This window comes from Oncorhynchus clarkii, chromosome 2 (genome assembly GCF_045791955.1).
Source record: "Oncorhynchus clarkii lewisi isolate Uvic-CL-2024 chromosome 2, UVic_Ocla_1.0, whole genome shotgun sequence".
Lineage (NCBI taxonomy): Eukaryota > Metazoa > Chordata > Actinopteri > Salmoniformes > Salmonidae > Oncorhynchus > Oncorhynchus clarkii.
Window position 1 is genome coordinate 31746643 of NC_092148.1, and position 144179 is coordinate 31890821.

A 144179-nucleotide genomic window follows, 5' to 3' on the forward strand; every position below is an offset into this window, starting at 1 on the left:
CCTTCCCCAGGCGTCATTGTTTCTGTTTCAGTTTCGTGTCTGTGCGATGTTCGTGTTTGTTGTTTTGTTTATTAAATGATGCACTCCCTTGCTTCCTGACTCCCAGTGCACATGTTACATGTCGTCATTACACACACCTGGGTCCAATCCCCAATCTATCACTGTATATATACTCCCTCTGCCATTTGCCTTTGTCGGTCATTGTAAATGTTACTTGTTTTCCTGAGAGGAATCTCTCCTACTATTTCCTGAGTACTTTATATTTTGCACTTTGAGTTCGCCCCGTGCCTTTTTGTATATGAAGATATATTTTGAGCACAACAGCGTTTGGGTTTCGTCCCGCTTTGATCTAAATAAATTCAGTAGTTCTAAACCTATGACTGCCTCCTGCCTAGTCCTCTCTACACCAGTGCCTTAAATGTGCCTTATATTCTATATAAATCACTGACAATGTCACCAGCACAGCACCCCCACATCATCACACCTCCTCCTACATGCTTCATGTTGGGAACCACAAATGCGGAGATCATCCGTTCACCTACTCTGTGTCTCACAAAGACACGGCAATTGGAACCAACAATCAAAAATTTGGGCTCATCAGACCAAAGGACAGATTAATTTCCATTGCTCGTGTTTCTTGGCCCAAGCAAGTCTCTTCTTCTTATTGGTGTCCTTTAGTAGTGGTTTCTTTGCAGCAATTCGACCATGAAGGCCTGATTCACGCTGTCTCCTCTGAACAGTTGATGTTGAGATGTGTCTGTTACTTGAGCTCTGTGAAGCATTTATTTGTGCTGCTATTTTTGAGGCTGGTAACTCTAATGAACTTATCCTCTGCAGCAGAGGAAACTCTGGGTCTTCCTTTCCTGTGGTGGTCCTCATGAGAGCCAGTCTCAACATCGCGCTTGATGGTTTTTGCAACTGCACTTGAAGAAACTTTAAAAATTCTTTAAATGTTCTGCATTGACTGACCTTCGTGTCTTAAAGTAATGATGGACTGTCATTCCTTTTTGCTTATTTGAGCTGTTCTTGCTATAATATGGACATTTACCAAATAGGGATATCTTCTGTATACCACCCCTACCTTGTCACAACACAACTGATTGGCTCAAATGTATGAAGAAGGAAAGAAATTCCACAAATTAGCTGTTAAGAAGGCACACCTGTTAATTGAAAAGCATTCCAGGTGACTAACACATGAAGATGTCATCAAGGCAAAGGGTGGCTACTTTGAAGAATGTCAAATATAAAATATATTTTGATTTATTTAACACTTTTTTGGTTACTACATGATTATATGTGTATTATTTCAATTATATATATTATATATATATATATAATATATACATATAATTTATAAGTCAGAAAATGTATGTAGCAACTACTTATTGCCCCTTTAAGTCTATCAAAAGTGTGCGAGTTTGAGCATGTGTCCATTAGGCCTTTTATATCAGCATGAATTAGATTGAACAATAAAAGCCCCACTTTTTTTTCCATATGCTGGTATCCGCACTATGCAGCTGTTACAAGAGCACATTTTTCACTGGTTGTCCACTGGTTTCAAAAACAATGATAAATAGGCTTCAAACTTCTTGAATTCAACCATTATTGGGTTCAAATACACATTTAGATTTGTGAACAGCCATGCACAACAACCACAATCCGTAAGGCGCAATTTGCTAAATGAGAGAGCGGCAGTGTGATTCACATCAATGCGCTATGTAGATATCAATAATAAGTGATATCCGTATCACCACTACTGTCATCCTTACCTCCAAGTGTTTATTCAAGTTGGATAATCTTTGGATGCTGTGACAGAAGTCGCACCATTGGAAGACATAGCTTGGACTGTAGCCTACAAAAACCTATTTTCCCGCGATCAATCAAACACATTTGGTGTGTCATCATAGTGTTCTCTGACTTGTGGTCAGACTTGCTCTGGTGGAACAAACTTTTTTTGTCATTGCTGATTTGAATGTCGATGAGAAAACAGAGAAGTGTCAAAGATGTTCTTTTGCAAACGTCCTTTCTGAATTTAACAGTAATCCTTTAAATCAAATCAAATCAAATCAAATCAAATTTTATTTGTCACATACACATGGTTAGCAGATGTTAATGCGAGTGTAGCGAAATGCTTGTGCTTCTAGTTCCGACAATGCAGTAATAACCAACAAGTAATCTAACTAACAATTCCAAAACTACTGTCTTGTACACAGTGTGAGGGGATAAAGAATATGTACATAAGGATATATGAATGAGTGATGGTACAGAGCAGCATAGGCAGATACAGTAGATTGTATCGAGTACAGTATATACATATGAGATGAGTATGTAAACAAAGTGGCATAGTTAAAGTGGCTAGTGATACATGTATTACATAAGGATACAGTCGATGATATAGAGTACAGTATATACGTATGCCTATGAGATGAATAATGTAGGGTAAGTAACATTATATAAGGTAGCATTGTTTAAAGTGGCTAGTGATATATTTACATCATTTCCCATCAATTCCCATTATTAAAGTGGCTGGAGTTGAGTCAGTGTCAGTGTGTTGGCAGCAGCCACTCAATGTTAGTGGTGGCTGTTTAACAGTCTGATATCATCTAGTGTTTCAAAAGTATCTGTAATCCGATTACAATATTTTTGTTGGTAACGTAACGGATTACAGTTACCGATTATTATTTTTTGTAATCCGTTACTCCCCAACCCTGGTTGTCTGGCTTTTTTTCTATGAGTACTACAATGACATTGAACCATGATGGCAGCCACCACGGTTCAACATGCGGCTAATACGCTACCTCTACCTCTAATTCATCCAATACAGTGCCTTGCAAAAGTATTCATCCCCCTTGCCGTTTTTCCGATTTTGTTATATTACAACTTGCCATTTAAATTGATTTTTATTTGGATTTCATGTAAAATTGGTGAAGTGAAATAAAAATAAAAATACTTGTTTCAATTATTTTTTTAAATAAAACTGAAAAGTTGTTTGTGCATATGTATTCACCCCCTTTGCTATGAAGCCCGTAAATAAAATCTGGTGTAACCAATTACCTTCAGAAGTCACATAATTTGTTAAATAAAATCCACCTGTGTGCAATCTAAGTGTCACATGATCTCAGTATATATACACCTGTTCTTGAAAGGCCCCAGAGTCTGCAACACCACTAAGCAAGGGGCACAGCCAAGCAAGTGGCACCATGAAGACCAAGGAGCTCTCCAAACAGGTCAGGGACAAAGTTGTGGAGAAGTACAGATCAGGGTTGGGTTATAAAAAATGTCTGAAACTTTGAACATCCCACAGAGCACCATTAAATCCATTATTAAAAAATTGAAAGAATATGGAACCACTTTAAGCCGTACACTCCACAGAGCTGGGCTTTACAAAAGAGTGGCCAGAAAAAAAGCCATTGCTTAAAGTAGGCAAACACGTTTGGTGTTTGCCAAGGGACATGTGGGAGACTCCCTAAACACACGGAAGAAGGTACTCTGGTCAGATGAGACTAAAATTTTGCTTTTTGCCCATCAAGGAAAACGCTATGTCCGGTGGAACCCCAACACCTCCCATCACCCAGAGAACACCATCCCCAGAGTGAAGCATGGTGGTGGCAGCATCATGCTGTGGGGATGTTTTTCATCTGCAGGGACTGGGAAACTGGTCAGAATAGAAGGAATGATGGATGGCGCAAAATACAGGGAAATTCTTGAGGGAAACCTGTTTCAGTTTTCCAGAGATTTGAGACTGGGACGGAGGTTCACCTTCCAGCAGGACAATGACCCTAAGCATACTGCTAAAGCAACACTCGGGCGGATTAAAGGGAAACATTTAAATGTCTTGGAATGGCCTCGTCAAAGCCCAGACCTCAAGCCATTTGAGAATCTGTGGTATGACTTAAAGATTGCTGTACACCAACGAACCCATCCAACTTGAAGGAGCTGGAGCAGTTTTGCCTTGAAGAATGGGCAAAAATCCCAGTGGCTAGATGTGCCAAGTTTATAGAGACATACCCCAAAAGACTTGCAGCTGTAATTGCTGCAAAAGGTGGCTCTACAAAGTATTGACTTTGGGGGAGGGGGGTGAATAGTTATGCACGCTCAAGTTTTCAGTTTTTTTGTCTTATTTCTTGTTTGTTTCACTATAAAAAAAAAAATTCCATCTTCAAAGTGGCATGTTGTGTAATTCAAATGATACAAACCCTCCCCAAAATATATTTTAATTCCAGGTTGTAAGGCAACAAAATAGGGAAATGCCAAGGGGGTGAATACTTTCACAAGCCACTGTATAGGATCAATGACAACAGCCATGACCTCCACTTCAAGTGTAACCATTGACAAGTCAGGGAATACAATGGTAATACAAAATGATGATTGTTTTATGAATTCACATTCAGGATATTTGGTAGATATATTATTTTGCTACTTTGGTCTCACACTACATGTTGTCCTTGCTAACACAGGTAGTGGAACCGCAAGCACGGACAATGCCACTTCATGGGGCACCAGTGGCATGACCATGGTGAGTCTAGTAGTTTAGTAGTCAAGTAGATTTAATTAATGATATGATATTATGTTACCACTTTATTTGAAGGGGGTATGCATAATGCATCTATATCATCTTTATGAAACTAATCATGACACCTTTGTGAATGTTGCAGTATCATTCATAGCAACCTTCATTACAGATGTTTTACTCAACATCATTCATGAGGCCGCTAAGTAAATAGTCCTTGGAATTATTGCAAATTGTCTTAGAAAATAATTCAGTTGAATTTGCTGATATGTGCTTCTTTTGCACCGTACGGCAGCCTAAACAATGAGCTCTTTATATTTTGTACATATTTTTGATGACTTTCAGTGTTTTTTGTTTTTGCTAAGTCATTTAGTGTTTATTGGGTATATCTGGTTGTTTTCACCCATGGAGTTGAAGGACTGATGGCAAGTCTACTAGTGTGGTTTGGCTATACCTAGCTAGCTAATGTTTGCATTTAACTTCTCATGGCTGGGGGCAGTATTGAGTAGCTTGGATGAATAAGGTGCCCAGAGTAATCTGCCTGCTACTCAGTCCCAGTTGCTAATATATGCATATATTAGTATATTTGGATAGAAGACACACTGAAGTTTCTAAAACTGTTTGAATGATGTCTGTGAGTTTTACAGAACTCATATGGCAGGCAAAAACCTGAGAAAAAATCCAACCAGGAAGTGGGAAATCTGAGGTTGGTCGTTTATCAACTAATTCCCTATTGAAGATACAGTGGGATATTGGTCATGTTGCATTTCCTATGGCTTCCACTAGATGTCAACAGTCTTTAGACACTTGTTTGATGCTTCTACTGTAAAGGAGGGGCTCATAAGGGCTCTTTGAGTCAGTGGTCTGGCAGAGTGCCACAAGCTCGTGACGCTCGTTCACGTGAGAGTTAGCTCGCGTTCCATTGCTTTTCTACAGACAAAGGAATTCTCCGGTTGGAACATTATTGGAGATTTATGTTAAATACATCCTAAAGATTGATTCTATACATCGTTTGACATGTTTCTACAGACTGTAACTGAACTTTTTGACATTTTGTCTGCTCCTAGTGAATGCGCTTCATGACTTTGGATTTGTTTACAAAATGCACTAACAAAAGTAGGAGGACATAAATGATGGACATTATCAAACAAAACAAACATTTATTGCGGAACTGGGATTCCTGGGAGTGCATTCTGATGAAGATCATCAAAGGTAAGTGAATATGTATAATGTTATTTCTGACTTCTGTTGACTGCACAATATGGCGGATATCTTTTTGGCTTGTTTGGTCTCTGAGCGCCGTACTCAGATTATTGCATGTTTTGCTTTTTCCGCAAAGCATTTTTGAAATCTGACACACCGGTTGCATTAAGGAGAAGTGTATCTAAAGTTCCATGCATAACACTTGTATTTTAATCAACATTTATTATGAGAATTTCTATAAATTAATGTGGCTCTCTGCAAACTTTATGTATGCTGTATAGACTTTCTAAGTAGTACTTCATTCAACGTCGGACCGATACTACTGTTGTTTGATTGTTTAGAGAAAGCATAGATGCGGTGCTCAGTATCTGATCCTCTCTCTCTCTCTCTCTTTCTCTCTCTCTCGCTCTCTCGCTCTCTCTCTCTCTCTCAAAGATATCCTGTCGCCAGTTCTCCTGTAACTACTCAGACTGCAACGATGTGTACATGAATATGACTTCTGTTTCATGCAACGCTAATATCACCTTCTGTGAGGTACAGTATACACTATGCGTGTATTGCAGAATTTTAGAATTTGAATAATACAAATGTACTTACATTTCATACACAACTTTTGCATGCTGTAGTTAGTATTGCATCTGCTGTCATTAATTCATGTCACACCTATTTTAGATACGATCTTCCTGGCCCTACTGCTAAAAGTTTCACACCATATTCATTTTTAAGTCAGTTGCATTTGCAGCAACTATACCGGAATGTGGTTCTAACTTCATCTTTTATTCCCTTGTTTAACAATAACGAAACATTTAAATGTATTTGTTTCTAAAAGTGTGCTAACAAAATGTGTGTGATACCTTCTCAGCTGAAGAGACAGGAAGACATGACTTACACCGGTGGCTGCAGTTCCTCCTGCAGTAATGCCTGTGTCAATGACACTCAGACCAACTGTTCGATGGGATGCTGCAACTCCACTGGCTGTCTTAGCTCTACCCTGGCCTCCATGGTTCGCACAAACACTACAACAGGTAAACCGTATCACCACCACATCAATTGGGAGACTGTTACTGTATGGGGCTGAGCTAAATCTGTTGTTCTGTTGAACTATTCGTTTTCTGACAATGCATAGCATCTTATTCCTTTCATTTCAACACATCTGTAAAATGTGTTATTTATTTGGATTCAATCTGAATTGCATTATATGAGCATGAAAATACAATGCACTATATACAGGACAGAATTGAGACATGAGTCATCTCAAAGATACGTATTTTATTTGTTCCTCCAGTGACTACAGTGATGATGACCACCACCACCGCCACAACAACAGCAGCAGCAGCCACCACCACTACAACTGCTGAACCAACCAATGTAAGAACTAGCTTTTGGGCAGCAACTTGACATTCTCAGGTTGATGTAGGCCTACAACAATATGTTAGGGTACATTTATATACACATTAAACGGGCACTGTGTGTGTGTGTGTGTGGGGGGGGGGGGGGGGGTCATGGAATTTTGGATGGCAGTTATTGTTCAGGCAAGTGACCGCGGTCACCATTATAATAGTTTTAAAGACACATTTTCTCCTCTCCTCCGCTCCCGTGCTGCTGTTGCAGGGAGGGGGAGTTGTCTAGACAACCAAAGACACCTTGCTTGTTTCAGCAAGGAGCAACACTGTTTAATCACTGAGTTGATGTTAGCGAGGAAACGGGCTCGGTAGTCCCGTCTTAGTCCCGTCTTCAGTGAGCTATCTGTTCGTCATCGGCTCTAAGAACCGGCTCTTGTAGGAGAATGTTGGGAGCCGGCTCGCATATCAGAAGAATAATCAAAATATTTCAATGAATAGAATAAACTAATTCGAAGAACAAAAAAAGAAATAAAATAATATAGGCCTAAATCCTCAAGCGCACACACATTCGTTCTGACTGTCTGCTCAGACTAACAGCCTCGCCTGTTATTCCTGTCAATCAGACACGCAGTGTCAACGAAGGAACCAAAGCCGAGGAGAGAGAGGAAGGACAGCTGTGAAAACAACAGCTGGAAAATGAGTCGGAAGCACAGTAGCATTTGGATGCATTTTAATAATGTAGACAATGTTAAAGCACAGTGTAGAATTTGCCAAAACAAAATCTCAAATAAAGCCGGTTCTACGCACAACCTACACCGGCATATGCGAACTGTGAAGCTAGCTGTAGCGGAGCTTCAAGAAATTAGCGGGCCTGCTGGTGATAGTGGTGGAGCCAGCACCTCCACACGTGGAGATGTATCCACTCACTCAAGTAGGCCTACTCCACGACCCACAACAACGCAGTCTTCTATGGACCAGTTTATGCCAAAGTCTATGTCTGTAGCAAAACAAGGCCAAATTGATATTGTATTGGCTAAAATGATTGCTACCGATTTCCAGCCATTTTCGATCGTGGAGGACAGAGGTGTTAGCAATAGTCTATTCCAAGCAAGAAAACCCTTTCAAATTCACTTATTCGACAACTGTATGAGAGCACACAGGCTTCAGTGCAGGAGTCCGAAAAGCTACTGCAGTCTGCCTTACCACTGACTGCTGGACAACCACTTCTTACATGTCGGTTACATGTCAAATCAAATCTAATTTATTTATATAGCCCTTCGTACATCAGCTGATATCCAAAAGTGCTGTACAGAAACCCAGCCTAAAACCCCAAACAGCAAGCAATGCAGGTGTAGAAGCACGATGGCTAGGAAAAACTCCCTAGAAAGGCCAAAACCTAGGAAGAAACCTAGAGAGGAACCAGGCTATGTGGGGTGGCCAGTCCTCTTCTGGCTGTGCCAGGTGGAGATTATAACAGAACATGGCCAAGATGTTCAAATGTTCATAAATGACCAGCATGGTCGAATAATAATAAGGCAGAACAGTTGAAACTGGAGCAGCAGCACGGCCAGGTGGACTGGGGACAGCAAGGAGTCATCATGTCAGGTAGTCCTGAGGCATGGTCCTAGGGCTCAGGTCCTCCGGGAGAGAGAAAGAGAGAAAGAGAGAATTAGAGAGAGCACACTTAAATTCACACAGGACACCGAATAGGACAGGAGAAGTACTCCAGATATAACAAACTGACCCTAGCCCCCCGACACATGAACTACTGCAGCATAAATACTGGAGGCTGAGACAGGAGGAGTCAGGAGACACTGTGGCCCCATCCGAGGACACCCCCGGACAGGGCCAAACAGGAAGGATATAACCCCACCCACTTTGCCAAAGCACAGCCCCCACAACACTAGAGGGATATCTTCAACCACCAACTTACCATCCTGAGACAAGGCTGAGTATAGCCCACAAAGATCTCCGCCATGTCACTTCATTGAAGATTTTTTGATGTCTAGCTGTCTTCTAGACTGCTTTGAGTTCAGCGACAGACACACCTCAGAGAACTTGGCAGACAAGTGTTGAGAGTGTCCAGAGAATGGCAAGTAGATGGAAAAGTGGTCTGTTGTGTTAGCGACAATGTAGCTAACATAACCAAAGCCATGAACATATTTAAATGGACCCAACATCCATGTCTTGCCCACACAATCAACCTGATTGTAAGAGATGCTCTGAGGGTGATGAAGCCCACTGTGGACAAAGTGAAAGCTGAAAAACTCAAGTCTACACAACGCCAGATGGGGATGCCTGAGCTGAGGCCTAAACAAGACTGCACTACAAGGTGGAATTCAACATTTTATATGTTGAAGCGGTTTCTTGAGTCAAAGGATGCCATCATCTCTACCCTGGCCATTGTCAATGCACCTGTTGATGCTCTGACCCAAGAGGAATGGGAGGTGGTGGAGGAGATGTGCAGAGTCCTGGAACCCATTGAGCAGGTCACTGTGGAGAGAGGTACAGTAAGCAGTTATTACTACATCATTATTTAGTCCAGTACTATATACAGTGCCTTGCAAAAGTATTCGGCCCCCTTGAACTTTGCGACCTTTTGCCACATTTCAGGCTTCAAACATAAAGATATAAAACTGTATTTTTTTGTGAAGAATCAACAACAAGTGGGACACAATCATGAAGTGGAATGACATTTATTGGATATTTCAAACTTTTTTAACAAATCAAAAACTGAAAAATTGGGCGTGCAAAATTATTCAGCCCCCTTAAGTTAATACTTTGTAGCGCCACCTTTTGCTGCGATTAAAGCTGTAAGTCGCTTGGGGTATGTCTCTATCAGTTTTGCACATCGAGAGACTGACATTTTTTCCCATTCCTCCTTGCAAAATAGCTCGAGCTCAGTGAGGTTGGATGGAGAGCATTTGTGAACAGCAGTTTTCAGTTCTTTCCACATATTCTCGATTGGATTCAGGTCTGGACTTTGACTTGGCCATTCTAACACCTGGATATGTTTATTTTTGAACCATTCCATTGTAGATTTTGCTTTATGTTTTGGATCATTGTCTTGTTGGAAGACAAATCTCCGTCCCAGTCTCAGGTCTTTTGCAGACTCCATCAGGTTTTCTTCCAGAATGGTCCTGTATTTGGCTCCATGCATTTTCCCATCAATTTTAACCATCTTCCCTGTCCCTGCTGAAGAAAAGCAGGCCCAAACCATGATGCTGCCACCACCATGTTTGACAGTGGGGATGGTGTGTTCAGCTGTGTTGCTTTTACGCCAAACATAACGTTTTGCATTGTTGCCAAAAAGTTCAATTTTGGTTTCATCTGACCAGAGCACCTTCTTCCACATGTTTGGTGTGTCTCCCAGGTGGCTTGTGGCAAACTTTAAACAACACTTTTTATGGATATCTTTAAGAAATGGCTTTCTTCTTGCCACTCTTCCATAAAGCCCAGATTTGTGCAATATACGACTGATTGTTGTCCTATGGACAGAGTCTCCCACCTCAGCTGTAGATCTCTGCAGTTCATCCAGAGTGATCATGGGCCTCTTGGCTGCATCTCTGATCAGTCTTCTCCTTGTATGAGCTGAAAGTTTAGAGGGACGGCCAGGTCTTGGTAGATTTGCAGTGGTCTGATACTCCTTCCATTTCAATATTATCGCTTGCACAGTGCTCCTTGGGATGTTTAAAGCTTGGCAAATCTTTTTGTATCCAAATCCGGCTTTAAACTTCTTCACAACAGTATCTCGGACCTGCCTGGTGTGTTCCTTGTTCTTCATGATGCTCTCTGCACTTTTAACGGACCTCTGAGACTATCACAGTGCAGGTGCATTTATACGGAGACTTGATTACACACATGTGGATTGTATTTATCATCATTAGTCATTTAGGTCAACATTGGATCATTCAGAGATCCTCACTGAACTTCTGGAGAGAGTTTGCTGCACTGAAAGTAAAGGGGCTGAATAATTTTGCACGCCCAATTTTTCAGTTTTTGATTTGTTAAAAAAGTTTGAAATATCCAATAAATGTGGTTCCACTTCATGATTGTGTCCCACTTGTTGTTGATTCTTCACAAAAAAAATACAGTTTTATATCTTTATGTTTGAAGCCTGAAATGTGGCAAAAGGTCGCAAAGTTCAAGGGGGCCGAATACTTTCGCAAGGCACTGTATGTATGTGGACAGTAGATGAGAATGTATTAACAGTAGAAAAAACATGAACCTGAACTAATAAGTTACTGTTCTCTCTTTTCAACTATTTGACAGCTGCAAAAATGATACTCCTGTGTAAGGGTCTGCAGCGAATCACAGCCATCCGCCAGAGAGAAGCAAATGTAACTACAGGACATGTGACAGAGTTGTTTGACACCCTATGTTCATCAATGGACAGAAAGTTCCACAGAATGGAATATAATCACGTGCTATCAGAAACCGCTGCACTTGACCCCAGGTTTAAGAAGTTAGCCTCCAGTGATGCCAGAGTGATTGATGAGGCTCTTCAAAGAATAACTTCAGCAGCAGGGAGGGACAGCCCCAGCAGTCAGCTGGCTCAGGCACCAGGAAGAAGAGGGATCAGATGGAGCAGAAGCTCCAGCAGTAGTGCCACAAACGTCTGCTGTTTGTATGCTGTGTGACGAGAGAGCAACTGGGGATGCAGCACGAAGGAATCCCTCAGCAGATGCCATAACGGAGGTCTGATCCTATTTGGAGGAGCCCCTCCTTCAAAGATCTGCAGATCCTATGAGCTGCTGGAAGAACAAGGCCTCTGTCTACCCACGGCTTACTAAAGTCATGACAGGGAGACTCTGCATAGTGGCCACATCCGTTTCCGCTGAGAGGGTCTTCTCGAAAACGGGACAAATAATAACTGAGAAAAGAAACCGCATCAGCCCCTCGAAAGTGAGGCAGCTTGCATTTCTGAATGCAAATCTCTCATAAAAGCTACATTATGCTCAGCATTGCTGTGTGCTGCTGGTTATAACATGGCAATAAAGAAGAGAGAGAAAAGAGGGACCAGTTTAATGTTTTAAGTGGGATGCTACAGTTTTGCACATTGTTATTTATTTATTTTTTGATATGGTGCAATATTCTATTATTATGTTGTTCAGATTGTTTTTGTTTTGAATGATTAGATTTATTTGCACTTTCTTTATATATATTAAAAAGTTATACTATAAATGCAAATTTTTAATTGCATTCTTTTTCATAACAAACCAATGCATTTTTAAATACATTCTGGTTAAGGTAGAGTATGATTTCATTTAATAATTGAATTAGAATTGTTTTACACCAATCATAGTCAAACTATCACAAACTGTTTGACTTGAAAAAATACAAAACATATATTTTTTAAAGAGCCGTTTGGGAGCCAAAAGATCCGTCTCTTATTGGTGAGCTGAGCCGAATGAGCCGGCTCACTGAAAAGAGCCGGAATGGCCATCACTACTCTGAAGCTCTGTCAGAGTGATCACTGCGTTCTTGGTCACCTCCCTGACCAAGGCCCTTCTCCCCCAATTCCATGTTTGGCCGGGCGGCCAGCTCTAGGAGAAGTCTTGGTGGTTCCAAACTTCTTCCATTTAAGAATTATGGAGGCCACTAGGTTCTTGGGGATCTTTCAATGCTGCAGAAATTGTTGGGTACCCTTCCCCAGATCTGTGCCTCGACACAATCCTGTCTTAGAGCTCTACGGCGGTTCCTTCGTCCTCATGACTTGGTTTTTGCTCTGACATGCTCTGTCAACTGTGTGACCTTATACAGACAGGTGTGTGCCTTTCCAAATAATGTCCAATCAATTGAATTTACCACAGGTGGACTCCACTCAAGTTGTAGAAACATCTCAAGGATGATCAATGGAAACAGGATGCACCTGAGCTCAATTTTGAGTCTCACAGCAAAGGGTCTGAATACTTATATTTTTGCTTTGTCATTATGGGATGTTGTGTGTAGATTGCTGAGGAATTTAAAAAAACAATTTTAGAATAGGGCTGTAACGTTGCAAAATGTCGAAAAGACCCAGAGTTACCTCTAATGCCGAGGATAAGTTCATTAGATTTACCAGCCTTTACCAGCCTCAGCCCTCCAGGCTGTGTAAGGGCTATTTGACCAAGAAGGAGAGTGATAGAGTGCTGCATCAGATGGGCCTCAACAATCAGCTGATCTCAACCTAATTGAGATGATTTGGGATGAGTTGGACCGCAGAGTGAAGGAAAAGCAGCCAACAAGTGCTCAGCATATTTCGGAACTCCTTCAAGACTGTTGGAAAATCATTCCAGGTGAAGCTGGTTGAGAGAATACCAAGAGTGTGCAAAGCTGTCGTCAAGGCAAAGGGTGGATACTTTGAAGAATCTAAAATCTAAAATATTTTTTTATTTAACAATGTTTTGGTTACTACATGATTATATATGTGTTATTTCAATATTTTATGTCTTCACTATTTGTCTACAATGTAGAAAATAGTTCAAATAAAGAAAAACCCTTGAATGAGTAGGTGTGTCCAAACTTTTGACTGGTACTGTATATACATGTATATCAGAAATTATTCACACCCCTTGATTTTTTCCACATATTGTTGTGTTACAGCCTGAATTTGAAATATCTTACATTTATGAAATCCAAGATGGCGTAGCATTCAGACGTCTTTGTCTTTGTCTTGTCTCGTATATCTTTTTATATATTTTTCTTCTGATTCTTTTTAACATTGTTCCTAAACCTCAACTTCAAAATACTCTCCTTCAACCGGCCTCACTCAATGTGGTGTGGATCTGGGGGGTTTTCTAAAGTATTTCTATTTACCTCCGAACTGGAATACCTCAACTGAAGCTAGCTAGCTAACTAGCTACCAGCTATCAGCTATCAGTCGGCTAACCTTTGGCTCGGAAAGCTCTCGTCAGTTCGTACAACGAGTTTCAAACCAGAGCATACCGATCCTTTACGACTGGAATACCGACATAATCTGCCTGAGGATCCCAACAGGCCCCTCAGGTGCAACGTCCCCTGAAGGACCATTCTGCTAATTGCGGCCTGCTAGCTATCTATAGCATATTGGACTGTTAGCTGATCCACCAGTTTCTTGGACCACTATGCCCATTTTGTCAATTGGACTTGTACCCCTTTGCTACTTGGAACCCTACTAATTCCACAACTGGTCTATTGACTTCACCGACGTCACCAAAAATACTTTTCCCCCATCGCAACGTCCCTCTAAGGCCCTTATGCTAGCTTGCTAGCCCCGGCCTGCTAACTGCTAGCATGCTAGCACCGGCCTGCTAACTGTCTGAATCGCCATATCCCCAGCCAGCCCAACCACTTACTGGACTCATACGATCACTTGGCTGAGCATGCCTCTCCCTAATATCAATATGCCTTGTCCATTACTGTCCTGGGTAGTGATTACTGTCTTATTTCACTGTAGAGCCGATAGCCCTGCTCAATATGCCTTAACCAACCATGTTGTTCCACCTCCCACATATGCGATGACATCACCTGGTTTAAACGTCTCTAGAGACTATACAGTGCCTTGCGAAAGTATTCGGCCCCCTTGAACTTTGCGACCTTTTGCCACATTTAAGGCTTCAAACATAAAGATATAAAACTGTATTTTTTTGTGAAGAATCAACAACAAGTGGGACACAATCATGAAGTGGAACGACATATATATCCCTAGTGTGTGTGTATGCAAATGACTCAATGTCAGTGAATTTAAAAGTCTTTATTAACATTATCCATCTATTTGCAGAAACTTAAGAAGTGTCAGATGTTTCAGTGCACAGAGCAGAACTGTTACAAGACTTGGATAACCAAAGACCCAATGCCTTGTCCCCTCAACCAGCCCTACTGTGAGGTAGGCTTAAAAGTGCACCCCCACCCTACCATATTAATCATTCTATACCCATAGTAGACAAACTAGACATCCTTCATTGAACTGTAAATGCTGTAGGATACAAATGTACACTTTAAGTATTTCATAGCGAAAGAAGGAAAATACATTTGGCCACCTGTTATGATCTCAATAACATCACTCAGACAAGAGAGAATTTCCTTTCGCCAATCTCGTACATTCTTAAACTCATCAAACTCCATGCATTCTCAATCACGTTTCTCTTTTCAGCTGAAAAAGATGACAACTGGTTCAACAACGACCTGGATGGGAGGCTGCAATGCCAACTGCACAAGAAACACCTGGTGTACGACCACAACAGATACATGCCACCAAGAGTGCTGCAACACCTCCATGACCTCCTGCCTCAAGCTGGATGGTACTCTGAACGTTCCTTCTTCTGCCGCTAGGGGTCCGCACTTCCCTTTAGCATTGGTCACTGCTGCTCTGCTGATTTGTCTGCTCAGCATTGGTTCTCTGGTTTAAACTGGGTCGTGTTCAGTAGGTACCAAGCGGGAAAAAAAAATATTGAAAGAGGGAGGAAATTCTTTGACTTGTCCGTTGCAAAATGGTTTAAAACGTTGCCTGTTGTGTGACTTAATGAACACAACCCTGATGTGTCGACCTACTTGAATAACATACAGCGGTAGTAGTTAGCACAGCAAAACCTGGTTTCTATTCCACATGAATAGTATACTGGTTGTAGGTCTAGCCTACTCTGTTTTTGTTTGTTTGTTTGTTTGCTTGTATATGAGATGTATTGAGAAACTGTATATGAGGGCTCATATGTGCTTTTGAGAAATGTAGGCAATTTAAGTGATAATGATTCCCCTATGTGAGTCCAAACCAAATGGGTTTAAAGGGTATTATTGAAGAATATGATGATTAATATGGCTACAGAAAGCTACTCGACCATACCATCAACTCATTTATAAATCAGTAATGTGTAAAACATAATCCACAGAAGAGGATAGCTATTCATGATCATAGATGACTGACCTAATGTATGGTAGGGTAATTCATTATCTGCTTTTTGATATTTATTGAGATTTGTGTAAGTTTAAGTTTACAATTGTGACATTTTCATAAATGTCCTCTTTTTTTAGGCACACTGTTCTTTTCTTTCGCCAGTGGTTTGCATGATGACTTGCATGTTTTCTTTGATTTTGCACTTGCAAAGACCTTCTAGCCTAGTCTCAGATCTGGTTGTGCTCTTTCTCACTCAATTGCTCATTGACAAACCAAACATGCCCAGGACAAGGAGTTGGCATGATAGCACAAACCGACTGGCACTCAGGCTAAAGGCTTTCTCCAATACAAAAGCAAATATCTGTTCTTTACAGATATTGCATAATAACTCGGTTATAACCTAGTCTTAGATAGCATATTGTGAAGGACAGATTTTTGCACTTGTAAAAAAACAACAACATATATATTGGGCTATAGAAGGTGTTTGAAATATTTGTGCTGACGCATTGAGGTGTAATTCATATCTGTGAATGTAGTCATACACTGTACAACTGTAATGTGTGTTTTACTCCTTTTATTATTTCACTGCATTCTTATTTATAATTCACCATCATAACAATATGGAAATTGATTTATAAAAATTGGTTATGAAATTGGGTTATAAAAAATGCCAAAGTGTATATTTTACAGTCGTTTCATGGAAAGTTGACATACAACACCTGATATGTCATATCTAATATTTGGAGAAAAGTTACTAAAATAAATGTTGGATACTTTCTACATTGTGTATATTGTACAAACCGTAACAACTGATTTTAAAGTCACCTAAATATAAAATAAATAAATGTTTGACCAAAGCAAAATGTGAATATTTTCTTTGAAATTGTCTGCAGAGCTCACCTGTTATGAGATTTATTTAGCTATTTGAATCAACTAGACTTAACAAACACTGCATCAACAAAAACACAAAAGATTATCTACAAGAGGACAGGCCAGGTCCTTATAGACTTGTTCTTATTTAGAATTTGTACCTTATAAAGTATTGGCCATTCGGAATTCATACATAGATTAAACGTTCTGATTAAAACATTTAAATTATGACAAAACATTATTATGTATTCCGTGCCTCTATGCACCATGCATTAGAATTTGATTACCATGGAGATGGCTGTTAAAACCACATACAAATAATACATTGTCTGTAGCTGTGGCTAAAACCATAGATATACAAACACTAATGGTATATTGTCTATGTTTAAAGCAATATTGTTGAAATGTCATTACAATTGTAAAGGTTGCATCATCTTACCAGCATCAATGATGTCATAATCAAACATTATCACCAAAAGACACAATTTAACGCAATGAATTCGGAACAGACATCTTGCTCATGCAGTTGTGTGACTATGGATGCAACTATGAATGCAAATGATCACCCATCCTTTTCAACACCAGCCTTGCATCTCAATAGGACCCCTGGAGATCTTGTTAATAAGTTCATAGATGACTCCATTCCCTCCAACCCTGGTGTTGATGAGGATGACAATGATGTGATCCATTCAACCAACTTTGTGAACCACTTCTCGGGTAAGAGCTAAGGAAAATCTTGGAAAATAAACAAATAACTCTACCATAGATAGAGATCTTTGCTAATCTTTTAATATTGGTAAATTATTTTTTTCTGGTAGGTTCCTCCATTTTATTTTGATTCATGACATTATGTTTGTAAATAAAATGGCATTTTACAGGTCAATCATCCTTTAAATATTTAGGCTTAAGTCATTAGAGTACCCCTGAAGATTTGGTTCAGTTTGTTGCATAATCAATTGTTGATGAGGATGTCAATTATGTGGTCATCTGCTTGGGAGAGTTATGGACCAACCTCCTTCCTGGACATGTCTCAGGACAGCTTATCCAATAGAGACCAGTCCTCTCAGTCAGAAGACCTTGACTACCTAATAGGTATGAGTTCCATCTCTGTCTAGTATGGTAGTTGATCTAATTTGCTGAATTTGACATTGAATTGCTTCATTTCGGGTGTTGTTCCACTCTCTTTACCATCAGACACTTTGTCCCTGTTGATCCACAGACCCACCCTGCATCTGGAGACCCAGGAGGGGCCAAAGGAGCTCCAAAGTAGCTCAAACCAGTACTCGGGTAAGATCTTACTCTACCATGCTGCTTAGTCTGCTAAACTTTGATTATTGGTCAATTCATTTTTCTGGTAAGTTACCCGATCCACTCTTTACGAGCAACATTTTTTTCCTCTTGATCTACAGATTGGGGCTTGCCTCATTCAAATGCCTGGAGCCAATCGTTTTAATCTGGTTATGATTACTATGACAACCCTGGCTACCTGTCAGTTACGAGTTCTACCTCTGTCTAGTGTGCTAGTTTGCCTAATTTGCTTGATTTTGCATTGGATTGGTTTGTTTGAGTATTGTTCCACTCTATTACCATCTGCCACATTGTCTGTGTTGATCCACAAAGCCACCCTGTGTCAGGACTCCTGACTCCAGCGGAGCAAGGAACCCTGAAGCCCCTGGGAGTCTCTTATCGCTTAACCAGAGGGTTTGAACTCCCCAGACAGTCTCCGTTGATTTTTTTACTCCTGAGGATGATGTGTTGTACATGTGAACAATCACCAGGTTCTTCCTTCGAGACATTCCCTGCCGCTCTGCAACTCATGTTGACGATGAAGAGGTTATGTACATTACAACAACCACCAGATTCGTCCTAGATGCCCAGGATATTTTCCGATAATCTGGCTTCACCCACAGCAAGCAGTCTGAGAAAGCCACCTCAAAGGCATGCTTCTACTATTACTAAGGAGGAACTACGGAATATGTGGATCTCAGATACACGTAAGGGGTCTTAAGATGTAGTGTAGAATGATTAGGTTTATTATTATTGTGTCTTGCATCTTCAGGATGCCCAGTCCACATATGCTTATAAGACTCTGCAGTAGAAAATAAAATCATATATGCACACAATAGGCCACATGCTGTCCATTCACATATAGTACTTTGTTTGCAGATCCTTACATTTGTATACTGCTTCGTTTTCTTTGTTTTCATCATCTATCACTTTGTCCCTCTTGATCCTCAGCCCAGGACTTCAGACGGGCTTTGCCTCTCCAGTTGAGATCTCTGTATTCTTACAAGAGACTGAGGGTTGAGTCTCAGTCCAACAATAGGAAGAGGTGCCACTGCCTGGGGTGTGACGCAGAGGACTGCCCTGCCAGCAAAAGAGCCAGGAATGAATCTCCAATTGGCTCTCATGGGGCCATGAGGCACATTAATAGAACACAAAATAGGCACCAAAATAGAGCTGTGCCACAGTACAACAAGACAATCATAATAAAATATTGTGACATTTGTTCCTTAGATTTCTTCCTGAGAAATGTCATCCAATACAATAACTACAACACTTCAATCCAATGCAGTATTATCTTAATAAAAAGGTCCAGGGCCTATGTTTTTTCCTATTAAACTACAAAAGGTATTGGTGGCTAGACATGGCTACACAATACTGTCCAAATTATATAATTATATAATAATGTAAAGTTTGATCCTTTCTTATATGTCGGGGGCTAGGGTCAGTCTGTTATATTTGGAGTATTTATCCTGTATTATCCAGTGTACTGTGTGAATTTAACTATGCTCCCTCTAATTCTCTCTCACTCCCTCTCCTCCCGGAGGACTTGAGCCCTGGGACCATGCCTCAGGACTTTCTCTCTCTACCGCACCTGAAGTCTCTAACTCTGAACGCTCAGCTATGAAAAGCCAATTGGTATTTACTCCTGAGGTGCTGACCTGTTGCACCCTCTACAACCACTGTGATTATTATTATTTGACCCTGCTGGTCATCTATGAATGTTTGAACATCTTGGCCATGTCCTGTTATAATCTCCACTGGCACAGCCAGAAGAGGACTGGCCACCCCTCATAGCCTGGTTCCTCTCTAGTTTTTTTCCTAGATTCCTGCCTTTCTAGGGAGTTTTTCCAAGCCACTGTGCTTCTACATCTGTATTGCTTGCTCTTTGGGGTTTTAGGCTGGGTTTCTGTATAGCATTTTGAAACATCGGCTGATGTAAAAAAAGGGCTTTATAAATATATTTGATTGATTGAAACAGTGAGTAATCCAATTAATATTTCCTCGAACTACAGCCAAAACATGACGTCACTCTTAGTCGCTGAAATCTCTGCGTGGCTGGTCCACAAGTATCTAAGGGAAAGGGAATAAGGACATCTAGAAGAATACGGAATCATGTCGGGAACACGGCAATACAGTTTTACGCACTGTGAAAGCAAAAATGAAGTCGGTTTTGTTGTTTTGTGTTCTCGATAAGTAGGTGGTCTAGCCCAACTTCGTAAGAGAGAAACGATTGGCCTGTGTCTATTCTCGCTTCAATCTGTATTTTGAGGGCGTGAGAGAGTTCGCACGAAAGTAACGGTTTTAAGTAATGGATCAATCCTTCGTAATTCAAGAGATTTTGGCAGAAGGCGAAAATTGCGTCATAGTATCCTTTATAGCATGCACTAAATGTTTTTTGTATCACTCGGATGTTTCGAGTGCGTTATCTAAAGGCTGATGTTTGATTTCCTTTGGAAGAAGAACTCAATGTTTCATTCCGAAGTAGCCTACGGGCAGTTCACCCAAGGCGAGGCCGTGGAGTTTGTTTGTCAAGGCCTAATAGGCTATACGTGTGTGTATCTGAATGTAGTGATATTTTATATATTTCATTCAATAATACAATTATTTGGATTTAATAGGCTTTGAGTGTAAAGAACCAGAATGCAAGTTGCTCAATGAGGATTGGTGCTGCTTTTCGACCGTGACACCAGGGCTACACTAGTATACGCCCTTATTTTATACTATGGACATTGTGTTTAAATAACTAGGGCTAACAGTGAAGATGTGTGAAGAGCAGAATCAACAACCTCTGCATAAGAAGGTGTGAAAGTTCACAGTTAGCCAGTGTTATGTACATGACAACTGAAAAGTACCAGTGGCCTGGCTTCGGACCCAAGTGAGAGCAGGTCCGCTGAAGCCATGGCCAATGAGACACGGGTGCCCGGGCTGCGTAGATGGAAACATAAAAGTTTGATCCTTTTGGATGAAGCACTGGTGTGACATGTAGAGGCTACTGTCCAATTTTTTGCAATATGATAGGTCCTCCACTGGGTGGCAATCTTATACAAGCTACTCAAATCAAATCGTATTTGTCATATGCGCCCAATACAACAGGTGTAGTAGACCTTACCGTGAATACAAGCCCATAACAATAGCCTACTGTAGGACTGCATATTTCCCAGACATTTGATTTTTTTTTTATGGCAATGACTAGGCCTCTGCTCTTTGAAGATACTTGATGCTTAATGTTTTTCCCAATGTATAAAAAAAGTATTTAATTTTTATATCAACAATTGTGTAGGCCTATTTTCAAATGTAACATTGTGAAAACATCTTTGCAATTCCCTTAACTAGATTGTTGTAAACATGCTGTTCAATGTCTTGTCTTGGTGGACAATGTCATTGAAAGCAGACTATTGGGTTTGGTGGAGCGTACCAAGGAACATGCGTGAGTTGAAATTGGTGCTATTTCACCAGACTTATGAAATATAAATGTTCTGAAAAAATGTGTTACACCTGCCCATAGTAATGTTCTACCTTTGTTTCCTATAGGCTGTTTGTTTTTACCCATAGAAGAATGGCGATAACTGGTGAAGATGTCACATTGTATGACATTTTTCCCATCTCTAATGACTTTGCAGTTGTGGAAGGTATGCAATAGTTAATTAATTGGTTTTAACTTGATTATTATAATATGCACAATGGAGGTGGAGGCGTGGGCCTTATAATGCATTGTAATAGCATGTTATTCTTTCCTCAGTGTCCTCGGCAGATGAGCTTTCTTTTGTGGGTGAGTTTTCTTTTTTCTCTGGGTCAATTTCCCCCTGGTATGTTCATAGGGCCAAGTTATTAAATGTCTATCACGTTATATTTCTATAGGTGCAGACACTAGAGTGAGGCTGAACTTCCAGGATGGGGATCTGGAGGTGAGGCTCCCCTTTGGCTCCCACTCTCGCCTTTTCCTCAGTGAGGTCAACAAAGCCTGGAGCGGTAAGACATGGCCTACTTTTCCATAAAATGATCACAAGTGTTGCATCCAAATACTTTCTCCCGAAGTGTACACCTGGTCGCTACTTACCTCAAATCTATAAGCATTGGATCGGTGGAGGCATGGGCAAGAGAGGGTTTCCACCATATTTCGTAAACCATTAATTTCCTTTCAAATCAGTGAGGGGAAGTGAACAAGTGCACACTTTAGAAGGAAGGATAAAGAATTGGGACATAACCAAGTATAGGGTCATGCACACCATTACAAAATAATTTGAATTGAAAAAACAAAAATCTGATTATTGGACAAGCCCAGGTAGTTCCTCCCGGTTTAAGTGTTTTCCTCTGATGGGGGCCTGATGACCACGACCCTGGTTTACTTGTTTATGTTGCAATAATCAAATCGGGCCAGTGATTTGAGATGTGTGCTCATTTCTGTATGACTTATCATTTAATATATGCCATTTAATATATTATAATTTCAGTTCAGTTGCAAGTGAACTGCTCTAAGATAATGGATTAGGGGTTTTATTCTCAATTTTAGTAATTTGGTAGATGGTGGTTCACATAAAACACTTTTTCCCCCAGTAAGTTAATTTCATGTCATGAACTACTAAGAGGAGTAAGATACACATGCCTTGTAAACAGGGGTGATGTATGAACACATGCGAATAATCACCGGGGGTTGTCTTGTTAGTTTGCCTAAGATGACTAATAAACTACTGAAAGACAGAAGGGCTTTTTCACACATAGAATAACTGTACAATCTCCAGGGTTGGGGATTAACGGATTACATGTTTGAAAAACTAGATGATTACCTCAAGGATGACTTTTAAATTCAGAAAGGATGTTTTCAAAAGAACATCTTTGACACTTCTCTGTTTTCTCATCGACATTCAAATCAGCAATGACAAAAAAAGGTTGTTCCATCAGAGCAAGTCTGACCACAAGTCAGAGACCACTATGATGACACACCAAATGTGTTTGTTGGAGTGTGGGAAAAGAGCAGGAATAGGCTTTTGTAGGCTACAGACTTAAAGGGGCAATCTGTAGTGGCTACATCCATTCTTGGACCTATAAATGATATATATATGCATATATATATATCCATTGATTCTTGAAGAATATAACTTATAAATGCCTCGAGAGCTTAGTTCAACTATCATACTCCTTGAGAACCCAAAATATATGTATGCCTGTTATTCTCCAATGTTTGTAAACATTGCAAATGTAAACAAACACTGTATAGCCTAATAACATGGTTAAAACAATCATTTGGATTTCATGATTGGTCAGTCCTTGCATCCATAACTCTTGTCTATTAATCTGAGAGTGGTTACATTTCTCCAGGCCCAACCCTCAGCTTTTTTTACCAAAACATCTGTGGATTTGCCCTGAAACCGCTGCATATTCTCAAGATATCAAAGTGTCACCAACAAAAAGGTAAACAATAGGCCTATAGCAAATGCAGCATATGGCATTCATTTTTCACATGTACATGTAAATAGCACTTTTCAGTAGTGCTCAAAGCATGCCATTCCATGAGCACAGCATTTATTTTTCAACTCGAATCAATGAACCAATCAGTCCTCCATGACAACAAAATCATAAACAGAGTAGGGCTGGCTAATAAGTCCTTAGTTTTGGGGTTATGCTCAGGTAAAATCATTTTACTAATCTATACTTACATATTTCCAAGTCCTATTCTTGAAGATTGAGGGGAATAACATTTATTGGAATGATTGATATTCTGATAGACTATGGTTTTTAATGTAAATATATAATCATATTATATGTAGTAGAAAGCGATGGATTAGAAGAAGCCTACATAACCAACCCATAAAGGAAAATGAAACATCCATATATTTTTTTATTTTTTATTTCACCTTTATTTAACCAGGTAGGCCAGTTGAGAACAAGTTCTCATTTACAACTGCAACCTGGCCAAGATAAAGCAAAGCAGTGCGACACAACAACACAGAGTTACACATGGAATAAACAAACATACAGTCAATAACATATGGCCAGCTATGTAAACTTTAACATTGATTTATCCTGTGATTGATGTCGTTCAATAAGTAACATACATTTTTGTCTTCTTCTAATGCCTCTTAAGGAGAAACTAATCTAAAAGTAACGGAATGTAATCAGATTACATTACTGAGTTTGGGTAATCCAAAAGTTGCGTTACTGATGACAATTTTGGACGGGTAACTAGTAACTGTAACGGATTAAATTTAGAAAGTAACCTACCCAACCCTGACAATCACATATTTTTTAGCCGTAAGTCTATTGTGTTCTGTATGTACTTGTTGCTACTCAGAAAAATGGCAGATGGTTCAGAAAATGTTCAGTTGACAACAATAGGCTTAATTCAAGTTGGCAAAAGTACAAGTGATGTAATAGATGAGCAAAGACACAGTAGCTACTCACCACAAGTTACACAAAACTCTAAAAAGAGGGGAACCAGTTGTCACTTATAAGACAACAGCCAAATATGATGCATAGTTGAGAGGGAGGGAGAGAGAGAGAGAGAGAGAGAGAGAGAGAGAGAGAGAGAGAGAGAGAGAGAGAGAGAGAGAGAGAGAGAGAGAGAGAGCGATGGCATCAGAGAAAGAGAGAGCGTGAAAGAAGGAAAAGAGACTGGGGAGGTGCAGAGTTTTAGTGCTGTGTGCTCTTCCTGAGTAGTTTATGTATGTTGCTTAACTAAGCAAGTGTAGGATAAATATAATATTTCCTTCCATCTGAATTATATACACTGCTCAAAAAAATAAAGGGAACGCTAAAATAACACATCCTAGATCTGAATGAATTAAATATTCTTACTAAATACTTTTTTCTTTACAAAGTTGAATGTGCTGACAACAAAATCACACAAAAAATATCAATGAAAATCAAATGTATCAACCCATGGAGGTCTGGATTTGGAGTCCCACTCAAAATTAAAGTGGAAAACCACACTACAGGCTGATCCAACTTTGATGTAATGTCCTTAAAACAAATCAAAATTAGGCTCAGTAGTGTGTGTGGCCTCCACGTGCCTGTATGACTTCCCTACAATGCCTGGGCATGCTCCTGATGGGGTGGCGGATGGTCTCCTGAGGGATCTGCTCCCAGACCTGGACTAAAGCATCCGCCAACTCCTGGACAGTCTGTTGGTGGATGGAGCGAGACATAATGTCCCAGATGTGCGCAATTGGATTCAGGTCTGGGGAATGGGTAGGCCAGTCCATAGCCTCAATGCCTTCCTCTTGCAGGAACTGCTGACACACTCCAGTCACATGAGGTCTAGCATTGTCTTGCATTAGGAGGAACCCAGGGCCAACCGCACCAGCATATGGTCTCACAAGGGGTCTGAGGATCTCATCTCGGTACCTAATGGCAGTCAGGCTACCTCTGGCGAGCACATGGAGGGCTGTGCGGCCCCCCAAAGAAATGCCACCCCACACCATGACTGACCCACCGCCAAACCGGTCATGCTGGAGGATGTTGCAGGCAGCAGAATGTTCTCCACGGCGTCTCCAGACTCTGTCACGTCTGTCACGTGCTCAGTGTGAACCTGCTTTCATCTGGGAAGAGCATAGGGCGCCAGTGGCGAATTTGCCAATCTTGGTGTTCTCTGGCAAATGCCAAACGTCCTGCACGGTGTTGGGCTGTAAGCACAACCCCCACCTGTGGACGTCGGGCCCTCATACCACCCTCATGGAGTCTGTTTCTGACCGTTTGAGCAGACACATGCACATTTGTGGCCTGCTGGAGGTCATTTTGCAGGGCTCTGGCAGTGCTCCTCCTGCTCCTCCTTGCACAAAGGCGGAGGTAGCGGTCCTGCTGCTGGGTTGTTGCCCTCCTACGGCCTCCTCCACGTCTCCTGATGTACTGGCCTGTCTCCTGGTAGCGCCTCCATGCTCTGGACACTACGCTGACAGACACAGCAAACCTTCTTGCCACAGCTCGCATTGATGTGTCATCCTGGATGAGCTGCACTACCTGAGCCACTTGTGTGGGTTTTAGACTCCGTCTCATGCTACCACTATAAGTGAAAGCACCGCCAGCCAGGAAGCATAGGAACTGAGAAGTGGTCTGTGGTCAACCACCTGCAGAACCACTCCTTTATTGGGGGTGTCTTGCTAATTGCCTATAATTTCCACCTGTTGTCTATTCCATTTGCACAACAGCATGTGAAATTTATTGTCAATCAGTGTTGCTTCCTAAGTGGACAGTTTGATTTCACAGAAGTGTGATTGACTTGGAGTTACATTGTGTTGTTTAAGTGTTTTTGAGCAGTGTATTTGAATTCGTCTTTTACATGTTTTTTTCCTGTTTATCTCAATCGGATGAGCCACTGGATTTGTTGAGACACAGAGTCTCCTTTGCTATGTATGTGTCATTTTTGGCATTAGCTCACTACTTTACACAATGGAGCTCTTAAATTTAAGATGGATGACTAAAGTTATTTTTTTAAAGGGCCACACTAATTTTTATTCTGTGAGAGGAAACCGTGATGGAAAGGTTTGGTAACTTGGCAGGTTTTGTTGTGAACAGGAAGAATGTGAGAAACTCACAAGGTAAGCAGAAAAGGGACATCTTTGTACGGGTGTGTGGTCTTATTGAAAGTAAAATAGCAGAATGAGTGATTTTGGTGCGGTAATATTCTCAAGGCAGCGCAAATGTATGTGTAATAGGAAGTGTGTGTTTGTGTGTGTGTGTGAACCATGTGAAAGAGGGGACATAACTGAATACCCTTTTCAGCCACACAGTAACAAAAGATTTTGATTCAACATACGAGGCAACTAGCTTGTGAGAATGTGAAGTAACCTGCCTCTGAATCCCTTTCTACTTTTAGTACTTATTTGAATGAAGCAAATGCTGTGAGTCATTTTCAGTTCACTGTATTACTGATGATTATCCCCATTGTGTGTTCTGTGAATCACTGCTGAGGATCTCTTGGAATTGTTTCCTTGTCATTGATGCTCCTCCAGCTTTTCCACTTCCGTGGAGGATTGGGGCAACAAATATAAACCATTTGAATAACAAATAGGCTACAATTGTGTTTATAGCCTACAATTGTGTGTTTGTAGCCTACAATTGAAATGGCATATTTTGGGATTTGTGTAAGTGCCTTTTTCATGCTTCCCTTTTTCCTCCTTCAGATGTTTGCAAGTCTCCTAAGGAAGCACCGAAGTTTGAGTGGCTCCACAAGTACCGCAAAGCCTCCAATGGCCAAGGTGGCGTCAAACAGACCCTTAAACCTTTGGGAACGACACACACCAAGATCAGCCAGCATAAGAAAACAGGTAAGCCAATAGCCCTCTTCGTGTCCCTCTCAGTCAGTACCCTCCCTGAACGTCTACCCTTATCACACAGAGCCCATTGTGTGGTAATATCTAGCAAGTATGTGTAGCTGACAGCTGAGTTAAATTACAGGCCTACACTAAGAAAGCACATGATTGATAATTAACCATGATTCTTGGATCATGATAACTGTATCTGATCCAAAGCCTAGGAGGTGCCCTCCAAAGTGACGTCACAAAGCTATGTCATTCCTTATGGTTTTATGACATGTCTCTTGTTGATGTTAGTTGGTCTTGTTAAACTTTGGGGAAAGTATTGGCTTTAACTCTAGAATTACTATTTCACAATGGATCTATCTTCACACTGTGAGCAAACTATCGCACATGTGTGCCTGTCAGTGTCAGCCACTGTCAAAGGAAGCTATTTGCTCTGGCACTCCGATTGATAAGCGCCCCAACCTGTACATCTAGATGCTATTTGCAATGTTGATTTGTTGTTGTTGTTGTTGTTGTTGTATCTTCTTAGATTTTCTCCTGCCACTGAAATATACGTTTCATTATTTCATGCAATTTCTTTATGTGTGTACAATGCATATCATTTCACATTAGTTAAAAAATTGGTTGACATGGAAATAATTGTAAGACTACATTTGGCCGACATAAACGCTTCATAGTTGTGTAAACATTTGTACTGAATCTTTTTTTTTAAATTTGCCACTTGCCAGAGACCGCCCAGTGTTTTTTTGGTCTGTGACACCGTCGTCACTTGCGCAAGTGCGCGTGAAAAAAAATGTATCAACATTCCTTGCACGAACAGAACAGGTCCTTGGACATTGCACTGCACATCATGCGTGGAAGCACTCCTTGGAAATGTCTGGAGTGAATAAAGAAACTGGTAGGGGGAAATGTTTATGATTTTCTGTTGTATTTAGATTGTCTATTTGCTAGCGCAGTCTGAAACGCAAGTAACTTTTTTTCTGTGCAGCAGTGCTTGTTCACATGAGCTATCTTTGCTAAGAATATAACTTCTGCTAGCTTTTTTTGTGCTAGCTCTACTTTCTGCTTGCTAGCTAAATATGCACCGATTAACGTTACTTGTCCTCCCTTGATTCAAGCTAAAACGTTGACAAAATGATATGTAGCTAGCCAGCTTATTAGTTAAAGTAGCTAGCTAGAGTAACGTTTTATAGTTAAGTGGCTTTCTTTAATGGATGTTTTGAGCAGAGTTATGGTTTGGAACGAGCGCGCTAGTTCGGTAATTAGCTAGCTATCCATATATAGCATGTCAATATTATGGTTTGTTAAGGTTCGCCATCTATATTTGTAAGATCGCTAAGATAGGCCATATTCTATAGGTTTGCGACATTTCATCAGTCCTTGTGTCCTGATTTGGGTTTGGTAATGCACCATGCAAACCTGACGTTCAGCAGCTTTGGATTTTCACTGTTTTAGCTATCTCAGTATCTGTCAACTGAAGGTGTAAAGCTAGACAGGCAATTAATAGCCACTAATTTCAATTGGAAATGGATGGACGCTGTAGTTTGATTGTCTTGGATTCTCTTTATTTTTGTATCTTGGAAAGTGTCCATATTAGTAGATTGCAGATAAGAACATATTTATCTGCCCATTTTATTACTCCTAGATACAAATGGTTATTTTATGCAATGCTGAACTTTGTGATGAGCACTGACTTTTGTGCACCCACACTGTAGTATGCTGCAGCTAAGTGGTTGACTCACACTTTCCTTTATTGAACCAAGACAGGGCAGCCTTTAATGTTTCTATTTTTATACTAATTCGTGATGATCGCAATACTAACTTTGCCTTTACAGTAGATTGTTTGTTGGTGTAGCGTTTAACAAGCCTTACCATGACCACAGATTAATGTAAAAGTCCTGCTAATAAGACACTTTATAAGCTAGCTTATCTTCTGTTCTCTGTGGACAGAAGGAGGGTAAAATGCAGTAAATCATACTTCTGAAATAGGCCTAATGAAAACCAATGTAGGCCTAGATATTTACTTTAAATATTAGGTCAGGGACTGGGAAGCTCCGTTGAGGTCTTGTGGTGTATTATTTAGGACTTAGGTGAAATGCAGTAAGTCATCCTTTGGAAATAGCTGAGATCCAATGAAGTCCTAGGTCTAGATGTTGACTTTCAACATGAGCCTGGCTTGGGGACTGGGAAGCTCTCTAGGGAGTTGGGAACAAGGGATCTTGTGTGTTGGGGCTTACTCCTCCATTTTGGCCTCCCACAGCTCTCTGGGAGTTTCCATCTGATCTCACATTTGTTTCCATTTCCTGTGTTCCAATAGCACGTGCGCACATACACACACACAGTACAAATGGACCACAGCCCCACTACATTGTAATTGATACTGTCATTTTGTTGACTCAAAATAGCACTCTGGTTCTCCAATGCCCATGTTTTGTACACCAGTATGCCTAAAGCCAGCATTCAATAGCCTAGACTTCTCCCTCTTGGTTAGCCTTTGAAACAATATATTCCATTCTTAATGCAGTCTTTATCAGGAATTGTATCTGTGGTGAACTATTAGACTTTATTTTGGGTAGCTGTAGCCTCTGATTATAAGTGATTCCATTGCACTACATAAATTTGAGTTCTTCCTCTGGTATTGTTTTGCAACCACTTTCCATAAACAATAGATAAAGCTAACATTTACCTTGACTGCCTTGAGAGTATATAGTATGCAAGGAATTACCCCGAGATGGTAAGAACTTGTGTGTGATGTGATTAGAAGTACATGCTGACCAGACTGGACACGTCACGTGCGCGAGCTTTGCAAAATAAATTTAGAAATCCATGTTATTCAATTATTGCACCCACACTGCTCGCGCGCGCCAACAAGCGTCTGCTTTGCCAAGGGCTAAAATAGAAGAACTTTCAATTTCTGACACAGATCGCGCTGCAAGTCCTGCCTCTCCCATCTCCTCATTGGTTTATAAAAGCAGGTACCCTCATGCCATCTCCTCATTGGTTATACCCACGTGGGTGATTTAAAGACTAACTGTGTTGCCGGTCGGTGTAGTAATACTATGAAAGTTGAGATGCCAATCACCATATCAGTTCAAAGATAATCACTAGAAAAATAGTCCTATAAATACTATATTAACTACAACCTAAAACCTCTTACCTTGGAATTTTGAAGTCTCATGTTAAAAGGAACCACCAACTTTCATATGTTGTCATGTTCTGAGCAAGGAACTTAATTAAACGTTAGCTTTTTTACATGGCACATATTGCACTTTTACTTCTCCAACACTTTGTTTTTGCATTATTTAAACCAAATTGAACACACTTCATTATTTTTTTGAGGCTAAATGGATTTTTATTGATGTATTATATTAAGTTAAAATAAGTGTTCATTCAGTATTGTTGTAATTGTCATTATTACAAAAGAAACATCGGCTTTTTATGGTCCTCCAATAATCGGTATCAGCGTTGAAAAATCATAATCGGTCGACCTCTAGTCCAAACCGTAGCAAACAATTGCAAATGGAAAACATTTATCAACAAACAAGTTTCTATTGGATACATTCAGGTATGTCTCCCCGTTTTCATTCTGTTTGCTTCAGTTTCGTTCCTAGTGAATACACCCCTGGTCCCAGATCGGTTTTTGCTATCTTGTCCTCATACTGGACAACAAATCTCAAACGCTTGTAGGCCTAGGTCTATTGCATGAAAACCTGTTGGCTAATTTATTGCACAGCTGCTTGTAGAGTTGATTCTCTTAAACAGAATGCAATAAACGATGAACTCGCAATCAGATACTGCTACAGTATATGGTGGTTAAACAAAAACAAAACGATACACCCTCTAAAGCAATTTCCTCTATTACACTTGCCATGTTCTTAGAGTTTGTTCTTCCAAACAGTAGGAGACAGTGGCCATATTGTCTTAGACTCAGGCTTTGACTCTTCCATTGATTTGAACAACTTAAAATGCAATGTATTGTCTAGGGTATCTTGCAATAGAGAGTTGATGTCATTTGAGATTAACCTGGATAAATAAAGGTTATGCCTGAACAACAATATACATGCAACAATTTCAAAGATTTGACTGTGTTACAGTTCATATAAGGAAATCAGTCAGCTAGTCTATGGATTTCACATGACTAGTAATACATGTATGCATCTGTTGGTCACATATTCCTTTAAAAAAAAAAAGTCAGAATCTGGTGTGACAACCATTTGCTTCATGCAGTGCTACATCTCCTTCGCATAGAGTTGATCAGGCTGTTGATTGTGGCCTGTAGAATGTTGTCCCACTCCTCTTGAATGGCTGTGCGAAGTTGGTGGATATTGGCGGAAACTGGAACAAACTGTCGTACAGCGTGTTCCACATAATCAATGGGTGACATGTCTAAGTATGCAGGCCATGGAAGAACTGGGACATTTTCAGCTTCCAGGAATTGTGTACAGATCCTTGCGACTTGGGGCCATGCATTATCATGCTGAAACATGAGGTGATGGCGGCGGATTAATGGCTCGACAATGGGCCTCAAAGCCTCGTCGTGGTAGCTCTGTGCATTTAAATTGCCATTGACAAAATGTAGTTGTTTGTTTTCCGTAGCTTATGCCTGCCCATACCATAACTCCACAGCCACCATGGGGCACTCTGTTTACAACATTGACTTCAGCAAACTGCTCGCCCTCACAACACCATACACGCTGTCTGCCATCTGTCTGGTACAATTGAAACCACCATTTGTCCGTAAAGCGCACACATCTTCAGTGTACCAGTGGCCATCAAAGGTAAGCATTCGCCCGCTGAAGTTGGTTACGACGCCAAACTGTAGTCCGGTCAAGACCCTGGTGAGGATGACGAGCACGGATATGAGCTTCCCTGAGACGGTTTCTGACAGTCTGTGCAGAAATTCTTTGGTTGTGCAAACCTAACGTTTCCTCATCTGTCCGGGTGGCTGGTCTCAGAAGATCCCACAGGTGAAGAAGCCAGATGTGGAGGTCCTGGGCTGGCATGGTTACACGTGGTCTGCAGTTGTAAGTCCAGTTGAACGTACTGCCGAATTCTCTAAAACAATGTTTGGAGGTGGCTTATGGTAGAGAAATGAATATTCAATGCTCTGGTGGACATTTCCTGCAGTCAGCATCCCTTTTGCACGTTCCATCAACTTGAGACATCTGTGGCATGGTGTTGTGACACCTGCACATTTTAGAGGCCTTATTGTCCCCAGCATGAGGTGCACCTGTGTAATGATCATGCTGTTTAATCAGCTTCTTGATGTGTCAAACTGTCAGGTGGTTGGATTATCCTGGCAAAGAAGAAGTCCTCACTAACAGGAATGTAAACAAGTTTGTACACATTTGCGAGAAAATAAGCTTTTCGTGCATTTGGAAAATTTCAGGGAACTTTTATTTCAGCTCATGAAACATGGGACAAACACTTAACATGTTTATTTTTGTTTACTATATAATAAAATGCTATATCTAATGCAATGCTTTTGAAAACAGCCTCAGTCCATTTTCCGTACTTCCGAGTAGGCAAGGACCAAATCGACTTCACTATTGACTTGTGTGGGGTCTATTTCAGGCATGAGCTGATTGATTCTTCACAGGTGAAGCATTTGCATTGCTAGCTCCAGGGGCCTTATAGGATTAGTGTTGGCACATGGCAATGTTTTTACCTGATTAGAATGACTTGGTTTACAACTCCTTTTGGCTCGCTCTTTCTCTCTCTCTTGTTGTCTTTCTCTCTTTCAACTCCCTCCCTCCCGCTCTCTCTTTCTTGCTTTATGACTCACTCACTCAACAGGGAACTCATTGAACGCAGTAAGCAGATCCCCAGTAGAAGGGAACAAGAGGGTGAACAGTGGAGTGGAGCGCCCCAGAGTGGAGTCCGGCCCAGAGAGGTAAGTACTGAACACCACTCTCCTCTCTCTGACAGTGGTATGCAAATGGCTTGGTGCTTGAAGAAGGATAAAAGGACCAGTGTGCCATATTGGATTTCTCATCTCGCCCTCTAACCCCTGTCCTGTATTGATGACGACATTGAAATGTTTGTGTTGTGGGTACATTAGGCCCTTGACCCTATTACAAAATCACTATATAATGTCTCTCACGACATTAGCTTCCAGCCAGGTTAATGAACATCATGACTTAAGAAAGAAAAACACCCACAACACAAATCATCCTGGACATTAAATAATGATAGCCTAACTGTAGCTCTGCACAAGAAAGAACTTGGTGCCAAGTGCAAACACACTCTTGTGATACCTTTAGTTGGTTTAGTCTGAAACGAGATATGTAGTGGGAGATGTTATACAGTAGTAACGGGGTGTAACTACGTTTCTGACACTCCTGTCCCCTCACATACACACATTTGGTCATTTAGAAGACGTTCTTATCTAGAGCGACCTACCGTCAGTGCATTCAACTAAGGTAGCTGAAACCTCCACATAGCACAATTATTGCAACTAAAAACGTCCATCTTGTGGGCCCTGCAGCCAAGGGAAAGTGAAGCGTGAGGGCTGGGATGAGCTGAAGCGCGAGGGCAGGCATGACCTGGTACGCCAGTCCAGCCACACAGCGTCCAACAAAGCCACAATGCTAGCCATGCCGCAGTTTGGCCTGCGCGACAACCTCATCCGTTGTGAGCTGCTCAAGAACGAGGACATCTACACCTACCTGGAGAATTTCAGGTAACCCGCCCTGCCTCTGTCCCTATCAATGTCACTGAACATGTATTCTTATATCATTTTCATGTTGCTGAGCTATACTGTGCTGGGCTGGTTAGGCATCCACCATTGCTGGACCAGTTACTAGCCCGCTACTATATTGCTTGATTCACAAGCCAAGCTGACTTGTACTGCGCTTTTCTGGTTACACATCTGGAAAGGACAATGTTAAAATAAATATCCCAGCTACCACAATTTGCTCCGGGTTGGCACAATAGTGTGAAACGGGTATATTTCAGCAATAAGGCCAGAGGGGCTGTGGATATGTCCAATTTACCACGGCTAATGGCTGTTCTTAGGCACTACGCAATGCTGTGGTATATTGACCATATATCACAAACCCCTGAGGTACCTTATTGCTATTAAAAACTGATTACCAATGTAATTAGAGCAGTAAATGTATATATTTTTTGTCATACCTGTGGTATACGGTCTGATATCAAGACTGTCAGCCAATCAGCATTCAGGGCTCAAACCACCCAGGTTTTGTATTTGTAGCTATTCAACTTGTACTATGCAAACTAACATCGATGACTCATCACAAATAGCAGGAACAACAGTCAGTACCGCAAGCTACAGGGTTGACACATTTAGCATTAAACAGGATGTCAGTGTTGAGTTGTGAAAAAGCATGTCATAGCTATAACTGACAAATTGTCAATTTCCATGTAATGTTGAAGGAAATTGTTGCTTTTGAATTACTACTATCCAAACTCCTAGTAATTCATTTCTAATGCAGGTTTTAAGCAAAAGGGGTTTTACAAATGTCTTGGTGATAACAAGCTTTGGTTCTGTCCCAATCTCTCCACCCACTTTAATTCCCTTCATGAACTTGAACGTAAATGATTGGTTTATGGTAGTGAAAAAGTACACATTTCAGGAGGAAGTATTATTAGGACGCAGGTTTGTACAGAACATGGACAGTGTCATGACGACAAGTGATTTATACTGCAATGCCCTCTGGTGGTGGACACACACACAGCTCTGTGAAGTGTTTAGGTTCTTGCTGAAGGGACTTGCTAAGGTCATGTCTGCCATACACCCGCACAGTTCACCAGTTACGCCTATATTAGGCAGTGTTAGGCTTTGCTCCCACTCTCTGACTTTGTACTTACCACTTCTCGCTCTCTCGCTCTCTCTCTCAGTTTCTTCATAGGCACATACAATGTGAACGGCCAAACCCCCAAAGAAAGCCTCCGTCCCTGGCTGGGCTCCACATCCACTCCCCCTGACATGTACTGCGTGGGGTAAGTCCCATCCACCCAGGCCTTAAAAATCAATTCCCCTCTAAATCCATAGCCCACATAGACGGTACAGTCAGTGTCTGAGACCCCACAACAAGAGGATGAATTAAGTCATAGATTGTGTTGAGTGGGCAGACTGTCGTAGTTGCTACAGCAGCAACTGAGCCAATTCAGCCAAACCTCTATGAATCGTGTCTCCTTTCCAGTGTGCACGACTAGTCTTGTGGTGTTTCAGATTAAATAACATTTATCTAATCTGCGAATTAGGATCTTGAACACAAGGTTTTCAATTGTAGAAGAGTGAATTTGAATTTAAAATATTGATGGGAGACTGTTACGGAGGAGTGTAAATGCTTTTTTTTTTCCGGCTGGATTATGTTGTTGTATGTTTTAATTCTGTAATGTATTGATTGTTGCTGCCTTCTTGGCCAGGTCTCCCTTGAAAAAGAGACTCTGGGTCTTAATGGGCTTTTTCTGGTTAAATAAAAACGGAAATACAGAGTCAGTTGAGAAGAGAGGACTTATGCTCCCCTTGATCATGTTAATCAGGGCACACTGTTGCAAAACGTTTAGCAACGGAAAACCAAAATGATTATCAATTGGTTACCTTCGGATAGTACCTCCCCGTTTTTTCTTCCGTTCCGTGCCTACTGAACATGACCCTGTGTTGCAGGTTCCAGGAGCTGGACCTGAGCAAGGAGGCCTTCTTCTTCAACGACACGCCCAAGGAGACCGAGTGGATGAAGGCTGTGTCTGAGGGGCTGCATCCAGACGCCAAGTACTACCTCCCTCTCCTTCAGTTAACCACTGGCCACTTGTCATGCCCAGTCTTGCTACTGCCACAAGGTTGTGTGTCCTAATAGTAATGTAAAAACATCTTGCTGTAGATGCCCTCATCTGCTAGTGGCTTAATGCGGACTCTACTTTACTCTGACCCACTACAGGCGGTCCAGCAAGAACCAGGCAGATGTGGCCATATTCAGAGTTGTATTCTTTAGTTCACTACCACACACAAACCACACACCATCTTGTGGTTCTGTGAAAGAAAGGAAATTAACAACGGGTAATGTTGTCAGGTCTGTACATAGCGTAGCATTACACACACATTAGGCACACACATGAGCCCCTAACCAACAACACAGTTAAAAAAATATATGGATAAGAAATAAAAGTAATTAAAGAGCAGCAGTAAAATAACAATAGCAAGACTATATACAGGGGGGTACCAGTATAGTCAATGTGCGGGGGAACCGGTTAGTTGAGGTAATATGAACATGTAGGTAGAGTAATTAAAGTGACGATGCCTAGATGATAAGAGAGTAGCAGCAGTGTAAAGGGGTGGGCAATGCAAATAGTCCGGTACCGCTTGCCGTGCGGTAGCAGAGAGAACAGTCTATGACTAGGGTGGCTGGAGTCTTTGACAATTTTTAGGGCCTTCCTCTGACACCGCCACATATTGCACTTTCTTCTCCAACACTGTGTTTTTGCATTATTTAAACCAAATTGAACGTGTTTAATTATTTATTTGCAACTAAATAGATGTATTATATTAAGTTAAAATATAAGTTTTCATTCAGTATTGTTGTAATTGTCATTATTACAAATATAAATGAATAAATTGGCTGATTAATCGGTATCGGCTTTTTTTGGTCCTCCAATAATCGGCTTTGAAAAATCATAATCGGCCGACCTCCTACTTTGTATGCGTCTCTGTGTAGAGTAAAGATAGTCCAGAGTTGTTTTTTTCTTATTTTCTGGTTGCACATTTAACATGCTGTTTGAAATTTGGTAAAGCGGATTTAAGTTTCCCTGCATTTAAGTCCCCGGCTACTAGGAGCTGCACTTTTGGGTGAGCGTTTTCTTGCTTATGGTGGAATACAGCTTATTCAATGCTGTCTTAGTGCCAGCCTCTGACTGTGGTGGTATGTAAACAGCTACAAAAAACAGATGAAAACACTCTAGGTAGGTAGTGTGGTTTACAGTTTTATCATGAGATACTCTACCTCAGGCGAGACAATAGCTTGAGACTTAGATATCGTGTACCAGCTGTTATTTACAAAAATACATAGTCCGCCGCACCTTGTCTTACCAGATGCCGCTGTTCTATCCTGCCGTTGCAGCGTATAACCAGCCAGCTGTATGTTGATAGTGTCGTCGATCAGCCTCTTCTCCGTGAAGCATAAGATATTACAGTTTTGAATAAGTCATTACAACATCATACCACTTTGCTTTGTCCATTCGGCCACACTGATTGGCTGAAACCAGGAGGCTGTGATAGACAGCAGAGAAGGGGAGAAATAGGAGTCACCCTAATGTGACTGTGGGGAAGGTTACATACATGTTTCTTTTTTATAACTAAGGCCCTGTTTGAATATGCCAAAAACACATCCTTCCTTCCTTAAAATCAAATATTCACAGATATGAGAGGGTTGGATTGGTAAAAGAAGTGGGGTGCTAATATTCCTTTCACTTATCCGAACACATGCATGTCAGTGAGTAAGGAAGGATGCATGTAGTCACAGTCACCTGGTGAAAGCTTGTACATGAGCTTCTCTTTTTCAATCTTGAATCTGTGAAATGGCTGGTTTCACATTAATATGGTAATGTTGGGTTATATCCTACTTCGGTTTATATTCTTGACAGGATTGAATGTGGAACAATCTGACTGTTAGCAATTTAGCATTTTTGCTCCTGCAGTATTGGCATGAACAATATTGCATTGTCCTGTATGCCACTTCACTGCGGTCCTCTTGGTTACCCCTTCCGCTAACACTACCTGAACAACCTTAGGTGTTTCGTAAACAGAACAAACACATCCAGGATCAGGCTAATAGCAAATGCTTGATCAGTGTATTTGTTCTGTCTGTGACCCATGACTCCTGTGTATCCCTACAGGTGAAACTGGTTCGTCTGGTGGGCATCATGCTGCTGTTTTACGTGAGGAATGAGCACGCCAAGCACATCTCTGAGATGGAGGCAGAGACCGTGGGCACCGGCATCATGGGTAGAATGGTAGGTGGAGTGAGGGATGGTAGGAGTACATATCCTTGGCCGCTAAGCGGGTTGTAATCAATTGCTTAGCAGTTTAGAGCAGGAGGTTGGCTGGCGTCCACTAGTTTCATTTAGCTTCCATTTGACAGTTGGATAAGGAGTTCTATTGCACTACAACCCCTTCTACCTACAAACTCGGCTTTTTACCAAGGTTCAGAAAACCAGTTTTTCTCACTCAAATACACCAGACATGGAACCCAGTAATGTTTGGGAAAACGCATTGGATTTCCTATTGTTCATAGAGCTATTTTTTTGTATACAAACAGATGTCAAGTTCGGGTGATGCGAGCGCATCCCGGTACAAGCTCTGTAGCAGGATAGCTAACGCTAAAGTCGGGACCTTGACAAACTTAACAGTGAGTGAGTGAGTGATGACCGTAAAAACACACAAGACTGATGGCTATAGCTATGTTCAACAGGTTGATTATTCTTCTGCCTTTATCTAGGTCTATTTGTGATATTTTACCTTGCCTCACGGGCTTGCTAGCTAACCAATCCTCTGACATCTGCAATGTTGTTGACAATAACCATCTGATTCCGTGTTTGTTAATAACTTGCACTAGTTGTATTTTTGAAGTTGCATGTGATCGTATCCACTGCTAGATAAACAAAGCTTTTTCTGAAACCGTTCTGATTGTGCTACTTTTCATGACGCAGCAGGGAAATGGTTTGTTCTACAAGGGCACATAATATAAAATGTTTTACAAACCTCTCACCTCAGGGAAACAAAGGTGCTGTGGCCATCCGCTTCCGCTTCCACAACTCTGACATCTGTGTGGTCAACTCCCACCTGGCCGCCCACATCGAGGAGTACGAAAGGCGCAACCAGGACTACAAGGACATCTGCAGTAGGCTGCTTTTCCGCCAGCACGACCCCGCGCTGGTCCCACTCACCATCATGAAGCACAAGTATGAACAAGTCTTTAGTACAAAGCAGTATTTCCGCTTTTCAGGGTTGTTCATTAGGGCCAAAACATTTAAATGAGCGTTTCTTTTTTGGATATGTTTTGGGTCGTATTCATTAGGGCACACATTGAAAATATTTTGCAAAGGAATACAAAAAGGAGTTTTCTTATGGACGAGTCCAGAAGATCCCTGTCTTTTCAGTCTATTGTTTTTGTTTGTTATTTTGTGCCTAATGAACAGGACCCTGGATTTGGTAGTTGTGGTGAAACGCCATGCTTTGTATTTATTCCGGCATGGTCACATTCTCTCAAGGAAACAAAATAGCGAATGTATTATGTAAACCTTTGATCACAAGACCAGTGCATCTTGCCAATTTCACATAACTTTATAATGTCTTAGGTGAACATTTGAAATTAATGCAGTGTTTTGATGCAGTTGTAGAATGGGATGCGTTCTAGAACCACATGCAAAGCCACCGCCACCATTTTCCGTATTGAAATAGAATTATAGAAGAGTAGTTATATTTCTATGATTTTCCATATTCTCAATGCATCATCTTTTCCTTGCTTACAGTGTGGTCCTATGGCTGGGAGATCTCAACTACAGGCTAAGTGACCTTGACGTTGACGATGTGAAGGACTTAATCGCCAAGAAGGATTTTGAAACTCTGCACAGTTATGACCAGGTAGGTAATCTCAAGCCGCTTAACTTCAAGCCATTTAAATGTCTACTTCTAGGGTGCGTTTAGTTGGCAAATGTTGTAGAACATTGCAGATAGAAATGTCATGATTCCTTACTCTGTCAGACAGGCAGGTTTGTTCTATGTAATATCTGAAAGTTCCACAACATTGTTCCCAGTGTCAAATTTATTAGGCTCCAAACTGAAGAAAACTGATCTGAAACAGGGAGGGACAACCTGAAATTGTCCAATCAGAAACACAACTTATCCGTTGCAAAACGTTTCGCTACGGTATGCCCTAATGAATAAGACTGCTAATCTCTGTGTTCAGTGCCAGTCACATTACACCCTGATGAGTGTGGTAATTGTCACGATGTCTTGTTGTGGCTCTGTGGTCCTCAGCTGAAGAGGCAGATCGATGAGAAGGCTGTTTTTGTGGGCTTTGTGGAGGGAGAAATCGGCTTCCTGCCCACTTACAAATACGACACTGGCTCCGACCAATGGGACACAAGGTAACTTCTCTCTAAATGTCTAGTATTTCTATAAAGGCAAAGGAGAAAACAATAACACTTAACTAAAAGCCTGCAGATATATTGCATTATAATACCATTTATAATGCATCGTAAGAACATGTATAATGTCTTATGGTTGTCGCATAATGAGTCTAAGGCGTTTTGAGTTGGAATATTGATACATAGGGAGACAGAATATATCATAAGCCTGATTTATAATGCATTACAAAGGCTCATACATTCTTATAATATGTTTTAAAGCATTATAGCTGCAGAATAAAGTATTACAAAACGTTTATCTTATTGCGTAGAATCTGTCTACGAAATGTCTTAGTTTCATGTTTCACGCCCTCAGTGAAAAGTGTCGCGTGCCGGCGTGGTGTGATCGGATCCTGTGGCGAGGCAAGAATGTGCGGCAGCTGCACTACCAGAGTCACATGGACCTGAAGACCAGCGACCACAAGCCAGTCAGCTCCCTGCTGGAGATGGGGGTGAGAATTAGTTTCCACCATCTGTCCTTTGACCTCTTGGAGACCATGAGGTTTTGGTTGGTTTAGCCTGGGGAGTCATAACCAAAGATTCTTATAGATAACCCAAGATTGTAAAAGGCCCATCTGAACAATCTTAGTCACACTATGGGGCAGAGCAAGCAAAGTGGTGGGAAGAGTTTCATCTTGACCAAATATGGGAATTCCATAGTGGAAGTGTTTTTTATTTTATTCGTTTTTTTATCCTTGTGACCAGTCTGAGTTTCCCCCAGAGCCATATATTTAGAGTTCAGACAACTTTTAGAATTGTGCTTTTGAGCATTTCATTTATCCATTCATGACAAGTATTTGGATTCTAATTCTAGATATTCTGTTGCATGGCATTTTTTACAATGTTAAAATAATGATATGCCTCTTGTTTCCCCTATTCATCTGTGTTTTAACCTCCCTTCTCTGCTGTTTCTTCAGATCAAGCTGGTGAATGAAGAGTCTTACAAAAATACATTTGAGGAAATTGTGCGCTCGCTGGACAAGATGGAGAACGAGTGCATTCCGTCCGTAACGCTGTCCAGGCGAGAGGTGAGTGGTCAAGAGTCAAGTGATTCTACTGTGAATTGTTATAGATGAAGAATATGTTAACATTTCTCTGGTCTTTCATAATGCACAATGCATCATTATCAGTGAACATTGACAGCAGCAGAACCTTGTGAACGACGCTTATCAATTGAGCTCTGCTCTTTACGAACAGGAGTAAAATTGAGGGAGAACGTCTGTGCAACATGTCAAATTTTAACATTTTCTTCTTAACATTTAAACTGCACTTTTTAAAAAATTGCTTTAAATGTTTTTAAAAAAATCAAATGATGTGATTTCACAATTCAGATGTGGTTCTGTGTATAACCGCTAGGGGTCAATGCAGTCCTGGAATTCCTACATTTTTTTATTTTTTAATTTCAGCTTTATTTAACCAGGTCGGCAAGTTGAGAAGAAGTTCTCATTTACAATTGCCAAGATAAAGCAAAGCAGTTCGACACACAGAACAACACAGAGTTGCACATGGAGTAAAACAAACATACAGTCAATAATACAGTAGAAAAACAAGTCTATATACAATGTGAGGTGAGATAAAGCAGGTAAAGGCAAAAAACAAAGGCCATGGTGGCGAAGTAAATACAATATAGCAAGTAAAACACTGGAATGGTTGATTTGTAGTGGAAGAATGTGCAAAGTAGAGAGAAATAATGGGGTGCAAAGGAGCAAAATAAATACAGTAGGGAAAGAGGTAGTTGTTTGGGCTAAAGTATAGATGGGCTATGTACAGGTGCAGTAATCTGTGAGCTGCTCTGACAGCTGGTGCTTAAAGCTATTGAGGGAGATAAGTGTTTCCAGTTTCAGAGATTTTTGTAGTTCGTTCCAGTCATTGGCAGCAGAGAACTGGAAGGAGAGGCGGCCAAAGGAAGAATTGGCTTTGGGGGTGACCAGTGAGATATACCTGCTGGAGCGCGTGCTACAGGTGGGTGCTGCTATGGTGACCAGCGAGCTGAGATAAGGGGGGACTTTACCTAGCAGGGTCTTGTAGATGACCTGGAGCCAGTGGGTTTGGCGACGAGTATGAAGCGAGGGCCAGCCAACGAGAGCATACAGGTCGCAATGGTGGGTAGTAATATGAAGCTTTGGTGACAAAACGGATGGCACTGTGATAGACTGCATACAATTTATTGAGTAGGGTATTGGAGGCTATTTTGTAAATGACATCGCCGAAGTCGAGGATTGGTAGGATGGTCAGTTTTACAAGGGTATGTTTGGCAGCATGAGTGAAGGATGCTTTGTTATGAAATAGGAAGCCATTTCTAGATTTAACTTTGGATTGGAGATGTTTGATGTGAGTCTGGAAGGAGAGTTTATAGTCTAACCAGACACCTAGATATTTGTCAACATATTCTAAGTCAGAGCCGTCCAGAGTAGTGATGTTGGACAGGCGGGCAGGTGCAGGTAGCGATTGGTTGAAGAGCATGCATTTAGTTTTACTTGTATTTAAGAGCAATTGGAGGCCACAGAAGGAGAGTTGTATGGCATTGAAGCTCGCCTGGAGGGTTGTTAACAGTGTCCAAAGGGCCAGAAGTATACAGAATGGTGTCGTCTGCGTAGAGGTGGATCAGAGACTCACCAGCAGCAAGAGCGACATCATTGATGTATACAGAGAAGAGAGTTGGTCCAAGAATTGAACCCTGTGGCACCCCCATAGAGACTGCCAGAGGCCCGGACAACAGGCCCTCCGATTTGACACACTGAACTCTATAAGAGAAGTAGTTGGTGAATACTGGTCGTCACTAGTTACCACAGCCACAAAGTCATAAAGCCTATTTCTGCAATTGATCTTCTTAGAATGTGATTTTAAACCTAACCCTAACCACATTGCTAACCTTAGTCTAATCCTAGCCTTACGTTAGGTTTTCATGAATTTTTACGCTATAGCCAAGTTTGACTGTGTTAACTAGAGGAAACCCTACCAGACGACACTTGCCTTACTGCTGTCCCCCTCACAATGGTATTAATGTAATTTTAAGTTCTATGTTGTGTGCCTCTCCATGTTGTCAGTACGTAGATCATGTCCCACTGCTCGTTGCAGTGATGTATGACAGCGTGTTCATAGACGTCCAACAATCTGTTGTTAATGCCACGTATGGTGTTTGAGAGCATGCACTTTCTGCTTGCACTTGCAGAGCAATTATTTAGCAATTTCTCCATCAGGGCCGTAGCGGTTTTTCGACCTGACATCTTGTAGTCTGGTTCTAGATATGCCATTTAGGATATTGAAGCCGACATCCCCTACCATTGACAATGGCTGCATATCAACTGTAATAATTTCTGTAATCAACGCTGTGATTTTCACACCCCTACTCCCTACCTGTGTAATCTAATCCAAATCACTCTCCCTCCCCAGTTCCACTTCATAGATGTGAAGTTCATGCAGCACCAGGCAGAGACTCTGACCCTCCACAACGACGGGCAGGTCCCGTGCCAGTTTGAGTTCATCCAGAAGCTGGATGAGCGCACCTACTGCAAGCCCTGGCTCACCGCCAACCCGTCCAAGGGCTTCATCGCTCAGGGTGAGTATCGCAGGATTTATGGCCCTATTCTTTCTTCCATGTTTTCTTGAGGTAAGCATTTGTATGAAGGTGTGTATCAAGTATGTCAGAGTAGAAGTGCTCATCTAGGATCTGGTACCCCCCCTGTCCATGTAATCCAATTCATTGTTATCTCAAATGTAAAACTGATCCTACATTATCACTCCTACTCTAAAACATCTGATACATACAGCCCCAGATCTAGAGTTTGGCTGTGTGAAAGCAAGGTTGCCACCCCATTACGTTCTTCAACCTAACTAATTCAGATCAGTGAGTACTTCAAGGAAGGTCGGATGGCATTTCTGACGTATTAGAACATGGTCTAAGACTTACATTCAGGAATGGATATTAATTTATGTAAGCACCTGGCCTCCCCGCTATGTTAGACATAATGTCATGAGCTCTATGACCTATGACGCGAGAGACCACATCATAGCTCTGTTCTGAGTGAATGATAGATTTGAGTTTTCCCTGTGACTGCAATTGATAGAGGCATTTTCTCAACTCAGTATTTAATGGCAGGGAAGCAATTTCAGATCTGTCTAGCACGTGAGACTTGTAAATAATGGCGATATCTCAAGGCTTAGGATGGAAGGAGTGGTGGATGTACCTCAGGGCTCTTTGCCTCTCTGGGTCTTGCTGATAGTTCGTTTTTTTACCGTTTGTCTCATTTAGTTCTATAATTGACAATGTAGTGATGCAGCTAAAAATTAATAGGGTTCCCTTCACACATTCAATTGCAGTTAGTAATGTTTAGTGTACAGTACAACCTTTGCTTGTGGTTCATCAGCACCATTTGTCAACAAGTTTCCACACAGAACATTTACATAGAGCATGATCATGTTCATTAGGTCACGCAACAGAAAACATTTTCAAATGTTTTGAAACTGAATCATTTGTGTTTCTTATTGGACATGTCCAAGTAGTCCCTTCTTCAGTTTGTCAGTGGAGTTTTCTTTCATTTGATCCCAAATGAACACAACCCTGTTCATCTGTGTCTCAGGGAATTGATAATAAGGAATTGGTGCTTTTCTGAAATGTTCCTCCATTGATAAATCATTGAAATATACCTGAACCCGTCCATGCACTGTTCACCAAGGTGGGAACGTGGACATCGACCTGGAGGTGTTTGTGAACCGCTCCACCGCCACAGAGCTCAACGCAGGCCGCCAGCAAATCGAAGACATACTGGTGCTCCACCTGGATCGGGGAAAGGACTACTTTCTCTCTGTGTTGGGCAACTACCTGCCCAGCTGCTTCGGCTCGTCCATCCAGACCCTGTGCCAACTGAGGGACCCCATCCAGGAAATGCCCCTGGAGACCATCCGGGAGCTGGTGAGTTCAGTATAGCCAGCAAGAAGTGTGTTCACTATTGTATATATATTTTGCAATGTTAAGCAAAAATGTGCGTTTCTTATTGGACAAATTCATGGTTCTGAGTGAATACGATCCAGGTGCAGTCTGACTCAGAAGGCTGCTTTCCCATTCTTCACACTTCTCCAAAAGTGTGCTGTGGTCTGGTACATTCCCCATCGTGGATTTAAAAGTATTATATTGGTGTAACCTAAGCATTGGCTGAAGGGAGTTTCCACCATTGTGAAATATGGAGTATGCAAGTGCACATGTTGGGAGAAGGGTGAAGAATGGGTGAAGCTGACCGTGGCCTGGAAATGTCCCACTCTTCAAGGCTGTTTTGTATGAAAAGCCTTGCCCAGAATAAAAACAATTAAATGTGAAAGTGCTCTGGGGGGATTCTGTCCTGCTCATAATTGTTGTATGATTTTGTTATCAGTTATCTAAAAATGACCAGGAAGTGCAAATCTTGAACCAGCTGCAGTCAAAATTCCCCCAATTCATTGAAATGAGAGACTAGACACATTTGCACTAAACATAAAAGCTAAAGTGAAATTCTGTTTGTAAGCTTTTCGCTATAGCCCCCATCATTTCCTTTTTGTCTTACAAAGTGTACTTCTTTTGTAAAAACAAACTGCTTTTTGCGCTGTGTGAACCAAATAGGAGATTTTGTGTGTGAAGTGGGTTTCCAAACAGGGAATCAAATCACTCATTGGCCCAGAACACACTGTTGCCAGGGGGGAATATCCACAGGGTCATTAGTGTTGCAAAACAGCATGCTGTCGTGTACGCTAGAGCAACCCTCCTCAGAAACTTCTGCTTTTTTGTTTGATCTTCAATCAGTGTTATTCTAAAATTGACCAGATGAAAAGATGATAGATTCTGAGAATAAAGAAGCCCAAAGATGTCTCACCATTTTTTTAAATACATATATTTTTTTGTCTATGGCTCGCAGCATAAATAGCTACAACACATTGTCCTCTAAGGACATGTTGTTCAAGAAAGGTTAGGTAAAGGATTTAAACCCATTTCACTAAAATGTCACTTTTTTTCTTCTTTCTAAAGGCGTTGTCAGGTGATGAGACCAGAACTTTAATCATCGATAAGCCCCTGGATATCCCTAAAGAGATATGGCAGATGGTGGACCACCTATACCGTAATGCTCCTAAACAGGTCAGGACCGAAATCCTTAACCATTTTCGCACTACTGAGCCAAACCTAGAACAGCTAGGTGTGTCATTGGATGCTGTTTTTGCCCCTCCCTTTATACACAGAAGATCTCCGCTAAACTTAGAATCAAGCTGTTTTTCTGTCTCTCTGTGACCGCCGATAACTTCAGAATGAAGTTGACTACAAATACAAAGTTGCCAGTGTCTTTACAACTGAACAAGAAAAAGATGCTTCAAATGAAAACTGAGATTGCATTAAATAATGAATAGGCCTACAGTAGACCTATAGACTATATAGCCCTTTATATTTCAAACATATTGAAATCAATTTCATGCTCAGTCAATTGAGTTCTATTGATAGGCTACACTCTGTAAATTTTGCCTCAATATATTTCATGATTTGTAACATGTGCAATGATGTGCCAAATGAATCTGTGATTATAGGGTAAGGATTAGAATATGCTGCCTCAATATTTGCATCCATAAGGTGATATCTCTCTAGGAGCTGATCTGTTGTCAGTATTGTGGAATAATTCTAATGTTAAGGTAAGATTGAACATTTACATGTAGGCTGTCATTGTAAATAAGAATTTGTTCTTAACCGACTTGCATAGTTAAATAAATAAATATAAAATATTGGGAAAATGGGCCCTGAGCTGTACTATGCCTCCACAATAGTTGTTGCTGCCTGGGAGGGAGAATGAAAAAGATAAATAAATCTGAACCAGTACAGCTCGGGTCGGAATCAGGCATTAGTTTCTTGACAATACTCTAGTTTTCAAGGATGTTGGCTAGTACATTTAGCCTACTTACCTCCCCTTTCGCAGTTAGTTGCACAGCATCAAAGAATTCAAAGTGAGTTGGGCAGCTTTTGGCGTCCTCCCAGCTGTGTGCAGACATATTAGTCTCTTTCACCACAGCAACCCAGCGGATTGAAAATAGGAACATTTGGAAACTTTTTGTGTCTCTGGCAACCACCAACAGGCTGGAATGACTCAACAGAACTTGCTGAATGTTAAGGGCCAAATAAATATATTTATTAGTTGATTCGTTAAAAAAGTGAAATGCGTAATACTCTACAATATTGACATGAATGCAGTTCTCCTGATCCCTGCCGGCTACCTTTCTGTGTGCTTTGAAGTTATGTGTTTACAGTACAACTCTATAACCTTTTGCCTCTTTTTAGGGGGAACTATTTCAACAACCTGGGCTCCGCAGTGAATTTGTGGAGATAAGGGATTGTCTTGACACTGGCATGCCAGACTCGCTCCGTATCCTTAACAACTGATATACACCTGGGTTGTGTTTATTAGGCATTAAACGGAAGAAAAATGGCCTGAAACAGGGAAGGACTACCTGGACATGTCCAATAAGAAACACTTGTTTAATTTCATTTTGTAAAAGTTTTCCATTTTGAGCCTTAATGGACACAACCCTGGATAAATTAGGTCTTAGTGTCTACTCTGTATTTTTTAAGTGGTTGATGCCCCTTGACCCGGGTTGACCCCTAGCTGGCAGTAACCACTCTGTGGCAGAAGCACTGCTCATCTTCCTTGATGCCCTCCCTGAGCCTGTGGTCCCCTTCTCCCTGTACCAGCAGTGCCTGGAGTGCTGCTCCAACACCAGTCAGTGTAAAAAGGTCAGTACCAATTCAACTCACTCTTTAAAGTAGACATTACTTTTCTCAGTGCTCCTATAGTAGGATATTCTGTATGTAATGATTGTCTACTGTACTAGGTCTTGTTCATTAGGCTTCAAATGTTCTGAAATAGGGAGGGACAACATTTTCTGTTGCGCCATAATGAACCCAACCCAGTTGTGGGGAATTGGCTGTGATTTGCTCTCGTGTTTTAACTTGTCTATGGTATTGAGTGATGTTTTTCTTCATCCTCAGGTTGTATCCTTGTTACCTCAGTGCCATAAAAACGTGTTTAACTATATAGCGGCTTTTCTCCGTGAGTTGTTGAAGCATTCTACACACAATAACCTGGATGTCAATATTTTAGGTAAGGTGAAATGGAAAAATGTGTAACACATTTTGCATTCTTATCAAACACACAAACAATTGACTGAATGTGTTTTGAAAGGGTTAAAACTAAACTTCATGGTCTTCTTGACCAGTACCCAAGAGGTTCAATGTTTACAAAGTCGAGCAGTGCAAGTTTAAGATCAGAAGCCGTAACAAGCTTTCCTATTTGTTGGTTTCCATATGTCACAATATGCAATGAAGCAATACAACAAAAAGACAAAGGACTGTTGCGATAAATGCCTGATTATTCCACTGCATGCAAATGGTTATGGAAGCTTGTTGGGGTTTTATATTCCGAAGGCCATAGTAGTCTTTCTGTGCTGTGATACTGTGCGTATGTTGTTGTTTTTTTCACACCTTAGGGCAATCAGTTATCATTTATTTACTTAGTTGAAAATATAGCCTAGTAATACAAGACTAGCAAAAGCTACAATATTGGCGGGTCAGATTCTGGATTTAGTTCCTTTTTCAGTGTTCTCCTTTTAATTACATTTGTTTATGATGCATAATATTAAAAAAAGTGAACCTAATTTAATCTTACATCAAGTGCCAGTTAGTAATTATTATGTTATTGACATTGTGCCCTGTGTCATCCCTCACAGCCACCATTTTTGCTGCCTTGCTACTGAGGTCACCCACGAAGCAGGACCTTGCAGAGAAGAGGAAGACCCAAGAGTTCTTTCAGCATTTCCTACTCCAGGACCTCTCCTGAATAGAAGAGGGTGCTCCTGCTGTGTCTTTTAGACACTATTTTAGTTTAATGTACAGCTCTGTATTTGTAATAAGTTCCTATTCATATAGATGGCTCTTTGTATATATCCAGTCAGTCCAATTGTTTAGGCCTACTCTCCTTTGATTTGAAATCAACTATGTTTTGACAAGCAATGTTTAACCTGTAAGCTGTTGATGCACAGCTAATATTCTGTCACTGAGTAGCTGTAGTAAACTGACTCTTTTTAATGTATATTTACCAGTTTATTTAAAGAAGAGAAATTTGTGCTGTTTTGTGAAGGCAAAACAGTGGATCGTTTTATATATGAAAGTATTTCAAACAATTGTGGTTTGGCGATTTCATGTTTCTTTCCCATTTAGCAAGCAAATGGAAAAAGTTTGTTTTGGAATTTAATAAACCCACTGTCACATTTGTCCTTTGACTGTTAGTACTGATTGGGAATTACAAATCAAATGATTTGCATTTGTAGCTTTGCATTATTCTAAATTGTATATTTAATTTTAGTAGTTTCGATTTCATTATAGGGGGTACTAGTGTACATGGGAGGGGTATATTTCCCAGAATACAACACGAGGGGTAGGGTGAAATATGACGTTTCTATTTAATCATGGTATCACTAGGGAGGGGATGGGAAGAAAGTGCTAAGCTACCCGAAACATAAACCAAGTCGGCATTTGCGCTGCACGGGTAAATGGTTTCTGTCTTGTTTATATGTTTCTAGTGGAGCCCTGTAACTTTTACTTCAATGTATCTGTTTTGACGGGAGATTTATCGACATACAGCCAGTCAAGCTAACGTTAGCTGGCTGGCTAGCTAGCACTACGTTAGTTCACAGATTTGTAGCTAGCGTTAACTACTAACGTTGCCTAACTAGTTAGCTAGTAACGTTCGATATCTTAAGCGTAAGATACCCTGCTTGTTGTTTTACGCTGTATGCTTGGTAGATGCTTATCGTGAACGCGTTCATTAGTATTATAGCTAACCTTAGTCTGAAACGTTGATTAACGTTAGCTAGCTTGACATTTTCAACCCACACATTATCTTTAAAGCTAACGTTTGCGAAATAGCGTTGCATTGTCAAAAAAACTAGCTGTCATGTTTTCCTTTTAGTTAACATGCTACGTAAAAGTGTTCAACTAGCGAGACATTTACGTTTGCATATTAACGTTGGCTAACCAGCTAGTTAATTGAACTGTCATGTCGATCGAAGTCAACTAGGTAAATAAAAAACAACCAGCTGTCAATAGTTAACTAACGTTACCTAGTTATTACGAACGTTATCAGGATGGAAGTTGGTTGTCCGTGCAACTCTAAAGTTAGCTGCCCACCCAACGTTAGCTACCTTGCCAAATAATTTCAACTATTCACAACTGCACGAACTAACGTTAGATATTAGTAATGTGGTCGCGCTGTCTGGCGCCTTTAGTCAAAAGGCGAAATCACAGATGAGTGTGACATGACATCTTTAACTTGTCTCCTGAAAGTGTTTGTAAATAGCTTTGGTGTAATCCTAGCTAAGGTTAAAAAAATGTATTTAACCAGGAAGGGCTCATTTAAATTCCTGGCCAATATGGGCAGCACCAAGTCATTACACAATTACAGACGACAAATGAAAAACGACAGGTAATCTAGTAAAAAACAACACAGAATTCATTAAACAGCACATTTTAAAAGATTGACAGGTCAGGGAATCAGCCTCAAAATACTTAATCAATGATTTAAAAACACCAATCGGGATAAGTTCTACCAGTTGAAAAGTATTTTGTACGGCGTTCCAAGCAGATGGCGCAGAGTTCATAAAAGCCATTTTTACCAAATTCAGTTCGGACATTTGGAACAGTTAGTATGATCAAGTCCTGTGAATAAAATGGTTTTAAACCCAAAATGGCTTTGTAAATAAAAGTATACCAGTGACTGAGCTTACCATTGACTAGAGAAGGCCAGCCAACCCTGGTATATGAAAGTGCAGTGGTGCGTAAGGGTTTTGCAGTTTAAAATAAATCTCTGCTTCATGGTCAAGGGTGTCAATTGATCTCAAACATGCTTATTTTCCAAGATAAATCACTGTGCTGTCAAACGAAATCAGAACGTTCTAGAACTCCATGGGTGTCAAGATGGTTAGTACCTAGGAACATAGACCATTCAAATTAAACCAAATCGAATGTTATTTGTCACATGCTTCGTAGACTAATGGTAAAATGCTTACTTACGAACCTTCCTAACAATACAGAGCAGAAATAATAAAAGAATAACACAAAGAATAAATAAACAATGAGTAACGATAACTTGGCTATATACACAGGGTACCAGTCAAGGTAATAGAAGGTAGATATGTACATATAGGTAGGGATAAAGTGACTAAGCAACAGGATAGATCATAAACTGTATCAGCAGCGTATGTGATGAGTCTAAAAAGTTGGTGCAAAAAGGGTCAATGCAGATACTCTTGGTAACTATTTGGCTGACTATTTAACTAACTACAGTATTTAGCTGTCTTGTGGATTGGGGGTAGAAGCTGTTCAGGATCTTGTTGCTTACATATGTTGTGCATCGGTCCAGCTTCTCATGCGGTAGCAGAGAGAACAGTCTGACTTGGGTGGCTGGAGTCTGACAATTTTTAGTGCCTTCCTTACACTGCCTGGTATAGAGGTCCATGTGGCTGTTATTGGGTTTATTTGCTATTTGTAAGCCACTCTGACACATTTTTCTCCATAAAATATGAGTAGTCTTTGCAGTTGAGCTGACCGCTTAAAGGAAAGGACTCAAATCTTCCCATGTAACTGTCATACTCATGGAATTTGTTGCATGAATTAGCCTAAATCCATTTATAGCTACATCTAGACCTTACTCCAATGCATCGTAGTAAATAGATTTGTTTTATTTCACTCCAGCGTTAGGGAATAGGTATAACTGTCCACCTTAGACAAATGGATATGATGCTATGCATGGCATGTTTGAAGATGACGAGTAGCCTACACTATACCACTTTTGTAACCAAACTTCAGGCTATAGATTTGGTGGCTTTTAACTGGCACTGCCAGAGAACTGTTCAGTTATCTTCTCTAGCTGCATTCTCAATATAGTCAGGTGTCTTCAATAGCAAATGTTCCACTCTTGTCTTTGGATTAAAAATAACTGCTCTGCATTGTCCCACTTACCTATCTTTGCAATACTCCACCAAATATATTTCCAAGTATCTATATTCTGCTCTTGGAAGGTGGAAATATTAGCCTCGTGTCAACGCATTTTTGTTTTTCCCTCAAATTTCCTGTTTACAGTATTTGCTTGGGAGTCACGTAGGCCTTCCCCATTTAGCCAAATAGCTACAGGGTTAGTCCAGGTCACTGAATGAAGCTAGGCTCTAGGTACTTTAATTGCAAGGACTCATAATTTGTTATATTCTTTACTTCAATGGGTCAAGATGTAGCAAGCAGAGAGATTGTTTCTGTAAACAGAATTGTTTTGAAATTCAGAGAAGGGTAGGTCAGCACTCGCTTCCCTGCATTTAAAATGAACACATTGACTTTGAAGTGGCACAGCACGACTCATCAAAGCCACCGCCCTCACACTTTCCTGTCTATCCTCCTCTGTGCAGGAACAAGTGAGCACGCCGTCCTCTGCGCACACTCACCCACCAGAGGCGGCCAGCCCAGCCGGGACCATGAGCGAGCGTGGCCCTCGCACGAAGGCCTCCGTGTTTTTGGAGGTGGACCGCCTCGAGCGCGATAACAATGATGAAGACAAGATGGCGCACTACGACGACGACAAAGACGACGCCGACCTGATGTCGGCACCCTCGGGCTCACGCGTCTACGACCGCACTACGGTGCTCATCGAGCAGGACCCCATCCGGCTGGACGAGGAGGGAGAGGAGGACCATGGACACTGCGTGGGGGATGACGACGGGGGCACTTTCCTAGTCGACGGGGACCTGGACGAGGAGGAGGAGGAGGAGGAGGGCTCTATGACCTTCATGGGCGACCAGGATGGCATGTCGCAGGGGTACGTGCATCACACCATCTCGCCCGACCAGATCCAGTTCATCATCAACCCGGGGTCCATGGCCATGCCGCGCAACATCGAGGGGGCCACCCTCACTCTGCACTCCGAGTGTCCAGAAACCAAGCAAAGGGAGGTATGTTGGCTTACCACCACTGAAATGCATTATGTGACGCTGTGTGGAGGTCATACAGTGTATTTGAGGGGATCAGTTTGGGCAAGGCAAGGTGCAGAATCACTAATCTTGATCACATAATGAGTAGTCATTTGGAATGCAAGGTAGTTTGTAAATCAGGGATTTTGCACTCCCTGATTTAAATGTACTTGATCTCAACACACAATTAGCCTAGTGTGTTGTGTTAAGTAAAAATAGAGACCCCAGGTTGAAAGGGAGCAACGTGAGGCATGAGCAGGGAGAGTAAATTCACTGGATGAATGAAATGCTTTGATTTGCCTAGCGAGCTATGTTCTCCTCAAGACCTTTCTGCTTCCACATGGTTTCAGTGTTGTAAAAATACTTCAAAGTACTACTTAAGTGTTTTTGGGGGGGGTATCTGTACATTACTTTACTATTTATATTTTTGACGAATTTTACTTTTACATCATTACATTTCTGAAGAAGATAATGTACTTTTACTCCATACATTTTCCCTGACACCCAAAAGTACTCGTTACATTTTGAATCCTTAGCAGGACAGGAAAACGGTCTAATTCACGCACTTAAAGAGAAAATCCCTGGTTATCCCTACTCTATCTGATCTGGCGGACTCTCTGAACACATGCTTTGTTTGTAAATTATATCTGAGTGTTGGAGTGTGCCTCTGGCTATCCGTAAATTTAAAAAACAAGAGAATCATGCCATCTGGTTTGCTTAACATAAGGAATGTGATTTGTTTTTTGTGTGATACTTAGTGAGGGAAAAAAGTATTTGATCCCCTGCTGATTTTGTATGTTTGCCCACTGACAAAGAAATTATCAGTCTATAATTTTAATGGTAGGTTTATTTGAACAGTGAGAGTCAGAATAACAAAATTCCAGAAAAACTCTTTTCAAAAGTGTTATAAATTGATTTGCATTTTAATGAGGGAAATACGTATTTGACCCCTCTGCAAAACATGACTTAGTACTTGGTGGCAAAACCCTTGTTGGCAATCGGAGGTCAGACGTTTCTTGTAGTTGGCCACCAGGTTTGCACATATCTCAGGAGGGATTTTGTCCCACTCCTCTTTGCAGATCTTCTCCAAGTCATTAAGGTTTCGAGGCATGCTGTCATGCTGGAATACCCATCCACGACCCATTTTCAATGCCCTGGCTGAGGGAAGGAGGTTCTCACCCAAAATTTGACGGTACATGGCCCCGTCCATCGTCCCTTTGATGCGGTGAAGTTGTCCTGTCCCGTTAGCAGAAAAACACCCCCAAACCATAATGTTTCGACCTCCATGTTTGATGGTGGGGGTGGTGTTCTTTGGGTCATAGGCAGCATTCCTCCTCCTCCAAACATGGCGAGTTGAGTTGATGCCAAAGAGCTCCATTTTGGTCTCATCTGACCACAACACTTTTACCCAGTTGTCCTCTGAATCATTCAGATGTTCATTGGCAAACTACAGATGGGCATGTATATGTGCTTTCTTGAGCAGGGGGACCTTGCGGGCGCTGCAGGATTTCAGTCCTTCACAGCGTAAATATGTTACCAATTGTTTTCTTGGTGACTATGGTCCCAGCTGCCTTGATCATTGACAAGATCCTCCCGTGTAGTTCTGGGCGGATTCCCCACCGCTCTCATGATCATTGCAACTCCACGAGGTGAGATCTTGCATGGAGCCCCAGGCCGAGGGAGATTGACAGTTCTTTTGTGTTTCTTCCATTTGCGAATAATCACACCAACTGTTGTCACCTTCTCACCAAGCTGCTTGGCGATGGTCTTGTAGCCCATTCCAGCCTTGTGTAGGTCTACAATCTTGTCCCCGACATCCTTGGAGAGCTTTTTGGTCTTGGCCATGGTGGAGAGTTTGGAATCTGATTGATTGATTGCTTCTGTGGACAGGTGTCTTTTATACAGGTAACAAGCTGAGATTAGGAGCACTCCCTTTAAGAGCGTGCTCCTAATCTCAGCTTGTTACCTGTATAAAAGACACCTTGGAGCCAGAAATCTTTCTGATTGAGAGGGGGTCAAATACTTATTTCCCTCATTAAAATGCAAATCAATTTATACAATTTTTGACATGCGTTTTTCTGGATTTTTTTGTTGTTATTCTGTCTCTCACTATTCAAATAAACCTACCATTAAAATTATAAACGGATCATTTCTTTGTCAGTGGGAAAATGTACAAAATCATCAGGGGATCAAATACTTTTTTTCCCTCACTGTAGGTAAATATAGCAATTACATTTACTTTTGATACTTAAGTATATTTAAAACCAAACACTTTTTTTTTTACTTTTACTCAAGTAGGGTTTTACTGGGGGACTTTTACTTGAGTATGACAATTAGTACTTTTTCCACCACTGCATTGTTTTATATGATAAATGTTTAACCCCTCCTCCCTTGTGTACAGAACAGCACACATAGTAAATTACTCATCTGAATTTTGTGCAGTGTCATTATTTGTGTTGTACTTTATGATGGCAGGTCTCGTGGTTGCAGACTTTACATATAGCTCTTAATCATTGTGTAAGGCACGCTGGTCTGCAAAAGAGCACTGTACAATTGAGTTTGTTGGAGGGTTGCACCTCCAGGCTATTTCTTCGTAGAATGCAAAGCAGCATCGTAACAACAGGCTCCCTAAGGGTCACACCAGTGGTCAGTTCAACACTACTCCTGACCAATCATGATGAGTCCCGGCCAAATATTGCACCCTCAATGCAACAAGTTTCTGTTTGTTACCAGGGTCCCCCTCTGTCACCATGTTGGCGACTTGGCCAGTGCCACTAGGGTACTTGTGCTGTCTTTGTGTTGAAGTGCTCTGCTGGAGCCCATCCAGTCCACTCTATCCCCTCCTAGCCTAGCTACTTGCATGATGTCATTGAGGGAGAGAAAATGCATTTTGCTTACTTACAATTGGATTTATGAAATCTCATCTACAGACTGATCCAAAGATACAATCACTCCAAAATCATTTGGCATCTGTTCATGTTGCTTCTCCAAAATGTGTGTCCTCCTTATTTCCTTTTGACGTTTTGTCATAATTGCAGATGTGGATTCATAACATTGCAGATGTTCATTTCAATGTTTCTCTAGCCTAGGTGTTCTAAATTTCTCAATGCAACACAAAGCCGTCCTTAGCATAGCAGTTCAGTCGGCTTTGCAGCATTCTTACATACCTTTTCAGTAGGCCTTGCAGCATTCTTACATACCTTTTCAGTAGGCCTTGCAACATTCTTACATACCTTTTCAGTACACTTAGCAGCATCTAGTTGCATTCGACACTCTCTGTGTAGCCTACTACTGGAGTGCTCTTTCCCCACTGTGCATGTGGGAGGCGATGGCATGCCATTCTAGTGAACCTGTTTGATTTGAAGTGATGCTGCAGAAGTGGGAGAGTCAGTCGTGAAGTTGTGGGGGTTGAATAACAATACAGTACAGCTGATACGCTGTAGCAGCACCGGCAGCCAGGCTCCTCACTGTGTGGGGTCCATACTTCTTACTTCCCTTCCTCCTCTCTTGTGTTAGAAATTATTTGTTTTTTTGCACTGTCTTTGTGCGCATTCACAGAACCCTACTCACGCACACTGACACTCCAACACCCCCCCCCCCCCCCCCACTTACTTTTATCACACGCACATGCCCACATATTTATACTGACTCTACACATTCATCAAATATGCTGCTACTACTTTGTTTGTCGTATGTCCTGATGCCTAGTCACCTTACATATCTACCTCTATCACTCCATTACACTAACTGCACATTGTGAATATGGTATTGGAACTGATCCTGTTTATAGCTTCTTGCATTCTCATGTTCTATTTCTCGTGTTTTTGTGCTACCTTTTATTTGTACTACATTGATATTGATTTCTGCATTGTTGGGTTTAGAGCTTGCAAGAAAGGCATGTCACTGTTACTTGTGCACATGACATTGAAACTTGAATGAATAGCACAACCAGTCAGTCATTAGGCCTAGTATCACCAAGGGACAGGTTATGCTGGGTCGTATTCATTAGTGCACAATGTAGCAAAACGTTCCGGTAGTCCCTCTGTATTTCGGTCAGTTTTCTTCCGTTAGGTCCCTGATGAATAAGACCTCTGGCTGGGGGGGGGGTTATCCTATCTCCTCCTTTAACATAGGCCAACAGTTGTCTAAGCCATCTCCCGCTGCGTCTCTCTGTTAGGTTCCAATAATTTGTAGTGTCATGCGGAGACTGCTAGTGGACCAGTTGTCATGGCTGGAATCCATGCTTTTGGAGAAATAATAGAGGACCACTAGCTCAACAAACAAAAAAACACAAAAAAAGGCTGCTTCACTATTGTGTCTAGTAGGGCCTCTCTGTGTGCAATGTGGCTATCCAGGAGTTACATAAGGGGATGTGAGCTGTTGTTCACTATTTATTAAGGGAAAAGTGTCATTTTAACGCGGTCAGGGCTGGTTGACTTTCTCTTGAAATTTGCGTAACAAAGCGTTATTTTTTTTTACCCCCAGTCTACAAGAGGATCAAGGCATTAAGGTATGGGGTATAACGCAAGCTCTGTAAATAGGGGGGTGGGAGATAAAGCTTGGATGGGAAAGCTTTGTGGGTTAGTGTGTTCTATGGGAATACGGAGGAGGGGAAAAGAGCCGGCTTTATTCTCTCCCCGGGCCTTTTGTGTGAGAACAGAACAGAGCCATAAGACTGACTGACTGCCACGGCCGCTGAATGCGGAGACTGCTGAGTTGAAACACGGTGCACAGCAGAATCAGTCAGATGGAAATGGATGGGGGGGGTCGAGTCACTGATGTCATGTGCACTTACACGCTCATGCGCCGTATCATCGTTACCTGTGCAAACATACCTCATTTGTTTCTCACTCTGGCTCTCATCCTATCGCCTCGCCTCCTTCTCAACCATATTGGAGAAGGTCCAAGGTCCCTCCCCTCTGACCTTATCCAAAGTCTTTCGATAGGCGAGGAGAGATGTCGCAAAGAATCAAGGAAAGATGAATTAAGAAAGTAATTATCTTCTTGTCTGTCACTCAGGTGAAGAGGTACCAGTGCATGTTTGAGGGATGCACACGGACCTACAGCACGGCAGGCAACCTGCGCACGCACCAGAAGACCCACCGGGGCGAGTACACATTTGTGTGCAACCAGTTGGGCTGCGGCAAGGCCTTCCTCACTTCCTACAGCCTGAAGATCCACGTGCGCGTTCACACCAAGGAGAAGCCATTTGAGTGCGACGTGCAGGGCTGCGAGAAGGCCTTCAACACCCTGTACAGGTGAGGTTTGACTAACACAAAACTTACTAGCTGCATGTCGAAATATTCCCAGACATGCTGACTAATCAGATGACTGTATATCTACAGGTAACTGCCAAAATAAAGGAAACACCAAACATAAAGTGTCTTAATAGGGTGTTGGGCCATCACGAGCCAGAACAGCTTCAATGTACCTTGGCATAGTTTCTACAAGTGTTTGGAACTCTCTTGAAGGGATGCAACACCATTCTTCCACAAGATATTCCACCATTTGGTGTTTTGTTGATGGTGGTGGAAAATGCTGACTTAGGCGCCACTCCAGAATCTCCCATAAGTGTGACTGAGACACACACACACACACACACACACCCTTTAAGCTCTTTTGAGACCCCTCTTTCAAAGTTACTGAGATCTCTTATTGTAATCAGGGTAGCCAAAATAATGGGCAACTGGGCATTTTCATCTATGATGGGGATGTTAATTGCTTAATTAACTCAGGAACCACACTTGTGTGGAAGCACTTGCTTTCAATATACATTGTATCCCTCATTTACTCAAGTGTTTCCTTTTATTTTGGCAGTTATCTGTATATGTAGGCCTATACTGAAGATGGCTCGATAATAGATGAAAGATAACAGGTAATAAATTACATATAAAATCAATAGAATATAAAAAATGTCAAGTGACATCCAGCCTACACATCGGGCCTAAAATATACTTTTGGGTCCACCATCCACAGCCACTCAGATTTTACCATTAAAAAAAAGAAAACCGCAAAACAGCAGATGACCATGCTTGTTTCTTAAATAAGAAATGTATTAGAAGTAATGTGGTATATTGCTCAATTTCATTCCTTTATCCAAAATATCAGAGACAAAATGTTCGGCTGCCTCTTTAAGGCCGGGAGGTTACCGTGGTAATGGGGCTACTTGAGTAGTGTCAAGTGTGTCTGTCATCAGTATCAGTTGAGGCAGCAGACTCGACTAACGTTGAAAAACAACTCAGCTTGTGAACAAAACAATTTAAATAGCCAATAAACACGAGGACAAAGTCTAATTTTGTAGAATTTAGACTAAATTAGACACATTTTTACCCCCCAGTCCCAGTAAGCAAAATGGCGTATTTTCCAGACGTTGAAGTTACATTCAAATTAGGTTCTGAATTAAAGGTGAAAGGGTATTTTCCGTATGCTTAAAATACATGTATTTTCCGCATGTTGAAGTCAGGCAAATGTTTGGTTCTGATTGAAAGTTGAAAATAAGTAATTTATTGACATCTATGTTTGGGCCAAATCAAGGCTGGACTAGACCGTACAAAATCTGAACCAAGCATAGACAGCGGTTTTATTTTTGAGCTCTGCCTCCAAAAAGTGGGCACTGCTTATCAAACAAAGGGAGGCATCAGCGCTCACCTAAAAAGCCAATATGCCACTAGTTGAGAGAAATTGTCATTATTTTTGGGAGAATTAAGTTAGGTTTTATGTGTTGTTGGAGGTGCATCTTGGCTAGTTTGGCTCAGAAAATGCCGCTCTCGTCAATCTGCCGTCACAAACGAGCGCCTAATCCTGCCTAATGAGCGGGCTGACCGTGTGTGCGCAGCGCCACCAAAAATGAATCTATCAGCATTTCACTCAGTGCGCACAGCTCCCCTGCCAGGCAGTGTTGCTACGCGAGGTGAGATATAGGATTTGTAATTCTTTGTGCGATTCGTAGTTATGAAACAAAACGGCACAAATAATTTAAACGCTACTGCAGCATCTTTCTAACCAGCACGTGATCATGCTTGACCTTTTGACTTTTTATTCGCGAATGTAATACTCACTGTAGAGCCGTGCAAATTGACCACCCACCAATGTTGTTGGTGAAATAGACATTCTTACCCGCCAATACCTAAATCTACCTGCATGTGACGGGTGTTCATTTTATTCCCTGCCTTCATCCATTCAGAGGTATTCTTCCATAGTAGATTAGCAAACAATGTGTAGGCCTAGGGCTGTGACAGTCATGGACTTTTGATTGACTGTTACACGGAACCCAAACCCATTGTGGATACATTTATTTTGTCCACCTACACCAAACGCAATCACGACACACAGGTTAAAATATCAAAACAAACTCTGAACCAGTGACATTAATTTGGGGACAGTTCGAAAAGCATTTAACATTTATGCAATTTAGCTAGTTAGCTAATTTGTCATATTTAGCTAGCTTGCTGTTGCTAGCTAATTTGTCCTGGGATAAAAACATTAGGTTATTTTACCTGAAATGCCCTCTACTCCGACAATTAATCCACACACAAAACAGTCAACCGAATAGTTTATAGTCATCTCTCCTCTTTCCAGGCTTTTTCATCTTTGAACTTATATGGTGATTGGCATCTAAACTTTCATAGTATTACTACACCGACAACACAGTTCGTCTTTCAATCACCCACGTGGGTATAACCAATGAGGTGGCATGTGGGTACCTGCTTCTATAAACCAATGAGGAGATGGGAGAGGCAGGACTTGCAGCGCGCGATCTGCATCAGAAATGGTAAGGACTTCTATTTTAGCCCTTGGCAACGCAGACGCTCGTGAGCAGTGTGGGTGCAATAATTGAATAACAGTTTCCTACATTTATTTTGCAAAGCTCGCACACGCTACGCGAGCGGTGTGGTCAGCCTGTTATTGGTCAGCTAATTTACTGAGGTCACGTTTATAACAGTTCTAAAAGCAAAACTTTTCCCATCTTCAGGCAGCTGTTCGTTCCACAACCCCCCCCCAGATATGACAGTTAATTTATTTTTGACTGTCTTCATCCATAACCGTCAGTTATGCAGTTATATGGTAATTGTGCCATATAACTGGCCTAGTTTTTTTCATTCAGTCTGACATTGCATAAAAAAGGGATGTATCAAAAAAGAGGATGTGCTTGCTTTTCTTATCTACAGCACAGTCTGTCTGTAGGCCCAATCGTTTTGTCAGTTCATTGTGATCTAATAATGTTAGTATTTAGTTATTTTTTCTCCCAAGTACTGAAGTGCTTTTATGCATTGTTGGGTGTTCTAGCCTAATTGGTAAGGACTTTGTCTCCCAATTTTAGTTTTCTAATTTGTTTTCTAATTTGTTCTTGGTTTTGTAGTATCTGCTGCATTTAGCTTCTTTGGTTTAGCACTCAATGAAGGCATGACAGGAGACCCTCAGCCATGCCAGTAGTAGGCTAGTCAGCCAGTGGCTCCAGTGTTGTGACATTGAACCGAAGACCACAGAGACTGGCGACTCCCCTGTCAAGGTCCATTTATCACCACGGCCAAGCCAATGTGTTGTTTCCCCCTAATCACATTACTTTGCTCTCAGAACCATGCTGCCCTGTCCCCTCCTATAAGGGAAAACGGTGGCACTACATGTCTACTAGGCCAAGGGTCCTGTTCATTAGGCACCAAACAGAAGAAAACGGACTGAAACAGGGAAGGATTACCTAGACTTGTCCAGTAAGAATAGCGAAAGTTGGTTTTCCATTACTTGCCCTAATCAACATGACCCTGGATTGTGTCCTTAAAGTTTAAAGCAAAATTAGGTTCTTTCCCAATTTGGTGTATTTCTCTTGGAGTGCTACCTAATGTTCTAGGCCCAAGTGTTTGCACATTAACAAGTGTTTGCACATTAACAAGTGTTTGCACATTAACAAGTGTTTGCACATTAACAAGTGTTTGCACATTAACAAGTGTTTGCACATGAACAAGTGTTTGCACATGAACAAGTGTTTGCACATTAACAAGTGTTTGCACATCTGCTGTGTACTAATGTTTATTTAATTCAAGATGGTGAGAACATTTTCAGACGCTAAATAGTTTTGCTCTTGTTAAAAGAGCTACATTTCCACTTGGAATTAGGCCTACCATTTTAAATATCAATGATGTATTTATATATATTTGTAGTAAAGGAATAAAATTCCCCGAAAGGAGTGCATCATTTTTCAAACAATGCTTAACCCTTCAAATCACAACTTATACTGTAACTATCCAGTCTGGCCCACTGCTTCCTACTTCATGACTGGCTCTCGTTTGCTGAGTTTGAAAACAAAGAATAGTACACAACTTCACACCCATACAACTTTTGGGGGGATTATTACATGGTTAGAAAGCAGTAATAAACTATCTCTAAGCCATATTCTTCAAAAACAAGGAAATTGAATTTATCCCCCAAACGTTACACATAGCTCCTTTAAATCTTCCCCGTGGTTGATTACTTGTAATTATCTCCTCTCGGCAGACTGAAAGCACACCAGAGACTGCACACGGGGAAGACGTTCAACTGTGAATCGGAGGGATGCACAAAGTACTTTACCACACTCAGTGACCTGAGGAAGCACATTCGCACTCATACTGGGGAGAAACCATTCCGGTGAGTTCTCCGACTCCACGCACCACTATGGTTTATGTTTCACAAGGGGAGGAAGACCGCTGCCTTGGATATAGGACATTATCTGCTAATGTTTGGATGCCCTTTTCTTGGTTTGAGGTTTTCTATGCATATAAACAAATGTAGCCTAAATGAAAGAAAAAAAAATGCACATTGAGGGGATTATATCTTTCATCTGTACTTATTAGTTAGATATATGGTTTTGTATTGGAAGAACAGTGAGGGGCATGACACTGCTTTGTGGTGCACCAATTTTTCCTAATTTCTATACACCAGCTTTTCTAATCTTCATTTTTTATTCTTCATCAGCTTAATCTCCACATGTTTTTCTCTATTGCTGTTTGGCTTACATTGACAGATAATTTGTGTGATCTTCCCACTAGGTGTGACCATGATGGTTGTGGCAAGGCGTTTGCTGCCAGCCATCACCTAAAGACGCATGTACGGACACACACAGGTACGCTTTACTTAGGCTACTTCTGTTTGGAAAATAAATTCTCAGTCAAATTTCAGAATGACAGTAAAACAATCATTCATCCATATTCCACACCTCAGAGACACCGAGTAGCGCTTAATATCTCAATTTTATTGTTATAATGGTGCCACAGAGAGGGTTGCCTCGCTTCTGTGTCATGGTCTACAGACAATCACGGACTACAAACGGAAAACCAGACACGTCGTGGACACCGATGTCTTGCTTCCGGACAAGCTAAATGGCTTCTTCGCCCGTTTTGAGGATGACACAGTGCCACCGCCGCGGCCCGCTACCAAGGACTGTGGGCTTTCTTTCTCCGTGGCCGACCTGAGTAAGACATTTAAGTGTGTTAACCGGCCCAGACGGCATCCCTAGCTGCTGGCCCAGACGGCATCCCTAGCCGCGTCCTCAGAGCATGCGCAGACCAGCTGGCTGGTGTGTTTACGGACATATTCAATCTCTCCCTATCCCTGTCTGCTGTCCCCACATGCTTCAAGATGGCCACAATTTTTCCTGTACCCAAGAAAGCAAAGGTAACTGAACTAAATGACTATCGCCCCGCCCCGTAGCACTCACTTCTGTCAACATGAAGTACTTTGAGAGACTAGTCAAGGGTCATATCACCTCTACCTTACCAGTCACCCTAGAGACCCACTTCAATTTACTTATCACCCCAATAGATCCACAGACGATGCAATTGCCATCACACTGCCCTATCCCATCTGGAGAAGAGGAATACCTATGTAAGAATGCTGTTCATTGACTATAGCTCAGCATTCAACACCATAGTACTCTCCAAGCTCATCATTAAGCTCGAGGCGCTGGGTCTGAGCCCCACCCTGTGCAACTGGGTCCTGGACTTCCTGATGGGCCGCCCCCAGGTGGTGAAGGTAGGAAATAACACCTCCACTTTGCTTATCCTCAACACTGGGGCCCCACAAGTGTGTGTGCTCAGCCCCCTCCTGTAGTCCTTGTTCAACCATGACTGTGTGACCAAGTACGCCTCCAATTCAATCATCAAGTTTACAGACGACAACAGTAGTAGGCTTGATTACCAACAATGACGAGACAGCCTACATGGAGGAGGTGGGCTCTGGGAGTGTGGTGCCAGGAAAATAACCTCTCACTCAATGTCAACAAAACAAAGGAGATGATCGTGGAGGAGAAGGTGGAAAGCTTCAAGTTCCTCAGCCTACACATTATTGACAAATTGAAATGGTCCACCCACACAGACAGTGTGGTGAAGAATGCTCAACAGCGCCTCTTCAATCTCAGGAGGCTGAAGAAATTTGGCTTGGTACCTAAAACCCTGACAAAGTTTTACAGATGCGCAATTGAGAGCATCCTGTCGGGCTGTATCAGGGCTCTCCAGAGGGTGGTGCGGTCTGTAAATACCACCACTGTATATACTATTATATTCTGCTGTATCTTAGTCTATGCTGCTCTGACATTGCTTGTCCATATATTTATATATTCTTACTTCCTTTACTTAGATTTGTGTGTATTGGGTGTATGTTGTGAAATTGTTCGATATTACTGAACTAGAAACAGAAGCATTTCACTATACCCGCAATAACATCTGATAAACACGTGTATGTGACCAATAAAATTGTATTTTATTTGAACTTTTTCCGATATTTTATATTAGGAAGTGATCGTGTTTGATTTGACACAACTTTTCAATTGGAAATCGAATTTCCCTTGGCATACAGTGAAGGTGACCCTCTCCCCTCCTCTCATTCTCCCTTGTCTTGCCCCCCCTTCCCCCTCCATCCATCCTTCCCTCAGGGGAGAAGCCTTTCAACTGTCCCAGCGACGGCTGTGAGAAAGCATTCAGCAGCCAGTACAGTTTGAAGAGTCACGTCAGGGGCCATGGGGCTAAGGGCCAGCCCTTCAGTGTCACCCTCACCCACCCCTTGTCTGAGGTGAGCCATACATAAATCAAAGTAACTATTTCAGACAGTGTCTCATTTTGCTAAGAGCGTGGCGCTAGCAACGTCATAGCCGTGGGTTTGACTCCCTTGTGGCCACCAATTTAAAAAAGTATGCACTCACTGTTGGATAAAAGTTGCTGAATAGAGTGCATTGTTAATATTATTAACATGGATTAATTAGCCTGTGAAGTAATTTTAACCTCTAGCGTCGAGCAATCCCATATCCGGGAGCGTAATCATAGCCTCAAGCTCATTACCATAACGCAACGTTAACTATTCATGAAAATCGCAAATGAAATGAAAGAAATATATTCACTCACAAGCTTAGCCTTTTGTTAACCTGTTGCGAAGACCAAACCCGGATCCGGGATTCTATTTATAGACCTAAGCTCATTACCATAACGCAACGTTAACTATTCATGAAAATCGCAAATGAAATGAAATAAATATGCTATCTCTCAAGCTTAGCCTTTTGTTAACAACACCGTCATCTCAGATTTTCAAAATATGCTTTTCAACCATAGGAAAACAGTCATTTGTGTAACAGTAGCTAGCTAGCGTAGCATTTAGCGTTAGCATTTAGCAAGCAACTATCACAAAAACAAGTAAAGCCTTCAAATAAAATAACTTACCTTTGAAGAACTTCTGATGTTTTCAATGAGGATACTCTCAGTTAGATAGCAGATGCTCAGTTTTTCCAAAAAGATTCTTTGTGTATTAGAAATAGCTCCGTTTTATACATCACATTTGGCTACCAAAAAAAAACGAAAATTCAGTCCTCAAAACGCGAACTTTTTTCCAAATTAACTCCATAATATCGACTGAAAACATGGCAAACGTTGTTTAGAATCAATCCTCAAGGTGTTTTTCACATATCTCTTCATTGATATATCGTTCTTGGAAGCATGGTTTCTCCCCTCAATCAAATGGAAAAGTACAAGCAGCTGGCAATTGCGCACCGAATTCCACGCAGGACACCAGGCGGACACTTGGAAAATGTAGTCTCTTATGGTCAATCTTCCAATGATATGCCTACAAATACGTCACAATGCTGCTAAGACCTTGGGGGAACGACAGAAAGTGTAGGCTCATTCCTTGCGCAATCACAGCCATATAAGGAGACAATGGAAAACAGAGCTTCAGAAATTCTGCTAATTTCCTGGTTGACGCATCATCTTGGTTTCGCCTGTAGAATGAGTTCTGGGGCACTTACAGACAATATCTTTGCAGATTCTGAAACTTCAGAGTGTTTTCTTTCAAAAACTGTCAAGAATATGCATAGTCGAGCATCTTTTCGTGACAAAATATCGCGCCTAAAACGGGAACGTTTTTTATCCAAAAATGAAATAGCGCCCCTAGAGATCCAACAGGTTAACAACACTGTCATCTCCGATTTTCAAAATATGCTTTTCAACCATAGCTACACAAGCATTTGTGTAAGAGTATTGATAGCTAGCATAGCATTAAGCCTAGCATTTAGCAGGCAACATTTTCACAAAAACAAGAAAAGCATTCAAATAAAATAATTTACCTTTGAAGAACTTCGAATGTTTTCAATGAGGAGACTCAGTTAGATAGCAAATGTTCATTTTTTCCAAAAATATTATTTGTGTAGGAGAAATCGCTCCGTTTTGTTCATCACGTTTGGCTAAGAAAAAAAAACGAAAATTCAGTCATTACAACGCCAAACTTTTTTCCAAATGAACTCCATAATATCGACAGAAACATGGCAAACGTTGTTTAGAATCAATCCTCAAGGTGTTTTTCACATATCTATTCGATGATAAATCATTTGTGGCAGTTGGGTTTCTCCTCAGTAGCAAACGGAAAAGTACTGCAGCTGGAGATTACGCAATAATTGCGACGGAGGACACCAAGCGACCACCTGGTAAATGTAGTGTCTTATGGTCAATCTTCCAATGATATGCCTACAAATACGTCACAATGCTGCAGACACCTTGGGGAAACGACAGAAAGTGTAAGCTCATTCGTGGCCCATTCACAGCCATATAAGGAGACATTGGAACACAGCGCCTTCAAAATCTGGGGCACTTCCTGTTTGAAATTTCATCTTGGTTTCGCCTGTAGCATCAGTTCTGTGGCACTCACAGACAATATCTTTGCAGTTTTGGAAACGTCAGAGTGTTTTCTTTCCAAAGCTGTCAGTTATATGCATAGTCGAGCATCTTTTTGTGACAAAATATCTTGTTTAAAACGGGAACGTTTTTCATCCAAAAATTAAAATAGCGCCCCCTATATCCAAGATGGTCAGGTTTTCTTTTTCCTTCAACATTGTGCCTGCTATCAGTATAGTCTGTTTTGATTGTTTTTTATGATCTAATGTATTACATTCTATCCTTATGCATCTTTATGACTTCAGACGGCTTTTGCTCTAGAAAGGAAGGCTTCTTGGCTTCTCCCATGTCTCGTTCTGTTAATGTTTTTAGGCAGTGGAAAATGTAATTTGGGCCTATTCATCTCTAATTACAGGATGCAAATCATTCACTGTGCCTCAGTGACTTGAGCCTCATCTCGACTGACTCGGAGCTCAGAGAAAACATCCACAATGTGAGTGTGTGCGCTTTATTTCATCAGCCCTTATTTGACTATATAGGTCCTTCTGCTTTTGTCCATGTATGAACAATTTATATTGTGGTGGGTTACTATGACAGCAAAAACAACCATATTTATTTTGTTTCTGTATAAGGGATCAATAAAGATGTATTGTAAGACAGACATGTACTATCGTGTTAATGCTTGGTTACATCTGTGTTAGTCTCAGAACTTGGACTTGAGCAGTGTTACCCCCGTGAGGATCTTCGAGCTCATGTTCCAGAGTCCGGAGAACAGTGTTAGTCAAGACGATGCACATCCTCACGGCAAGTACCCATCACAATCTATAAACTGTAACTTGGGTTGATTTCAGTGCATTTTCATGCTAACTTTTGCTCTTTGTATTTTTTTTTTCAGAGAGCCTTGTTGAAGCCTTTGGCCAGGAGACTGGCCAGTCCACCATGGGCGATGGCTCCACCCCCATCTCCTTCTCGTTCTCCCTTGTCCCTTCCTCCTCATCCTCCTGTTCCCACTCCCACTCTCACACCCACTCCCACACCACCACCACCACTGTCCTGGAGGCTTCCTCCCAGCTTCCTCTAAGCCAAACCCCCTCTTCCCAGGTTCCAGCACCTCCTGCCCCCATTAGTAATATTACCACAGTCAGCTCCACCCAGCCCCACGCCACCTTCGTACCCTTACCCACTGCCCTGCAGACACCAGATGTGCCTGCCCCCTATGTGGCACTGCCCGCCCAGACTGCTCCAATAGTGCCCTCTACTGCACCAGTAGTGGTGCCAGGCCCAGCCCTCGCGGCTCTGGGCGCTGTAGTCGCCACCACAGAGACTGTGCCGCTGCCGGCCGTGGCTCACACTCACACCGTGCCTTTGGCCAGCAACACCAACCCTGCCCTTGTGCCCCCAGCCTCTGCCCCCACTTTCACCCCAAGCCACAGCCACACCCAGAGCCTGTTGCAGCCCAGCATTGTCATGTCTGACCAGAACCTGCAGTGGATCCTTAACACCGCAGCCAACAACCAGCAGAACCCAGAGCAAGCTGTAAGAGTGGCGGTTTGACATGCCGGTTAACATTGATTTGATAGTTTGGTTGAGTGGTGATGAATTTGTGTGGACATCAATGCTGTCAATGTTGTTTGTTTCCAGCCACACGGAGGTCCAAAAGTAGAGAAGGTCTTCTTTACCACAGCCATACCAGTGGGAGGAAATTCAGGTGAGATTTGTCCCCTACTTTTACCAGTGTGTTTATTAACAGCAATAATGCTGCACTGACCCACATGAAAAAATAATATAGTATACTGAAGCAATAAGCCCCGAGGGGTTGTGGTATATGGCCAATATACCACGGCTAAGGGCTGTTCTTAAGCAGGACGCAACGCGGAGTGCTAGGACACAGCACTTAGTCGTGGTATATTGACCATATATCAGAAACTAACAAAGTGCCTTATTGCTATTATAAACTGGTTGTTCAGGTTGTTCAGATTACCATCCACCATTATGCCCAAATATGTGAAGCCCATAGGCGACCATCTAAAAGGAAACTTGTGCTTGATGGTATGATGGTCAAAGACAGACAATGGTAAGATTTCGCTTTTATCAAAATTGACCTTATATCCAGAGACAGAACTATAACACTGTAGTAGGATCTGCAAGTGAGAGAGGGAGTGTTCTGGGTTTGTTAGAAATAAGATAAGGTTGTCCGCAAAGAGTGATAATTTATGGGTATGGGGGCCCACCTCAAAGCCATGTATGTCAGGGCACGTTCTAATAGCCTCAGCCAACGGTTCATTGGCGAGGGCAAAGAGGTGGGGGCTAATTGGGCAACCTTGTCTGTTCCCCCTATAAATAGGGAAAGAGGAGGAAGTAATCCCATTGGTAGCAATCCTAGCTTTAGGAGATTTGTAGAGTGATTTTATCAAATTTACAAACACGGTACCTAAACCGAACTTTTCCAAGACGCGAAAGAGGTATGGCCATTCAACCCTATCAAAGGCCTTTTCAGCGTCGAGGGAGACTGCGACACTTGGTATTTTGTTTTTGTTAGCAAGGTGAATTATATCAAAGAACCTTCTGAGATTATTGGAGGACAATCTATTAATTATGAAGTCAGTCTGATCTGGGTTGACCAACAGGGGAAGACATGACTCCAGTCTCTTAGATAGCATCTTGGTGACCAGTTTACAATCTGTGTTAAGGAGAGAGATTGGTCTATAGGAGGTGCACTTTAGTGGGTTTTTCCCTTTCTTGTGGATTACAGTAATCACTGCTTGAGAGAAGGACTCTGGAAAGCAGTTGTCTTCTCTGGCTTTTTTAATTACCTCCATAAGGTAGGGGACCAACAGCTCCCTAAATTCTTTATAGAACTCTGGAGGGAAGCCATCCTCCCCAGGAGATTTATTAGAAGGTAAGGATTTAATGGCCTCCAACAATTCAGGTACTGAGAAGTGTTCACTCAGGCGCTCGCTGTCTTCCCCTGACAGGCATGGGAGGTTGAGAGAGGAGAGAAAGCAGTTGATCTCTGATAGATCATCGCTTGATTGGGAAGTGTAGAGGTCTTCATAGTATTTCTTAAAAGTATTATTAATTTCAGTAGGGTCAAAAGATATCTCATTAGTAAGAGTTTCTATGGAATTAATTGTCCTCTTACTTTCCTCTGCTTTCAGTTGCCATGCCAATACTTTGTGAGCTTTCTCTCCAAGCTCGTAATAAAGCTGTTTTGATTTAGTGATGGCCCTCTCAGCTTGATATGTGTTCAGAATATTATATTTCAGTTTTTTTATTTACCAAAAGCCTGTATAGATCTTTAGTCGGGCCTCCTTTGTTAGGTTTTCTCTAGCTCGGAGATTTCAGATTCAAGGGCACTCAGTTCCGCACCGGGTTTTCTCTTCAGCCCTGTAGTATAGGAAATGATCTGTCCCAAAGAATGAAACTTTCAGGAGCGGAGGGTTTGTTTGTCAAAGTAAAAATATTGATCTACTCTTTGATGAATGCACAAAATTCAGGTTGCTTTAGGAGTGTAGAATTTAGTCTCCATCTATATGCTCCATTTACCTTGGTAGGAATGGAGATTGATAATACCAGAGGAGAATGGTCACTAAGCAATCTGGGGAGATACTCGACATCTAACACTCTATGAAACAGTTGTGTCGAAAGTAAAAAGTGATCTGTGTGTGTGTGTGTGTGTGTGTGTCTTGTGTGGGTGTGAATAAAAAGAGTAGTCCCTATCCTGTGGGTGCAACTCTCCAGATGTCTAGTAAATTGAGATCTTTCATGAATGACATGGTGAGCTTGCCGGCTTTGGTAAGAAGTGAGGGTTTATCAGAAGACCTATCAAAAACTGTATCTAAGCAAAAAATTTAAATCTCCTCCAACCAGTAGCCATCCTGGTGGTGCTTGAGCGACCTGAAGGAAGACATTCTGAATAAACATGTGGTCATCGAAGTTAGGAGCATAAATATTCAATAGGGTCCAAGACTCTGAAAACCTATGCCCCTGCACCAAAACAAACTGCCAGAGGGATAAGAGATGGTGTTGTTGACGCAGAAGGGGATGTGTCTACTTATCAAAATTGCAGTTCCTCTTGCTTTGGAGTTAAAAGAGGATGCAAAAACTTGTCCTACCCATTCCCTCAACTTCTTGTGTTCACTGGCTATAAGATGTGTTTCTTGTAAAAACACAATGTCAGCCTTTAATTTCTTAAGGTATGTATAGACTCTTTTCCTTTTAATCGGGCTGTTAAGACCTTTTACGTTGAATGTGACATATTTTAGTGGATTAAGCATAGGTTGGGTTTCAAATATGTAACTGAATGGAAATCTATCATATGCAGATAATTAGGAAATGTTTCAACTTTGGTTTGAGCACAAAAGTGACCTATGTGTCTCTTTAGGAAGGAAACAATAAACATAGCAAAATGGAAGAAAAAAATAATAAAAACCCCTGATTGTCAGACTAAAACAACAATCCCAACAATCAAACATGAATACACTTGTAGAGATACGTTGCTGCTCGCTTTCCATCTTGCTCTTACTAGCTAATCCTTGGCGTAAACTAAAACCTGCGAGCTCTCTAAGTTGAAAACAAACGTTGTGAATAGATATTTATGGCTGAATATTTACTGCCCACGGTAAGGGCTGCTTGAGTCTCTTTTCAAAAGATTAACATAAATGAGGGGGAAAGCAGTGGGCCTAAGCCCACTTATTGCTTCACCCAGTGGATATGGACTCTACCAAAATATACTCTCCTGTAAATGTAATAGAGCTCACCCCGGAAAGATACGGTTAGTTGAAAATGTACAAATCAATTATAGTGACTGGAAGATACCAGCAGTTCAGTCCGGATAAGAGAAAACAAACAAACTGCATTTTATCCCCCAGAGAGACCGTTCTGGCTCAGACGTTGCTCAGTTCTTTGAGAAAAGTGTGCACTTCTCCCGGTGTGTTGAAGAGACTGCTTCGGCCTATGTACTGAACTTTGATCTGCGCAGGGTGGATGAGGTAGCCGGTGATGTTCTTCTCCTTCAGTGCTTTGTCGGCAGGTCTGAACTGCTTGCGACGTCTGGTGAGATCCACGCTCATATCTGGGAAAAGGCTGACCCTCTTTCCATCGATGGTGATGTCCCCTTTGGCTCTTGCGAGTTGCAGTATCTTCTCTCTGTCTTGGAAACGGAGGAACCTGATCAGGACGGCTCGTGGGGGCTCATCTGGCCGGGGTTTGGGCACTGATGTTCTGTGGGCGCGTTCGATTTCCAGCGGCTTGGTGAAGTTGATTATGCCTATGACCTCCGGGATCCATTGAGTGAAGAAACGGACCGGGTCACGGCCCTCGCTGTCCTCTTTCAATCCCACCACACGGATATTACTACGTCTACTCTGATTCTCCATCTGATCTACCTTGTTTTTGAGGTAGGCATTGTCCTTTTGCAGTTGTATCTTCAACTGTGCTAATGCGCAACTCTGCCTCAGTCGTTCTCAAAAGGAGATCATTCATGGAGGATTTCAGGTCGTCAATGGAAGAATGGAGTTCAGCCGATTTCTTATCAATTTTCATAGAAAAACCTCTGTTACCATCCTGAATTTCCCGGAGGAGAGTAGCCTGCATGTCGGCAGGCTCGCAAGAGGCTGCTGAGAGCAACAGTCTGGAACTGTCATCTGAGTTATGAGGGCTAATGCTAATCTTGCTAGCTGTAGCGTTATCGTTATCTTGGGAATCAACAACGTTTTGGTCGTCCTTCTTGCCTCTCGGTCGGAGGTCCATGGCTCTTTGGGAAGGTAAGTACTTGACAATTTATCAGCCGATGTTAGAATATTGTTTCAACGTTGTTATTTAGGTAAAAATATAATAACTTTGAAGAGCTCGGTTTGTCAACGTCTGCTCAGCTCCGCGTGCTCATACTACAGCATTCTATAGTAAGTACTGTAGTATTCTGTAGTATTTTTTTTTTATGTGGGGTAGCCTACCAATGTTGAATGAATCAGGATATTTAAAAAGCACAAACTCAGTCAGTCACGTAGAAAACTCATCCATGTTGAATGTATTTACATGGCACAAATTCATTTGATGTTCCCTCGTAGCGTTTTAATGGAATTTGAGTTATAAAGGATCAAATGTAATTTTTGGACAGCTGGCTTGGTCTGTAGTCATACTGTAGCTCCGGTTTGTGTTCATTAGGGTACAGTGTGTTTCAAAGTGTTGTGCAAAAGAGAGTTCACTCAGTTTTGGGTTTTCTTCCATTTTGTGCCTAATGAAATACAACCCTTGTTTTGTAATGTGTTACAGGCAACTCTGTCCAGCAGATCGGCCTTAGCCTTCCCGTCATCATCATCAAACAAGAGGAGTCCTGCCAGTGCCAGTGTGCCTGCAGGGACTCTTCTAAAGACAAGAGCTCCAACAAGAGCAGCAACGCCTCGGCAGCACCACAACAACAGCCCACAGTGCCCGCCACTCCTCCATCTCCCCCCACTCCCGTGGCACTGCCCTTTCCCACCGTACTCCCCCCGGCACCCTCTTTCCCCTTGTGCTGCCTCCCACCGCTCACCTCGGAAGTGAACGAGTCCCCGCCTCTTCCCCAAACAGGTGCAGTGCTAGGACCGGGTAGCCCCTCGACCTCTGTTCAGACGTTCTCCACAGGGGTGGCCACGGTGACCACCAACCCCCCTCCTATCACAGATGGTTTGGCCACCATGGACGTGTCGGACTTCCTGTCCCTGCAGAGCCCCGAGAGCACGGCCAACATAGAGGCTCTGCTACTGGTGACCAGCAGTGACGACTTCACTATGGCTGGCGCTAGCACCACCATCCACCCCTAGTGGACACTCAGGCTTTGTCCCTATTCTCCACCCTTCTCTTGCATACTCCCAGTCATGGATTTAACAGCATTGAGTTGGTGTAAGCGTTGGGCAGAGGGAGTTTCTACCATTGTTAAATTAAAGGGAGTGTGCAAATGCACACTTTAGGAGAAGGATGTAGAATCAGAACGCAGCTGCACTTTCTGATTTACCCACTACACGTCCGCTTTTCAAGTATTGTAAGTGAAACTTAATGAGGGGGCTTGTTTTGGAAAAGCTGCAAAATGCATGCCAGTCAAGAAAATTGTTCTTAATTGGCTGGCTCTCCATCAAACAAGACACGGTCTTGAAAGGCCCTAAGAACTATTGTCTGCTTCTAATATGGCGCGAAGCTGATTCCTGAGAGAAACAAAACATTGTTGTCTATATCCATGTACTGTACATTAGTTCCTAACTGTAACTAATACGATTAGTTGGCAAGTGATTGACCAGAATGCACTGCATGTGAAGTGAATTGGAATTTCATCAACTATATTTCCTACAAGGAATTTGTGGCAGTTTTGCCATTCCCTTAAAAGCAATGTATTGCTAATGCCATAATGTGAAGAGTAATTTCCAGTGTTTTACATAAATTAGCTAGTGTAGTCCAGATTTTTGTTTTGTCTTTCGTCTCGCTTTGTTTGTTAGTTTTTGTCTTTCTTTACAGGTATATTTACCAATTGAAAAATAAATTGGCTGTGACACAATTACATTAGTAATAAGCCAAACTTAATATTAATATTTTGTAAAAAAAATAATAATAATAATAATTATTGGAGAAAAAAAATCAATTTCTGACCTTAGACTGTCATCAAGTCTCAGCTTATTGATCATTGTTAATTTATTCCACTTTTCGCCTAAGGTTTCTTTTTTAGTCCCCCTTCTGTTGTTACTGAGTTTTGTTTTATGGAGCCCCCCTCAATCTTAAGTTTCCAGAAAGCTGTTTCAACACTGCACCTTATTGCAATTAATTGTACATCGAGGTTGTCAAAAAAAAGGTCCTAATGGTATTTTTGGTCTGTAAAACCTCTTCACAATGAAATCAATGAATCAAGGATGAAAAAAATTGCTCAGTGTTTCTCAATGAATTACAACCCACTCAGGGATGCATCGTGACATATCTAATTTATACAATTTGAGATTTTCCTTTATTTAATAAGAGATTGTCCATTTAGACATTTTAGCAGTCAACTGCCCTGTTGCCCATCGATTGTAGTAGCCCCCTTTTTCGGCTGCACCCGCCCCTCTTTGTGCACTGTCTAATATGACCAGTTATCTGCGTTATTACTATGACACTATTTGAATACCACTGCGGTCAGAAGTGGTTTGTTTCTGAAGGGTGTTGATGATGGTGTAAATACGGTACATTTAAATATGAACACTTATTCCTTCAGATTGTTTTGTATATAATTTTGAATATGTAGACTTGAACCTTGGAGACCCCCTGCGCTGCCCTTTGTCTTTGCATTCTGCGCCCATGCAGATGCTCACACATCTTATGCAGAAGAGTTTCAAATTAAGCCTTATAATGGTTAGTTTTAGGGCCATTGGCTTCTGTGCAGTCAACATAGTATTTATTTTCAAATGCAAGCATAAGTAACTTTCTTGGAGTATGACGATATTATTTCACATGGGACATAATGCAATGATTACAAAATTGGAGAGAAGGCATTATGCCCTAATATCATGTGTAGAGCAACCTAGCCTTACTACAGGATCTCACTTGCTGTGGCTTACTGAGCTGGCTCCTTGCCTTGTCAATCTTTGCCTATGGCTTGATTTGGACACGCTGCCTGACTACTTCCTCCTGTTAATCTAGTCTTGTTCAATGCCTTTTTAGCAGCTGCCTACAAGTGGACAAAAGTACATTAAAAAGAAATACATCACTTTTTGTTTGAAGATTTAACAGATATTGTGCCAACAAATCCAATGATCCCCCAATTATTATTTTTCTATTGTAATTTTTTTTATGTGAAGATGTTACTGCAGAGATATACTGTAGACGGAAATTGTTTCTCTTGATTTTTTGTTTTTTTGTAGTACTGTATTGTAGACAACTTAATACTTCATTTTACAGATCACTACATCAATGTTGTAGTCGTAAATTGTAATTTCATCAACATTTTGAATTGGTACTTCACAGGCATTGATTGACAGCAGCTATCATGTTCTATTATTTAGCATGGAAAGAGGGACTGAGATCCAACCTAGGTGTCATCATGTATCATAGGATAACAGAGTATGCAGTATGCTTTGTCTGGCAGACCTGAATAGGGGAAATGTTTAAACTAACATGGGCTTTTCCCTTTTGAGATTTAACCAATACCAAAACTTGGTGATAACCTGCAATATTAATTAATGTAGTTGACACTTAAAATTGAATATAAAATGTGAATTATCAAATGTACATTTTTCTTATTGTGACAATTTGAAATGTTTTACTGAGTTACAGTTCAGAAAATTGAAATAAATTCATTAGGCCCTAATCTATGGATTTCACATGACTGGGCAGGGGCACAGCCATGAGTGTGCCTGGGAGGGCGTAGGCCCACCCACTGGGGAGCCAGGCAATCAGAATGAGTTTTTCCCCAACAAAAGGGCTTTATTACAGAAAAAATCATCGGTTTCATCAGCTGTCTGGGTGGCTGGTCTCTGACAATCCCGCATGTGGAGGTCCTGGGCTGGCGTGGTAACACGTGGTTTGGACGTACTGCCAAATTCTCTAAAACGACATTGATGTCCAGCTCTGGTGGACATTTCTGCAGTCAGCATGCCAATGGCACACTCCCTCAACTTGACATCTGTGGCATGATCATGCTGTTTAGTCAGCTTTTTGATATGCCACACCTGTCCGGTGTATGGATTATATTGGCAAAGGAGAAATGCTCACTAACAAGGATGTTAACAATTTTGTGCACAAAATTTGAGAGAATCATTTTGTATGTATGGAACATTTCTGGGATCTTTTTTTATTTTCATGAAACATGGGAACAACATTTTATGTTGCGTTTATATTTTTTGTTCAGTATAGGTATTCCCCCTCACAATGCTGGTCAATAACTTGATGTATTACAATTATGAACCCTGACTACCCTCAACATGTTCACCTCCAATTTGATGCATACTTAAGAAAATATCTATGCAATGATTTGACTGCAGTATTCCTTAAAGTACAAAATGCAACAAAATCATGACCAACCTTTTACATCTGTCTTGGTCCAAGTTATTCAGATATCAATATTCAGGTTTGCTAATGTCAACTTTGGAGGCTCAACTTTCTCATTTGCGAAACTCCATATACGTAAACATTTTTGCTTAAATCTTTCCGTATTCAACTTAGCGGCATGACCAATTTGACATCCTATTTTGATCACCATAATCATCCATTTTATGTGAAGGTCCAAGTTATTACGTGTGATGTATCATGTTTGAGGTGGGGCTGTGAGCCTGGGCATTGAAATGTTTTGTCTTTTTTCCCATTGCTTTCCAGTGAATATTGAATGAGTTTTGTTTTTTTACATTTACCTGTTTAAACACTAACTGGATTTGCTTGGGGGGAAAAAAATTACAATATGATTCTGTTGTAAGAATTATTTGGGTCAAATGTTGCACGCTGCATCTTAAGTTTTGGGTGAATAATAATCATCTTCGTGTTCTCATACTGTATGTGCTATTTTTACTCAAGTCATCTCAATTAACTTTATGTTAATCTGTAAGGGTGATACAAATTTGGACCCGATTTGTTAACCCAATTTAACAGTTTAGACCAATTGTTAGAATTGAAAGTGCTGGTTCTAACTTTGCTAGGAGATACTGACCCTACTGTTACGCTTGTTTACACTGAGCTCAAAACGCAATCATGGTAACATTAAGACACTAGAGCCGGCGCGATATATGGGTGGGAAAAGTTACCTCAATGCAGGGACGGGATTTGCCACTGTACTCCAAAAACTGCCCTTTTTGTCCTCATGTTAGCTAGCAGTAGCCACAGCAGCCATTATGGAATGGCACAGATATCCACTAGTTACCACCTATATTGTGAAACAAGCTCTCTTAATTTGAAGGGTTAGGCATAAGATTAGGTTTAAAATCACATTTGGAGAGAAATAGGCAGGGTTTATGACAATTCATGAAAACAAAATAGCTTTTCTAAATTTTAGGCAGTGTGATTAGGTTTACAATCACATTTTGAGAAGAGAAAGGGCAGGGTCTGTGTCGCAGCTAGCTAGCACGTCACATTGAACAAAAGCTGATTGGCTGACACTGCCATTCCAAATGGCTGCGGTGAATACTGTTAGCTAGCAGGAGCACAAAAATTAGTTTTCAGGGATGGATCTGTGTTAAGGCACAATTGAGTACAGTAGAATATCCCAGAGGTACATTTTCTGACCCATATCTCACGCTGGCTCCACAGTGTCCAGGGCAGCAGGTAGCCTAGCAGTTAAGGGTGTTGGGCCAGTAACCGAAAGGTCGCTGAATCACCAAGCCTGCCAGGTGAAAAATTGGTCTGTGCCCTTGAGCAAGGCATAATTGCTATTGTAAGTCACTCTGGATATATGAGCATCTGCTAAATGACTAAAATGTAACCATGGTTCTGACCCCAGTAGATCTGTGTAAACAAGGGTTGAGTCTTCTGGCATGTTCAGCCTTTTATATACACTTAACCGCTTACCTTTAGGTTAAATTGTCAGGCGAATAACGGTCCTTTTTTCTAGCCAATGGTCAGATGCTTGGAATGGTGAGTTCATAGGTGCAGAACACTGGCAGTTTGGAGGTTTTGATAAAGTGCCACTTTGAAGGCACAGTTTGTATTTTGGAATTCTGTTCATTTGAACACTCAATGGGTAAAACGAGGGGGAAACGTAATGCTTCCAAAGGAATGTCTTCAACACCCAAAGAATGAAGTTGTAAAGGATTTCTATTTTTAAAAGAATGTATCATGTGAAATTGGTTTGCTTATGCTTGTTTTGTATAAAGTAGTATTGTATAATAAAGTAATTACTTTTTGAATTGAGAGCAATATAATGAAATCTTGACAGGACTCCCATTTTTGCCCAAGCGAAAAAGTTGTGATCCATGATAGTTTATTTGACATAAATGATTCACATTTCCACCATGAGTAAAATCAGTCACTTCGGAGCAGGGAATGATCCATCGCTAAGGTTCTTCTCCTGTGGAGTTCAGAAAAGATACTTTAGTTTGGTGGTTGACACATTTTTCAGAGCTTGAAGCATGGAGAAACATACCCTTAAAATACCCCGCAGGTCCACCAAGTCCTTCAGAACAGTGTTGCATAGATCCATCTGTTCCTTCAGGGAGACCAACTGGTCTTGGAGGTCTTCAAGTAGCTGTGCTGACCAAAACAAGGGTGAGTTGACTTTTTGGTAAAAGTTCAGTCATCCTACTAACCAGAGACCAATAGAAGTTAAAACCTCAATTCAGTAAAGCACATGACCATAAATAAGGTTAACTACATTTATGATTTCTATTTGGATGAAGTGTCTGGATACCTTCAGTTTACTACCTCCAATTAGAAGTACTTTTTGAAGAATAAATTAAAGTCCCACTGCTGACCTGTGTGTTTGAAGAGTCTGTCCCATCATTTTGGGTAGCTGGAACCTTCACCATATCTACAATCAAATCACATTTTATTTGTCACATGTGCCGAATACAACAGGTGTAGAGCTTAGAGAAATGCTTAAAGGCCCTTAACCTACAATGCAGTTAAGAAAATACCTAAAACAAAATGAAAGAGCAGCAGTAAAATAACAGCGAGGCTATATATAGGGGGTACTGGTGTCGAGGTAATATGTACATGTAGACTTGGCACTCCGGTACTGCTTGCCGTGTGGTAGCAGAGAGAACAGTCTATGACTAGGGTGGCTGGAGTCTGACCATTTTTATGGCCTTCCTCTGACACCGCCTGGTATAGAGGTCCTGGATGGCAGGAAGCTTGGCCCCAGTGATGTACTGGGTCATACACACTACCATCTGTAGTGCCTTGTGGTTGGAGGCTGAGTAGTTGCCATACCAGGCAGTGATGCAACCAGTAATGCTCTCAATGGTGCAGCTGTAGAAGCTTTTGAGGATCCATGACAAATCTTTTCAGTCTCCTGAGGGGTAATGGGTTTTGTCGTACCCTTTTCACAACTGTCTTGGTGTGCTTGGACCATGTTATTTTGTTGGTGATGTGGACGCCAAGGAACTTGAAGCTCTCAACCTGCTCCACTACAGCACCATCAACGAGAATGGAGGCGTGCTCGGTCCTCCTTTTCCTGTAGTCCACAATCTTTTGTCTTGATCACACTGAGGGAGAGGTTGTTATCCTGCACGTACAGTCACTGTGGGGACGACGTCGTTGATGCACTTATTGTTGAAGCCAGGGACTGATGTGGTGTACTCAATGCCATCGGAAGAACCCCAGAACATATTCAAGTCTGTGCTAGTAAAACAGTCCTGTAGTTTAGCATCTGCTTCAGCTGATCACTGGTGCTTGCTGCTTTAAATTTGAGCTTGTAAGCAGGAATCAGGAGGATAGAATTATGGTCAGATTTCCAAATGGAGGGCGAGGGAGAGCTTCATACATGTCTCTGTGTGTGGAGTAAAGGTGGTCAAGAGATTTTTCCCTCTGGTTGCACATTTAACATGCTGATAGAAATTAGGTAAAACTGGTTTAAGTTTCCCTACATTAAAGTCCCCGGCCAATAGGAACACCGCCTCTGGATGAGCGTTTTCCTGTTTTCTTATGGCGGTATATAGCTCATTGAGTGTGGTCTTAGTGCCAGCATCAGTCTGTGATGGTATGAAGACGGCTATGAAAAATACAGATGAAACTCTATCTACCTAGAGTTATCTCAAGATAAGCTGTAGACCACACTATCTCAGGCGAGCAAAACCTTGAGACTTCCTTAGATATTGTGCACAATGGAAATGGCATTACAATTAAACAACCACTAATGAACAGATATATAGGCATTTGTGTAGTATAATGTTACCTGGAACCGACGCCATTTTTGTTTCCCTGGAAAATCACCTGGTCTGTACACTTGTGGGTTACACATGTGATATAGTTTTACTAATTGGTAATTGATTGGAGGCATGGTACAAGTTGAATAACTGAAGGTATCCTTGTAAATTTGATGTAATGGGCATGTACTATTTTGTTATTAGTTTGGATCAATATCAGCCACTTGCAAATTACAAAGCACATTTTGATCTTGTTTATTTTATAAACGTTTTGCGAAGTTGTGTGCTTTCACTTTAAGGAAATGTGTGTCATTGTTTTGAGGGCGTTACCCAGAAGACAGTTAATGTTATTTCATCAGCCGACACAGCATGTAGCACCAACACGTTCTATGAATACATTTTTAAAGTTTATTTCTAACTTCATGATATTAAGACGCGTTTATAAATCTAGCGACCCGAGATGGAAGAACTAGGTGCAAAGAACTGAAGACAAAAATGATGCGCTTGTCACCGCAGTCCGTCATAAATGGGCCATCTGCCCGGTGTGATGCAAGACTGCAAGGTCGGTCCATTATGTCACCATTCAAACTCAAACGGCAAGGTTCTACAATTAAAATAAATTATAAGTTGAATAGAGGTCCTTATAGTCCATATGAGAAGCTAATAGTTGTTAGCGAGATATATCATTCTCATGGTTTCAAGTGCACGTGTTAGTGCTCCCGAGAGGCGCAGCAGTCTAAGGCACTACATCTCAGTGCAAGAGGCGTCACTGCAGTCCCTGGTTCGAATCCAGCCTAAATCACACCCGGCCGTGATTAGGAGTCCCATAGGGCGGCGCACAATTGGCCCAGCGTCGTCCGGGTTTAGCCGAGGTAGGCCGTCATTTAAAACTAGACTTACTTGTCTAGTTAAATAAAGGATACATATTAAAAAATATATGTATTCTGCAATAACATGTCTCAAACTAAATAAATCTTAGGCTTTTTGTCAAATGCTTTGCATTAGCCACGTTCTGTTGTGGGGGAGATTGTTGAATGTCTACTCCTGATGAAATGCGATCATACATCAATCAATGTAAGCTGTTTGCATAAGACCATTCATTCCTAATGGTTTGCTTTTGAAGTGTAGATGGTGCAGAAGTCCTGAATTCAACAGTGAAGGCTCTAAAGGATGGGCAAGTTGTGGCTGTGCCAACGGACACAATATATGGGCTGGCTTGCTTGGCTCAGAATTCCAATGCCATCAAAAAGGTGTATGACATCAAAGAACGTAATGGTGAGAAACCACTGGCCATTTGTGTTGGAGAAATCAAAGACATTTACAAGTAAGTGTGCATTGATGGTGTTCGTATCATTGTTCTTGTGGCTCAATGTCTTGCAACATGCCTAACTCACACTATAGGGCAGAGCTGGACTGGCCTGGCCTTGTTACGCATCTAACGTAGTTGCAAAAATCTACCTTGCTGGAAAGGACAAAATGAAAATATCGGTGCCAGCACAGTACGGTTTGCATCAGCCCTATAATGTGAATCAGGCAATATAGCAGCCTAGCCTAAATGTTGTTTTTTACCCTTGTGGTGGCAGGTACTGTAAGGTGTCAGTCAAGAAAGAACTGATAGGGGACCTGTTGCCTGGCCCTGTCACTCTGGTTCTGGAACGAGCTGAAGTACTCAACACTGACCTCAATCCCTTCACTCCGGTTAGACTTCCATAGACATGGACAATTCACTGCCCCCAAAATATTACAAATTATACTGTAATTCATAAACCACTCAATTTGAAAATGTGTGTTGCTTTTCTGCATGCTAGATTTTGGATTGGCATTTAGTATTACATTTATTTATTACATGCATTGGGCTGTTGGTGATGATGTGTTTACCTTTTACGTCCAGTTAGTAGTAGTGTGCATCCCGGACCAGGCCTTTATGAGACGCCTCTGCCAGATGTGTCGGGAACCTCTTGCAGTCACCAGCGCCAACATCAGCTCACACTCCAGCACTGTGGCTGTACATGTATGTAGAGACAACCCACCGTGTGTGAGAACTGTTTTTATTCCGTGAACTGGAGGGGAGGTGGGACTACATCATCTACAACTAACCAAGGTTTATCAGTGCATCATTTTTCACTGATACTTAAAAGGACTTTGGCAAAATAGTAGTTATACAGGGATTTTCTCTACAGGACTTCCAGGATCTGTGGCCTCAGTTATCAGTGGTGGTGGATGGCGGACCAATAGGAGACAAGAGTCGGTTGGGGTCAACAGGCAAAGACCGCATCATCAGACCTGGCTGGTGAGTAGTGATACTGGCCTGCTCAGCAGATTACAGGCCACTGACTGTAATACATTTCAATCAAGCTAGTTATGTTCAGGTAATTCCGTTTTGTTAATTTATCCAAGTTAAAAGTACATGGGCACATTTTGTGAGTAGTAGTTTAAACATACAGTATAGTGAAAATTACCTGTGGTAGTGATACCCCCCCTCTTTTCTGTTCTGTCAGTGCCTTCTCTTCCACAGTTCATGTGCTAGAGCACAAATATGGACTGTCAGAAGACACGGGATGAGTGAGGTTTGCCCCCTTCAAATTCATACCACATGCTGAAATGTACAACCAGCAAGAACCTGTGCTTACCATGGCCAAATACAACTCTGAATGATGGCAATGCCTGCAACGCTGAGGCGAGTGATGATTTCTAAAGGAAGGACGGTCCTTTTGCACATTGCATGATATTGTGGAATGCTCTGGGTTTCTTGTAAAACTTAAGGGATTTGTTTTTGTCTTTCTGGGTTATTAGCTGTCCAAGCATTGTTGTTTCTATGGGAAACCCCTTTTTTTCACAAATTGGTCTTCTGACCAATCAGATCAGCTCTGAAAAATATCTGATGAGAAAAGATCTGATGTGATTGGTCAGACCAATTGGTGGGGAAAAAATATCAGGATTGGGCTGCCTGTGTAAATGCAGCCTACGAGCTGTGATCTAGTGTATTATTGCTCAACAGTTTTGAGTACCTGATTACTGGTTTGTATAATGGACCAATGAGAGTATGTTGTTGACAATAAATGGCATGCATTATGCAGATCATGATGGCTTGTGTTGGTTTTCTCTCCTCGCCTATAGTACTGGGTGAATGTCAGTGTGGTGGATGAACTACTGCAGAAGCTCCTGTCCACAGAACACTCTCAATTACTTTTTTTTGGTAAGTGTCGTCTCACATGTTTGGAATGTAGATGGTCATTATTCAGTAATGCATATACATTAAGGAGTTAGCCTAGCGGTTAAGAGCATTGGGTCAGTAACCTGTCCTTGAGCAAGGCAGTTAACCCTCAAAATAAACTGCCTGACTATACATTTACAATACCTGCGCACGAGAGTGACTGTTTATTTCTATAAAAAGTCAAATTATTTTAACGGACAATGTCCCAACTCTAATGGTGAATGAATCTGAAAAACCTGTTTTGAACAGATTGCATTTATTAAAACTGGTAATTGTGCTAGACTTAAAATATGAAATTGTTGAATGTAGTTTCTCACTGGTGGTGGTTGTTTTCTGTCTTCAGATAAAACGAAACTGCTGTGGACGTGGCGTTTCCCCTTGGCTGAATTGGTCTGGCTGCAATCACATGCTCTGATACCCCAACATCTCTGTGGAGCCCTCAGACTCTCCCTGGTGCACTGACATTAAACCATTTGGTCAAGCATGCTGTTTTCTCTTACACATTGGTTCGGCTCCGGGCTGAAGTTTCCCTAGGTACCGATCTAGGATCAGCTCCCCCAAACCTTAACCATTAGTTGGGGAAATGTTGACCCTAGATCAGCGCCTAGGGGCAACTTCACCCTACATATTTGAGCTCCACATCCTTGTTAAGCCACACAGGAAATACCCCTTTACTTGGAAATGACCACACTTGCTTTGAGTGAAGAGAAAAGGCTAGACTTAATGAAGAGAAAATATAATCGTACAGTTCCACTAGCCCTCTCTCCCTCTCATGTCCTTTATTCTCTCGTACTTTCCAAGAAAGAGATGGCTTGTGGATGAAAGTCAAATCCTAGAAATGTCACCTGGTCTATTTTTATTGGGATTATCATTTTAAAACTTAAAAGGATTGTACAGAAAGAAAAGTCATGCCAGGGTGCATTGTATCAAACAGATGGTTACATTGGAGTGGTTTGTCAAAGTAGGACAGAGTGTACTGTGTACAGTATATTAGACTATTGACGTGTCCATCCATGCTGGTAGCGAGGATGGGGGTTGTCTGGAGGTTATCAGGAGGCAAGATCCAGGGCAGAGATATGGCAAGCAGGATGGGGAGCTTTCTGTTGCACATAAGAGTCAACTGTAGAATATCCCAAATATACCACATAATGCAATTCCCCCCCCCAAAAAAAAAAAGTTAAAATTAGCATTTCTCTCTCTTTTTTTTCTCTCCAGTCCAATTCCCACGCACTTGTCTCTCACACATTCATAAACCTCTACAGTCACTCGTGCTTTTTCTCTCTCTTTCACACACACAGTGCCAGTTCACATGAGCCATGTCTCTTTCTCCTTGTTGAACTGCTCTGCCCACCTCCTGGTGAGCTCCAGGTAGTGCTCAGGTTGGTGCGGCTGGTAATCCAAATACAACCTGGTCACCGTCTTTTTTGGCACAGCCATCTCGATCTGCGTGCCCTCGTGCCACTCGTTGAACGACGTTATCGTGACGATCTCGGGCCGCACGTTCAGCGCCGCCTGTAAGGCTGTCTCGTAGTAGCGGCCGTTGACTCGGTTGCGCGTGTTGTGGTTGTTCCACGGTCTGACTGCGGTGTCGATGTAGCCCGGCCCGGCGCTAGGTATAAATAACAGGTTGTTACCGTCACAGAACGCCTTGACCGCCTTCCAGTTCTGGTGGGATGAACCAAAAGAGAACCCGTTGGAGGCGAAGTACGTGTACATGCCATCGAAACCACCGGCAAGAATGTCATGCTTGTGGCGCTCCTCCACGATGAGGGCGATGAAGACACTGTCATACGGCGTGCCACGCAGGCTGTGGGAGCCCGTGGGGTGGAGCAGGTCGGACCAGTTCTCGGGTGGCGTCAGATACGAGTCATAAATGTAGAACAGAGGCAGGATATTCCCCGTGCTAGAGGTGAACTTGTAGAAGGCTCCGTGGTCCCCGTACCTTCAAACACAAATAAATGGACACAAGATTATTGATTAAGATTTGGATATTTGCATGGAAGGAGAAATAACCTAGAAGTATCCTAATAAGATATGAATCACATTCTAGAGTTATTTACATGTAATCTAGCGTTCAGGAAACAGCAGAGGGAGCACGACCCCTGCCAAATCAACGGGGCCACAGTGGAGAAGGTTAAAAGCTTCAAGTTCCTCAGCATACACATCACTGTGTGGTGAAGAAGGTGCAACAGTGTCTCTTTTTAACCTCAGGAGGCTGAATAAATTCGACTTCGTCCCTAAGACCCTCGCAATCTTTTACAGATGGACCATTGAGAGCATCCTGTCAGGCTGTATCACCGCCTGGTACGACAACTGCACCGTCCGCAACCGCAGGACTCTCCAGAGGGTGGTGCGGTCAGCCCAACGCATCACCATAGCCACACTGCCTGCCCTTCAGGACATCTACAGCACCCGGTGTCACAGGAAGACCAAGAAGATCAAAGCTGGGACCGAGAGACTGCAACTGTTGGACTAATGATTACACCCTATATCAGCTCGATGCAGGCAAGTGTACGCAATGTGGTCACTTTGATTAGCAATGTGTCTCTCGACTTGTGTGCACCTACGTTGTAAACTTTCATTCATAGGCTAGGTTGTAGCAACCTCATGATGCGTTTAGGGAAAATTGGAGTGTCATGTAGTAGCTAAACCTGTCGCTGTTACATTGAACTGGGTGAATGGAATATGAATGAGAGTCATCCAATATGCTGTAATAGAAATAAGGCCATGCTCATTAAAAAATGTGATGTGTATGCGCATCCCATCGTGTGTGTGTATACACACATACACAGTGCCTTCGGAAAGTATTCAGACACCTTTTGTTTCACATATTGTTAGGTTACAACCTTATTCTAAAATTGATTTAAATCGTTTTTTTCCCTCATCAATCTACACACAATACCCCATAATCAGAAAGTATTTTTTTTTTATGTTTACATTATTGCAAATTCATTAAACATGAAACTATCACATTTACATAAGTATTCAGACCCTTTACTCAGTACTTTGTTAAAGCACCTTTGGCAGCGATTACAGCCTCGAGTCTTCTTGGGTATGACGCTACAAACTTGGCACACCTGTATTTGGGGAGTTTCTCCCATTCTTCTCTGCAGATCCTCTCAAGCTCTGTCAGGTTGGATGGGGAGTGTTGCTGCACAGCTATTTTCAGGTCTCTCCAGAGATGTTCGATTGGGTTCAAGTCTGGGCTCTGGATGGGCCACTCAAGGATATACACTTGTCCCGAAGCCACTCCTGCGTTGTCCAGATGGAAGGTGAAACTTTTCCCCAGTCTGAGATCCTGAATGCTCTGGAGCAGGTTTTCATCAAGGATCTCTCTGTATTTTGCTCTGTTCATCTTTCCCTCGATTCTGACTTGCCTCCCAGTCCCTGCCACTGAAAAACATCCCCACAGCATGATGCTGCCACCACCATGCTTCACCGTAGGGATGGTGTCAGGTTTCCTCGGAACGTGACACTTGGCATTCAGGCCAAAGAGTTCGATCTTGGTTTCAACAAACCAGATAATCTTGTTTCTCATGGTCTGAGAGTCTTTGGGTGGCTTTTGGCAAATTACAAGCGGGCTGTCATGTGCCTTTTACTGAGGAGTGGCTTCTGTCTGGCCACTTTACCATAAAGGTCTGATTGGTGGGGTGCTGCAGAGATGGTTGTCCTTCTGGAAGGTTCTCCCATCTCCACAGAGGAACTCTGGAGCTCTGTCAGAGTGACCATTGGGTTCTTGGTCACCTCCCTGACCAAGGCCCTTCTCCCCCGATTGCTCAGTTTGGCCGGTATGGTCAGCTCTAGGAAGAGTCTTAGTGGTTCCAAATTTCTTCCATTTAAGAATGATGGAGGCCACTGTGTTTTAGGGGACGTACAATGCTGCAGAAATGTTTTGGTACCCTTCCCCAGATCTGTGCCTAGACACAATCCTGTCTGAGTTCTACGGACAGACCTCATGGCTTGGTTTTTGCTCTGACATGCACTGTCAACTGTGGGACCTTTTTATATAGAAGGATGTGTGCCTTTCCAAATCATATCCAATCTATTGAATTTACCACAGGTGGACTCATTTCAAGTTGTAGAAACAGCTCAAGGATGATCAATGGAAACAGGATGCACCTGACTTCAATTTTGTTTATCATAACAAAGGGTCTGAATACTTATGTAAATAAGGTATTTCTGTTTTTAATATTTAATACTGTCATGACGTTGGCCTGGGGGTAGGTTTATGACAGTCATAAATACCTCTTTTCCCCTTTTTCCTCTCTACCATACTGATGTCACATTTGCAAAATCCTTGGTTAACATAGAGATTCTGGGAACATCAGAAGGTGGGGGGAAATGAACAATATTCTGGTAATCCGACCAATATGCGGTGGTACTTAATGAATCTGATGTCAGTTCGGTTGTCATCTGAGACATTCTCATCAATGATAAGATGACATAAACTCTGCAGTGGAAAGTCAACACATCAGAGTTATCAGATTCACATGGAATTGTTGTTCAATTTAAATGTTTGAATATGAAATGTTTCGTGATGGGATGAAATGTGATTTTAGCTTCTAAAATGTGAGATTTGGGATTTCATAAGATAGGGCTCTGCTCAATCAGTGACCCGCCCCTGTGAAGGGACATAGGATATAAAACTTTTCAAACACGCCCTCCTCTCCCTTCCTATATAAGCCCTTGACGACAATATAACCTCATGTTCCGAGGACGTGAGGACGACGGTCCGATGTCAGAATGGTTCAGATTATAACTACAGAATGAAGCCAACATCAGCGTGAGCTTTGGTTGCTAATGGTATGAACTTTGAACTATTATTCACTACAGAAGTGATACCTCCTAGCCCGTTGAGTTAGCAACAGCCGCTGCAAACGAGGGTTAGGAAGGAACAGACAGAGTATCCCGTCTACCACACAACGATGTTACTACAACGTATTCAATATACCAGCAGAGACATTCTTCAAAGGGCTCGGTTGGGCAACACGGCCTTCCATCTACCACCAACCTACCGAAGCGCAGCTCAGAGTAAATATTTATTGCATTTTCCTTTTCCATATGGGCGGTAATTTAGAATGCATAAGATACTGTATTTACGATAGCACAGCTTCGCCCTTTGTTCCTCAGTCTTCCCGCTCTTTCACTCAAACCCAGCTCCTTTTCAAACCCAGCTGTCATATCTGTTCCGCCTGCTAGGGACGTTTTCCTTTATGACGTAATTTGTAATCAAGTTATGATTTAATTATCTGTATGTGTAATTCTGTGTGATTAGTTAGGTATTTAGTAAATAAATAATTAAACCCAATTTTGCATTGCTGAATCAAATTGTTAGCCAGGTTTCGTGCAGATAACCAAGAATTTACAACTTTCAGATGAGACTGAATTAAGATGACGATTATTGACTGATATTGATGTAAAATATTACTAGGTCTTTAAGAGTTTATTCGGAAGATAACAGCTCTATAAATATTATTTTGTGGTGCCCGACTCTCTAGTTAATTACATTTACATGATTAGCTCAATCAGGTAATATTAATTACGGAGAAATTATTTTATAGAATAGCATGTCATATCAATTAATCCGGCATAGCCAAAGACACGACAATACATTTGCAAAAATGTCTAAACCTGTTTTCACTTCGTCAATATGGGGTATTGTGTTGAGATTGCTGAGGATTTCTTTGAAATGTCATCCATTTTAGAATAAGTCTAATGTAACAATGTGGAAAAAGTCAAGGAGTCTGAATACTTTCCTAAGGCACTGGTGTGTGTGTGTGTGTGTGTGTGTGTGTGTGTGTGTGTGTGTGTGTGTGTGTGTGTGTATACAGTTGATGTCGGAAGTTTACATACACTTAGGTTGGAGTCATTAAAACTCGTTTTTCAACCACTCCACATATTTCTTGTTAACAAACTATAGTTTTGGCAAGTTTATTTATTTGTATTTATTTATTTCACCTTTATTTAACCAGGTAGGCAAGTTCTCATTTACAATTGCGACCTGGCCAAGATAAAACAAAGCAGTTCGACACATACAACAACACAGAGTTACACATGGAGTAAAACAAACATACAGTCAATAATACAGTAGAAAAATAAGTATATATACAATGTGAGCAAATGAGGTGAGATAAGGGAGATAAAGACAAACAAAAAAAAGGCCATGGTGGCGAAGTAAATACAATAAGGCAAGTAAAACACTGGAATGGTAGATTTGCAGTGGAAGAATGTGCAAGGTAGAGATAGAAATAATGGGGTGCAAAGGAGCAAAATAAATAAATACAGTAGGGGGAGAGGTAGTTGTTAGGGCTAAATTATAGATGGGCTATGTACAGGTGCAGTAATCTGGGAGCTGCTCTGACAGCTGGTGTTTAAAGCTAGTGAGGGAGATAAGTGTTCCCAGTTTCAGAGATTTTTGTAGTTCGTTCCAGTCATTGGCAGCAGAGAACTGGAAGGAGAGGCGGCCAAAGGAAGAATTGGTTTTGGGGGTGACCAGAGAGATATACCCGCTGGAGCGCGTGCTACAGGTGGATGCTGCTATGGTGACCAGCGAGCTGAGATAAGGGGGGACTTTACCTAGCAGGGTCTTGTAGATGACCTGGAGCCAGTGGGTTTGGCGACGAGTATTAAGCGAGGGCCAGCCAAAGAGAGCGTACAGGTCGCAGTGGTGGGTAGTATATGGGGCTTTGATGACTAAACTGATGGCACTGTGATAGACTGCATCCAATTTATTGAGTAGGGTATTGGAGGCTATTTTGTAAATGACATCGTCGAGGATCGGTAGGATGGTCAGTTTTACAAGGGTATGTTTTGAACGGTTGAAAAGCATGCATTTGGTTTTGCTAGTGTTTGAGAGCAGTTGGAGGCCACGGAAGGAGAGTTGTAATGGCATTTAAGCTCTCCTGGAGGGTTGTTAATACAGTGTCCAAAGAAGGGCCAGACGTATACAGAATGGTGTCGTCTATGTAGAGGTGGATCAGAGACTCTCCAGCAGCAAGAGCGACATCATTGATGTATACAGAGAAGATAGTCGGTCCAAGAATTGACCCCTGTGGAACCCCATAGAGACTGCCAGAGGCCCAGACAACAGGCCCTCCAATTTGACACACTGAACTCTATCAGAGAAGTAGTTGGTGAACCAGGCGAGGCAATAATTTGAGAAACCAAGGCTATCGAGTCTGCCGATGAGGATGTGGTGATTGACAGAGTCGAAAGCCTTGGCCAGGTCAATGAATATGGCTGCACAGTATTGTTTCTTATCGATGGCGGTTAAGATATCGTTTAGGACCTTGAGCGTGGCTGAGGTGCACCCATGACCAGCTCTGAAACCAGATTGCATAGCGGAGAAGGTATCGTGGGATTCGAAATGGTCGGTAATCTGTTTGTTGACTTGGCTTTCGAAGACCTTAGAAAGGCAGGGTAGGATAGATATAGGTCTGTAGCAATTTGGGTCAAGAGTGTCCCCCCCTTTGTGTCCCCCAATCTTTGGGAAGCTCAGACAACACGGAAGAGAGGTTGAACAGGCTAGTAATAGGGGTGGCAACAATTCCGGCAGATAATTTTAGAAAGGGTCCAGATTGTGTAGCCCGGCTGATTTGTAGGGGTCCAGATTTTGCAGCTCTTTCAGAACATCTGTTGACTGGATTTGGGAGAAGGAGAAATGGGGAAGGTTTGGGCGAGTTGCTGTGGGGGGTGCAGTGCTGTTGACCGGGGTAGGGGTAGCCAGGTGGAAAGCATGGCCAGCCGTAGAAAAATGCTTATTGAAATTCTCAATTATAGTGGATTTATCGGTGGTGACAGTGTTTCCTCTCTTCAGTGCAGTGGTCAGCTGGGAGGAGGTGTTCTTATTCTCCGTGAACTTTACAGTGTCCCAGAACTTTTTTGAGTTTGTGTTGCAGGAAGCAAATTTCTGCTTGGTTTCTAGCTTCCCTGAAAAGTTGCATATCACTGGGGCTGTTCAATGCTAATGCAGAACGCCATAGGATGTTTTTGTGTTGGTTAAGGGCAATTGGTTAGGACATCTACTTTGTGCATGACATGAGTAATTTCTCCAACAATTGTTTACAGACAGATTATTTCACTTATAATTTGCTGTATCACAATTCTAGTGGGACAGAAGTTTACATACACTAAGTTGACTGTGCCATTAAACAGCTTGGAAAATTCCAGAAAATGATTTCATGGCTTTAGAAGCTTATGATAGGCTAATTGACATCATTCGAGTCAATTGGAGCTGTACCTGTGGCGGTATTTCAAGGCCAACCTTCAAACTCAGTGCTTGACATCATGGGAAAATCAAAAGAAATCAGCCAAGACATCAGAAAATAGATTGTAGACGTCCACAAGTCTGGTTCATCCGTTGGAGCAATTTCCAAACGCCTGAAGGTACCACGTTCATTTGTACAAACAATAGTACGCAAGTATAAACACCATGGGACCACGCAGCCGTCTTCCAGCTCAGGAAGGAGGGGCGTTCTGTCTCCTAGAGATTAATGTACTTTGGTGCGAAAAGTGCAAAACAATCCCAGAATAACAGCGAAGGACCTTGTGAAGATGCTGGAGGAAACAGATACAAAAGTATCTATATCCACAGTAAAACGAGTCCTATATCAACATAACCTGAAAGTCTGCTTAGCAAGGAAGAAGCCACTGCTCCAAAACCGCCATAAAAAGGCAAAGACTACGGTTTGCAACTGCACATTGGGACAAAGATGGGACTTTTTGGAGAAATATCCTCTGGTCTGAAGAATCAAAAATAGAACTGTTTGGTCATAATGACCATCGTTATGTTTGGAGGAAAAAGGGGGATGCTTGCAAGCCGAAGAACACCATCCCAACCGTGAAGCACTTGGGTGGCAGCATCATGTTGTGTGGGTGCTTTGCTGCAGGATGGACTGGTGCACTTCACAAAAAAAGATGGCATCAAAATTGTGGATATATTGAAGCAACATCTCAAGACATCAGTCAGGAAGTTTAAGCTTGGTCACAAATGTGTCTTCCAAATGGACAATGACCCCAAGCATACTTCCAAAGGTGTGGCAAAATGGCTTAAGGACAATGAAGTCAAGGTATTGGAGTGGCCATCACAAAGCCCTGACCTCAATCCCATAGAAAATGTGTGGGCAGAACTGAAAAAACCTGACTCAGTTACACCAGCTCTGTCAGGAGGAAGCTTGTGGGAAGCTTATGGAATGCTACCCAAAACGTTTGACCCGAGTTAAACAATTTAAAGGCAATGCTACCAAATACCAATTGAGTGTATGTAAACTTCTGACCCACTGGGAATGTGATGAAAGAAATAAAAGCTGAAATAAATACTTTTTCGTACGATTATTCTGACATTTCACATTCTTAAAATAAAGTGGTGATCCTAACTGACCTAAGACAGGGAATTTATAAATGTCAGGAATTGTGAAAAAGTGAGTTTAAATGTATTTGGCTAAGGTGTATGTAAACTTACAACTTCAACTGTTTGTATATATAGAACCTGTCAACATTTTGCACACGCCTACTCATTCAAGGGTTTTTCTTTATTTTTACTATTTTCTGCATTATAGAATAATGAAGACATCATAACTATGAAATAACACATATGGAATCATGTTGTAACCAAAGAATTGTTAAACAAGTCAAAGTATATTTTATATTTGAGATTCTTCACAGAAGCCACCCTTTGCCTTGAAAGACAGCTTTGCACACTCTTGGCATTCTCTCAACCAGCTTCAATTAACAGGTGTGCCTGGTTAATTTGTGGAATTGTTTTCCTTAATGTGTTTGAGCCAATTAGTTGTGTTGTGACAAGGTAGGGGTGGTATACAGAAGATAGCCTTATTTGGTAAAAGACCACATCCATATTATGACAAGAACAGCTAAAATAAGCAAAGAGAAAGGACAGTCTATCACTACTTTAACTTCTTGATCCTACTTGAGACGCAGATGTCTCAACTAGGCACCTGGAAATGCAAATGCGCTACGCTAAATGCTAAATGTACTCGTTAAAACTCAAACGTTCATCAAAATACACATGCAGGGTATAGAATTAAAGCTACACTCGTTGTGAATCTAGCCAACAAGTCAGATTTTTAAAATGCTTTTCGGCGAAAGCATGAGAAGCTATTATCTGATAGCATGCAACACCCCAAAATGCCTGAATGCGACGTAAACAAAAGATTTAGCGTAACCGGCGCTACACAAAACGCAGAAATAAAATATAAAACATTCATTACCTTTGACGAGCTTCTTTCTTGGCACTCCTATATGCCCCATAAACATCACTATTGGGTCTTTTTTTTGATTAAATCGGTCCATATATACCCAAAATAGCCATCTATGGAAGCTGTGTAATTCAGAAAAAAACATTGTTTTAAAACGCAGCGTCATTTTTTTAAATTAAAAAAGTCGACGATAAACTTTCACAAAACACTTCGAAATACTTTTGTAATCCAACTTTAGGTATTAGTAAACGTTTATAATCTATCAAAATGATCACGGGGCGATGTGTATTCAATAGCTCCTCGTCTTCAAATCAATGGCCGAAAATGTGCACTTCAAAACATCCTGGCGGAGACCGGAAGAAATGGAATCCAGTTAGTTGGTTTTACCAACAAATAACTCCCCGGATAATGACGACAATGGCGACATCGTGTGGAATCTGTAGGAATTGCATGCAGGTCCATAATTAATTTTGTGCCCTTTTAACAATCCATGAAAGTGACGCATGGATATTATTTTTAGCTTTCAGTGAGCAGTTTTTCTTGCGCTTTTCGATGAAACACACAATCTGTTATAGTCACAGCCGTGATTTAACCAGTTTTAGAAACTTCAGAGTGTTTTCTATCCACACATACTAATCATATGCATATACTATATTCCTGGCATGAGTAGCAGGACGCTGAAAAGTTGCGCGATTTTTAACAGAATGTTCGAAAAAGGAGGGGGTAGGCTTAAGAGGTTTTAAGACAGTGGTTCCCAAACTTTTTATAGTCCCGTACCCCTTCAAACATTCAACCTCCAGCTGCGTACCCCCTCTAGCACCGGGGTCAGCACACTCTCAAATGTTGTTTTTTGCCATCATTGTATGCCTGCCACACACACACTATACGATACATTTATTAAACATAAGAATGAGTGAGTTTGTCACAACCTGGCTCGTGGGAAGTGACAAACAGCTCTTTTAGGATCAGGGCACAAATAATAATAATCAATAATTTTGCTTTTTATTTAACCATCTTACATGTAAAACCTTGTTTGTTAATTGAAAATTGTGAATAACTCACCACAGGTTAATGAGAAGGGTGTGCTTGAAAGGATGCACATAACTCTGCAAGGTTGTACAAGAGAGAGTCTTAGCCTTAAATCATTTTCCACACACAGTATGTTCCTGTATTTAGTTTTCATGCTAGTGAGGCCCGAGAATCCACTCTCACAATAGGTACGTGGTTGCAAAGTTCAAGTGCAAGTTCAAATCCCTGAGCTGACAAGGTACAAATCTGTCGTTCTGCCCCTGAACAGGCAGTTAACCCACTGTTCCTAGGCCGTCATTGAAAATAAGAATTTGTTCTTAACTGACTTGCCTAGTTAAATCATGGTAAAATTAAAAAGGTCATCAGTGTCTCACGTTTTGCCCAGACAGGATACTCTGAGCGCAGCCCAATCCAGAAATCTGGCAGTGGCTTCTGATTTAAATTACATTTTCACAGAACCGCTTGTTGTAATTTCGATGAGGCTCTCTTGTTCAGATATCGGTAAGTGGACTGGAGGCAGGGCATGAAAGGGATGACAAATCCAGTTGTTTGTGTCATCTTTCGGGACACACAAAACAAAATCATACAATGATGGAAAGACCTGTGTGTTGTCCTTGTTAATGCAGACAGAGAAGAGCTCCAACTTCTTAATCGTAGCCTCAATTTTGTCCCCCACATTGAATATAGTTGCAGAGAGTCCCTGTAATCCAAGATTCAGATCATTCAGGCGAGAAAAAACATCACCCAGATAGGCCAGTCGTGTGAGAATCTCGTCAGTAAAAACTTTAAGCTCGTCTCTCAGTTAATTTTTTTTGTCTACTTTGCCCCTTGATAACCAGCTCAGGGGCCTTGTTTCAGGGGCTTGCTTTAATAAAGTTAACAATTTTCACTGTAGTGTCCAAAACGTCCTTCAAGCTGTTAGGCATTCCCTTGGCACCAAGAGCCTCTTGGTGGATGCTGCAGTGTACCCAAGTGGCGTCGGGAGCAACTGCTTGCATGCGCGTTACCACTCCACTATGTCTCCCTGTCATGGCTTTTGCGCCATCAGTAGAGATACCAACTCATCTTGACCACCAAAGTCCATTTAATGTCACAAAACTGTCCACTACTTTAAAAATATCCTCTCCTGTTGTCCTGGTTTCCAGTGGTTTGCAGAAGATGATGTTATCCTTAATTAATCCCCCATAAACGTAACGGACATATACCAGGAGCTGTGCCAGGCCCGCCACGTCTGTTGACTCATCCAGCTGTAACGCATAAAATTCACTGGTTTCAAGACATTTCCTGCCATGTCACTGATGCGTCGTGAAACAGTGTTGTTTGATGAAGGCATTGTCTGTATAGTTTTTGGGGGGGCCTTTTCCCCCAGCATTGTCCCAGCTGCGGCGGCAGGAATAATTAAGTCCTCTACAATAGTATGGGGCTTGCCTGTCCTAGCCATTCGATAGCTCACCATATAAGACACTTCTAGCCCCTTCTTATTAATGGTATCTGTTGCTTTTATACATGTCTTACTACTCTAAAGCTGTCTTAATTCTCACTCAAAAAACTCCCGTGGCTTTTTTTTGTTTTGTTTCTTTGCAAGAGTGAAGGTTTCATTGAGTTGTGAGATAGTAATTTTGCACATATAACACACTGTGGCTAAGGAAAGGCACTACTCCCAATATAAGTGAACCCCAAATCAATGTAGTTCTCATAATATTTGAGCCTCTTTGTGCTTTCCCGGGTAAGAGGCACTAGCTTTTCAGCTACATGAGATTCACAACTGTCAATGTCCATGCTAGCTGGGTTAACAACATGTAGAATTACTGATGCTAGCATTGGATGTGCTTGTGGAAGCAGAACAACTTGTGTCGTCAACAGGTACAGGTGTAGTAGTGCTGGTAGTAGCAGTACTACCAGTAGAGCTGGTATGTGTCTCTATGGACGTGGGCCGTACTTTTTTTAAACCATTTATCCATTTTCGAGCAAACTGAATGAGCAGCACCTACGTTTGGCTACATACGGACCGTTAGTGGAATTCCCATGAGAGCGTAACGGTTAATGTGATTGGATGTTAATTATTTGACTAGGCTACCTGTATTTGACATTGTGTTGTTATTTCGCTGAACACTAGATGGTTTAATTTTATTTTGGGCAGTGAAACAAGGCTACTCAGGTGAGGGGAAAAAAACTCACCCAAATGTATAGCCCTGTTGGAAAATATAAATGGACTGTGAAAATTTGAAGGAAAAAAAAGTGAATCACATTTTTATTTAGCATACCCCCAACAGCATTGCGCGTACCTGTACCCCAGTTTGTTAATACCTGCTTTAATACATGAAGGTCAGACAATTAGGAAAATGTCAAGAACTTGAAAAAATGTTTGAAGTGCAGTCGCAAAAAACAACAAACGCTATGATGAAACTGGCTCTCATGAGGACCGCCACAGGAAAGGAAGAAAATAGTAAAAATAAAGAAAAACCCTTAAATCAGTAGGTGTGTCCAAACTTTTGACTAGTACAGTATCTACCTACCTATCTACATACATACATACATGCATACATACTCACTCACTCCGGACTCCGAAATTGCTCGTCTTAATATTTCTATATTTTGTAAGTTCATTCATACTGCACTGTTGGAGATAGGAACACAAGCATTTCGCTACACCCACAATAACATCTGCTAAACATGTGTAAACGACCAATAGAATTTGATTTGAAGTGAACTGTGTCTCAGTCCTTTAAAAGGGTCTATGTTGACTGAAAACTACTGTTTCAACAAAGTTTTACTTTGTGTCCACTTCAGTTTGAAGTTATTCTAAACAAAGACAAGACCTACCTGTCGATGATATACTTGATGTTGTCATGGACACTGTGGTCGCTCCGCCCTCTGTAAGGCTGGAGGTGAAATGCAACCTGGGAAGAAAATAACAAAACATCTTAGTCCACAGCTTTCCATTCATTGCATTGTTGTCACATATTTGTAAGTGTGTCTATGCAGCCAGCCCAACCATCTAAGGTGATGAGTTAGTATTTGAGTATTATACTCAAAGTCTAGAGAATATTCACATTTGGAAAGGTGACAGGAGATGGGCTGTGTTCAGCTGCCCCTTGGGTCTAATTGAGAGCTATTCAAAGCCTAAGGACGCAGCAGGAGCAATACATCCATTATTATGCAGCCATTATAATAAGCAGTTGTTACAACAATGGCAAAATGGCTTCAAGTGTTGTGTCCAAATACTGGTGGAGCCAACAAATAAAATAATCTGACCAGAGAGGTCCAGGACCTGAACAACAGTTTGCAGTTCTCCCAGGGTCTGCTCGATGAGTTTAATCGGGAAACGGCAAGATGACGACAATCTGTAAGCCTCTGAGAGAGAACATTAGTTCTGTATGTGAATCCATGATAACAATGACAGAGAAATCAGATTATATCGAAGGAGAAAATCATTCCGGGTGACTACCTCATGAAGCTGGTTGAGAGAATGCCAAGAGTATGCAAAGCCATCATCAAGGCAAACGGTGGCTACTTGGAAGAATCTCAAATATAAAATATATTTTGATTTGTTTAACAGTTTTTTGGTTACTACATGATTCCATATGTGTTATTATTTCATAGTGTTGATGTATGCACTATTATTCTACAATGTAGAAAATAGTAAAAATAAAGAAAAACCCTAGAACGAGTAGGTGTTTCCAAACTTTTGACTGGTACTGTATATTCAGAACCATATCCCAGTAATGCTTAGACAAGATCTCATGTCAAGTGTTATTGAAGTAGTGTGGGTCCAGGGTCACCTGCCTCATCTAAAGCCTATTATTTTGATTTGTTGCTATAAGCCACCAAGTGCTAACAGTCAGTATCTAAATAATGTGTGTGAAATGCTTGATAGTGTATTTGATGTAAACAGAGAAGTCTACTTTCTTGGAAACTTTAAAATTGACTGTTTTTCATCAAGCTGTCCGCTCAAGAGGAAGCTTCTCGCTGTAACCAGTGCCTTTTAATCTGGTTCAGGTTATTAATCAATTTACCAAGGTGTTTACAAACACTAAAGGAACAAGATCATCCATACAGTATGTATGGATGATCAAATGTTTACTAATACTGTGGAACTCTTTTCTAAAGCTGTCTCCGTACCCATTGGATGCAGTGGTCACAATATAGTGGCTATATCCAGGAGAACCAAGGTTCAAAAAGCTGGGCCTAAAATAGTGTATAAAGAGATCATACAAAAGATTTAGCTGTGACTCTTATGTGGATGATGTAAAAAAAAATATTTGTTTGTCTGATTTATGAAATTGCTTCATCCAGTTATTGATAAACATGCACCTGTTAAGAAACTGACTGTTAGAACTGTTAAGGCTCCATGGTATTGGTGAGGAAATTAGAAACTGACTGTTAGAACTGTTAAGGCTCCATGGTATTGGTGAGGAAATTAGAAACTGACTGTTAGAACTGTTAAGGCTCCATGGTATTGATGAGGAAATTAGAAACTGACTGTTAGAACTGTTAAGGCTCCATGGTATTGGTGAGGAAATTAGAAACTGACTGTTAGAACTGTTAAGGCTCCATGGTATTGGTGAGGAAATTAGAAACTGACTGTTAGAACTGTTAAGGCTCCATGGTATTGATGAGGAAATTAGAAACTGACTGTTAGAACTGTTAAGGCTCCATGGTATTGGTGAGGAAATTAGAAACTGTATGGTTGACCGAAAGGGGGCAAAAGGAAAGGCGAATAAGTCTGGCAGCACATCTGACATCTGAAAAATGACGTGACTAAACTTAACAAAAAGAAGAAGAAACTGTATTAATGAAACCAAGATCAATGATATAAAGAACGATGGGAGAAAACAACTTTGCCGTACTTTAAGTTAAATGATTGTCAGAAAGACAAATTCAACTCCATCTTTCATTGAAGCAGATGGCTTATTCATCACAAAAACCATTTGATGTTGCCAATTATTTTAATGATTACTTCATTGGCAAAGTGGGAAAACTTAAGCAGGAAATGCCAACAACGAACAGTGAGCCAACGTATTAATGCATAAAGAAACAAATAATGAAAGAAAAGCAAGTCGGAAGTTTACATACACCTCAGCCAAATACATTTAAACTCAGCTTTTCACAATTCCTTACATTTAATCCTAGTAAAGATTCCCTGTTTTAGGTCAGTTAGCATCACCACTTTATTTTAAGAATGTGAAATGTCAGAATAATAGTAGAGAGAATGATTTATTTCAGCTTGTATTTCTTTCATCATATTCCCAGTGGGTCAGAAGTTTGCATACACTACATTAGTATTTGGTAGCATTGCCTTTAAATTGGGTCCAACGTTTTGGGTAGACTTCCACAAGCTTCCCACAATAAGTTGGGTGAATTTTGCTCCTGACAGAGCTGGTGTAACTGAGTCAGGTTTGTAGGCCTCCTTCCTCGCACACGCTTTTTCAGTTCTTCCCACAAATGATTTATGATTGAGGTCAGGGCTTTGTGATGGCCACTCCAATACATTGACTTTGTTGTCCTTAAGCCATTTTGCCACAACTTTGGAAGTATGCTTGGGGTCATTGTCCATTTGGAAGACCCATTTGCGACCAAGCTTTAACTTCCAGACTGATGTCTGAAGATGTTGCCTCAATATATCCACATAATTTTCCTGCCTCATGATGCCATCAATTTTGTGAAGTGCACCAGTCCCTCCTGCAGCAAAGCACCCCCACAACATGATGCTGCCACCCCTATGCTTCATGGTTTGGATGGTGTTCTTCGGCTTGCAAGCCTCCTCCTTTTTCCTCCAAACATAACAATGGTCATTATGGCCAAACAGTTCTATTTTTGTTTCATCAGACCAGAGGACATTTCTCCAAAAAGTACGATCTTTGTCCCCATGTGTAGTTGCAAACTTTAGTCTGGCTTTTTTTTATGGCGGTTTTGGAGCAGTGGATTCTTCCTTTCTGAGCGGCCTTTTGGGTTATGTTGATATAGGACTCGTTTTACTGTGGCTATAGATATGTTTCTACCTGTTTCCTCCATCATCTTCACAAGGTCCTTTGCTGTTGTTGTGGGATTGATTAGCACTGTTCGCACCAAAGTACGTTCATCTCTAGGAGACAGAATGCATCTCCTTCCTGAGCGGTAAGACGGCTGCGTGGGTCCATGGTGTTTATACTTGCGTACTATTGTTTGTACAGATGAACGTGGTAACTTCAGGCATTTGGAAATTGCTCCCAATAATACATCAGACTTGTGGAGGTCTAAAAAAAAATCTGAGGTCTTGGCTGATTTCTTTTGATTTTCCCATGATGTCAAGCAAAGAGGCACTGAGTTTGAAGGTAGGCCTTGAAATACATCCACAGGTTCACCTCCAACTGACTCAAATTATGTTAATTAGCCTATCAGAAGCTTCCAAAGCCATGACATAATTTTCAGGAATTTTCCAAGCTGTTTAAAGGCACAGTCAACTTAGTGTATGTAAACTTCTGACCCACTGGACTTGTGATACAGTGAATTATAAGTGACATAATCTGTAAACAATTGTTGGAAAAATGTAGATGTCTTAACCGACTTGCCAAAACTATAGTTTGTTAACAAGGAATTTGTGGAGTGGTTGAAAAACAAGTTTTTATGACTCCAACCTAAGTGCATGTAAACTTCTAACTTCAACTGTACATGTCAGCAACCACAGCTAATGAAGTCACTGAAACCCTTAACAAGGAATTGCAGTCAGTTTTGGAATGAGTGGCCAGTAATAAACTGGTCCTGAACATCTCTAAAACTAAGAGCATTTTATTTGGTACAAATCATTCCCTACGCTCTAGACCTCAGCTGAATCTGGTAATGAATGCTGTGGCTGTTGGACAAGTTGAGGAAACTAAATTACTTGGTGTTACCTAAGATTACAAACTGTCATGGTCAAAAACATATAGGTTCAATGGTTGTAAAGATGGGGAGAGGTCTGTCTGTGATAAAGAGATGGTCTGATATTTTGACACCACACTCCACTGTAGTTTGATCTTATCTTGATTCTTGTCCAGTCGTGGTCAAGTGCTGCTAAGAAAGACCTAGTTAAGCTGCAGCTGGTCCAGAACAGAGCAGAACGTCTTGTTCTTCATTGTAATCAGAGGGCAAATATAAATACTATGCATGCCAGTCTCTCTTGAGGAGGAGAGACTGACTGCATCACTTCCTGTTTTTATAAGAAACATTCATGTCTTGAAAATTCCAAATTGTTTGCATAGTCAAGTCACACACAGCTCTGACACACATACACTAACCCCACCAGACATGCCACCAGGGGTCTTTTCACAATCCCCAAATCCCGAACAAACTCAATAAAGTGCACAGTATTATATAGATCCATTATTGCATGGCACTCCCTTCATCTCCTATTGCTCAAATGAACAGCAAACCTTATTTAAAAAAACAGATAAAGCAACACCTCCCGGCACAACGCCCCTCCCCTATTGGACCGAGATATATATTTTTTTACCCCTTTTTCTTCCCAATTTCATGGTATCCAATTGTTAGTAGCTACTATGTTGTCTCATTGCTACAACTCCCGTATGGGCTTGGGAGAGATGAAGGTTGAAAGTCAACCAAGCCGCACTGCTTCTTAACACAGCGCGCATCCAACCTGGAAGCCAGCCGCACCAATGTGTCATTTTTAAATGAAGGTAGTTCTATCCTTGAACTGTTCTTGTTTATTAATGTTCTGTATTATGCCATGCTCTACTTATCATTGAAAATTGAACCACAAATTGTGGCTGATATTTGAACCCCAGCTCTCAAGCATGTATAACTGCAACAGTCATATTTCTCGGCCAACAGAAGTGGACGAAGTGGGTGCCCAGAAATGTCCTCATACGATATTAACACTCACAAGTGTTAATATGTTGACCAATCTTTACAGACTGTGTTATAGGATTGTCTCAGACAATGACTGTTTCAGCACTGGTGTTATGCCATGACAAATAACCTGACCCATCTATCCCATGTTCATTCGTCATCCCCTAAAGCCCAGTGAATCATAGTTCTATTCCAGCCGACTATTCCTCCATGAGGAACCGAGTGGCTGAACACACGATGGATCAGCTACGGAACAAATACAAAAATATTTAACTTGAATTTTTTAAGAGTAAGAGTGGAGAATTTCACTACTTTGAATTATATATGATCAATGTGGACCACTTTTCTTCTCTCGCAACGGGTTCTGCAGGGGCCCAGCATGAAAGAAACTGGATGGATAGAGCCGTAAGCAGAATGGAAGCAGCAACACCTCGCCAGTTTGATAACATGCGTCTGCTGCTTTTGATGTAGATCCATCATTCTCACCTGACGCTTGATTAAATTCCTGTCTGAGCTCCGCCTCGCCACGCCCTGGTTCTGTCTGCTAAGACTTGCTTTATCTTGGCCAAGTCGCAGTTGTAAATGAGAACTTGTTCTCAACTAGCTTCCCTGGTTAAATAAAGGTGACATTTTATTTTAATTCTAAAGTAGCACTATCCTATTATACTTTGTTATCGTTATCGGGTTAGCTAGTGTTTAACGCGGGCTGTGGAGATTAAAGTGCCAAACATGGTGTAGGTTTAGCATGTTGTGCATTTTTCATGACTGGGAAATGTCTTTTATGCTATAAAAAGACTTATCATTATGGAGTTAGTATACCATTCTCTATGGAGAATAAAGCTCTAAACATTTTGCACATTGTTAGGCTATGCATGTTTTGTATTTTTCATGGAGTGGGAATTGTCTTTGTCTTATTATGGCGAGGAACTGTAGCCAAGTATAGTGCATTCGATTAAGATAGGTTGGAGTAGGGGGTATGGCAGTAGTGAAATGAAAGTGAGTGGCTACTGGGCCTTCCTTACCAGTTGCCGTGGTAATATAACTCTTGGTGACACCAAGGGCTCAAAGTGTCACCATGACATTGGGACAGAAGTTCGCTAATGGATTGGAGTGATGCAGTCTAAGGATGGGAGGCGAGGCGTTTTTAAACTGTTGTCCTGTATAGTTAAATGTAGACATGGGGAGAAAATTGCTGTTATCGCTAATGGTGGCAGCTAAGTGCTTCAGTGTCAGATGAAAATATCTTTGAATTCGGAGCCCCCTTGGCAGGGTAGTTCACTATGGCTGTGTAGGCCATTCGTCTGAAATCCGTGTCGAAGGCGATAAGTGTAGGAACAGCTCTCCGTAATCTGATTAACATCTCAAGGCAAGGTATCATTAGAGAGAAAGTTACAACTCTTTCTGTGCTAATAACTTGGATTAAAAGCTGAGTGGCTCGGCTGTAAAAAAAAAAAAATAATCCATTTGCGTTTTTAAAGCCTGCCGTTTCACTGACTGTCTAATTATTTCTCCCTAAGAGAAAGAGCTGTCACCATCTCAACTCACGCTCGCCGCAGATGACACCGTTGGAATAGCCCGCTCATGTTCCACCCGAGACACATAAGCCCATTACACAGCAGCAATTTAGACATAAATGAGAGACCCAAGCAAACCAAGAGCATTTCTCACAGACAGGCCCAGCCCTATCACCATCACCAGAACAAAGAATAGGCTGAATCGAGTAGAATACAACCTAATGCACTGTAACAGGCCCTTAGGAGGGGATTTCAACCATCCGTTAAACTACCAAGACAGCATTTCAAAACAGTCAACACCATACAGTATTGAACGTATCATGAGATGTTGCCGCTTCCTACTTCCAATAACGTTTCAGTTATATTAGTTCAATTCAGTAGGGTTCTGCACGCTAAGTTGTCAACTTCTCATTAACATCAACGTCTAGCAGGCACACCAACTATGCACCCCAAATGGCACCCTAGTCCCTATGTAATGCACTACTTTTGACCAGGGCCCCTAATTAGTGCACTATCAATGGAATAGGGTGCCATTTGGGACACACCCAAGTCTTGTGAGATGGAAGATGGTAGCTGCATGCTGTGCTGGGCATCTGGAGATGGGGAAGTGTGCCTGACAGCATGGCCTGCCCACACATGGGCCTCTCTGTACTGCTGCTGCTGTGCAACATGCCCTACTTTTCTGCCCCTTGGGGCCCGGATTGTTCAGGGAGGAAAACTGAGTCATGGGACCATTACCCCCGCCTATCCCGATTCCCCCCCCCCCGAGCCCACAAACAGCCCCTCAAGGGCCAAAGGGGAGTTTCAGCCTGAGCTACTCTCCAAGCAAGCAGAGTGTGACCACAATTGTTCAACTCAGTGGAGCTCTGGAGCCTTCAACCGCAAGAGGATGTGCTCTTAAACTCCAACCGTGCATACATAATACAAAAGCTGTGTGGGTGTCCATACTTGATTTAGGGGCTTTTTCCGATGCTATTCTTATATAAACAAAACAGTATTTTTTCTGCAATGTCATCTAGTGTAAGGTCCTACATTTGGGAGTCTAAGTCAGTGCCATAGTAGTATTGCCTGGCTACCCAGACTCCTCGCTCTGACCAAACGCTACGCCACACCCACCATAGAGGTTAGTTTATTTTCCGTAATGAGTCTGGATCTGAGTACCTCCTCAATCCTTCACCGAATGTGAACACTCCGTCTGATTGGTCCAGAAACTGATGATACTCTGATACTGATACTCTGATTGGTTTGAGACGATCCAATCGCTGATGACTTTGTTTTGTACAACACCCCTCGTGCCCACCGTCACCACAAACGACCCCAACCCTGGTAGACTAGTCTAGACCTGTTCTGGCCTGTGTTTCTAAGGCTTTTTCAGACTGTGAAGATTCAGCGTGTCTGTCTCGGGACTGTCTGCTGTTATTCTGACCACGTCACACACAGAGCTCCCTTGGATTGCTCTGCTAAGTGGCAAGTTATAAAGGCTCTGTAGCCTCAGTGGGATCACCTCAGCTCAGACTGCAAAGAGAAGTTCCGTCACGACAGATCTGACAGGAGAGGGATGACAAGACTGATAAACAGAGAGATGGACTGACTGAGCAGGTACCATGTAAGACGTTCACCTGCAACAGTGACAAACACTTCACGCTGGTGCCAACTAAAGACTTTTTCTTCTAGTCTCTTTCTTTGACAACACCATTTGTGTCCATGAAAGATAACATCATTTATCGTTCATGTACTGCATTCACATTTCCTTTGAAGAGGCTATTTGGGACCTCAAATAAATGATTGCTCACTTTTGCTCCGAAGGATCCCTCAAAAGGAGCACAATAAAAAAAGATACTCCAAGTGAGCTGTACTGGCTTTATCCGGCAGACTCTCCCTCAGAAGGAGCACAATAGAATGTACTGTACATGGAAGTCAAAGAGCACTATGATGAAGTGAGATGGTGGGATGCTGCCGCTGAGAATAAAGGTCCGAATCCTACCTTGAAACCCATATGCTTAACACGTTTTTGCATAAGTCATGCATTGATAACAATGGGTCAAGTTATGCCCATGGATCTTATGTTAGGACTCAACCAAGAACGATTATGCATTCTACTGCTCATCCCCCATCTTACGTATTGGTGTGAAAGAGAAGGCACAATTATACATTTTGATTTGCCTTGTCTTTGCAGAACATTCCAGGAAGATTGTAATGCAACGGGGCCTCTTTTGCTTTAGAAAAATAAATGTTTGCGTGCGTCGCAGCTCAAAATTATTAGAGACCCAAGACATTTTTCTACGGTCAGCAGTTTGTAAAGATTTTTCACTAAAGGCACTCCAACAATTACTTACTTACTTACTGACTTTATTGTCCCCATGGGGAAATTCTGTTGCAGTGTGTCATGTACACATTTAAAGTGGCGTTTAAATACAAAACAAAATTGTCAATACAACTTTCATAACAGTTACATACCAATAAAAATAATAATAGTAAGAAATAAGAAATAAAACATTTTTTTTTTTTTTTAAAGACTAGCCTGCTGACCTTAGGGGAACATTCGCCCAAGCTATTTAGGAGGGATATCACACCTGGCACAAATGATTGTCTCGCTCTGTTTTTCCTGCTGAGGGGTGCCCTATACCTGCGCCCAGAGGGGAGTAATTCAAAGTCCAGGTACAGGGGGTGACTTGGGTCTAAAATTATTTTGTAAGCCTTACGGAGGGCCCTGACCTTAAAGATCTCATCCAGGCCTGTCTGTTTGACTCCAAGTACCTTGCTTGCTGTGGTAATAATCCTTCTCAGCATGTTTCTCTGGCTGACAGTGGCGTTGCGAAACCAACAAACAATACAAAAAGTTCAAATACTCTCAATAAAGGATTTGTAAAACAGAGTCAGTATAGTACAGTCTATATTAAAAGAACCCAACTTTTTGAGAAAGTACAGTCTCTGTTGGCTCTTTTTGTAGATCAGGTTTGTACATTTACTCCACTGAAGCTTATTGTCCGAAAGGACACCCAGATATTTATATTCCTCTACAATTTCTATACTCTGGCCTCTGATAGATGTTGCAGAGGTAGGTGTTGTACGCTTCCTGAAGTCTATGCACATCTCTTTGGTCTTGTTGGTATTGAGGACCAAGTGTGATTCCTCACACCACTCTACAAAGTCATCTAGGACCGGTCCATGATGTTCCTCGTCATCATGCAACAGGCTGATCAAGGCAGTGTCATCAGCGAACTTAATGAGGTGTCTGTCAGTATGGGAACTAGTACAACTATTAGTGTACAAGATGTACAGAAGCGGGGACAAAACACATCCCTGAGGAGAGCCTGTGTTGGTATTGCGTATATCCGACACATGGGGACCTATTTTGACTCGCTGTGAGCGTTGGCTCAGGAAGTCCAACAGCCACAAAACCAGCCCCCCATCTAAGGAGAAGTCCCGAATGAGTCTCTGTGCCAGAATGTAAGGCTGGATTGTGTTGAAGGCAGAAGAAAAGTCAACAAACAGAACCCTGACATGGGTAATGTCTGTAGACCAAGAATGGCATCATCAACTCCTCTGCTAGGCTGATAGGCAAACTGAAATGGGCCGAGGAGCTTCTGGGTGACACTGAGAATATGACTTTTCACAATTTTCCCAAGGCATTTCATTACTAAGGATGTCAAGGCGACAGGGCGGTAGTCATTCAGCACAGTGGGATTAGATGCTTTTTTAGGAATTTGTATAATTATTGAGTTTTCCCACAATACTGGCACATGTTGCTGGTCAAGTGAGGATTGGAAAATGTCTGTAAAAACACCAGCCAGTTGTTCAGCACAGTGCTGTAACACATGTCCACTTATTTTATCTGGGCTTTTGTGTGTGTTACATCCCCTGAACAACTTTAGAACATCAGACTGTTGAACAACAACTCTCTCAAACATTTGTAATGATGCTTCCATTTGTTTAACCTCCGACACGAAGACGTCAGATTCAAATCTTGAGAAGAAAACATTCAGTTCATTAGCCATGTTCTGGCCCTCATATCCCCCAAGGTCAGCACTGGTTTTCCCCCTGCCTATGTGGGGAGCACTAGCCATGGATTTAATCCCTGGCCAGGCCTCCCTTGCATTTCCTGAGGACAGGGTCCTCTCCACCCTTTGCTTGTATGCCTCCTTGTCCACCAGTATCTATCTTTTGATCTCACATTGTACATCTCTTAAAGCCTGTCTATCACCCCCAGCACAAACTGCCTTCTTCCTATCAAGTAGTGATTTTAGATGTTTTGATACCCGAGGCTTGTTGTTAGGGAAGATTTTACAGGTCTTAGTAGGCACAGCTGACTCAACACAGAAGTTTACATCGTCTGAAATAACATCTGTGAGTTCATCCAGATCAGAGCTGCTGTCCTCAAATACCTCCCACATTGTACAGTCAAAACACCCCTGGAGACAAGTGATACTGTTGTCATTCCAGATCTGGACAGTTTTAACTGTGCAGTGGTGGAGGGAGATCCATTTTTGGACTTTTAAAATAATGATACACTACATGACCAAAAGTATGTGGACACCTGCTCTTCGAACATCTCATTCCAAAATCATGGGCATTAATATGCAGTTGGTCCCCCTTTTGCTGCTATAACAGCCTCCAATCTTCTGGGAAGGCTTTCCACTAGATGTTGGAACATTGCTGCGGGGACTTGCTTCCATTCAGCCACAAGAGCATTAGTGAGGTTGGGCACTGATGTTGGGCGATTAGGCCTGGCTTGCAGTCGGTGTTCCAATTCATCGCAAAGGTGTTCGTTGGGGTTGAGGTCAGGGCTCTGTGCAGACCAGTCAAGTTCTTCCTCACCGATCTTGACAAACCATTTCTGTATGGACCTCGCTTTGTGCACAGGGGCATTGTCATGCTGAAACAGGAAAGGGCCTTCCCCAAACTTTTGCCACAAAATTGGAAGCACGGAATCGTCTAGAATGTCATTGTATGCTGTTGCGTTAAGATTTCCCTTCACTGGAACTAAGGGGCCTAGCCCGAACCATGAAAAACAGCCCCAGACCATTATTCCTCCTCTACCAAACTTGACAGTTGGCACTATGCATTTGGGCAGGTAGCATTCTCCTGGTATCCATTACATGAAGCTCCAGACGAACAGTTCTTGTGCTGATGTTGCTTTCTGGAGCAGTTTGGAAGTCGGTAGTGAGTGTTGCAACCGAGGACAGATAATTTTTACATGCTTCAATACTCGGTGGTCCCATTCTGTGAGCTTGTGTTGCCTACCACTTCACAGCTAAGCCGTTGTTGCTCCTAGACGTTTCCACTTCACAATAACAGCACTTACAGTTGACTGGGGCAGCTCTAGGAGGGCAGACATTTGACGAACTGACTTATTGGAAAGGTGGCATCCTATGATGGTGCCACATTGAAAGTCACTGAGCTCTTCAGTACGGGCCATTCTACTGCCAATGTTTGTCTATGGAGATTGCATGGATGTGTGTTCGATGTTATCCACCTGTCAGCCAAGGGTGTGGCTGAAATCGTCAAATCCAGTCATTTGAAGAGGTGTCCACATACAGTGTTTATAGTGTATATAGCAACAACTTAGTTGTTGTTTGTTAAAGTTATCTTTCCCTACTTTGGCTTTATTTTTTTTACTGCTCTCTCTTATTAGTAAAACTGCACTTTTTGGGTGGAAAAAATATAGGCAATTAGCTAGGACCTCTGTACTGTAACGTCCCGCTTTTTGTTCGATTACTTATGCTTATAAGGACTGAGGTCGGGGAGTTTGATATAGTTTAGTTTAACTTTACTTAGAGTACGCCGGCATTACAGGGTTATTCACGAGGCTTCCGAGCACATCTATCGGTCCCGTGTAAAACATGGAACTGGACTATTTCTGTACAATTACACAGACTGGATTATGGAATAACATTCACAACTTTACATGTACAACAGACATTTATTTTCTATACTTGTGCTCTTATAAATATTAATTTTAAAAATCGGACTGCATTATTTGCATGATTTTCTATGTAGCAGAGATTCTCATGCAAACACAAAAAACGAATCCGCTCTCAATTGTCTTTAAATGCGACCGTGTGTTGAGCAAACACAGCGTGTGTATTATTGATGCAACACAGCTGGAGAAAAGGGCTCTAGCTTAAGCCTGTCTCTCTTGTCACACTGCACTCGGTCCACATTCATTCACACAGGCACGAGGCTCGCAATGCCCCTAAAAGCAGTCTTTAAAGGCCCAGTGCAGTCAAAAACGTGATTTCCTGTGTTTTATATATATTTCAATACTTTCTGGTTGGAATAATATTGTGAAATTGTGAAAATCATAATAATGACATTTTAGTATAAGACCTGTTTGAAAAGACCGCCTGAAATGTCAGCCTGTTGCGGAAGGATGGAGTTTTAGCCTGCCTGGTGACATCACCAAATCAAATCAAATCAAATTTAATTTGTCACATACACATGGTTAGCAGATGTTAATGCAAGTGTAGAGAAATGCTTGTGCTTCTAGTTCCGACAATGCAGTAATAACCAACGAGTAATCTAGCTAACAATTCCAAAACTACTACCTTATACACACAAGTGTAAAGGGATAAAGAATATGTACATAAAGATATATGAATGAGTGATGGTACAGAGCGGCATAGGCAAGATGCAGTAGATGGTATCGAGTACAGTATATACCTATGAGATGAGTATGTAAACAAAGTGGCATAGTTTAAAGTGGCTAGTGATACATGTATTACATAAAGATGCAGTAGATGATATAGAGTACAGTATATACGTATACATATGAGATAAATAATGTAGGGTATGTAAACATTATATTAAGTAGCATTGTTTAAAGTGGCTAGTGATATATTTTACATCAATTCCCATCAATTCCCATTATTAAAGTGGCTGGAGTTGAGTCAGTGTGTTGGCAGCAGTCTGATGGCCTTGAGATAGAAGCTGTTTTTCAGTCTCTCGGTCCCAGCTTTGATGCACCTGTACTGACCTCGCATCGCGGGATGAACTGACCTCGCCTCGCGGGATGAACAGGCAGTGGCTCGGGTGGTTGTTGTCCTTGATGATCTTTATGGCCTTCCTGTGACATCGGGTGGTGTAGGTATCCTGGAGGGCAGGTAGTTTGCCCCCGGTGATGCGTTGTGCAGACCTCACTACCCTCTGGAGAGCCTTACGGTTGTGGCCGGAGCAGTTGCCGTACCAGGCGGTGATACAGCCCGACAAGATGCTCTCGATTGAGCATCTGTAGAAGTTTGTGAGTGCTTTTGAATTTCTTCAGCCTCCTGAGGTTGAAGAGGTGCTGCTGCGCCTTCTTCACAATGCTGTCTGTGTGGGTGAACCAATTCAGTTTGTCTGTGATGTGTACGCCGAGGAACTTAAAACTTACTACCCTCTCCGCTACTGTTCCATCGATGTGGATACGGGGGTGTTCCCTCTGCTGTTTCCTGAAGTCCACAATCATCTCCTTAGTTTTGTTGACGTTGAGTGTGAGGATATTTTCCTGACACCACACTCCAAGGGCCCTCACCTCCTCCCTGTAGGCCGTCTCGTCGTTGTTGGTAATCAAGCCTACCACTGTTGTGTCGTCCGCAAACTTGATGATTGAGTTGGAGGCGTGCGTGGCCACGCAGTCGTGGGTGAACAGGGAGTACAGGAGAGGGCTCAGAACGCACCCTTGTGGGGCCCCAGTGTTGAGGATCAGCGGGGTGGAGATGTTGTTACCTACCCTCACCACCTGGGGGCGGCCCGTCAGGAAGTCCAGTACCCAGTTGCACAGGGCGGGGTCGAGACCCAGGGTCTCGAGCTTGATGACGAGTTTGGAGGGTACAATGGTGTTAAATGTTGAGCTGTAGTCGATGAACAGCATTCTCACATAGGTATTCCTCTTGTCCAGATGGGTTAGGGCAGTGTGCAGTGTGGTTGAGATTGCATCGTCTGTGGACCTATTTGGGCGGTAAGCAAATTGGAGTGGGTCTAGGGTGTCAGGTAGGGTGGAGGTGATATGGTCCTTGACTAGTCTCTCAAAGCACTTCATGATGACGGAGGTGAGTGCCACGGGGCGGTAGTCGTTTAGCTCAGTTACCTTAGCTTTCTTGGGAACAGGAACAATGGTGGCCCTCTTGAAGCATGTGGGAACAGCAGACTGGGATAGGGATCGATTGAATATGTCCGTAAACACACCAGCCAGCTGGTCTGCGCATGCTCTGAGGGCGCCCGAGTGGCGCAGTGATCTAAGGCACTGCATCTCAGTGCTAGAAGCGTGCATCACTGCAGACCCTGGTTCGATTCCAAGCTGTATCACAACCAGCTGTGATTGGGAGTCCCATAGGGCGGTGCACAATTGGCCCAGCATCATCCGTGTTCGGGTCTGGCTGGGGTAGGCTGTCATTTTAAATAAGAATTTGTTCTTAACTGGCTTGCCTAGTTTAATAGCAGACCAATAGGAAAGAGTTCCAAACCTCTGCCAATAACAGGTAGTTTATGGTTTTCTACCTCCCTACTCAGACCATTCCTAGACAGTCCAAGCTAACCTGACTCATGACAGTCTTACTTGAGAAATTGCTCTTTGCTAAGAAACTATTTTCGTTTCTTTTTTACTATTTTAAGTGAAAACAATCACAGTAATGTGATTTTAATGAGATAAAAACAGCCCCATTGGACCTTTATTTCTTTTATTTATCTGTTATTTTACCAGGTAAGTTGACTGAGAACATGTTCTCATTTGCAGCAACGACCTGGGGAATAGTTACAGGGGGATGAATGAGCCAATTGTAAACTGGGGATTATTAGGTGATGGTTTGAGGGTCAGATTGGGAATTAAGCCAGGACACCAGGGTTAACACCCCTACTCTTACAATAAGTGCCATGGGGTCTTTAATGACTTCAGAGGGTCAGGACACCCGTTTAACGTCCCAACCGAAAGACGGTACCCTACACAGGGCAGTGTCACTGCCCTGGGCATTGGGATATTTTTTAGACCAGAGGAGAGAGTGTCTCCTACTGGCCCTCCAACACCACTTCCAGCAGCATCTGATCTCCTATCCAGGAACTGACCAGGACCAACCCTGCTTAACTTCAGAAGCAAGCCAGCAGTGGTATGCAGGGTTGTATGCTGCTGGCATACCAGTATTAAAACAAACAAACACACAAATGCAAGTCATCCTGCCGCACAGCTGTCTACTGACACACAGATACACAACCAGAGGTGTCCTGCCCATATGGGCCACGAAAGCACATGCCCCCTCAGATTTGTCCTGTTTTTTATTTTTCAGATGTTAAATGAATTACTCAACTTAATTTTTAAGCCCACGCTTTATCATAACTTTTTATTCAAAAAAATATCTGTCAGCGGTATTTTGCAGAGGGGCACACACAAAAAGAGGTATGCTTAGATAACGCAGGCAGAAAAATATACATTGTTTTTACATAGAATTAGGCATAATGATTATTGCTCTTGAATGCTGGAAAATGCTGTTTCAGGTGTTTGAAAAATTCACCCCTGGATATACCACCCAAAGTGCTATATTCCCGAAATGCAGCATGCACCACTTAAACTGCCTTAAAGGGTCTTAGACACATTCTCACAGACTTCCAACCGCTCAGGGTGAATGGATACACACCACTCAAACGGCTGTGTGGCTATTTTTATATATCGGTTATGTCATCAAAGGTTCTGCCGGATCAAGCCAGTACAGCTCACTTGCAGTATCTTTTTTCCTTTAAACATCTTGAATAGCTACTACGTCTCTGCTGCATCTGATGTGCATCTACCATCTGATGTTACACGTATTGAATTACGAAGAAGGGGCCCTCTAAAAGTTTCATGAGCTTCAATGCAGTCCGTGACAGCAGGCAGAGGGGACTCGATGACTCGACATTGATGCAGTCGTTATCTCTGGGATGGCATTTTCCAACCTAATTGGCAATAGGTCATGTAGTTCCCTGATGTGTTTCCCTGCTCATCAAGTCCCATAAACAACAGTTCCCGCAGGCAGCTTTATTATGTCCCCTCTGCTCTTAGTTAGAGATGTCCTCATCCTCCCTGCCCGTTGCCTACTCAAAGTCATGGCACACTTGGCTATCAACTTTTTTGAAGTAATGGTATACTATTGTGTATTACAATACTATTGTACAGTATTAAGATCTGTTTACCATTTGGTTGTGTAAATGTGTTCTTTGGAAGATTCCTTACCAAAGCACACATTCTTATCCAGAACTCATGAATCCCAAACACTGATTCCAAAGCAAAGTGTCTGTCTGTCTCTCTGTCGGTCTGTTCCTTACCTTGAGGTTGTGTCTGTGAGCAGCGTCTAGGACGGCCAGCACCAGGTCCTCTGTGGGCTCCCCGTTGTCATCGGCCAGGCCCGGAGGATACCAGGACAGCACCAGCACCCCTAGACCACACAGGACAAGTCTCTCTCAGTCTCCACACAGGACATTTCAGGTTGGCTAAACCCCACACAAACATATAATTACTAGAATGGGGAAATAAAATGACGAGAAAGGGAAAAGCCCCTCATAGCATGGCAATTTTACAATACACTCAATATGGCTGCTGGTCCACCTATCACAGAACATTGACTTCAATGTCCATTCTAGTCATTCTCTTTCAATGACCACACATCTCTGATACCCAATCCTGAACCTCATGATGTCCCTGTTACACCATTTTAAGTCGTATTGGTCAGTGTGATGTTGACATTGATATATGTGATCGTTACCTACATCCCCTAAGGGTTCCGGATTGGCTTGAAGGACTTATTGATGTGATTGCTGCCGTATGCATGCAGCTAATTGATCAAGTCATGTCCACTTTGGTCACAAGCTGTGTGGAATATTTGATTACAATATCTAAAAAGTCATGTATTAAAAAGTTATGTCCGCACGATTCATTTTATTATGGGCTCCTCGCGTAGTGGTATCAGTCACCGCTGCCAGCAGGATGCTTTTTGGAATTTTTGATGGGTCTTTGTGCCAGTGGCTTTAATTAAATGGACTCTTTTTAACTAAGCACATTCAGTTGCCCTTTCTGTGTTCCATCTGTCACAGTGTTCGGTTTAGGGGGAAGGGAATGGAAAGAAAGGGGAAAGGAAAATCATTTCCCGGATGGTGTACAATAACCAGTTCAGCCGAAGGCAGACAACATTAGCATGGCTCGATTGGCTGTCCCATCAGTCGTTTATGAACACTTGTTTTCACACCCAACTCCAAGGCATCATCACTCCCATTTTGGTCAATAAAAGTAGCTTACATTTTTTTATTTAAAACATAGGCTACTTATTTCAGACAATGTACATGCCACTTCCGATTATGGTTTTCAGTGCTGACCTTTGCAGTGGACAGTCATGGCCACTTACTGATAATACTTAAGGGCTCCTTCTACTGACCAAGGATTTTCAATAACTTTCTCGAGTAAAAAGGGGACATCCTACTCGCGTGGCCTACTTCTGACTTTCAACTGTTTGTATGTTCGATTTCAGTGAAATACAGAAAAGCAGTGAACACATATTATTCAAGTGTTTAATTGTTCACGTTCAAGGTTGCTTGGAAGTGGATGTCAAGATAAACGCAGTTCCGAAACGACTGTGAGAAAAGGCTGCTGGTGGGCTTAGGTGAGCGTGCGGAGCTGTCCACTACATGAGTGCTGAAATAAACCGGCAAAGCGCAGGATAAGTGAAAGAGTCGTGCGGCCATAACTTTTTAATACACGCAACCATGGCTTTTTAGATATTGTAATCAAATATTCCATACAGCTTGTGGACATGGCTTGATCAATTATCTGCATGCATACTGTGTGTGCCAGTGGCCTGCTGTGCTGGCTGCTTGACAGAACAGTTTCTGATATTCCCCTCTATCAGGGTGTGGACAAGAATTTATCTGGCTGCAACATAGACATGTATGAGCTGTCACTTCACGCGTGTACTGAAGGATACTTACTATTACGATTAAAACAGAATGTCTATAGAGTCACTGCATGTAGGAAGGCAAATTTCATCACTCAGATATGAGGCATCACTTATGCTGTCTAAAGATACAGTAGAATGGTTGTCTGTTGGAATAAGGAAGACAGACAGCACGAGCAATGTGCAACGCAAGCAATGTATTCCAAATGAGCCATAACAGTATACATCTGGCAGGATATATAAACTATATGCATCAAAGTGAGTCATTCAAGTCAGTGGAACTATTGAGTGATGTTGGCACATATACAGTTGAAGTCGGAAGTTTACATACACTTAGGTTGGAGTCATTAAAACTTGTTTTTGAATCATTCCACAAATGTCTTGTTAACAAACTATTGTTTTGGTAAGTCAGTTAGGACATCAATTTTATGCATGACACAAGTAATTTTTCCAACAATTGTTTACAGACAGATTATGTCACTTATAATTCACTGCATCACAATTACAGTGGGTCAGAATTTTACATACACTAAGTTGACTGTGCCTTGAAACAGCTTGGAATGTTCCAGAAAATGATGTCATGGCTTTAGAAGCTTCTTATAGGCTAATTGACATAATTTGAGTCAATTGGAGGTGTACCTGTGGATGTATTTCAAGGCCTACCTTCAAACTCAGTGCCTCTTTGTTGACATCATGGGAAAATCAGCAAAGACCTCAGAAAATAAATTGTAGACCTCCACAAGTCTTTTTATCCTTGTGGGCAATTTCCAAATGCCTGAAGGTACCACGTCCATCTGTACAAACAATAGTATGCAAGTATAAACACAATGGGACCACGCAGCCGTCATTCCGCTCAGAAAGGAGACACGTTCTGTCTCCTAGAGATGAAGTACTTATGTGTGAAAAGTGCAAATCAATCCCACAATAACAGCAAAGGACCTTGTGAAGATGATGGAGGAAACAGGTACAAACGTATCTATATCCACAGTAAAACAAGTCCTATATCGACATAACCTGAAAGACCGCTCAGCAAGGAAGAAGCCACTGCTCCAAAACCGCCATTAAAAAAGACAGACTACGGTTTGCAACTGCACATGGGTACAAAGATTGTATTTTTGGAGAAATGTCCTCTGGTCAGATGAAACAAAAATAGAACTGTTTGGCCATAATGACCATCATTATGTTTGGAGGAAAAAGGGGGAGGCTTGCAAGCTGAAGAACCCCATCCCAACCGTGAAGCACGGGGATGGCAGCATCATGTTGTGGGGGTGCTTTGCTGCAGGAGGGACTGGTGCACTTCACAAAATTGATGGCATCATGAGGCAGGAAAATTATGTGGATATATTGAAGCAACATCTCAAGACATCAGTTATAGCTTGGTCGCAAATGGGCTTCCAAATGGACAATGACCCCAAGCATACTTCCAAAGTTGTGGCAAAAGGGTTTAAAGACAACAAAGTTAATGTATTGTTGTGGCCATCACAAAGCCCTGACCTCAATCCCATAGAAAATGTGTGGGCAAAACTGAAAAAGCGTTTGCGAGCAAGGAGGCCTACAAACCTGACTCAGTTCTGTCAGGAGGAATGGGCCAAAATTCACCCAACTTACTGTGGGAAGCTTGTGGAAGGCTACTCAAAATGTTTGACCCAAGTTAAACAATTTAAAGGCAATGCTACCAAATACTAACTGAGTGTATGTAAACTTCTGACCCACTTGGAATGTGATGAAAGAAATAAAAGCTGAAATTGATCATTCTCTCTACTATTATTCTGACATTTCACATTCTTAAAAGTGGTGATCCTAAATGACCTAAAACAGGGAATTTTTACTAGGATTAAATGTCAGGAATTGTGAAAAACTGAGTTTAAATGTATTTGGCTAAGGTGTCTGTAAACTTCCGACTTCAACTGTAGATCCTATTGTAGCTGTGCTCAAAGTAGAACAAAATGTAACAACTTTACAGTTAACTGGACAGGCACTGCAGCAGCAAGACTAATGCGAATGTTAAAACTTGTTTGTATGTTTCAGTATAGAATAACCACTGCACCTTTGCACTCTACCTGCAGCAGCCGCTCCAATCTGCTCCATGTGTGACTCCAATAGATCCGGATCTCTCGAGCTGTACGGACCGAGCTCAGGGTAGAAACTGGAGCCGATGTCCTCCGGTGGCATATGCCTCCCTTTAGGGTAACTGGCGGCGATTTTGGGGTCCCAATGTGGCACGAGGACATGGTCCCAGTGCATGTATTTCCCATCCATCGACGGGTTCCCGTACCACACGCTGTAAAATATGTGGACGTCGTAAAATATGGTTCCTTCAGGTCCAGAGTTTGATAAAACTACTTTGGCGCGTACCTGCCCCGGGGAGGAGACGGAGTCTTGGGACACCGAGCGCCGGTCCATCCTTCCTCCAATCATCGGCAGGAGGCCCAACCCCGGGGCCAGGTCCGAGAACCCATCGCTGGGCTTCAGAGTTCTCAAACCCATCATGGTTCCGAAAACGAAGAGTGTAAATAAGAACAGAGCTATGCACGTTTTCTTCCGCAGCCTGGCCATTGCGGATAGATTGTCTCGTAGAGGCGATTCCTGCTGGAGTGAACCGGGGTTCGTGTTCGGCTGAAGTCAGCGGTGTGAATAAAACGTGCTTTTCTCCAAACGTCGTATAGCCTATAGGCAGTATACTATAACAGTTAGCCTATCTTACAAGTTCACCTACTACACTCTAGGAAAGTATACAATGCAGGCCTTCATATAGAGTATTCATAAATGCAGTCGCTGTCGGAACGCTGAAAATGTACAACTTTATGATTAATAGCCTAACTATTAGCCTACATGATTGCGGATGAAGCCTAATGGTCGCGTTGCATGACGCAGTGGAATCTGTCATTGCATTTAGATCTCAGTGATGTGAAATTATTTGGCCCTTTATCAGGTTAACATGCGGAGTTAACTTGCTCAATTCAATCAGTTAACAGAATATCGGTGTCTTAAGGAGCGCACTTTACCTTGTTGTAGTGGAGATTGTGAAATAAGGATGCATGACACATTTTGTATTAGTGTTCCCCAATTGCAATGATGAAGGCTATACCACCATCTGATTATATGAGCTCTTGGAGAAAATGTGCACATTTCGAGTTAAGAATAGTCTCCATGTCAAGTGATCAAATCTCGCTGATATCTTTCTATCGTCTATAGGCTAGTCAGATGTTGGCTCCTGATGGCTGGATTGCCGTCACCCTGTTACACTATTTCGCTTTTCGCTGCTACGCTATTTCGCTTTTCGCTGCTGGCTCGATATATCTCCTACACAATGCTTTACATTAGGCTGGCAAGTAAACCCACGTGGGGACAGCAACGAAAACGTTCTAAATCCAATGCAACAAGATCCTGGACGTGCACACTCCGTGGTCGCTGTCCATGGTATTCACCATCAGCGATGGCTGCTTTTTACCGTCCATGTTTTGCTACATGGAGGCGGAGCTTTTAACGGCCCGGTGTTATACTGAGATTTGTTTGGCGCAAGGGGACTGGTGGATGGCAACTATAGGCTATGCATGTACCTATACACAGTAGGATATTGGAGCCTTATTGATGATGATAATAGACTGTAAATTACATACACAATAAAGCCAGGGTTGGAAAGTTGCAGTGTAGCCTACAGGATGAAAATGCTGTCAAATGAACAATGAAGCCATATAGACTCCAGTCTTTAACTCGTAACTTCTTCCTTTCCAATGAGGTGGTCATCTGTGAAAGTGGTATTGACTTAACCCATAACCCCTGTCTTAGCCATGGGGGTCAACTAAGCTATATGGAATTGTTTTAAGAAGATCATACCAAGGACAATTTAGCAATTTGATTTTGAATGTTAAGACCCCTTGAAGTATAACAAAAATATATTTTAAAAATATTTGATGCAAAATTATTTTTGGCGTAACTTCTATTAGACCATATAAACGCATTGAATAACAGATTCACTACATGGGATAACAGATTGTCCCCAAAAAATTATCTAAAAGAAGTTTGTTCTGAAGTGGTTGTCCTATATCTGAAAAAAATAAAAGCAGGATCAGGAAACATATATATATATATATATATATATATATATATATATACACTACGGTCAAAAGTTTTAGAACACCTAATCATTCATTTTTCTTTATTTTTTTCTATTTTCTATATTTTGGAATAATAGTGAAGACACCAAAACTATGAAATAACACATATGGAATCATGTAGTAACCAAAAAAGTTTAAAACAAATCTAAATATATTTCATATTTGAGATTATTCCAATAGCCACCCTTTGCCTTGATGACAGCTTTGCACACTCTTGGCATTCTCTCAACCAGCTTCACCTAGAATGCTTTTCCAACAATCTTGAAGGAGTTCCCACATATGCTGAGCGCTTGTTGGCTGCTTTTCCTTCACTCTGCAGTCCGACTCATCTCAAACCATCTCAATTTGGTTGAGGTTGGGGGATTGTGGAGGCCAGGTCATCTGATGCAGTACTCCATCACTCTCCTTCTTGGGTGCCTATTTGAAGAATCTCAAATCTAAAATATATTTTGATTTGTTTAAAAAAAAATTTGGTTACTACATGATTCCATATGTGTTATTTCATAGTTATGATGTCTTCACTATTATTCTACAATGGAGAAAATAGTCAAAATAAAGAAAAACCCTTGAATGAGTAGGTGTTCTAAAACTTTTGACCGGTAGTGTATATTTTTACATGTATTTAACCCTTTATTTTTTTGCCACTAAACAGACTCCATAAATACTTCCATTATTTTTTTCAACTGGTACCGGGAACCTTCTGATTAGTTTTGTGATGGCTTTGGGCATAGTTTGTAGGCCAAACTGTTTGGGCTGTACAGGTGATTTTGGGGGGTGTCTCATGATCTGACAAACATAGCACTAGCTCTGTCACCTTTCACCACAGATGCAAAAGTGTGACATTGGCGGATGTGGTGGATTGAGAAGCATCCAATGCAAAAAAGTTATCTCTATCTTAAAATTACAGATTTTTATAGGGATTTTTTTATTATGCTAATTAGATTTCCGCAGGGGCGCATACATCGACTCTAGGGTTTCAATAAGCTCTCACTCACTCACTCTCACACACACACACACACACACACACACACACATACAGTATGAACTCATTAGTTCATTGGCATATTTCTAACCTTCGTGAAAGGGAAAAAGCTCCAGGGTGTCTGTCACATTGTTTCAACATCCTCATCAGCAGCCGTATGTCTACCTACAACGGATAAACCGCAGCGCAGAGGTCAGCGTCAGTACGTCAGGTGTCAAATAAAGTCACATAAGAGAAGGCGTAGGAAGCAAGGGCTGTGCATAACTCATAGGGACTGATTCTTGTTTGTTTGCTTTTGTCCGTTGGTTTGCAAATCTTCAAAAGCATCATCACAACTTGACTTTCCTGAACTATTTGTGTATGGACATTGTTAAAAAGCAGTTCTAGGACTACTGTATTCTATTGCGTAAAGCCAACTGTAGAACATTTTTACAAGACTGATAATAAACTGCACTCTTAGGTGGGGGGTTTCAAAAAGGGTTCTTTAAAGGGGGGAGCAGCCGAAAAAGACTTTTAGGTTTTATATAACACCTTTTTCTCTCAGAGTGTAATCTCTCGTGGGAGAATTTTACTTCTGGGTAACCGAGATTAGAACACGAGCATTTCGCTACACCCGCAATAACGTCTGCTAAATATGTGTATGCAACCAATAACATTGTATTTTATTTGGTTTTGAGATTACTTAGTTTAATACAAACTGCATGACATTATTTCAGTCTTCAGGTTTTGATCATCCCTGAATGAATCTCATCAAGCATCATAGTAGGGTATTCCTTCCCAGTGCATCTGATCATTTTGGAAAGTCAAACCTACACACTGTTTTCGTTTTAATTGTAGGGGGCGGCCTACTGTATTACCAACATGTATTGTGTGGTCATTAGCATATTATTTCAACAATTCCACATGGCAAACCTTATCTGTATTGTGGAAGAACTACAGTGGCCTCTAGTGGTAGATTATATTTGGCTCACTGTGCATGAACATCCAGCATCTTATGCTCAACTCTAAAAACTCTAGAACAACTCAAGGATGAAATCTTGACTCTCCTTTATACTGAGGCATTTCAATGGGAGAATTGTGAATGGATCTTTTCCTCTTTTTAACTATGCCTTGGTAGGCCTGTGTATGTGTACGTTTGGCTTTGTCAGTAGCTTACACCAGGTTTTCCCAAACTCGGTCCTGATGGTTCTGCATATCGTTGTAGCCTATTTGTTCAGATTTGATCATCAATCTATGTGAATGTGCTAAAAACGTGCATATGTGTATTTGGTGGGAAGTGCATGGTTGAGACTCAAATCAGAATAGTACCTTTTCAACTTAAGTTGATATATAAAATACACAATAATGCAACTATGTCTTCAAACTCTTGTTGCAGATATTTATTTGTACTGTATATACACTACATGGCCAAAAGTATGCGTAAACCCCTTTCAATTAGTGGATTCTGTCATTTCAGCCAAACTCGTTGTTGACAGGTGTATAAAATCGAGCACACCGCCATGCAATCTCCATAGACAAACCTTGCCAGTAGAATGGCCTGTACTGAAGAGCTCAGTGACTTTCAACGTGGCACCATCATGGGATGCCACCTTTCCAACAAGTCAGTTCATCAAATGTCTGCCCTGTTAGAGCTGCCAAGCTGTAAGTGCTGTCATTGTGAAGTGGAACGTCTAGGAGCAACAACGGCTCAGCCGCGAAGTAGTAGGCCCTACAAGCTCACAGAACGGACCCCTGAATGCATAGCACGTAAGAACTGTCTGTCCTCAGTTGCAACACTTACTACCAAGTTCCAAACTGCCTCTGTAAGTAACATCGGCACAATAACTGTTCGTCGGGAGCTTCATGAAATGGTTTTCCATGGCCGAGCAGCCACACACAAGCCTAAGATCACCATGCGCAATGCCAAGCGTCGGCTGGAGTGGTGTAAAGTTTGCCATCATTGGACTCTGGCGCAGTGGAAACCTGTTCTCCGGAGTGATGAATCACACTTCACTATCTGGCAGTCCAATTGACGAATCTGGGTTTGGCAGATGCCAGGAGAACGCTACCTGCCCAAATACATAGTGCCAACTGTAAAGTTTGGTTGAGGGGGAATAATAGCCCGGGGCTGTTTTTCATGGTTCGGGCTATGCACCTTAGTTCCAGTGAAGGGAAATCTTAACGCTACAGCCTACAATGACATTATAGACGATTCTGTGCTTTCAACTTGTGGCAACAGTTTGGGGAAGGCCCTTTCCTGTTTCAGCATGACAATGCCCCTGTGCACAAAGCGAGGTCCATACAGAAATGGTTTGTCAAGATCAGTGTGGAAGAACTTGACTGGCCAGCACAGAGCCCTGACCTCAACCCCATTGAACACCTTTGGGATGAATTGAAACGCAGACTGCGAGCCAGGCCTAATTGCCCAACATCAGTGCCCGACCTCACTAATACTCTTGTGGCTAAATGGAAAACAGTCCCCGCAGAAATGTTCCAATATCTAGTTGAAAGCCTTCCCAGAAGAGTGGAGGCTGTTATAGCGGCAAAGGGGGGACCAACTCCATATTAATGCTCATGATTTTGGAATGAGATGTTCGATGAGCTGGTGTCCACATACTTTTGGCCATGTGTATTTTTTTTAATATCCATAAGGGATCAATAAGGGATAACAAACGCATTTGATGAAACACTGTCTTATATGCCTATACATGATGGTCATTCCTTTTTGGGGGGCGGGGCATATTATTTTTGACCATATTGGCAAATGACTGCATGTCTTATCCATGGTTTGAAATAATAAATCATTATTTTTGATGTGTTACACAGGCAGCACAATTCTGACCTTTTTCAACCAATAGTATTTTGACCAATCAGATCAGAGTTTTTGCGAAAAATTAGGTAAAGGATCAGAATTGGTCTGCCTGTGTAAACGCAGCTTTAGTTGAGCAACAGGTTGTGAACCAGTTCAATGTGTGGAGCTTATGTGCAACTGTGCTAATTATGAACTCTTACTGATGTGTGGAGCCTTATACAACAGTTTGTTTATCGTAGAGATGTAACATAAGCACTTTGTAGCTTATAGTTTAAAATTATTTTTTGTGTGTTTTGTTTTTAGAATGAAAACTTTGCAGAATTGACGGTGTCACCTTAACCCCACTGGAAGCAATTGCCATCGTTCTCTTCAACTACATTTTATGAGTCAATTCGTAATTGTATGATGCAACCTAATCAAGCTGTTCAATTATTTCGAACAAGAAACAGCACATTGTACAATGAACAAGACAATTACGTTTATATGGATGACACAGGACCTACTGCCAACTAGAATTAAAGTTATAAACAGAACCAGCCATATATGGCTCATTAACCAATGAAGATAACGATTGATGGCGTTGTCTGTACCATCCATGCATTGGTTTTGGTTCCTCGTTTCAGTCTTTCGGTAAGGGAATACAAAAACCATTGGCCTACATAAGAAAACTCTCTTAGGCCCAGCAATCAAGAATACATTAAAACGTGTATTGAATTCTGTGAACCTCAACCTCTCTCCTTCGTTTAAACCACTTGTCTTGGTTATCTTTTCAACGACGATGTTTCAAATACCCACAAGGGGTCGTGGTGATAAGGATATCTAACACAGCCAAATGTTGAATCTAAAAATGGTTTATCTCTTCCTGAAACACATTTCCCTGACACTATTATGTTTTTAACACGATTGTAAAAAAAAAGTTAGCAAATTAACACTGCAGGGATTATTTTAACAGCATAACTTCATTATAATAAAGTATTATGTCATTTTCGTTCATATCATTGGTATATTCATTAAATAATGGGCAGATATATAATAAATACAATGGTAATAATACAAATAATTACTGTTGTATTATTATATTTGTACTATATTTTAAGTATCATAATTAGTATTATTATATAACTACTAGGCCTACACCACCTCAGAGCGAGGTCAATGAGAGCTTAAATAAGGGGAGTTATTTGGTTTATTTTTGCTTCATTAATCATTCTACAAGGAAAACAGTCAACAAGAGATTAACATTTGTGATCAATCATCATCGACCTGGGAATTCGTTAGACCAGATAGGCCTGTTTTTTCATGCCACAATTCCAGAAGAGGTGTATGCTGAAGGCAATTGTTTCGTTTGCGTCGTTTCGGTTTTATTTCTTTAGGCTACTCTTCGAACTTCCTGATGAAGATTTGACTATGAATTGAATCAAAAAAAATCCACTGGCTACATCAAAATGCAGTGATTTGATGATGACCGAGCCAAACATCTTCGTGGCCATCCAGTCCCATTCCCCTCCCCCTCCCATGCGTCACCTCAAATGAACCACAACTGGTTGACTTACCTCTCCAAACCAACTTTTTGCATCCATCAGCAACATTGCGACAGCAGCAAAGTGACTGATTACGATGGAACACATTGAGTATTCAATATTAACCCAATCACGTTACACCTAATTTCGTCACCCAATTTCGAAAGCGAAATTGGCTTAGTTATAACATGGAGTTGTTTAGAATAGCCTATTATATCCTCTATTATTTAAGGGATATTTTTTTAACATAAATTACGCACACATTTGATTTATACATTATAAATTCAACAACTCCCAAATATGGGCCATGTTCGGATGTAATGTTGTATGGTGGGGTTGCAGTTTTCTCTGACCATTTGCGTTGTATTTTATTAGGCTGTGTGGGGTCGAATTCACACTCAGGACAGAGAGAGGTGGGGGGGGGGGGGGTGGGGGCTCAGGGCTAGCGCCGTGATAAGCAGTGGTGCGGTGGTCTCTCTGAATAAGCAACTCTGCGGTGGTCTTTCTGAATTGTGATTGGTCACTCGACATATGTGGGGCCCTCCAAGATCAGGAACGTGCATTTAATCATGTAGGCTAATTTGGAATCACGTGGACATGACCGAGAGGGTTGGGGTTGGTTGGTGGTAGGAAGAAGATGCTCCCTGGTCTTTTCTATATTGACAAAGTGTGAAAACTGACCAGGGGAAAAAAAGACGTGATTCAACTCGGAGCGGGGCCGAGAAGTCCAGGCAAACACATAGGGAGGGACAGGGACTGATATAGACTAAAGACAAGCGGGACTGAACATGGCAGAAGGTAGGCCAATAATTTGGACTAAAACGCTTTGCTTGGTTATTTGGTTTGACGCTGTAAAGCCAAGAAGTCTCTCTGATGGCAATAGATGAAGAGGTTTAGGGTGCTGGGTTACCTTGCATTGTCTTTTAGATCTTGGGTAATTCTTCTACAAATTCTTCCCTGTGACCCCCACCCCTCATTGTTTGGGGCAATAAGTTGCCAGACCCTTTTGTTAATTTCGCCCTCCCACTTTCCCCCCGAAGTTGAGCTTTTGCTTTATACAGCGCATTTGGCATGAATGTGGGAAACCGTGGGCATTTACGCTGCTCGAAAGGGGAAAATGATATCCTACATGGGGGGCTCAGGGCTAGCGCCTTGATAAGCAGTTGGTCTCTCTGCATAAGCAACTGTGCGGTGGTCTCTCTGAATTGTGATTGGTCACTCAACATATGTGGGGCCCTCCAAGATCAGGAACGTGCAATTAATCATGTAGGCTAATTGGGAATCACGTGGACATGACCGAGAGGGTTGGGGTTGGTTGGTGGTAGGAAGATGCTCCCGGGTCATTTCTATATTGACCAAGTGTGAAAACTGACCAGGGGAGGAATAAAGACGTGATCCAACGCAGAGCGGGGCCCGAGACGTCCAGGCAAAAACACAGGGGGGGACAGAGACTGATATAGGCTAAAGACAAGCGGGACCGAACATGGCAGAAGGTAGGCCAATAATTTGGACTAAAACACTTTGATTGGTTATTTGGATTGAGCTATAAAGCTAAGGAGTCTCTCTGATGGTCATAGATGAAGAGGTTTGGGGGGCTGGCTTACCTTGCATTGTCTTTTAGATCTTGGGTAATTCTTCCACAAATTCTTCCCTGTGACCCCCACCCCTCATTGTTTGGGGCAATACGTTGCCAGACCCTTTTGTTTATTTCGCCCTCCCACTTTCCCCCCGAAGTTGAGCTTTTGCTTTACAGCGCATTTGGCATGAATGTGAGAAACCGTGGGCATTACGCTGCTCGGAAGGGGAAAAGGATATCCTACATTAACTTGGGTGCTTCCTTTGACTCAAGGCGTGAATTGGCAAGATGGGTTCTGTCTCTAACCAGGAATTCCCAGGTTGAGTACAAATCTAACGATATATTGTGTTTAGTGTAGTCTCTGTCTCTAAAGAGATATAGAATGAATTTCAGCTTACGATTGTGTACAGTATGGAACTATTTTCCTTTTTAAATTGCCTAGTCAATACCAAAACATGCTTTATTTTGTTCGCCATGGACTAACCCGACTCAAGTTATCGTGTTGTTGACAAAGTAGGCACTTGATAAATGTAAATGTTTCTTTTTGTAGACGAATTTACAAATGTAGTCTTGTAAATTAAAATTAATTTGTTTTATTTTTACAAGTAACTTTTTTTCTGTCGCACAAACGCAGCTAACAAGAGGTCCATAAGATTCAGTTCAACATAGACTAGCCATTTAAGTGATATATTAGGTTTCGTAATTCGTTTCGTGTTGGCCTGTGTTGTTTCTTCACATACGAGTACACTTAATATATACTCACTATGAGTGTGAAATATATAGATCCTAAGTGTGAAAGATTGAAATATAAGATGGGAGAATAACAAATAATTCTAGCCAGAGTTAGACCTATAGATAATTGTCATTATGGACCCATACAATACTGTTGTTTATGTATTGAAATTATTTGTAGATAGGTCTATATTTAGGCCTATGGATATGATTGGTTACTGATCAAATGAAATCGTAACATATCGATCGGTTTTGCAACGATTTCTCCCCGTTTTCTACCTAAGGGTTATGGATGCGCAAGGAAAGAACCAAGCTGAATGGCAATTTTACGCGCACACTCCTTTCTTGTGGTCTGGTAAATAGTCAAACGAATTTTTTTAAACATATTGTTCGAAATTACAGGAGTCTGCAAGACCGAAGAGGATGAAGGACCAAGCACCGAGGAGGACTCGGAATCTTTCCACGGTGTCGGCGTATGTAAATGGTTCAACGTGCGCATGGGCTTTGGGTTTTTGTCGATGACCAACCGAGAGGGGGTCCCGCTCGAGTCTCCGGTCGATGTGTTCGTCCATCAGGTAAGAGGGGCGCCTTGGTTTTCTAATGAACTGATTTACCGTCTACTTCTCACACCAAATATGTGGTGAATGGTGGTCCACTATAACTTGACACAGAATAACATATTCAGGCAGTTTTCCTTCTCAAACGAGCATGCGTTGCTGGCTTACCATGTGACCTCGTGGTCATGTACAGTGGCGTCCAAAATCACGGACACCCTTGATGAAAATGAGCAATAATGACTGCATAAAATAAATAATTCAAATACTGAGCTATATTGTATGCAAAAAAAATAAAACGGAAAGTATGTTATTTTATTCTAATACAATTGTTCAGAGAAATATATATTATTTGTTATTGACCAAATTGGTTTGGGTGATGGCAGATAGCACAGTGGTTAGCTCATTGGGCCAGTAACCAAATGGTTGCTAGATCAAATCCCCCAGTTGCCAAGAACTTGTTCTTAACTGACTTGCCTAATAAAATATTGAAGGTTTTGCAACCATTTCTCCTGTTTTCTACCCAAGGGTTATTAATGTGTGAGGAAAAACAAGGAAAGAGCTAAGCTGAGTGGCACAGCAGTCTAAGACACTACAGACACCCTGGTACAAATCCAGGCTGTATTACAACTGGCTGTGATTGGGAGTCCATAGGCAGCACACAATTGGCCCAGCATCGTCTGGGTTTGGCAGGTTTAGGCCGTCATTGTAAATAAGCATTTGGTCTTAACTGACTTGCCTAGTTAAATAAAGGTTTAAAAAAAGTTTACTTTAACAAGTCAAAATAATTGACACCCCTAAAGATTCTTATAAATAATGTAGTCAAAAGATTAGTATTTGGGCCCATATCCCTAGCACCCAATGACTACATCAAGCGTGTGACTCTACAAACTTGTTGGATGCATTTGCAGTTAGTTTTTGTTGTGATTCAGAGGGTCAAAGATCATACCCCCAAGACATTCTAACCTCCCCCTGTTATTGGTAATAGTGAGAGGTTATAATGTCTTGGGGTTTATGATCTTTGACCCTCTGTAACTTTCTCACTCATCATTATTCACAATTCATAATTTTGACCCCTATCTTTCTGAGATGCAGTGCCTTAGAACGTTGCGTCACTCGGGAACCTATTGACTGATAAAGGCACTGTATTATGAGCTGTCTTGTTTGCTAAATGAACAAATGAAGAAGGCAGTGGCATAGTGCATATAGCAATAGAAGCACAGTGACATATGCCTCAATGCATTCATACTTGTGGCTTTCAGTTAGTTAATTTTGGCGACCAATCCCATGAGAGTGAATGTCATTCCAGTTCATCTGAATATCATTCTAGTGCACTGCTTGCTATGAATTATATCTGATGGTGTTTGCATGTTTAGGTAAAAAGACAAATAATGTCGGTTTGGCACACTGCCAAGTAGAGATATTTGCTCAATTGGGTGAGCCTGGCTCCCCATTGGGTCGGCCTGGACACACCTTTGCCTTACATGGCTGGGTTTAACATTTAACCTGACCAAATTCACATAGAAGTGTGAGATAAAGATCTGTCATTCTCATTAAAAGCAAGTCTAAGAAGCAGTAGATCAGTTCTATGTGCACTATTTCTATTCTTCCCATGTTTTTGCGTCATTTACTTTCAGTTTTGTACACCAGCTTCAAACAGCTGAAAATACAATATTTTGGGTTATGGAAAATATATTTCAAATTTCACGGTTTAGATGGTACAATGATTCTCTACACTATACAGTACATTCGGAAAGTATTCACACCCCTTGACTTTTTCCACATTTTGTTATTTACATTGTTATTTATATTGATTTAATAAAACATTTTCCTCATCAATCTACACACAATACCCAATAATGACAAAGCAAAGACAGGTTTTTAGAAATGTTTGCTCATTTATATATATATATATTTTTTAAATACAAATGTATTCATGTTTTTAGATTTTTTTGTGTGCAAATATACAAAAATATATATTTTTTTAAAACAGAAATACTATATTTACATAAGTATTCAGACCCTTTGCTATGAGAATCGAAATTGAGCTCGGGTGCATCCTGTTTCCATTGATCATCCTTGAGATGTTTCCACAACTTGATTGGAGTCCACCTGTGGTAAATTCAATTGATTAGACATGATTTTAATAGGCACACACCTGTCTATATAAGGTCCCACAGTTGGCAGTGCACGTTAGAGCAAAAACCAAGCCCTGAGGTCAAAGAAATTGTACATAGAGCTCTGAGACAGGATTGTGTTGAGACTCAGATCTGGGGAAGGGTAACAAAAAAATTCATTCTTAAATGGAAGAAGTTTGTAACCACCAAGACTCTTCCTAGAGCTGGCCGCCCAGCCAAACTGAGCAATCGGTGGAGAAGGGCCTTGGTCAGGGAGATGACCAAGAACCTGATGGTCACTCTGACAGGGCTCCAGAGTTCCTCTGTGGAGATGGGAGAACCTTCCAGAAGGACAACCATCTCTGCAGCATTCCACCAATCAGGCCTTTATAGTAGAGTGGCCAGACAGAAGCCACTCCTCAGTAAAAGCACATGACAGCCCGCTTGGAATTTGCCAAAAGGCACCTAAGTGTCACGTCTCGAGGAAACCTGGCACCATCCCAAAAAGATGAAAACCTGCTCCTGAGTGCTCAGGCCCTCAGGCTGGGGCGAAGGTTCACCTTCCAACAGGACAACGTCCCTAAGCACACAGCCATGGCAATGCAGGAGTGGCTTCGGGACAAGTTTCTGAATGTCCTTGATTGGCCCATCCAGAGCCTGGACTTGAACCTAATCAAAAATCTCTGGAGAGTCCTGAAAATAGCTGTGCAGCGACACTCCCCATCCAGCCTGACAGAGCTTGAGAGGATCTGCAGAGAAGAATGGGAGAAACTCCCCAAATACAGGTGTGCCAAGCGTGTAGCGTCGTACCCAAGAAGGCTTAAGGCTGTAATCACTGCCAAATGTGCTTCAACAAGGTACTGAGTAACATTTACAAACATTTCTAAAAACCTGTTTTCACTTTGTCATTATGGGGTACTGTGTGTAGATTAATGAGAGAGAAAAAAGTATTACATCTGTTTTAGAATAAGGTTGTAATGTAACAAATGTCGTAAAAGTCAAGGGTTCTGAATACTTTCTGAATGGACTGTATATACATTTGTGCGGACACATTTTTAGAAAGTGATGCAAACGGTTCTCCGCCAGTTCTGTTTGTTTAGACTGTCTAGAGCCCTTAAGGCTCGCACACATTGCGTCGAAGGTGGATCTAGCTTTTGTCTGCCGACAGCACGCAGTGTTTTAGGAACCGCCAGCTGTAGACTTCTGACTGACAATGTTTTTCCTCCGATTCTACATGTAAAATCAGTGCACGCTCGCTTCCCAAATTACATTCAGAAGTGCTAAGTACTCTTGGCCAGCAAACGCAATTTGTGTATCTGAGCCATTACATGTAATTATAACTCTTTCCTCCTTTTCAGAACCGCTGCTTTTTAGACCATTTATTTTTTAGACCATTTATTTCAGCTATTTTAACTTTTGATCTGTTGAAATGGCCAGGACTACAATCACACTCCAAATGAATGATTTTTTCCTGACAACCTTTCTTTAATATTCATCTATTTCTCAATAAGTAATTTGTATGATTAAATACTTATTTCATTCTTCCCAGAATGCAGACATCTCTCTTCTAGTGCCGCCACTCTAGATTCCAAGCCTTTTAAAGCATATGTTTGAACAAGTGAACAATATCTGTTAACAATGTAACTGGGACAGTGTCCTCCTGAACCCTGTCCTTTGACATCTTACATAGTGACTTCTCCACTGATTTCCTCCCCTAGCCATCAGGGTTCGGGTCAGTTACATTTCATTTGAATTCAGGAAGCAAACTGAAATTCCAATTCCAATTTTCCTCAATGCTTGAAAAATTCATAATTAGAATTACAGTTTACTTTTTGAATTGAAATGGAAGTGACCCCAACCCTGCTAGCCATTGTTAGGAAGGCGAGATCACGTGTGTTCAATGTTCATCCATGATGGACGGGTGGGCGTTATGGCTACGGTGCATTATGGCAATGGGGCTTTGGCCCCGAAATAAGTCGCTGCATGTCAGGAAGAGAACATGAACTCCTGGGGCCTTCTGGCCATTGTGTGCAGGTGAACAATAGGACCACGCATCCCAATGAAGCATGCTCCTCTCGGCCGTGACCGAGCCCCTCAGCCCCACTTTGTCCTAGCAGCAATCCCTTCCCATTGTCCTCTTTCTCTCTCCTCCTCGTATGTCTTCATTCATCTACCCCACTCTGTTTTCTTCAAGCTAGTATGGAAATAGCCTACAGTAGAGCTTCATATCGCCCTCCAATGCACTTCACCAGGTTGGTAGGGTTTAAGGCCATACTAGGAGTCTCCTTTCTCTTTCCACATGGTATGTTCTCTGTGTTGGGGGTGGGTATGGATGGACCTGGAGCGGGGGAGGTCACACGTGTGAGGGGAAGTGAGTTAACGGTCACTGGGGCCAATGTTCAATGGAGCAGCTTTTCAACTCGGCACTTTTGTCACCCAAATGGAGTTATGGATGACCCATCGTGTGTCCCAGATCTGCTTGTAACTTCACAGCCGATGCTCATCAGTGACCATTAGAGTATTAAGGAACGGTTCACTTTAATGTAATGCTAGATGCTATTGCATTGCTAGTTTTCATTACACAATAGATGCAGTTCTTTGTAGACCATGTGGCTTGTATCTGAATTAGTGTCCTGGTTAAAATACAATCTATGGCACATCATTTTTTATGCTTTTCTTTTCAAGCTAGCCTAATTGTAACTGTTTAAAGCTTCCCATCAATGCAACTGCACAGTTACACACACACAGTGTTGTTGCTATTTGAAGCAATATGCAGAGAAGGCTGTCAAAGAAGGATAAATCAGATAGTGGCAGTTTCCCATTCACAGATGAATCCTAGTCCTGGACTTAAAAGCATCTTCAATTGATTGAGCTTGCTTTTTTAGTCAAGGACTAGGCTCATTCTGGGTCTGGGAATCCCACCCCCTGGTCTTTAAATATATCCTTAAGATTTCCTCAAATGATATAAGATCGTCCCAGTCTGACAAAGGCAGCCATTGACATTTCAGGAGAGGAAACCCTCTGTGGTGAGCATGGCTGATGTCTTTCCGCTCCTAAATTGGGTCCAGGAACCGAGACAAATGGCACTTGGTGCCTAGGAAATACCCAAATGAGGCGGCATAGCCGTCAGTCTGGTCCTGACGCCGACCTGAGCACGAGAGAAATAATTGGGTTTTTGGCTCTACAATTGTGGAATTCTGTTTGCAGCACAATATTGATCACCCTATAATGGTGAAGTTCTCAAAGGTTAGTTGAAACTTCATTGCTAATCATATCAAAATCAACGATGCCTGCTGCCCGGTTGCAGATATACCATACCACCAATCCAAAAGCTATTTTGGAGGGTTCTTGTTTTACCCAGGCTGCCTCTGGCATGACCCCTTAATGCACAGCACGTTCCCCTTTTTCATAGCCTCCCCTTTCCTCCCTCCATTTCTTCATCACTCCCTCCCTCATTTTCCCCTTCTCCAAGGCTGTTTTTATCTCATGGCTGAACGTCTCTCTGCGGAACAGAGCTGCCTGGGTCAACTGAGGTGAAGGCAGCAGAATGGGATCTGGAAAAAAATTGTAGGATACTGTAGCTAAAGTACTGGGTCGTATTAATTTGTCACCAATGAAACAGAATGGGACTATTTCAGTTTTCCACTTCATAACGTTTAAAACGTTCTCTGTTGTCTGCAGGTACACGAAACCTGGTTTGATGTTAGCATAGTCTTTAGCGTTAATCTTAGGATCATGGTGCTGATTGTGTCCCTACTCTTGAGCCGTGGAATGCTTTCCGGCTTTGAGTGTATTGATTCCATTCTAAATGTGTCACATTTTAGTGAAACAATCGATCAATTATTGAATCAAAGCATGCAGGTACCTATCATTTGGAGTGAGAATGTGTTAATTCTCAACTTATCTGTGTATCTCTCTGCCAAACAGCCATCCAAGGAATGTCTCCCTGACCCACCCCACCCCCAACCCTATCCCTCCCAGCAAGAATCCTGCAGTGGTGGTTAGTGTGTTAGTGGTCCTTTGTGATGTAGTTGGGAAGAGAGGTTGGGGGTAGGGGACGTAGTTGTGCGGAATGCAGGTCCTTTGGCAGAGGGGGATGGGTGAAGGTTATCACATCAGGTTTACCACTCAAACACAGGAGACTCACAGGCCACTGTGGCCAGTGTTGGGCAACAGACCAATGAAGACTAGTGGGGGGGGGGGGGGGGGGGGGGGCAAATAGTCTGTCCGACAATAAGAGGCTTTGTAGTTTATTTATGAGGTGAGACAGAATGATCAACAGTCAGGAGACTTAGGACAGATGCCAGATAGCTCCTATCTCTGTCCGAAAAGGTTGAAGATAGCATAGTGTTCACAGGGGGTCACTCCTCAGCGTCTCCCTTGGCTGACTATTAGTTGATTTGTTAGCTGATGCTGTAAGGTTTTTGTGATTACGTCACTGTTGATTTGGAACATATCACGCAGCAAGACTTCAGTTTTTAAGATCTGTTCGTAGGAATGTGTAACGACTAAACAAATCCTCCAAGATATGTTTGAAATGCCCCCTGGAAAGTGTTCAAAATGTGATATTTGATATGGCCTCTAAAAGGTTACAGGGCCGTGTTCACAAGAGTCTCAAAGTAGGACTGCTAATAAAGGATTGTTTTTTCCTTTTAGATCATAATGAATAGAATTATTGGGCAGGGGGAGCTGATCCTAGATCAGCACTCCTACTCTGAGATTAATTTGGAAAGGGGCACAGGAATGAAGGTGAAACTGCTAACACTATTCTGACGGTTCTTTCTCCTGTCTTTCTCTCCCATCCAGAGTAAGCTTCACATGGAGGGCTTCCGCAGCTTGAAGGAGGGTGAGGCGGTCGAGTTCACTTTCAAGAAGTCAGCCAAAGGCCTGGAGTCCCAGAGAGTCACTGGGCCGGAGGGCACACACTGTGTGGGCAGCGAGAGGAGACCCAAAGGCAAGAGCATCCAGAAACGCCGCTCCAAAGGAGATAGGTGAGTGCCTGCCTTGTATGCACACTCTGTCTGTACATCAAATGGGGATAAGGTATACACTAAACTGTACACACTGAAACAGAAAAATATGATCAGATAAGCAACAATGTATATATTAATCTTACACACATACCACATCTATGTGTACCATAGTAGGGTTCTAACATTCTCAAAAGATGGTGGCCCAAAGTATTTTCTTTATTGTGGTTGGATCTCACATCTGCAATGGTCCATCCATTTTGGATATGATTCAAAATGGTGTTTCAGTTTTATCCCGTTCCGGCCTCTTCTTCTTTTCCTTGACCCCTGGCCGTGGTTAGGGTCACACAGGCAGGCTTGACGTGTGACCTGGATCAATAGCTGTTTAATTCTGGACGTCCCTTGTGGAGTTACACGCAGTGGTTCTCTCTTGGAAAACCTTTTCCCAACCTCTTCCACAGAATGTGTTTTTGTGGTGGTAACCTGAACTGGCAGCATGAATGTTTCTGAATCACTGTAGATGTGGATTATAATTATCCTGTCATTACAGTTTAGAACTAGTAAAATATTACACATTTAATTCAAGGTGTTTTTATTTACAAAAAAAAAAGCTTTATTTAAGTTGGCAAGTGTTTGGTGTTGAAATATTACTAATGTTATAAGACCAATTTACAAAAATACGAGTTGTTTGGGCTTGTCCCTGTAAAATAACCCTTAATGGTTCTAGGTAGAACAATCTCCATTCTCACCCTGACTATACTCTGGGCCTAATCACAACTGGCAGGGGGCCACATTGATACCCCTTTCTAACCCATCACAATATCCACAACGGACAAAGGACCCACAATGTTGGCCCGCCTCTCACTTTTACTTTACGGTGAGAAAAAGTGAAGGGATTTGTGCATTTTAAATGGAATGCATTATGCAAGTAGTGGGGAATGGAAACTTTTGCATAAAAAAGTTTCTATTCCCCACTACTTTCATAATGCATCCATTTAAAATGCACAAATCCCTTCACTTTTTCTCACCATAAAGTAAAAGTGAGAGGCGGGCCAACATTGTGGGTCCTTTGTCCATTGTGGATATTGTGATGGGTTAGAGAGGGGTATCAATGTGGCCCCCTGCCAGTTGTGATTAGGCCCAGAGTATAGTCAGGGTGAGAATGGAGATTGTTACGGCCTCAAAGAGTCCCGGGAGGCCTGTGGCGCACGATTCACTCTCCCAAGACTATGCTAGTCCTTATAAGAGGAATCATATGGGGCCAACTCCAACATTTTCAATGGAGAATAAGACAAACTGTTTTATGTCTTGAAGAGTAGCCAGTACATAGGTCTAAGATTCTAAATTATTTTTGTCAATTGCATATTTAATATTCTTTATTAGGTGGCGGTGTTTGCATGGGATTAGAAACAGAGGACCCTGGCACTCATTTCACCAGTGTTATCTGGACTCTCCATATTTCTTAAAATATGGCCAAAATCAGCCACAATTTATTTTCTGATTCCATTTTAAGGCTTCCGAGCCGAAACAGTTCGGAAGAGTTCGTGCATATATTACGACGACATTTCGTGACGTTTTTGTTCATTTTGGACTTCGGTAAGGGTTTTTTCGGTTGTACAAAATGTTTTCTTGAGACAATCTGAAGTCAGTAGCCGAAGTCTAAGCCCCTTCATCGGTGATTGGTCAACAGTAAGGATTCCTCAGTAAAGCCTTTGTTGTCATTCAACAAGAGATGACTCATTTTCATGCACTTTTTTATTTTATTGAGAAATACTGTACCAAACATCTTAGTTGGATGTAAAATTGCACGACTAAGATCTCCTCTGCAAAAATGTCAAAATCAATGACAGATTTCTTGCGTTATCTTAGATTAATATGGACTATTTTGAGGAAGTGTACTGACTACGGTGACTCAAAATGGACAAACAGTTCTATTGCCATGACATTTTTTTCAAGTGAAGGTATTTCAAGGTAGTATGCGAGCACACGTGTTCGGTTCGCCAAGCCGACTTCGGCTAGTTGCCAGCCGACTTCGGCTAGTTGCCAGCCGAACTGAAGCATGCTGACGCATTTAGTAGGTATATATGATGCAGGGAGGGAAGAAAAACCCTGTCCATTTAATTGATAACAGATGTAGGCGCCCGAGAGGGGGTTAGAGGTCACGGTAACCATGGCAGCCGCGTATGGCTAAAATATAGGGGGTTAGGGTTGCGGGGTTTAGAGAGGACTGCGGGGGTCAGAGTTGGGAGATCATTGCTGTGGCTTTTTAGACAAAGGACCACTTCCCTTTTCCGGCACGCGCTCCATAATCGATGTTGAGACAGTTGGGCCTTGACACCCACCCAACGGCCAGTGGTACAAAGAAGCAACTGACCTCCTTGAGCCTCCCCTGACCAAGCCTCATCTACATCATTGGAGGAAGGGGGTCCTTAATAGCTCCTCAGTGGCACAAGCAGCGGTGACAGCCCCAATGCCACTGCCCATCTGTCAGCCGCCCCTGGACGCGTGGCTATTCTATAGGTCCTGTTTAAACCAGCTATCAAAGGAAGGCTACTCTTATGGCTACCATTGACCCTAACCATTCTCCGTGGACTGTGATACTCTGTGTATGTTCTATGGCGAAGGAATATAATTGATGTAGCTAAAAAGACCTCATTGCAGCAAAGTACTGTGGACAAAGAATGAAAAGGGTGATTAATTTGTTCATTTGTAGATGAGACCATTCAAAGTAACAAATAGCCTACTGAAACATACAGACAGAACATGCTTTTATAAATAGCGTACGTCCTGTAGAAAAGAGTTGCATGCTGTTATGTTCAATTTGCATTTGCACATGGGGTAGAACAAAGATCATTTGCACTTTTTAACCCACTTTTAACCCTGTTCACATGAAAAGGATGGGTCCGATTCCAGGCTGTATCGTGACTGGGAGTCCCATAGAGCGGTGCACAATTGGCCCAGTGTCGTTAGGGTTTGGCCGGGGTAGGCCGTCATTGTAAATAAGAATTTGTTCTTAACTGACTTGCGTAGTTAAATAAAGGTTAAATAAATACAATAAATAAATAAGCCACTGCATGGAACTGGCCAGAGTTCTTATTTGGCTGCTGCAGCACTAGCCTAACTGGCATATGCTGCCCTCTTGTGGATTGCAGGTGACAGCGCATCCCACTCAATACAAGATCAGGGGACATATGTAGGGAAAGGAGGGATGCCTAGTCAGGTACAACTGAATGCATTCAACTGAAATGTGTCTAACGCATTTAACTCAACCCCTCTGACTCAGAGAGGTGCGGGGGGGGGTAACTGCCATGCACAGGGGCAGAACGACAGATTTTTACCTTGATCCACTAACCCTTCGGTTACTGGCCCAACGCTCCTATCAAATGTAGGATCTTAATTTGAACCAGTGTGCTTAAGCAGGAAAATAATCCTGCAGCAAGGGCTCCCGAGTGGCGCAGCGGTCTAAGGCACTACATCTCAGTACAAGTGGTGTCGCTACAGTCCCTGGTTCAAATTCAGTCTGTATCACATCTGGCCATGATTGGGAGTCCCAAAGGGTGGCGCACAATTGTCCCAGCGTTGTCTGTGGTAGGCTGTCATTGTAAATAAGAATTTGTTCTCAACTGACTTGCCTAGTTAAAGTTGGATTACAATTACTGGACATTTTTGAAGGTGTTGATATACATTTTTCTTAAGGGAAAATCAAAGTCTGAAATTTCAAACTGGAAATGACAAACTTCAGAAGCCTTTTCAAACCTCAAATACACAATACAATTTTTTACATTGCAGGAAAGTTCTCCTGTAACAGGGTGCTCAAATGAAGATCCTACATCTGTAGGATCAGGTCCTCACTCACTGTCCATACAATTCATATTCATTGTGATATAAATGCTAAGCTGATCCTAAATCAGCACCCCTGATCTGCAACGCTTGATACATATGGCCCAGTCCTACATTTATCAGCTTGGGATCAGTTTGAGCAAGGCGAGGTTCAGAATTGCTGACCATCACATAATGAGTAGTTATTTGAGATGCAAGATTTGCAGATCAGTGATTCTGTGCAGTGTCTTCAATGTCAAACACGTCGTCTTGTTTTTTAGGTGCTACAACTGTGGAGGCCTGGACCACCATGCCAAGGAGTGCAAGTTGCCACCCCAGCCTAAGAAGTGCCATTTCTGCCAGAGCATTGCCCACATGGTCGCCAACTGCCCAATCAAAGCACAGCAGTCCTCGCCACGTTCTCAGGGAAAGCCCTCCTCCTTGAAAGGAGACGAGGAGGAACACAGCCACTCGCCCCCGTCCCCGGTGAGCTCTGATTGAACGAGGAGACGCAGGATGGAAGCTGGGGGAAGCACAGAAGCCAATCAAACTGCTTTACTGGAAAGATGGCCGCTAAGTTTCCTTTCAACTATATAAGATGCTTTTGGAACTACCTCAGGTTTTTGTAAACAAAACGATCATGAAGAAAGAATGTACTGAAGTTAATCTTTTTTTGGTGTAACACTCACAAATACAGCTGTATTATTATAGCACTCAGGAAATATTTGTAAAAATGTATGGAACCGCTAATGAGGGGTTTAAACTTGTAATGGCACATCACATATTACTTTGATGTCTTTATAGAATAGAAAGTTGTTTAATTTTTACAGAGCAGATAATGAGAAACCATGCCAATCACACTGGCATGCTACTATACCAAACTCACCAGGAAGCTTAAAATCACAGTGTCAAGTAGATAGCTAAACACTTTTGCTGCCTTACAACTTCTTGACTTTCCTGATTGTTACACCCCACTATATCCGACAAAGAAAGAGTTGTGACACTACACCTCTGCAAATGAATGTTAGTCTCATGGGTGGTAATGGGTGGGTACATATGAACCGACAGGGTATTGGGTAATAGCTAGAGGCAATGTATTGGTGGCTGCCAATATTGTAAGTGACCATCCAGATGTCCTGGGGACAAATGAATGTCAAACCAAATAGTATGACTACTATGGCCAGCTTCTGGTTGTTGTTGTTGCGTAACTTCTTTATGTTGGGCCGGCACAATGCTGTCTCTTAGGTACTCATTCTCCCTCGTGGTACATGTCTGATCTGCTGCTGCTACATTACAACCAGACACTTAGACCCTACAGATGTAGGATCTTAATTTGATCACTCTTTTGTTGCTGAGAATTTTCCAGCACAGCAGGAAATGCAGCTTGTAGTGCATTCAAGGATTCTAAAGTTTGTAATTTCCACTTGAAAATGTCAGACTTCATTTGCCCTAAAGAAAAATGTATCAACCCTTATAAAAAAATGTCCATTAATTTATAATCCACATAATAAATCACATTTCCTGTTGCTGCAGGATTATTTTCCTGCAGTAGCAAACTGATCTTACATCTGTATAATCAACTTGATCATCCTCTGCTTAGACTACATACATCAGCATTTGGAATTGAGCCACTGACTCCAGTAATCACACCAATACCTATGAAATGTTTCAAACATAAGTAATTTACCATGTAGAAATCACATGCAAGATTTGAATGGATTATTGAGGTTGATTCAGGAACCTACATAATCATACTTGTCTCGTTTATACTTGACAGTCAAAGCAGCAGCAGCAGCATCCGGCGTTAAAGTAGGAGCAACACATTTTTTATTCAGTGTCGTCAATTACCTATTTAAGACATTGTCTCCAAGCAGCTTGGGGACTATACAGGAACACCACAGTTGTAGTCACAAGGCACCAAAACGGAAGAGAACGGACTGAAACAGGGAGGGAATACCAGAATTTGCCCAATAAGAAATGCTTGTTTTCGTTTGTTGCGAATCATTTCTGCTACCGTGCACTAATGAATGTCGACCCAGCCCTGCATGGAGGTGCATTTAGAGCTAGCTAAGTCATTCAGCCGTACTCCCGTTTTACAGGAGAAGCTGAAAGACAGACCTCCAACATCCAATTAATATATATTTAGAATTATTATGGAGCCTTTTTAAAATAGTCCTTGTTATTTATTTGTATCTAAATTGCGCTGCAGCTTCTCCTCATATTCAGGTTTAGGTCACTCTGTGATAGCCTGGTCCCGGCTCTGTTTGTGATGTCTTTCCAACTCCTATTGTCATTGTTACGCCAAACAAATACAGATCTAGGACCCGGTTAACTGTGATGGGTTTTCCATTACATACCAGACATCAGATATCTTAGCCACTCATGTCTGCCTTTATCTTGTTCAATGCTGTTTGAGTTTAAAGGGACGTAACACCCAAAATCTAAGTTTGTCAAATACCTCAAAGGGGTCTTCTGTTGAGGTAAGTCCATGTCCCAGGCAAGTTTTATATCCAGCTATGCCATAATCCAAAATGGAATTGCAGTGCTTATCTTTTCCATTCATTTGGGGTTGAGGCATATAGCTGGATCTATACCACCAATGGCAAAGGATGTGCATTCATCTTGATATAAGACAACTTTTGTGGTATAAAAATATCGGAACAAATTTTATGACCTTTTTAATTATTTTGTTCTCTTTACTTTGCCTTGTATGATTTACTGCTACGCACAATTAGCTTTCCAGCGATGTTGTGTTGTGAATCTTCTCTTTTTTATCTATGCCAAAACCAATGTCACTCTGCACTAATCATGTAGGAGATACATTATTCTATTCTATTCAGTTTAATCTTATGAATATGTGTTCCATATTTTAATATTTTGATTTACACAATACTTTTGTGTGTAGGTGGTGAACGAAACGTGTATATATAACCTCCACTCAGGCTTGTCTCTCAGGAATCACAAATCTGAAAACTCAGGGAATACTTCAGATTTTTTTCAAAGGCTTGGAAGGGGATATAGATGGGATTGGGGTGCAATGTTTCTCTATATTAGTTGTATGTGTGCAGTGAAAGACAAGGGAGTGTTCCGGTGCCAAATCAAAGTGCATGACAATAAAATGGTAGAGGACCCCCGGGTCCAGTTTTGAATGTCTCGGCATAACAGCAAAACTCTCTTTTTCTCTAATCCGCACAAAAGGCTTTAAAATGCCAGTTAATCATGAAGAATAAAACAAAATCTTGGTGTCCTTAAAACTAGTCTTAAAATGTTTTGACATGTGAGACTATATGAGTTGTTATTACACACAATATTATATACTCATTCCGTGTCAACATATCTAATACCACACCTGCTGATGTTCTCTATTATTTTGCCCTACATAATAATACGCCATGATAGGCCTGTAATATTCCTCTAGTATTGTATTTTTCCCTCTATACTTGTTGTTGATGGGGGAATTTAGGAGAATATTGTTACCATGGGTTAGTAGCATTATACACATTGGGGTTGTCTCGTCTCAGTACGTGGCTCAAGCATGGTATTTCAGACTATCAATGACTAATGTGACGATCCCAGATTGTTGTTATTGGGTGATGGGATACATTATTTTCCGAGTCACACTGTTTAAGTTAAGTGGTACATGTTTTAACTCAGGATTTTGTGGTGAAAGCACACGTTCATTGATTCAGTCATGTGGGACTATAGCGCACATAGAACATCTGTGTATAATAGGAGTCAAGTTCTTTTAAATGAACATTTGTACTTGCCGGGTTTAGAAAATGTTGCAGTGCGAATGAATGCTGATTGCCACGGATGAGCTACACGTATACCCTTCCCATTAAAAAAGAGACACACACCCACGTGTAATTTTGCTCATCTCTGGTTAGTGAGCCCTCGGATGATTCAATTACATCAGAGTTGTT

The 144179-nt window shown here is 41.7% G+C and overlaps 4 protein-coding genes and 1 pseudogene across 4 annotated transcripts; 4 read left to right on the top strand and 1 right to left on the bottom strand.

The window, feature by feature from the left end:
- Positions 1-20169: 20169 nt before the first annotated feature.
- On the top strand, positions 20170-49740 carry LOC139366566 (type II inositol 1,4,5-trisphosphate 5-phosphatase-like). Its single transcript, XM_071104215.1, has 23 exons — positions 20170-20428; positions 21411-21491; positions 21596-21693; positions 21804-21833; positions 21923-22033; positions 27181-27324; positions 33115-33211; positions 33806-34000; positions 35182-35283; positions 35954-36067; positions 38175-38292; positions 39053-39240; positions 39811-39922; positions 40319-40428; positions 40784-40919; positions 41385-41495; positions 43861-44026; positions 45144-45379; positions 46463-46570; positions 47753-47837; positions 48078-48205; positions 48461-48572; positions 49198-49740. The coding sequence occupies exons 1-23, from the start codon at positions 20373-20375 to the stop codon at positions 49305-49307; spliced, it is 2748 nt and encodes a 915-aa protein (XP_070960316.1). The 5' UTR covers positions 20170-20372; the 3' UTR covers positions 49308-49740.
- A 169-nt stretch (positions 49741-49909) lies between these two features.
- LOC139366580 (metal regulatory transcription factor 1-like) lies at positions 49910-79445 on the top strand. The gene is made up of 11 exons (XM_071104240.1): positions 49910-50015; positions 52924-53463; positions 58501-58739; positions 62971-63102; positions 63504-63577; positions 65384-65520; positions 68020-68097; positions 68306-68412; positions 68504-69140; positions 69246-69312; positions 73878-79445. The coding sequence occupies exons 2-11, from the start codon at positions 52990-52992 to the stop codon at positions 74405-74407; spliced, it is 2475 nt and encodes an 824-aa protein (XP_070960341.1). The 5' UTR covers positions 49910-50015; positions 52924-52989; the 3' UTR covers positions 74408-79445.
- Positions 79446-81693: 2248 nt separating this feature from the next.
- On the top strand, positions 81694-84206 carry LOC139366572 (threonylcarbamoyl-AMP synthase-like; annotated as a pseudogene).
- Positions 84207-85848: 1642 nt separating this feature from the next.
- On the bottom strand, positions 85849-120118 carry LOC139380915 (glycoprotein endo-alpha-1,2-mannosidase-like protein). The gene is made up of 4 exons (XM_071124081.1): positions 119138-120118; positions 115459-115568; positions 98672-98748; positions 85849-86547 (listed from the first exon to the last, which is right to left on the bottom strand). The coding sequence occupies exons 1-4, from the start codon at positions 119631-119633 to the stop codon at positions 85911-85913; spliced, it is 1320 nt and encodes a 439-aa protein (XP_070980182.1). The 5' UTR covers positions 119634-120118; the 3' UTR covers positions 85849-85910.
- Positions 120119-127971: 7853 nt separating this feature from the next.
- Positions 127972-140757, top strand: LOC139380922 (protein lin-28 homolog A-like). Its single transcript, XM_071124094.1, has 4 exons — positions 127972-127981; positions 129199-129371; positions 136274-136458; positions 140538-140757. Exons 1-4 carry the CDS (start codon positions 127972-127974, stop codon positions 140755-140757), a joined length of 588 nt encoding a protein of 195 aa, XP_070980195.1.
- Positions 140758-144179: the final 3422 nt, after the last annotated feature.

Coding starts and splice junctions, on each gene's coding strand:
- LOC139366566 (XM_071104215.1), top strand. CDS start 20,373: ATGGATCAATCCTTCGTAATTCAAGAGATTTTGGCAGAAGGCGAAAAT. Junction 20,429..21,410: donor GAAGGCGAAAATTGCGTCAT/AGTATCCTTTAT, acceptor TTGTTGTAAACA/TGCTGTTCAATGTCTTGTCT. Junction 38,293..39,052: donor CCGGCATCATGGGTAGAATG/GTAGGTGGAGTG, acceptor CTCTCACCTCAG/GGAAACAAAGGTGCTGTGGC.
- LOC139366580 (XM_071104240.1), top strand. CDS start 52,990: ATGAGCGAGCGTGGCCCTCGCACGAAGGCCTCCGTGTTTTTGGAGGTG. Junction 69,141..69,245: donor AGCAGAACCCAGAGCAAGCT/GTAAGAGTGGCG, acceptor GTTTGTTTCCAG/CCACACGGAGGTCCAAAAGT. Junction 69,313..73,877: donor ACCAGTGGGAGGAAATTCAG/GTGAGATTTGTC, acceptor AATGTGTTACAG/GCAACTCTGTCCAGCAGATC.
- LOC139380915 (XM_071124081.1), bottom strand. CDS start 119,633: ATGGCCAGGCTGCGGAAGAAAACGTGCATAGCTCTGTTCTTATTTACA. Junction 115,569..119,137: donor GATTGGAGCGGCTGCTGCAG/GTAGAGTGCAAA, acceptor TGTGTGGTCTAG/GGGTGCTGGTGCTGTCCTGG. Junction 86,548..98,671: donor ATCAAGTATATCATCGACAG/GTAGGTCTTGTC, acceptor TTGTGTTTGAAG/GTACGGGGACCACGGAGCCT.
- LOC139380922 (XM_071124094.1), top strand. Junction 129,372..136,273: donor TCGATGTGTTCGTCCATCAG/GTAAGAGGGGCG, acceptor TCTCCCATCCAG/AGTAAGCTTCACATGGAGGG. Junction 136,459..140,537: donor CGCCGCTCCAAAGGAGATAG/GTGAGTGCCTGC, acceptor CTTGTTTTTTAG/GTGCTACAACTGTGGAGGCC.